At 38.5% G+C, this 144,179-nt stretch overlaps 1 protein-coding gene and 1 pseudogene across 8 annotated transcripts; both read left to right on the top strand.

Annotated features, from left to right (window-relative positions):
• Nucleotides 1-25,807: 25,807 nt before the first annotated feature.
• LOC131191465 (uncharacterized protein K02A2.6-like) lies at nt 25,808-26,445 on the top strand (annotated as a pseudogene).
• Nucleotides 26,446-32,925: 6,480 nt separating this feature from the next.
• On the top strand, nt 32,926-94,337 carry PIK3R1 (phosphoinositide-3-kinase regulatory subunit 1). 8 transcript variants are annotated; one of them, XM_058169444.1, is made up of 18 exons: nt 33,352-33,467; nt 36,340-36,500; nt 37,640-37,734; nt 44,568-45,278; nt 65,967-66,059; nt 69,189-69,263; nt 71,529-71,660; nt 72,613-72,814; nt 72,939-73,015; nt 83,403-83,505; nt 83,967-84,065; nt 84,163-84,343; nt 85,083-85,208; nt 86,166-86,308; nt 86,405-86,581; nt 86,678-86,746; nt 87,801-87,971; nt 90,044-94,337. In XM_058169444.1, exons 4-18 carry the CDS (start codon nt 44,945-44,947, stop codon nt 90,231-90,233), a joined length of 2,172 nt encoding a protein of 723 aa, XP_058025427.1. In that variant the 5' UTR covers nt 33,352-33,467; nt 36,340-36,500; nt 37,640-37,734; nt 44,568-44,944; the 3' UTR covers nt 90,234-94,337. The 8 variants fall into 8 exon arrangements, with proteins under 8 accessions (XP_058025430.1, XP_058025425.1, XP_058025427.1 ...); XM_058169441.1 differs by lacking the exon at nt 33,352-33,467 and adding an exon at nt 34,842-34,979; XM_058169443.1 differs by lacking the exons at nt 33,352-33,467; nt 37,640-37,734 and adding an exon at nt 34,842-34,979.
• The last annotated feature ends 49,842 nt before the right edge of the window (nt 94,338-144,179 follow it).

The following is a 144,179-nucleotide window of genomic DNA, read 5'->3' as shown; positions in this document are numbered from 1 at the left end:
ATAATTGGTTTGGCTCATTCTTATTCTGACTTCACATTGTTTATATCTGTGTTAGGTTTAAAATGTATCTATTATTCAGGATATCCATAGTGGATCCATCTAATCGTAAAATTAGGATACATCTTTATAATCATGACTTGTTTTTGTAGTTACCTGGTGCCCGAAAAAGCAAAACAAACATCTGGCCATTACTTCTCTTTAAAAATAGATAAATAATTCATCTGGTAATGTAGAAGAGCATTCATAATTATAAAGACACCTGACGCTTGCAGAAATGACTCAGGGCAATTTGTTGTCCAAGCCAAATTAAAACATGGCACAGGGAGACACATACATACATGCAACGATTGACCAAGAAAAAGTACATCTTCCATTATACACTGAAATGGCAAGCTAGTTCAGGGAGTGCAAGGCTAATGATGTAACACTAATGCTCTGTCCTTCCCTACCCTGTTGCTGATTGTCTCCTTCTCTCCCACCCAGTCCCTCACAACTGCTACCTGAGGCAACCTTTGTAGTCAACTTCCTGCAGGTTCAGCTCAGAGTGCTGGAATAATTCAGAATTGTATGGGGAAAACAATTGAACTTTCACAAAAAAATTCCTTAGAAAGAATTTTCTGATACAGAAGAACATCATCTTCTTGCCCTTGTCCAAGGCATCCTGGGATAGATGCATTATTAAGAGTATTTCCAAGTCAGTAATCCATTTGCTTGCAGGCCCAGAGTAGATAGCTAGCTGAATTCATCTGCTGTTACTTTTCAGAGTGAAATTACTATTTGTCAGGAGCATTTACCCTCATTTCAGCAGCGAGTGAAGAAAAGTGTTACAGAAGTCAAGAAAGAAATAGATGAGGACATCAGCTAAAGAGGGGGAGGAGAACCGAGTCAAGAGGGTCTGACCTATAAGAAGGTCAGTGTCTTCCTGACACTGCCAGCTTGTTTAGGGTTATAATACTGCCCTACCCCAGAGATTTACCCAGCATTCTCTGTTAGCTGGCAAAGATTAAGAAATCCCCTGAGAAGCAATGAAAGATTGAACATGTTCTTTCTACATCATGACTCAAATCAAACACTTGGCATATGACACAATTTGAATGCTGTAGTGCAGATTCCCTTGACTGAACATTGACAGATATGCTGCATTTCAGCTCCCAGAATTTCTGTTCAGTCTGACAAACATCAAATTGGGAAAGGTATGTTACAACATCTGAATACATCTAAGATCATAGTTTTGAAAGTATATATAGCATCACCACTTCCATGCCATGATTTAATAGCAGGTTAGATTTCAATTGAACATTTGAAGAAGTGTCTTAATTGTAAGTAGCAATCTATCCTTTCCTGTAATGTGAGAGCAGACTCCAAGCATGTCGGACCACTGTTCATAATTAATTAATTAATAGGTTTGTACGTTTAACTCTGTATTCCCCATACTAGGAAAGGGAATGAATTAGTGAGTCAGAAAGGCTTGGCCAACTGTATGAATATATGAATGGATCAGATCAAAGTAGAAATAGGAACAGGAATAATTTGAGCCATCATTCAAACAAGGTAATTTATACCACTGAATGTCTTAGTGAAAAAGCTGATGCTTTTGACGTAGTCTCCAAAGCAGGGGTGAAATTCAGCAGGTTGTGACAGATTCTGGAGAACCTGTAGCGGAAAATTTGAGTGCTTCGGAGAACTGGCAAATACCACCTTTGGCTGGCCCCAGAGTGGGGTGGGAATGGAGATTTTGCAATATCCTTCCCCCAGGAGTGGGGATTTTGCAGTATCCTTCCCCTGCCACAACCACCAAGCCACGCCACGCCCACCAAGCCATATCCACAGAACTGGTAGTAAAAAAATTTGAATTCCACCACTGCTCCAAACTTTCTCTATAGGATTGGACCAAATTCTATTGAAATGTTGAAGAATTTTTAGCAGTGTCAATAGTGCATTGGTCTAAACCAGGATTTCCAGAACTGCGAGATGTACCTCCCATGGGTAATGTAGACAGAGTCCAAGGGAGATGTGAAGAATCTTTAAAAGGTGGGCTTCTCTTAACAACTCCTTGTTCAATGACTGTTTGCACTTCGATGGTGCTAAACAATGAGGACTTATTACTGTTCCTCATAGTTGCAGCCATCCAGTGGTGGGTTTCAAATTTTTTTACTATCGGTTCTTTGGGTGTGACTTGGTGGGCGTGGCTTGGTGGGTGTGGCAGGGGAAGGATACTGCAAAATCCCCATTTCCTCCTGATCAGCTGGGACTCAGGAGGCAGAGAATAGATGGGGACGGGGCCAGTCAGAATTTTTACTACCGGTTCTCCAAACTATTCAAAATTTCCACTGCCGGTTCTCCAGAACTGGTCAAAACCTGCTGAAACCTATCTCTGCAGCCATCACAGCATCTCCATAGTTGTATGACCACAATTGTTGGCAAATGACAAGCAATTATAGGGTTGCAGCATCCCACAGTCACACGATTGCCTTTTGCAACTATTACTGCCAGTTTCTGACAAGCATAGTCAATGCAAAAGCCAGTACTAGGATGCAAAGTGACCAATGATGTCATGTTTAACAAGAGGGTGGAATTTATTTAATACTAGTACCCAGAATGGCCAGAACTGTCATTCCTAAGCAGTGCACTCATGTGATATCACCCTTTATGACTGTTGTTTAGCAAAATAAATTCTAGTCACAATTGCAGTTGTTAATTGAGGACTACCTGTAGTTACATTGCTACATAAATCCGCTTTTCCCAAAGTTTCATTATATTATTTTATTGTTCATTTGTGTATGTTTGGATGTTTGGATTTTTAGGGGAGGTGTGTGTAATGAGACTACACTGAAAGGAAATGTGATGGCAAAATGTTTAGGAACCTCTAGTGTAAACCAATATGAGATCACTTCCTTTAAACTTCAGCCTAAACAGCAAAACAGTTCCCACATTTTTTTTTCATATCACATGCTGTCCTCATTAATGCTTTTTATGTTTCTCCATTTGTGATAAATATTAAACCACATGTTCCTTCTAGTTAGAAACAGAGAAAGATGAGCAATATTATTGATCTCACACTAAGAAATATGCACTTGAAAGGACTTTAGAATGTTTAATTATTCTGTTTCTAGTTCCCTAACAATGCTGGATGCGCTCTGTAGAACCAGTTTTTCAGAATTGGAGAAGAGTTGATTAAACAATCAATCTGGATGTGAAATAAACATCAGTTGCATAAATTTAGTCAATTGTGCCTTATTCAGTACACTGCAGTTAAAAAACAACAACCCATAGCTTGGTGAGATGTGCACATCCTAAGCTAGTTTATTTATTTATTTTATTTATTTATTTATTTTATTAGATTTTTATACCGCCCTTCTCCCGAAGGACTCAGGGCGGTGTACAGCCGAAATAAAATACAGAGTATATACAATTAAAAGAAATTAAAAGAAACTATTAATAAATGGCCGATAATTTAAAAAATTTACAAATATTTAAAATCTCTAAAACCCCAATTTAAAATCAACTATTTATGCCAGTCCTGCTTGAGTAAATAAGTATGTTTTTAGCTCACGACGGAAGGTCCGAAGATCAGGCACTTGACGTAGGCCAGGGGGGAGTTTGTTCCAGAGCGTCGGTGCTCCCACAGAGAAGGCCCTACCCCTGGGAGCCGCCAGCCGACATTGTTTGGCGGACGGCACCCTGAGAAGGCCCTCTCTGTGAGAGCGTACGGGTCGATGGGAGGCATACGGTAACAGCAGGCGGTCTCGTAAGTACCCGGGTCCTAAGCCATGGAGCGCTTTAAAGGTGGTAACCAGGATCTTGAAGCGCACCCGAAAGACCACAGGAAGCCAGTGCAAACTATGGAGCAGTGGTGTTACGTGGGAGCCTCGAGCGGCTCCCATTACCACTCGCGCAGCTGCATTCTGGACTAACTGCTAGTTGGATCTTATTTTTGGATAGAGGACAGTGTAAAACAAAAACCACTAAAAGGAGATAGTTATCCAAACTGGAAAAGGATGGTCATGTGCTCCAGCCTCATAGAGGAATGTTTCAGGAAAAAATCATTCAATTTTTCTACCTCTTCACTCTTCAGCCTAAAATGTGAGCTTTAATAGCAACAGCAATAGCACTTAGACTTATATACCACTTCACAGTGCTTTGCAGCCCTCTCTAAGTGGTTTACAGAGTCAGCATATTGCCCCCAACAATCTGGGTCCTCATTTTATGAACCTCAGAAGGATGGAAGGCTGAGCCTTCCATCAATCTTGAGCCTGGTGAGATTCAAACTGCCAAATTGCAGGCAGCCAGCAGGCAGCAGAAGTAGCCTACAGTACTACATTCTAATCACTGCCATACTGCTGCTCTTAATATTATATATTGAACATTTCTATACATGACAAAGATTCTGTACTTCAGATGTATGACATCTTGAGACTCTAAAGGTGCAGCAATGAAGCAGCAGAAGTATGTCATAATATTGAAAATGATCCCATGGGGTCTTTTTAATTGTTCAATCTCATAGCCTCAACTACATTCATTTCAAATTCTCACCCTCCTTATAAAATATCACAGTATACTAATGAGGAGTAAGATCACAGGGGTGGGATTCAGCCAGTTCGGCATGACATGTTTTTGTTCAAAAAAAGTTTTTATTGGTCAAAAAAGGTATATACAAATACATATCAGGTATGGCAAATTTTCATTTTTCTTATCCAAGATAAGAATTTTGCTCAAATTTTTTAACACATACAACAGCCATATGGCAAGCAGGTGACACGAAGTATCTAAGTTTACAAATCTTACATACGCAATAAAGAAGGGTCAAGAATAAACAGAATATCATACAAAAGAGAATAAGGAAAACCAACACAATACCAAATATCTTTATCACTTCCTAGTTTTGGATCTCAGAACTCTGGGTTCAGCCTGACCCAACTCCAGGGCCGCAACAGCGGCAGCCGCCACCGCCCCATGGTCTATAACCTCCCCTTCTTCAATTCCTGGGTCATCTGATTCCAGGAGGGCTTTGTGTTCCTCCACGTAGGCCGTAGCCTCCGCAATTGTACTAATTTTTTTCGTAATGCCCTCCCGGAAAATCATCAATCCCTCTGGCATCAGCCATCTGAAGCCCACTCCCTTCTGGTACAATTTGCTTGACAAAAAGTAATATTTCTTTCTCATTTCACGTACCTGTCTGGGAATCTGCCTCAGAATGGCTATCTCCCTGCCCCTGTAAGTCAATGCCCCACTCCTATGTTTTCTAAGAATTTCATCTCGTCTCTCTTCTCACAAATTTGACATGAACCTCTCTGGGAACTGCATGCGTGCATATTGTGAATTAACTCTATAAACTCGATCCAGATCCCAATTCATGAAATCAGCACCTCTCCCAAGAAATTCTCCCAACAATTTAGTCACAACATCTCTCAAATCTTCTTGGTCCACTTCTTCCAAATTTTGAAACCTAAGGAAATAAGACATTTTATCCATCTGTAGTCCAAGCACAACATTGCCTGTCGTCTCCTCTCTTTTCTGCACTGCCCGCATCTCACCCTCAGACCTTCCACTTTCTGCTTGTTTTCTGCTGAGACTTGTTGAGTATCCTTTAAATCCTTTTGAATAGTCACAATTTCTGCTCTTATTTCCGTTTGGCCTCTTTGCAAATCATCCAGTTTCTTGTCCATATTGGATAACTTTTCCAGAATTCTCTCCATCTCTCCAGCAGTTGGTCTCTGACCTTTTGCCATTTGGAAAAAAATTCAAAATCCTCAGGCAAGCACAGTATCCTTGTAATTTCCTCCGGATCCACCAGGGGGGCACTCACAGGAGCAACGAGTCCAGAGTACAGTTAGTCAACCAGGAAGCCGAAGGGAAGTGATGTCATCAAGATTCTCATAGTGAAGGCGGAAGCTGGACGCCACCACTGTTCCCCAGAGGGAGGGGGGGCCTCAAACCCTCCCTCCTAAATTTCTCCATCACCTCTTCTCTCCAGAGCTCCACAAAACCAGTAATCTTCTTATTTTAAGTTCTCCTCTCTCCAGAATGACTCGTGCTCCTTCCAGCCGCAGGGGAGAAAAACCCCCCCGCACTCCGGAGCACTCCACTCGCGTTTACCGATATCCCCTTCCCTTCTCCATTCCTCAATTCTTCTCCGTTCCCTGTTCACCACCAGGCTGCTGCAGTTATAAATCCAAAGCCCCGGTGTCACCGGGCACAGCGGCCCAGGCGACGACCAAAATAATGGCCGTGGCCCGTGGCCTCCAAACCCCGCCGAGCCTAGGACGCGCCAGCATCGGTCCCCCCAGTCCTGTATGTCGGCTGGGAGACCCCTGGCGAGCCGTCCGTGCGGCAGGTGTCCTTTTCGGAACACCTGGCCCCTGGGGGCCTCGGCGGCGGCCGGATTCGGGCGCTGGGGGCAAGAGAAGCCTCCAGACGACCGTTGCCCCTGGACACCGGAAGTCCAGTCTCGGCATGACATGTTTTTGAAGCAGCTTGCATGTATGTGCACGCTCACATTTTCGATTCTGGGTGAACCGGTTGTTAAATTATGTGAAGCCCACCTCTAAATTAAAATGCACTGTAAAACATTAAAACAATAAATAAGGTTCATACATTTAAAATTCAATTAAAACAACACTAACCCGGATGGAGAGGGAGGGAGCAAAGTGCACACAAGGTGGGATGTTATCTACTACATTAGCCCCATGATGGAAGTCTATCATTATGGAAGTTAAAGTCCTGCATAACATCAGGTTGGGAGAAAGGGCTTCAGATTCTTTCTCTTCTCAGTTCAAATACGATGGATAGAAAAACAAGCAACAAACAAGCATTTTGTGAAACGGTTTTTCAAGGACCTTTTTTCTTTTTGTCTATGTGCTTATACATGTTCCCCATCTTGATTAGTGCTGAGACATCTGGGGCAATGCTTACCTGGTTTTAGTGGCTCTGTTTGAAAGAGAAAGCACTGGAGGCACTCTGTATTTTGCGATATTGGTCCACCCTGATACCATTTGCTGAGATAGCGTATAATAATGCAGTACATTGTAGTATAGGATTCATCGTACTGCACCACAACCATTTATCTGTGAAGAAATGGTTGAGCATGTGTGGAGGCAGACTACATAACATTCGCAGGTGCATTCAGATTACAGCATACTGCTTACCATAATTCATTTTCTGATTCTCTCATTTTCAAAACTTCTGCTTCTTTCATTCTTCAACTGAGAGATCTTTTCTCTCTCATTAGCTTCACAGGGAATGACTCATCTTCACTAAAATTATTCTTAGTTTAAAGATGTGTTCTTTTCCAGGATGCTTTGCTGCTTGAAACAAAGGAGTAATGATGATGTTTTCTTTTACATTAGATGACTGGGTTGGCTCATGAGTCTAGCAAAGGCACAGAGGAAGTTTAAGAGTTGCAAGGCAGGTACCTCTTTTCCTCCCAGTGAGAAGAATATGAGAAGAATGACCAAGGTGTCCCAAAAGAATAGCTGCCAATGATGGTTCCCAACTCTAACATCTGTAGCATGAGGTACTTCCAATACACAGTCAAACTATGCATAATTTCCCTAACAGAATATGCTGTGGTCACCTTTGGTTGAAAAAATAAATTGTTGGGCCTCGCTCGCCCCCCTCTCCGCAGCCGGGCCCCTCTCATCTCCTGTTATCTCAGCCAGAGACTGATAGTGCAGAAGAATGTCCTGGCATGCTTCCAGCCCCCAGCCCTGGCACCATGCCCGGACAAACCGAGCAAACAAACCTCCCCCCAATAGCATGTGCACCTGAAGCCAGCCACGAGCTGGAATTACCGGCAGCTGGGGACGAAATGATGCAGTGGATAGATCCACGCTTCCGGAGAATGGAGAGGCGACGTCAGCAAAAGGAAGGGAGGGGCAGGCCTGGATAAGTGCTGAGTCATGGAGCCACAACCCATGGCCTATATAAAGGATCTGCTTTCTGGCATTCTTTGTATCAGGCAAAGTCTAAATTGAATTGCTGAAGTCACATCTTAGACTCCTGCCTGCCCTGAGAACTCTGACAGAACTTTGGCAAAGCTGCAGAGGCTTTGCGGCCACGCTTGATACGGACTTCCCCGACCCAACCGTCAGAGGAGGAGTGGGACATGACATCAATTATATTTCATGATTTCCTTACACATCTTTTGTTCAAAATCCTTTCATTCTCATGGAACAGTATAACTCTATAATTTCTGTGAAGGTAGGTCATTTCTCATATATGTAGTAAAAAAAAAGCTACCGGTTCGTCCAAACCAGTATTTCCAACGATCAGCTGTGCCGCACAGTTTATAAGCTAAATCACGCAGCACAGCTGTTCCTCCCCTCACTGTTCTACTTACCTAGAGAAGTCTTCTTTTTCCGTGTGAAGTGTGTGTTTGGTGCGCGCTGTGCATGTACACACAGAGTGCTTTTTGTGTGTGCTGTGCATGCATGTGCACGCACAGCATGCTTTTTGCATGTACTGCACATGCGCATGCACACTGCACATAAAGCGCACGCTTGGTGCACACCGCACATGCACGGACAGCAAACCAGTGGAGGATTTCACCACTGAGGCAAATACTAATCTTCTCAAATCTTCCATCTAATCCAAAGAATAATTACTCATTCAATCTAAGCTATTATGTAAATAAAATAGCTGAATTAATAATGCCATCTATAATCACATTTGCAAAAAAATCCTGATATTAAATAAAAGTTTAATAAATCCATGTTGCTTTTGTTGCAGTTTTCATTCTTTATGACATTTTCTTTAGAAAAGACATGCAAAGCTTTCAGCTGAAAGCTTACTTAATAGATCAATATATTTTTATACAACAATACACTAAAATAAAAACTTAAATTCAGCTAAGAAGGGTCATATTCATTCTTTCTGACCAATACCCAATAACAATTTCCAACAATAATAATTGAGAGACAATCTGCAGGAGTATAAGAGTAAAAAAAATGTTATAGAGAAGTGTAAACAACAGATCTCTCTTCCATTGCTGCACAATTACAATGTGGCTAATATCAATCCAAGCGTGTTGCTTATTTTTAAAACAACTCATTAGTAATCTGTTAGTCTTAATAAATCTTATCTGGGTTACTCTGCCAATTTAAAATTGTTTCCAACTCCCACTTGCATTACACAGAAGGAAACAAAAGATGAAATATTTTGGCATTTTTTATTTGTACTTTCCTGCGTACTATCCAATGAGATGTGAGAAATAAATTAAGCTAGCTGTGGCACTATTATCAGGGAAATATATAATGTTAATACAGCCTGCTTTCCCGAAACAGCCTATCTTCGCTATAGAAGATGACTCACATCTGAAGTGGTAACTAGTTTTTCTGTAAATAGTCCTTACAGAATACTAATCTGCAGAGATAAATGTACTTGTAAATCTAGTCTAGATGTTCTCATGATAAATTAATATTCTGTTCTTTGTCAATAATGAAATTAGTCTTTCTTCTTCACACTTTTGTACTTTGGTATCAGAGCAACAGACTTAATTATTCTCACACTCTATTATACAAAAGCAAGCAGATCTTTTTGAAGACAGAATTGCTAAAATAACAGAAAATTTCAACTGCAAAGGAAATACCACTATATCAGAACTATAAATTTATTATCAAAAATGAAAAGGTTTTTTGTTTCTCATGAAAAGTTAGGGCATTCCATTTTACAGAGCAGTTGAACGGTTGCTTGCTTATCATTAAAAAGTATGTGCAGCTTCAGTTGTTTATTTTCACTCTAAGGCTTTTTTTTTTAAAAAAACTTAGTAATTAGATAAAGATAAGTACATAAGTCTCATGTTCCAGACTTGTCTTAAGGTAACTTTACTGAACATGACCAGTGGTGGGATTCAGCCAGTTCGCACCACTTCGGGAGAACCGGTTGTTAACTTTCTGAGCAGTTTGCCAAACTGGTTGTTGGAAGAAATCATTAGGGCAGAGAACCGGTTGTTAAATTACTTGAATCCCACCACTGAACCTGACACTTTTTGAGAAATGAAATCAAAACAAGCAGAATGGCTACAAAGTGACTGTATCTTTTTATGTATGAGAGAAAAGAGATATCAGCTATTAAGTCCTTGTTGAAACAAGCCTTTTATGAAAGATGAATTCTAATAAACCTGTAGTCAAGTAATTCCATCCTCTGACAAACAACTGTGACAATCTTCTTGATATTAAGGTTCCCATCCAACCAGGAAACAATACACACATACATTTCCTTGCTCTAACAGAATATTAAGAGCAAAGAACAAAAGAGAAATTATTTGTTCTATCACACATTTATGTACATTAATGTGCATACTGCATTGGAACCAAATTATATTTTTAATCTTCAAATTCATTAGAAAGCTACCCCAGTTCTTCTCCATGGTCTGCACCAGTATTTGCACGTTGTCCACAGATGAGGGCATCATTCTCACATTTTATATCCCCATCAGTTAAATACCCCAAAAGGTTTAATCATTTCAGGTCAGGTTTCATACTGAAAAGTTGACCTTACGTTCAATAGTAGGTAGCTGCAACCTCTGCGCAGATAGTAACCTTTCCACTGTTTGGTGGTAATCTGCTACTATAATGAATGGAGGAGTTATGTTTCCATTGTTTTGGCCTTCATCATTCCCACAAGTGAGACAAGGAAGGGGGTAGCACTTGGAACCTAGCTAGGCAACAGAGCCCAGAAGCTGAAGAGCACTCAAATCTTGCAGTGCTGCTGATCTCTGATTTGTTTAGTTAGAATAAAGCAACTTTCCCTAAACTGGCAACTTTTAGATGTGCTGGGATTACAATCCCCAGTATTCTCAGTCTTTGTAGTTGTGAAGAGATGGCATAACGAGTAGTCAACTTTATTTGAAGGTGTATTAGATGCAAACCTAGTGGGATATAACTAGTCTCAGCTAAAATTTGATGTGCTTTGCCAAAACAACCATTTTCAGCTTCTTTCTTGGCACAAATCATAACACAAAGATTTTTTGTGGATGTTGAAGGCTTCTCTGGGAAGAAATTGGGAATCTAGTGGGAATTTTCACATTCAGGATTCAGGCCAGTCCTTCATTTTCACATGTGTCCATGTCTATTGACCGAAAGGGAGAAAGAAACAAGAAAATAGAACAACTCCCAGTATTCAGAGCTTGAGAACAAATACAATAAGCTTTCAAATAATGAGACACTGACATTGTTTTAATAATAACTATATCATTTGTGTGTATTTAGAGCCCAAATAGTATAATCTAGTAATTTCTAAAAAAGGTAGAGCTAAATCTTAAATTAATTTCACAGTAGGGTAAGGAAAACACTTATTCTGATTAGAATACAAATTTCTCCAATTTACATTTTATGAATTGATTTGAAAATCAGAATGATTCACATGGCAACTTTAGTGAATCAGTTCAGAACTTTAAGAATACATGCTTAAGCACATGGATGAAATGTTCACAAAATGTATATATTAAGGTTGCATGGAGAAGATACTGGCAAATTATTTCAAATCATGTTGGTGTTAAGTTTATAAAAAGTTTATTATTAGGAAATAATGTATATAAAATGCACATTTTAGGGCAAATGTACAGAAAAACGTGGAACTGCAAAACAGACGAGATTGAATTCAATTAACATAAAATTGGTGAAATGAAAATTGCAGAAAATATTTCAATTTTACAAATGGTTTGCTGAGAGGTACACAAAATATAGGCATGAGGGTTACAGTCAACTATTAGTAGCACAAATATAGTATCTAATCCTTCCCCCATTTTTCTTTTATTCTGTTCACCTTTAATAATCCCTAGTTTGCATTTTCTACATAATAAGAAAAACAAAATGTGACTGCAGGTGACTTTATCCATGCATCATTTACTTACACATATATGGAGCTCAGTACAGTTTAGCAGTAGTTAGGAACACTATCAAAAGTAAAGGACAGAGTTTCAGTCTTATCTTTCAATTTCCATGTTTTTCTTTATTGTTTTATTACGGTTTTTGCGGTTTGACTGATAAAAAACAGCTGGTAGGAAGTTGTACTACTTTGTATGTGTTAAAAAGCATTAAATCAGTTGGTTATGCTGTGCATTGCTGATATTGTGAAATAGCAGCTGAACTATGAGGATAATTCTACTCCCAGTTTATCATTAAAAAGAAAACAAAATATTTGTGGTCTGTTGATCTCAGCGAAAACGTCCCTACCATGTTCTGTTACATTATGTAACACTGAATGAACTGCTGCTATAATAACACTTAACATTTTCACACTTTTTATTAAATACTAGTATAGAATTCTTAGAAGAATGATACATGATCAGGGTAATTGGAACAGCAAACTTATGCATTCTTACTTTGAACTCTAACAGTAGCTCTATAATTTTGCTTGCTTTCAGTGGTTCTGTGATGATTTATTAGGACTTAAAGGAGGAGTAACTAGGGTAATGAAAATAGGGAATTCCTTTCTCAAATGAAATATAGGACTTGGAATTTATTGAAAGAGTCAGAACATGAGGTCCACTCAAGTAACATGTGATTACATAGCATCAAGTTGATGCTAATGATATGTTGGGAAAGTAGAAGAAAAGTGGAGAAGAGGATGACCAGCAGCAAAGTGACTAAACTCAGTAACAGTTGTGGTGAATGTACTGTTGGGAGACTTGAAAGAACATATTAGGGATAGATCATCATTGGGAAGATCCATCTATGTAGTTGCTAGAAGTCAAAAATGACTTGATTGCATATATTTTATTTATTTATTTTATTTTATTTATTTGCATTTATATCCCGCCCTTCTCCGAAGACTCAGGGCGGCTTACACTATGTCAAGCAATAGTCTTCATCCATTTGTATCTTATATACAAAGTCAACTTATTGCCCCCAACAATCTGGGTCCTCATTTTACCTACCTTATAAAGGATGGAAGGCTGAGTCAACCTTGGGCCTGGTGGGGCTTGAACCTGCAGTAATTGCAGGCAGCTGCTGTTAATAACAGACTGTCTTACTATTTCTCATGGAAGACATTGAGTTGTTGAAGGATTTCCATTTTTCCTAAGTTCATTCCACAACTTGATATTGTCAATACAATCAAAGGCCTTCCATAATCAATGAATATCAGATAGTGATATTGATTTCTTTTTGATATTCTTTGGCTTTCTCAATTGTCCCGCATACTTCAGCAATGTCTCTTGTTCTCTGGCTTTTTCTGAAATCAATTTGAATAATGTGGCATCTCCCTTTCCATGTAGGCTCTAATCCAAATTGGATCATCCTAAACATCATATTTTTAGTAATGAAAATAAGTATATTGTACAATAGTTTGTACACACTAAATCATTTTTCTTTGGTATTGGTATGTAGACTGATGTCTTCCAAACTGTGACCACTGTGTTATTCTCCAGATTTTCTGACATTGTTTGGTTAAAACCTTTATTAATTCTTCTTCCATTATGGGTCATATTACTAAAGTCAATTTTCATCAATTTTTGTAGCTGTCTGACTTGGCAATGAACAGAGTGCTAATATATTTTTTAGTATTATAGGTTCTTTTAAATAGGACCTATCATCTAAATTATTCTAGTTGTTGGCAACCAAATGTATAGAGTTTCAGTATACTTTTTCCAGCTTTGTTTGATCTGATTAGTACAGTTTGATTCAAATTACTATCTCTCCTTTGGCATCTTTTAGCATGCCTATTTAAAATTGGAACCATCTTCTGAATGTGGCGATCTTTTGGAAAACTTTACTTGTTTTCCATGTCTGTTTCCATTTTCAATATCTTTACATCTGTTATTGTAATATTGTTTGGTGACTCCCCAGGAGTCTCTGAAATTCTTTGTTAGACCTTTGTTAGACCTTTCCTAAGGTCTACTCTTTCTTACCTTTGGCTACTCCCTTTTCTTGGCAATTTCCACTATTTGTTCTGATACAGAGTTTTCTTCCTTCTCTCTTTTTACATTCATTCTAACAACATAGCTTTAATATATTTGTTCTTGTTAGTTGTGAAGTCGTGTCCGACCCATTGCGACCCCATGGACAATGTTCCTCCAGGCCTTCCTGTCCTCTACCATCCTCTGGAGTCCATTTAAGCTCACGCCTACTGCTTCAGTGACTCCTGTCAGCTATATTTGTTGTCCCTTTCTTCTTTTGCCCTCTAACTTTCCCAGCATTAGGCTCTTCTCCAGTGAGTCCTTCCTTCTCATTAGGTGGCCAAAGTATCTGAGTTTCATCTTCAGGACCTGGCCTTCTAAAGAGCAGTCAGGATTGATCTCCTCTAGGACTGACCGGTTTGATGGCTTTGCAGTCCAAGGGACTTGCCGGAGTCTTCTGCAGCACCATTGTTCAAAGGCCTCAATTTTTTGGCGCTCAGCCTTTCTTATGGTCCAAATTTCACACTCATACATTGCAACTGGGAAAACCATAGCCTTGACTATACACACTTTTGTTGGCAGGGTGATGTCTCAGCTTTTTAGTACGCTGTCTAGATTTGCCATAGCTTTCCTTTCCAGGAGCAAGTGTCTTTTAATTTCTTGGTGCAGTCCCCTGCAGCTTTAATACATAGCAATTCTCTAATATTAAGTCCAACATATTTAAATGACTATCACTCTGGATAAAAGCTGCTTTTGACCTTCCTCTCCTGTCTATTGATTCAACTATTATCAATTAAAAAACAGCAACACTCTTAAGCTAGGCAACTTTTGCATTTTTTTAAAAAAAGTGTTTTTACTTTTCTTTTTAATTTACACACTTAAATTATATATTCCCCACTTCAATACATATTGAGACTCTTTGGGGCTATGCTTTTCTGGCCTAGATGGCTCTCTTTGGAGAAAGGGAACATTGGAAACAAAATCCATTTTCCAATATTTGGTTTATTTACAATTACATTACTAAGGAAACAGTATTGGACAATATTTTATGGGTTAACATATTTTAATATTCTTGGATTATTTTTCAATTCTGGTCAAGTTGCTCAGACTATCAAGTTTTGGTGAAAGTGATTTGTGAGTTTATCCTTAATATTATTGTAAAAAAAGACTGTATTACTCACCCTAAACTTTCAAAATAAGACAAGCAAAAAAATGAAATAAACCACCATAGCAGAATCCTAAATTCAGTTATCTTGAAAACGATGGCTTTATAAATATATATTACAGCAGTCTTATAAAACTGGCACTAATTAATTATTTTGTCTTCATCCTATCTATTTATGTTCTCTTCCCATTTTGACAGTTATCATGATGAACAATTAAATAATTTTTATCAACACTTTGCAATGTTTCATAGCAATATATTTTTCTTTAAATATTTGTTTCACATGTACATGTGCTTCCTGTTTACAACTGTAACTGCTAAATGCACCATCTAGCAATTTGCATGTTTTATGTACATACACAGCAACACATATTTTTGAAGCTGGGTAGAACATTATTTTATAATATCTGAATTTGTGAGATGATGTGGTACCCTCAGTCACATATAGTATCAATCAAAAAAAATCCCTCTGGAAAAGAAACAAAAAAGGCTGTGTAGCAAATTTCAAAATTCGCTACAAAAATATATGCAACCAAATAAAAACTGAATGCACAAATTATCACACCAAGCAAGAAGAGAACCTTTTGCGCACAAATTCCAATCGTGCCTTTTATAATTTTGTTAACAATAAACTTAAAGACTCTAGATCCATCCCACCACTAAAAGATTCTAACAACAAAGAATGCAATGACGAAACAGTTAAAGCAAACCTCTTCAACATTTTCTTTGGCTCAGTTTTTGTTAATAGCAATAACACATATCCGACATTCCATAAACGCACCAGCAATGAATATGATGACTTAACTCATATAGATTTCACAGAAGATAACGTTGAAAAAGCTCTTCATAACTTGAAACCATTGCTATCTATTGGACCTGATGGACTATGTGCATACTTCTTAAAAAAACTTTCCACTAATATAGCAGAACCCCTAAGCATAATCTTTGATAAAGCTTTCACTACCAGTTCCCTTCCCAAACTTTGGTCACTAGCCACAGTCATCCCTATCTTCAAAAAAGGAGACCCCAGCCTAGTTGAAAATTACAGACCGATCTCTCTGTGCTGCGTCAACTGCAAAGTCATGGAATCAATCATCAACCAATCCATTACCTCACACTTAGAAACTAACAACCTACTCTCCAATAAACAATTTGGTTTCAGGAAAAAATTATCATGCAACTTACAACTTCTTCACTGTAAAAACATATGGACTACAAATCTCGATCAAGGCAAAACAATAGATGCAATCTACATAGACTTCTGCAAAGCTTTTGACTCAGTAGTACACAATAAACTTCTCCTAAAACTAAAATCCTATGGCATTTCAGGACCCCTTCACAAATGGATATCTGCATTACTGTCCAACAGACAACAAGTGGTCAAAATTGGCAATGCTCTATCAAATACTGTTCCTGTCAAGAGTGGCGTTCCTCAAGGTAGCATCCTTGGACCAACACTCTTCATACTATACATTAATGATCTTTGTGACCATATCGTTCTCTTTGCTGACGATGTCAAACTATTTAACACCACAGACAATGCATCTATCATCCAAAAAGACCCTGATCATCTAACCACTTGGTCTAAAACTTGGCAACTCCAGATCTCAACCAGCAAATGCTCAATCTTACATATTGGAAAAAAGAACCCAAACACTAAGTACATACTTGATGGACATTACCTTACAGATGACCCCCACCCCGTTAAAGACCTTGGAGTTTTCATGTCAAATGATTTAAGTGTCAAAGCCCACTGTAACTACATAGCAAAAAAGGCCCTAAGAGTTGTAAACCTAATCCTGCGTAGCTTCTTTTCCAAAAACACCACACTACTAACCAGAGCATATAAAACATTTGCTACACCAATTCTAGAATACAGCTCGCCTGTTTGGAACCCTCAACCCATCTCTGACATCAATACAATTGAGCGAGTCCAGAAATATTTTACAAGAAGAGTTCTCCATTCCTCTGAAAACAACAAAATACCTTATCCCACCAGACTTGAAATCCTAGGCTTAGAAAACTTGGAACTCCGTTGCCTTCGACAAGACCTAAGTCTAACTCATAGAATCATCTATTGTAATGTCCTTCCTGTTAAAGACTACTTCAGCTTTAATTGCAACAATACAAGAGCAACCAACAGATTTAAACTTAATGTTAACCGCTTTAATCTAGATTGCAGAAAATATGACTTCTGTAACAGAATCATCAGTGCTTGGAATACTTTACCTGACTCTGTGGTCTCTTCCCATAATCATAAAAGCTTCAACCAAAAACTTTCTACTATTGACCTCACCCCATTCCTAAGAGGACCATAAGGGGCGTGCATAAGCGCACAAACGTGCCTACCGTTCCTGTCCTATTGGTTTTTTTTCTTTTCTTCTTCCTATATATATATATATTGATGCTTATACCTCCTAATATTTACTCATATATATGTTTATATACTATATAATCCTTTTTATATGATGTTGTGACAAAAATAAATAAATAAATAAATAAATAAATAAATAAATAAATAAATAAATAAATAAATAGTAGATATCACTAATGCAGTAAAACCTCAGTTTAGTGAATTATTTGCAGGAAAGGGTGCTCATTAAGTATGAATGTCCTTTACATTCAAATTTATACCATTCCTATACATTTATATTTCATAATTATGTAAATTTGATCAGTTGTCTGGAATTTAATTTGGATTTAGCAAACTTTGTTCACTAAATGGTGGCGATCATCTGCTAAATGGAGGTGAAGACTAAAATATTGTCCATTAAATCTGAAATCTGTTAAACTTTAACCCCTTAAATGAAGGTGTTTCTACAGTATCTATGAGTGGCCTTTAGTGCAACTAAAATGAATATTATTTCAACCTGCTTTTCTTCTTTGCCTCTTTTTCTGCATCAGTCATCCTAAATTTGGGGATTTTTCAGATATTTGGACCCAATTCCAGAATTCTTCAGCCAAAATTCTGAAAATTCAACCCCACAATTCTGGAAACTTATCATGTTTTGGGGAAAGCTGCATTTTGTATTCCCCTTTTATTAACTGACTTGATTCTCAGTGAGATTGCAAAAACCTTCTCTCAAATGGTCCAAGCTCCGGACGTAATCCAGTAGGAACAACACCAGGCATGTGGGTAGGTGATAACTGGGTTTAATAAGCCAGACTCAGGCACACAAATAAGCTCCAAAAAGCACTGGTCACAAAACAGATGCAATCCAGAATTAAAGTTAGTGCTGGGAGCATTCCCCTCCCAGCGTGGTTATATAGGCAAGCCATGCCCTCCGCTGACACAGGCCTTAGCCAGAAGTCGTTCGCCCGGCTCTGCATCACAAACTTTCCCCCACCACCAGGACCTCTCCCCCCCTCCCGCGGTAAGGCAAATCCTGATATTTTACACCTTCATCAAACCTCAGTTGTTAGGATTTTGAGTGAAGGAGAGATAGAGGAGACATAAAGTGGAGGAGACTCTTTATAAAAAAGAGTGAATCCATTCTATGTCATACAATAGGTTGGCTCTAATCATTAAATGGAGAAAGGAAACAATTTCCAGTCTCAGATGTAGTAGAGAAGCTCACCCATACGCTCTATCTGTGCACATGGCTTACTCTATAACTCTAAATGAAAACTGAATTTTCATATGTGCAGAATACTCTGCATCATTACAAAGCTGAAATCATATTACTTTACCGGCCCCTTTTGTGCATGGTATGAAATATCAATGGTGCCTTTGTTCTTAGACAATACTATTTGATGACACTAAGAGCTTATGCACTGAAGACAAATTCCTTGTGTATCCAATCACACTTGGCCAATAAAGAATTCTATTCTATTATTGTAAACACCTTAAGATTCTAGTAATCAACAGTACAAAACTGCAATACATTAATTCATTAATCCGAACACTTAGGAATGTATATTATGTGTCCACAGTTTTTCTTTTATTTTTTATTTTTTTATTTTCTCTTTTCCTTTTCTTTCCTGTCCTGTCCTGTCCTGTCCTGTCCTGTCCTGTCCTGTGTCATTTTATTATTTATTTATTTATTTATTTATTTATTTATTTATTTATTTATTTAATTAAACTTTTATACCGCCCTTCTCCCGAAAGACTCAGGGCGGTGTACAGCCTGCATTAAAACAATTTATATACACACTAAAATAACAATTAAAAAACTTATTCCATAAAGGCCAAAATTAAAACCGTCCAATTGACCATATAAAATACCCAATAAAATACAATTAAAATTTAAAATTTAAAAATTTAGCGTTTAAAAATCAGGCCAGTCCCGCTTGGATAAATAAATAAGTCTTCAGTTCCCGGCGAAAGGTCCGAAGGTCAGGCAATTGGCGTAAACTGGGGGGAAGTTCGTTCCAGAAAGTAGGTGCTCCCACAGAGAAGGCCCTTCCCCTGGGGGCCGCCAGCCGACATTGCTTGGCGGACAGCACCCTGAGAAGACCCTCTCTGTGAGAGCGCACGGGTCGGTGGGAGGCATGTGGTAACAGCAGGCGGTCCCGTAAGTACCCGGGCCCTAAGCCATGGAGCGCTTTGAAGGTGGTAACCAAAACCTTGAAGCGCACCCGGAAGACCACAGGTAGCCAGTGCAGACTGCGCAGGAGTGGTGTTACCCGGGAGCAACGTGGTGCTCCCTCAATCACCCGCGCAGCTGCATTCTGGACTAGCTGAAGTCTCCGAGTGCACCTCAGGGGTAGCCCCATGTAGAGAGCATTGCAATAATCCAGGCGAGAAGAACAGCCTGGATAAGTCCCTGCTGTTTTCCCGACAACATTTTCAGAAGTAGTTTGCCATTGTCTCTTAGAGAGAGTGACAGGCCCAAAGTAAGCTTCATGCCTAAAGTGAAACTAGGATTCCCAGTCTCCTGATTTATAGACAGATATCCTAATCATTACACCAAAGTTGCTCTCTACAAATCATCATACACATAATAAAATAAAATTGTGTTTGGACAATAAGTCTGGAAAAAATGGAATATACATATACATAAATACATACCCATGTTTCCCTGAAAATAAGACCCTGTCTTATATTTTTTTGCCACCAAAAAGGCACCAGGTCTTATTTTTGGGGGGGAGGATGTCACCCACTGACTCACCTCACCTGCACATGTCACCCCTGGCCTCTTTTTCGCTGTCAGAGGCCTTCAGGAACTTCTTCTGCAGCCAGCAAGGCCATCAAGACTTTCCCTGAAGGCCTGTGCAGTGAATAACAGAGCTCTGGATCAATCCAGAGCTCTGTTATTGGCTGCAGAGGCCTTCAGGAAAGCCTTGCCAGCCTTGCTGGCTGTAGAAGAAATGGGCCGCCAAGGTAGGTGTCAGGATGTGCCAGGCCTGGCTGCAACTGTCTGAAGTTAAGTAGTAGGGCAGCTCCATCCCCCTATCCCCACTCTAGATTAATTTTTATCTATGCACTCTGGAGTGGGTGGGGTCTTAATTAGGGCTTATTTTGGGGGGTAGGGCTTATATTGGGCGCACATGTAAAAACCAAGCTAGGACTTACTTTCAGGGTAGGTCGTGTTTTCAGGGATTTCCAAATTTTCTGTCCATCTGCCACATGATTCTTGGCAGGAAAAAGCTTTTTTTTCATTGTATGCCCAGCTTTAAGATTTTAATTTAACCATAACAGAAGACAGGAGAATGACATAGAATACATTGCAATTTCTAGAGGAGGTTCTGGCAGGTCATACTTCACGCTTTCTTTAACAGATAATATATAACTTTTTTAAAAGTGCTTCTTCTGTCACAGATAACTCTAAAATGTAGACTTTTGTCTCTGTGATTGTCAAACATATACAGGCCTTAATTAACTCTCTGATAATGGGATTCTTGTTTTATTGTGATTCTGTCGGCAGAAAAAGCCCTTAGTCATATTTAAGTCAGATCTCTTATCACCATTTTACAAGGCTGAAAAATAAACACAAATGTCACACTTCCAGATAAAGTTTGTAGTCACTGCATTTCATACTTGCACTGATTCATCTAATAAAGATTTGGATATTGTATTCAGTTATCAGTGTGCAAAATGCTCAGAAGCAGTAACCTCTGAAAAATTCTCAAATTTCTATTGTGATAAAAAAGATAAGTGAATCTTTATTGTGAAAAGATACAATAGCATATGGTAAGTTTTGTTAAATGAAACATGAAGAGATAATTCTATGCTGATCCACTTTTAAATTTCACTTGTATCTGACTGTGCAAATCCATGGTGAGCAGTTGTTATATGCAGGGGCTTGAGAATTTCTGTATTTTATAGATTAAAATACAATGATCAAAAGTGGCATGTTTATTTGTTGCCCAGCTCTAACATCAATGAAGTCATTATGTTCATGCTGGAGATCACACAATTATTTTTTAGGAGTTGAAGAAGCTGTTGACAGCAGCAAGAATACTCTATGCACAAAAATAGAAGCATACTTTGATTCCCACAGTGGATGAATGGCTGCAAAAGTTGATGAAGTTAGCAGAAATGGTTAAGTTGACTGCTATGATTAAAGAAAAAGAATACAATTAATTTTGTTTTTACTTGGAAACCGCTTCTGACTATGTGCTTGAGATGGAAAAAAAATGAAACTTTGATTTTGGGTTTTGCTGATTAGATAAGTTGTATGTTATTACCTTATTCTACTGTGCCAAGAAGAGATGGAAGTCAATGCTTTTTTTTTTTGTATTTTATATGGTAATTCAAACTTTGAGAACCATGCTACAACTTAATTATAGAGTATCACCTTACTATAATTTAAAAAAAAAACCCACCCACCTTTAAAAGTATGGCTCCATCTAGGCTACAAAAACCAAAGCCACCAGTTGAAGGTAGCAGAGAACCTACATTTTTTTGTGCATTTCTTTATTGTCCTCTAATGGTCATTTAGGTTTTTGCTGGAAGAGCTATAGCTAATTTTTTTTTAAAAAAACTGCTTTAGTGTTTTGTCAAGACTAGTAATTAAATGTTCCTGCAAGTTTGAGCATCTATCACTCATTCTAAACTGGCAAAAAACAAACAAACTCTAGTGTTTTAGATTTTGTAGCACAGACCTTTTCAAACAGAGACGACAGTTTTTAGGAAACAATTGCCCTTTTGCATCATGCTGTTAGGGAAGCCTAATTGTGTCTGGTAATGTATCAGACATGACATGTTGCAATAAAAAAACCCCTTTTTTAATTCAGCAGGTACAGAATCTAATTGTTTTACCTTTTTTAATTTCTGAAATATTATAAGCTGCCCAGTCCTAAGTTGTATCTCCAAGCAGTTATATACCCTCATATAAAAAAAAATCCAAATGAACCAACCATCAACTTAAAAATTACTGATAGTTTCTGACTTACAACCAGTTATTTAACCATTCCAAAAGATACAACCTAGATTCATTGCTCCAGCAGCATGGCCCTGGAAGTCGTGATTGCATTTTGGGTGCTTACCAGCCAACTCTCATTTACAGCCATTTGCCGTAAAGAATCAATTGCTGTAACATGACTCTGATTTATGACTTTTTTTGCTGAAAACCAGGGTTTACTTTCAATTTCTGACAAAAAAATGCCCATTGCCAACAATAGGTTTCCTTAAAGATTCACTTAACAACCAGTGTTTGTTTTACAACTAATATGCTCGCCTAACAACTGTAATGTATCTTTAAAAGTTTTGGCGGGAAAATAGCACGTTGCTGATTGGTTGAAGCCCCCGGTTAAACTGTATATAAAGAGAGGTTTTTCCCAGCACTGGCTGCTGGGTTCACCATATAGTAAAGAGCTGTTGTCACTATCCTGGTCTCCTGCCTCGTTATTGCCCGAATCTAACACTGGCGACGAAGGTGGGATCTCGAGGCTAGGAGCGCCAGGAAAAAAGCTGAACTCACCAGGAAGACGCGAACCCAGCAAAACAAGGGCGGAAAACAGCGATGTCCTGCTACACACCGCCAGCGCCATTCGACCCAGCTAAGGAAAAATGGGGGTCATACATGGCTCGCTTCGAGTGTTTCCTCGAGGCGAACGAACTTCAAGGAGTTTCAGACAACAGGAAACGAGCCTATTTCCTGAGCCACTGCGGTCCAGAAGTGTTCGACACCGCAGAATCCCTGGCTGAGCCAACGCCGGTACAGTCGGTACCGTGGCAAACTCTGCAGACTTTACTAAAAGCCCATTTTGCACCAATGCCATCCAAGTATGTGCAACGGTTCGAATTCGGGGAGCGCAGACAGCAAGAAGGCGAGTCCATCAGCACATACATGGCCGCCCTGAGGAAAGCCTCAAAACATTGCGAGTACCGAGACTTGGACGAGGCATTGCTGGAGCAACTCATCCGCGGGGTCAGGGACATCCGTTTGCGGAGGCGGCTGCTGTCTAAAAGCAACCTAACGCTGGCAAACGCCTTGGACGAAGCCAGGGCTCACGAGATGTCTACCCAAGCGGCGGAAACCCTACAGAAACAGGTCACACCAACGGCTGGTGCGAAATCAACCCTGGTCCACAATGAAGAGGTCCAGGCCGAATCGGACGGTGAGGAGGAGGAAGGAGTCTTCCACACCGGGAGGCCGGAGAAAGAAGACCGGGGCGACTGCGCGAGTTGCGGAGGGCAACACCAACGACAACAATGCAGATTTAAAGATGCAACTTGTCGGCGATGCGAAAGGAAGGGACACCTAGCACAGGTCTGTCGAGCTCCCCAACCTTCCCGCCAAAAATTCAAACCGGCCAATCAGAGCGCGGGAACGGCGAAGCGGCCCGCGAGTGGTCAGTTTAAAAAAGGCGCGAAGTTGAATCAGACTGTCGTGAGAGTGGGTCACGCATCAACTCGCGTAGAGAAAAAAATCTTTACAAAGGCAAAGATTGAGGGGGTGCCATGCCGATTGGAGGTGGACACCGGCTCATCGATCACGATCATGTCCTGGGACACTCTCGTGAGAGCCTTACCCGCCATCGCAAAGCGCAAACTGCAACCACAGAAATTAAAGGTACAAGACTACCAGGGAAATCGCATCCCCGTCCGAGGGGTAACGTCCGTCCACGTCGAGTATGGACAATACAAGAAAACTCTGCCCATCACCATCGTCGATGGGACCCTGCCAAGCTTGTTGGGACTAGACTGGTTCCGAGCATTGGGCATGGGAGTGACTGGAATCTTCAGAAACGAAGTCGACCTCAAAGACGCACTCGTGAAAGAATTTGGGGACGTTTTCAGAGACTGCCTGGGCAAGTACACGGGGACCCCTATCTCTTTTAACATAGACCCCCAGGTTGCCCCTATCCATCTAAAGGCTAGAAGGGTCCCGTTCGCCCTAAAGCCCAGGATTGACCGGGAACTGGATAAGCTAGTACACCAGGGGATTCTAGTACCAGTTGACCATGCTAAGTGGGAGACCCCTATAGTCACCCCAGTCAAACCGGACGGGTCGGTCCGGATTTGCGCTGACTACAAGGCAACGCTTAACAAAGCGTTGCAAAAGAGTGCTTACCCCGTCCCGGTGGTACAGCACCTACTGCACTCAATGGGGCAAGGGCAAGTTTTTGCCAAGCTAGACTTGGCCCAAGCCTATCAACAGCTGCCCGTAGATAGCAGCACAGCTGAAGCACAGACAATCGTGACTCACAGAGGGGCTTTCAAGTGTACCCGATTACAGTTTGGGGTTAGTGTGGCTCCAGGGTTATTTCAGAACCTAATGGAGTGGCTATTGCAGGGCCTACCAGGCGTGGTACCATACTTTGACGATGTACTGGTATCCGCTGAAAACCTAGAGGAATTAGGGGTAAGGCTGCGAAAAGTTTTGGGCATTTTCTGGTCTGCCGGTCTCACGGTTAAACTGAACAAATGCCAGATCGGGGTTGAGTCTGTGGAATTCCTGGGCTATCGGATAGACAGGGAGGGGATTCACCCCACTGAGAGCAAGGTACGGGCCATCAGGAAGGCCCCGGTTCCAAAGAACAAAACGGAGTTACAGGCATTCTTAGGTCTGATCAACTTCTACGCAGTATTCTTAAGAAATAAGGCAACAGTAGCCGAGCCGCTGCATAAATTACTGGCAAAGACGGCTGCATGGTCTTGGGGAAAGGCGGAAGCTAGGGCATTCGAAGGGGTAAAGAATCTCCTAATGAGTGATAGCCTCCTTATCCAATACAATGGCACGCTGCCATTAGTGTTAAGTTGCGATGCATCTCCCTATGGGGTGGGGGCTGTGCTCAGCCACAGGTTACCAAATGGCACAGAAGCCCCTATTGCATACTACTCCCGAACCATGTCATCCACTGAAAGGAATTATAGCCAGCTTGATAAGGAAGCCTTGGCTATAGTCTCAGGAGTAAAGAAATTCCATGAGTATGTATTCGGTCGTGATTTTGAAATCATCACGGACCATAGACCTTTGCTAGGTCTGCTGGCAGGCGACCGCCCAACGCCCGTGGCACTTTCGCCAAGACTGACCCGATGGACTATCTTCCTGGCAGCGTACTCTTACAAATTACTACACCGGCCAGGAAAGGAATTAGGGCATGCAGACGCCCTGAGCAGATGCCCGTTACCAGAGACTATTGAAGACCCCATTCCGGGGATACCAGTCCTGCTAATTGACTCTTTGGACTCTGGCCCAGTCACATCCAAAGAGGTGGCTCGGGCTTCGTATAAGGACATTACAATAAGAACTGTAATTGGTTGGGTACAAAGAGGTTGGCCCGCTGCACCGGGCGAGCGTTTTAAAGAGTTTGTAAAAAAACGTGGGGAACTCTCGGCCCAGGGGGGGTGCCTGCTATGGGGGGATCGAGTGGTGATCCCGGAGAAATTGAGGAAAAAGGTATTGGATCTCCTTCACGAAGGCCACCCAGGGATCGTGCGAATGAAGGGTCTAGCAAGAAGCTATGTGTGGTGGCCCTTAATGGACTCAGAAATTGCTGAAAGGGTAGGGAAATGCCAGGCCTGCCAGGAGTCCAGACCGCTACCCCCAACGGCCCCGATTCGGGAATGGGAGAGACCCCAGGGCCCCTGGTCTAGGATCCATATCGATTTTGCCGGCCCCTTCCACGGCCAAACCTTTCTGGTAGTAGTCGATGCCTACTCCAAATGGCTGGAAATCATTCTCATGAGATCCATGACAGCCGAGGCCGTGGTCGCAGTCCTACGGCACCTATTTGTAACCCATGGGTTGCCCGACACTTTAGTCTCCGATAACGGCCCGCAATTCACGGCAACCCAGTTTGAGGGGTACTTGGCAGAGGAGGGCATCCGGCATGTCCTCTCGGCGCCTTTCCACCCTGCGACGAACGGCCTTGCAGAATGTTTCGTTCGGAGCGCAAAGGAAGCATTGTCCAGAATCAAGCCGGGCGATTGGCAAACAAAAATCGATACTTCCTAGCAGTCCAACACAGAACCCCCTGTGTCACAACTGGCCGCAGTCCGGCCGAACTATTAATGGGTCGGAAGCTTAGGTGCCCACTAGACCGTCTAAACCCAAACTACACACCAGACGGTTACAAAGGGGGACAGGGTAAAACAAGAGAGATGGCAACAGGCGACCTAGTGTGGGCACACAACTACAGCGAGGGCCCGACCTGGCTAGCAGGAACAATCCTAGAAATAACAGGACTAAAGTCATATCTAATAGAGTTGGGGGATGGCCGGGTATGGAAGCGCCACATAGACCAGATAAGAAAACGCATAACAGGTAACACAGAATCAGACGAAACATGCCCTGACTATTCAATGTTGGAATCCACAGCTGACTCAAACCCGGGGCTAACGCGGGACTTATCTGAATGCCGGGAGGTCCAGCGACGCCAACTGGTTCATCCTGAAGACAGCAAGGAAAACTCTGCAAATAATCCAGGGCCGGATGGCCTAGAGGAGGAGCTGAGAGGAACAAACAGTCCCTCCGGCCAGCTCGACTCACTCCCAGAAAATGAATTGCGTAGGTCTGAAAGGGTCAGGAGACGCCCAGTCTACTTGCGTGATTACGTCGAAAAATAAGATGTAAATAATATGTAAATAGTGGTAAAGTGTTGTCTGGGAGGGAAGGAGTGTAATGTATCTTTAAAAGTTTTGGCGGGAAAATAGCACGTTGCTGATTGGTTGAAGCCCCCGGTTAAACTGTATATAAAGAGAGGTTTTTCCCAGCACTGGCTGCTGGGTTCACCATATAGTAAAGAGCTGTTGTCACTATCCTGGTCTCCTGCCTCGTTATTGCCCGAATCTAACAACAACCACCACAAAAAATGTAAAATCAGGTTGATCATGTACGTGCCTGACTTATGACCATCATTACATATGATAGAAATACTGGACTCCATTACAATTGTAAGTTGAAGACTACCTGTATAAGAAACACTCAATATTAGTCTTTTTGGATAAGAATCTGGTGGATTATGCAGAATGTTTTGAAGAAGAAGATAAAGTTCCTACCGCAATTTTTCCTTTTGGGAATAACAACGGACTGTACAGTGATTGAGACTAAGTTGATTTTGAACTTAATAACAGCAGCACGACTGTTGATTGGACAATATTGGAAGAAAAAAGAATTACCCACAATAGAAGAATGGATATTGAAAGTTTCCAATTTGGCTGAGATGGCTAAAATCTCAGCCTTCTTGAAAGACAGTACTCAAGAAAAATATTTAAATGAATGGAAGAACTGGATTGATTATATTCAAAATAGATATCAGATTAAGAAATTTCGGATCGCTTTTGAATGAAGGATGTTATTTTTGATTTTAATGGAAGAAGTCAGGTTATGTGAGAGAGAAAGACTATAATTGTGTTAGATTTTAAAAATTTAATGTATGAATGTTTTGTTTAAGGAACTATACCTTGTGTTTGCTCCGGGAAGTCCGGGGGGGGAGGGGGGTTTAGGAGGGAGGGGGGGAGGGGGGAAAAATTTAATTGTTGTAAAACTATTTTAATAAAAAAAAAAAAAAAAAAAAAAAGAAACACTCAATATTCATTTTTAAGTGTACAGTCCAGAACAAGTGAAACAAGTACAAGTATTCATTTAATTTTACAGTGGTTCTGTTTAAACTTTATATTAACCTTGAACCCAAGACATGAAAACAGTTACATTTCTGATACTTTTAGGACACCTAACACATTAAATGGCTTTGGAAAGAGGACCTATACATTTGTGTATTATGATTAAACACCCCCCCCCCATTTTTCTGTATGTCATGAACTTTCTTTCTTTTTGCCAAGTTGTTATCTAGGGTTTCAGGTAAGTTTCCATATTATATGGTTGTGCTTTATGTTTTTAGATGTTAATGTATTTTTTTAGTATGATAAATTTACCATTCTTCATCTCAATTATGCCATATGTAGCCTTCCAGGCTAATTAGACACAAACATAGTTAGTTTTGGCTAGTAGATTGCAAATACAGTCAAATCCATTTTAAACCAAGCAGGTTCATCCTATTCTGTACAAGCTAGGATCTCTTATCTGGATATTTCCTTGCAAGGAAACTTCACCTCATATCCCACCTATGGAGGAGGCACATACACACAGATATTTTAAGATATTCACTCATAACAGTGGGCAGATTGGCATGTAGTTTGTTGAGAGGGATAACCGTCAATGTCAAACTAAGCAAAATGCTTGTTCATAAAAGCACACCTCTGCCCACTTTGTTATAAGATGATGAGAGGTAGATTGTCAGAGAGACACTAAAGTAAGCTGAATGCAAGGTAGTGAATTATTTAAGAATGCAAATGGTGGAACAAAAATAGATCAAGAATAAATGGGAATGAATAAATATGGATAGAATAGAAAACTGAGAAACAAATATAAAAACTATATTGAGGTGGTTTGGTGAAAGAAAAAGAAGGTATAAGAATAAAATTACAAAACAAAGATAGGAAAAGATTTAGAAAAATTCTGAAAGAGTTATAGTTGGATGGAACGGATGAGGTCTCCAAAAAGAGGTGAGACGTCTAAAGATTAAAATATATTCAGATGCAATGGAAACAATAATGAGCTTCAAGGACAGAAACTATGGATAGGTACTATACTGTATAGTGAATAATGTTGGTATAAATTAGACTGGTAAAGATTTTCTTTATTTTATTCCCAGAACCTGTTTTTAATTTCTTTTCCTTATTACTTCCTACTCTTTTTAGGCACTTTGCATGATGTTGTTTATCACAAAAGGGAATAATATGATGGTTAGTATGAATATATATTTAAGTGTAATTGAGGGAGTATTGCCTCTGTTTGGATCAGGAGTGTTATCTGGATTTTTTGCATGTATGTTTCTATGTATATATGGGTTGAAGAACACGTTATAGAATTATTGTGCATATATCATTTACTACTGCATGTTTTTATGGACAAGTTTTCTTTTAAGACCAGTGTTCTTTGTAAGGCTTGTTTTCATTTGTTCCATTGGGGACAAGATTTTAAGAGGCACCCATTCCCCTGACAAATATATGCTGTAAATACTGGGCTTCAGCAGTGGATGGTATCCCTCAAGTAGATTACAATAGGTGTCTTGAACTATACAGTTGCCACACCATTCCAATATATTATGATGAATAAGAATTAATGCAGCTGCAAAACGTATACTTGAAATAAAAATGATTCTAGATTAGAAAAATGTGTATGTTTTGACTTCACAGTTTTTACAAAGGGAATCTATGCATATGCTTGATCATAAAGAAAGCATCCCTGGAACTTCATCGTAAATTGACGTTTTCATATTTTAAATACCTATTTCTTCTATAATCAGAGCCCTCTTCCTAGAAACAAACATGATGCAGGAGATGACCCAGATGACCCCGAGGGCGGGGTCAAATGGATCTTCAGTTTGGAGTCACTATGCCAGCCAAGAGACTTAAATCCAGCTCCCCTTGAAGTCAGTTCTTGTGGTGCCAATTTGCCTTATTAGTAGATCAGATTCTTGTGCATGGAATAAACTCGTAATGCTTTTGAATTCTATCTTGGCTCCCAATTTCCTGCACCTGACACAAGCAAGTGGAAAGGTGTACTGAGATTCTTCTACAAGATAATAATCTGAAATAAATAGCTTTTTCCTCCCTATTGGATGTGCAACCACCATCTTTCAATAGCTCCTTGTCCACCGCTGTCACCTTCATTTGCTTCCCCATCCTAAATGATGGAATATAAGTTCTCTTCAACTTCCAACAAATTATTGAAAGAATTTCCTCCCAACTACACAATAATTTATTAGAGGAATGAACTCAATGAGGTACAGCTTCAGAAACTTTTTTGGGTTTTTTGAAGTAGAAGTTCTAACATCACGTGACAGAATGCCAGAAAAAAGCAAACCTGTTTTGGATTTGGTAAATGAGAAAGTTAAGAATGGGGCTTCTAGTTGTGATAAATCAGTATGAGGAAAGTAAGAGAATGAGGAATGTAATAATGAAAGCCTGATATATATTTTTTTACTGGACACAATCCTACAGATGTTTAAATGGCAAGATCCCTTTGCCAGATTGTTCACATTTCTCATTAAAAATGCATTTCAATCCAATATTTTTGGTATTCTCCGATAGAATAGAATAGAATAGAATAGAATAGAATAGAATAGAATAGAATAGAATTTTATTGGCCAAGTGTGATTGGACACACAAGGAATTTGTCTTGGTGCATATGCTCTATAAATGCACAGGATTGCACACCCTACTGGTTTGTGTAAAATGTGTATATTCAGTCATAATGACCTGATGCAATTGAAAATGTACAATCAACTCATCTATATATGTATCTTATTTATAAAGATTTTATCTCACATTGAATCTGTACTTTAATACTCTATGAGATGGTCTTCCATTTTCTTAGATTATTTATAGAGCTACAGGCCATCTTAAAACCAAGCTTTTTGAAATTTGTGTTTTAGGGCCATATTTGCAGAGTACAGGTAGTCCTCGACTTACAACCACAATTGAGACCAACATTTGTTGTTAAGTGAGACATTTGTTAAGTGAATTTTGCCCCATTTTACAACCTTTCTTGCCTCAGTTAAGTAAATCACTGCAGTTGATAAATTAGTAACATGGTTGTTAAGTCAATCTGGCTTCCACATCGATTTTGCTTGTCAAAAGGTTGCAAACATGGATCACATGTCCTTGGGACACTGCAATGGTCATAAGTTTGAACCAGTTGCCAAGCATCTGAATTTTGATCACCTGACCATGGGGGAATGCTACAAAGGTTGTAACTGAAAAAATGGTCAGAAGCCATTTTTTTTTCAGTGATGTTGTAATTTTGAATGGTCACTAAAGGAACTGTTGTATCTCGTAGACTAGCTGTACCTTCCAGCTGTATTGTGCCACACAGGTCCCAAAAGCAGATTAGGGAAGGCTGTTTTGATTCTTGTGCCATATCTATCGTTGGCGACCATGTTGGCAATCCTCAGTGGCTTCGGGGTGAGATATCAGCTGTACGCTGATGACACTCAGCTGTACTTTTCCACCCCGGGCCACCCCAACGAAGCTGTCGAAGTGCTGTCCCGGTGTTTGGAAGCCGTACGGGTCTGGATGGGGAGGAACAGGCTCAAGCTCAATCCCTCCAAGACGGAGTGGCTGTGGATGCCGGCACCCCGATACAGTCAGCTGCAGCCACAGCTGACTGTCGGGGGTGAGTTATTGGCCCCAAGGGAAAGGGTGCGCAACTTGGGTGTTCTCCTGGATGCACGGCTGTCGTTTGAAGATCATTTGATGGCCGTCTCCAGGAGAGCCTTTCACCAGGTTCGCCTGGTTCGCCAGTTGCGCCCCTTCCTCGATCGGGATGCCTTATGCACAGTCACTCATGCTCTCGTTACCTCTCGCCTGGATTATTGCAATGCTCTCTACATGGGGCTCCCCTTGAGGTGCACTCGGAGGCTTCAGTTGGTCCAGAATGCAGCTGCGCTGGTGATAGAGGGAGTTCCACGTAGCTCCCATGTAACACCTCTCCTGCACAGACTGCACTGGCTACCTGTTGCCTTTCGGGTGCATTTCAAGGTTTTGGTTACCACCTTCAAAGCGCTCCATGGCTTGGGGCCTGGGTACTTACGGGACCACCTGCTTTTACCTCATGCCTCCCACCGACCCGTACGCTCACACAGAGAGGGACTTCTCAGGGTGCCGTCCGCCAAACAATGTCGGCTGGGGGCCCCAGGGGAAGATCCTTCTCTGTGGGGGCTCCTACTCTCTGGAATGAACTTCCCCCTTGTTTATGCCAAATACCTGACCTTCGGACCTTTCGCTGCGAATTGAAAACACATTTGTTCATTCGCGCGGGGCTGGCTTAAGTTTTTTCTTAAATTGCTTAAATTTTTAAATTCTAAATTTTATTCATGTTTTAAACGGGGTTTTTTAGATTTTAAATATTTTAATTTTTCGGCCAATTGTATAATAAGTTTCTTAATTTAGTTTTTTTAATTGTATATTGTTTATGTTTTATCCTGGCTGTACACCGCCCCGAGTCCTTCAGGAGAAGGGCGGTCTAGAAATCCAATAAATAATAATAATAATAATAATTATTATTATTATTATTATTATTATTATTATTTTGTCAATAGCCGCATGAAAAAGGGCTGCTGAGTTTTGTCCAAACCAGTCCCTTAGGTTTTGAAGCCATAATGTTCCTTCTGCCTGGACCTCGTTTGCCTTCAATCTTTCCCTGTTTTGATACCTATCCTATGGAATTCCACTATACGAGAAAGTTCGGCTTGTTCCTTTTTAATCCCTAGCCCTGGTCCCCTTGGCGTATTATTTCAGTCACCAAACTTTTAATGCGAAGACATGCCGCCACAGACGCCAACGTCGCAACGCACGAGAGACCGACTACTAAATTAATGTGATTAAGGCAGCGGGCTGTGCGGGGGCGCGCGCACGTGTCTGCCTGCGTTGGAATTTCAGCTCACACACACACAAATGCTCTGCGGCTGCGGCTGCAGCGCAACCCCGCATGAAGCAACCGAGGTTCTGGCGTCGCCTTGGCCAGTTCCGTTCCGAGCCTCAATACCGAGTGAGGAAGGGCCAGAGGAGGGGAGGGAGACATCCAAGTTTTACGCTTTCCAACGCCCTGCCCACTGCCCCCCCCACGCGGGCGGGCCCCCTTCTACTGCGCTCTCCGGGGCCACGAGCGCCCCGTTTTCTCTGCTGGCCCCTGCAAAGGGGACGCGGTGCCAAAGCGCGAGGGGAGCAGCAGGCGGAGCGCTCCAAGCCGGCACCAGCAACCAGCCCGCCGCCTCCTCAGCCTGCTAGCAGCGCGACAGCCCAGCCAGGCGGGGAGGCGGTGCTTGGGTCCCCAAGGCGCGGGGCGGGTTGGCAGGGGCGACGGAGCGGAGGAGGAGCGAATGGCGAGCTGAGAGGGCGGCCAGCCTTTGCGCGGCTCGGGCTGCCTTGGCTGGGACTGAGGCGGCGGGAGGGAGCGGCGCGGCTGCGGTGCAGGCGAGGGAACGGGCGGCTTCTGCAGAATCGCCTCCTTTCCCCTGCCTCGGTGGGGAGGCGCGCGGACACAGGCTCCGGAGAGCTGGCCGCAGAAGGTGAGGGGGGTGCCTGCCGCGGGTATTTGGGCGGCCTAGCGAGGGCAGCGCAAGGGGACCAGGACGCTGAACGGCTGGGCGGTATCCTGAGCGGCTCAGCGAGGCCTCTTGCAAGCCCGGGGCTGGAAGGGGCGCGCGAGGCCGCGGGCTTCGCTGCAGGCTGGGCTGCTGCTGCTGCTGCTGCTGCTGCTGCTGCTGCTGCTGCTTTTCTCCACGGGCGGACTTGGGGCTGCAAGCGCGGCGCGTGGAAAGCGGCTTCCTATTTCTGCCTGCCTCTCCTTCTCCGCCCGCGCTTTGCTGAGCAGAGGAAGTTCCAGGAGCCTCTACAAGCGCTGGAGCCCCGACCTGCGTGGGGTTCCGTGGAACCCCCGGGCCCTGCGTCTTGGAAGCGGAGGCAGGTTCGGGAAAAAATGGGCTTAAGCGTTTCGCCGCCGTCATAATGGTTGCGTTACATGGCAGCTCCTAACCCCAGGCACGCGGGACTGCCGGAGACTGAGGGCAGACGGCGCTGGCAGCCCAGGGGAAGATATTGCAGGAATGCCCACATTCAACACGTTTTTTCCTGTCCGCCGAAGATAATACGGCCTGGCCGCAGTCACTGTAAATTTCCCTGAATTGCAACACGAGTAGGCGAACTGTTGAAAAGGCTGTTGAATCCGATATATGTCTGAGCGTCTCGGGGGTGTTTTATTTTTATTTTTTATTTTTTTGGCTCTGTAGTTCAAGATAGACATTAACTGCCCTTCTGATATTCTCTACCGTTTCCCCTGTTCTTTTTAATCCAACTCATCTTCTCTGGGCACCAGTGGCGAGGAAACTCATTGCTAGCTTATTAAGTTGTATTATTATTATTATTATTTTAACAATCCAGAAGTGGGTGGCCAGTCTTTCTTGCCTAGCAACAGTCTGCAGAGGCTGTAAACCGAGGTGCTAGGCTAGTAAATGCTAAATAAAGCTTGGTACTAAAATTGCACACAACTATAACCATCACAATTGGGGGGTGGGTGGAAAAGATTTGATTGCTGCTGTGTACAGTGGAGGTGCCATGGGTTGAATCAATAGCAAGTGATATCTAGAAGGCCTGTGTAAATTTCAGTGAAAAAGTGTACTGAGCTGTTGAGAGATCTTCTTGTGCTGCTGAGAACCCTGCTTTGTCTTTTGCTGCTTGATTAGTGGCATTTGGGAAGAATAGCTCTTGTTAAGGAGTATTGTGACTTTCTTGGAAATCAAGAGTGGTTGGTTCTGAAAAGAACAAATGAGTGGGTGAAGGTTTTGAGCGCATGGGAGGGACAAAAATCTGGTGGGTTTTTAATGCCAAATTCTTCTTCCCAACCATTGGAATAGCTGCATGTGCAAATTGTGTCTGACAACTGTGAGGCAAGGAGCTGTGATACCAGTTCTGGCCAAAAATCTTTGGAAAGCAAGTGGCCTCTCTCTCACTGTTTTGGCTGTTAGGAGACCTTATGACTCTACATCTGTGGCATATCTTGGGAGGACTGTTTGTGAAATAATGTATGTATAAGCTAACTAAGTTGGCAAAAACTAAAAATTAGAAGGATTATTCAAACTGTAGGAATTAATTGTATGATAAACCAGATTGCTGGGATTCCTGGTTTCATTTACTCCTGAGAAATTCCACATCAATACCAAGACAAATAAATTGTCTCGTAACACTTAAAAAAAGTCACTGGATTGAAATTTAAGTAATACATGGTTCCTAATTATTGTATTTTTTTATTGTAGAAGTAATTAAAATTCGGTTCTGAATCCAAAACATATTGATGTAAATGAAAGTAGATTACTTGAGTAGGAGTTCTGCTTAAAATAACTTTCAGAATTGGAATGATTTTAAATTTCGATTAAATATCCACTTTCCTACATATGCGTTCATTGTTTTGATACATCTTTTTCTTCTGGTTGCCGATTTTTTATTATAACTTCACAGGCTCCGGAAAGCTCTGGAAACTGTGTTAGATTAAATTATGAATAGTCATAGAAAAAAGTTTTAGGATGAGTGCAACAACTGAAAATGTAAATACAACTTTTTGGTTTCAGGATGGCAAATGCAAAACATTGTGAATTGAAAAAAATACTTTAAGCGAAATCAAGTAGTTTAACATAGTTTGTGTGAACTGTCATTTACTAAATTGCTAAGAAAATCAGAGATTGGACAACTATTTATCTGAAATGGTATAGGGTCTTTTGCTTGAGCAAGGGGTTGACTAGAAGACTCCAAGGTCCCTTCCAACTCTGTTATTTTGTTCTGTTCTATCATAATCTTAGGAGCCCTGATATGGAAGTAACTACTTGGGATATGTATAATATTTTTTTTAAAAAAAATAAAAATAGTTTGAATGTGTATATGAAAAATAAGTTAATATCTCCCTGGTGTGAACACTGATTCTCATAATACAATCTTGTCTTCTCGGGCATAGGTTTTATTGAGTTCACTGGGATTTATAATCAGGAAAATAGATTTAAGATTGCAGTCTTAATCTGGTGGCATTCTATTGATTTCAGTTACATTCTGTTGTTTGTTTTTAGAATAATTTATAATAAAGCAGATCTTTGCAGAGATGCAATTGGATGATCTCCATTACTTAGGATCATGTTAACTGCAGATAGATAAAATGTGAGCCATATTTATTTAATGGAGGCTCTGTGTTTCTCTTTGACTATTCTAAATCCATAATCCTACATGTATTATCTGGCATTCATGTATATGAATAAGCTGTGTAAAGATTTCTATAATTAATCAGTTCTAGACAGTTTATGTAATCATAGCTATAGGCAATGGCTTAGGGTTGGATTAAATAGGACAGGTCTGTGTGTCTTCCTTCAAAAACTTCTGATTTTGTTTTCTAAATATTAGGTCATGCAAATGTGCTTAGGCAGAGTACTTCAGCATATCACCAGAAGCAGAACATTGATACTAAGGCTATTGCCCAAGAATATAACTGGGCTTGTCACGCGAAAGTCACTTTCCTCTCTGATGGGCTGCAGACAAGAGAGTGCTGTAAGGCTGATAACATGGTCAGTATTGCCAGCTGTGCTAAATACCAGTATATAGAAATAAAGCTGAAGAACCAAAGAGGAGTTGGATAAGAGAATGGTGGTAACGGGAGAAAGGGAAATCTTTCATAGTAGCTCACTCTGGGCTACAGATATTCTCCTTTGTTGGTATTTTCATAGTAGGCAACATACTAAAATTTACCATGAGTGATTGGGTGTAAGAAAATACTTGTACCTAAGAAAGTAAAACATATTCTTTTTCTATATTACATAATCATTAATCCCGATGGGTTAGAGTTTCTAATAAACTTTGTTTATATTATAATCTTTTATGTTTTAACATATGGGGGACTGAATTGTATCCTATTGTAGCACACTAGGGGACAAAATCTCAGTAATTAGTTTTTGTAGTGTTTAGAGAAGCTATTTGACTATCAAAATACATATGGCAACAAAAATAAACTGAGAATACTTGCTGACACCCCCATTGAACTCAAAATTATTTCTCAACAAGATAAATATTCCAAAGCATTTAGAATATTTGGGCAAGTGTTAATTTTCTGGTACATAGTGTACACATATTAAGTTGAATGTTGGCAGTGTTCCAACATCTCAAGGCAAGGTGTATTTAAAAGTATACTTTCTTGTTTGCTGCAGAAGTTAGGAAGCAAAACAATGCAGTTAAAAGGACTTCAGAACAATTTAATTCATACTTATACGTTCTCATCCCTTGTGTCCAATTTCTGTCACGTATTTTTGTGTAGTGTGGAAGTTCTAAAATAAGCAGTAGATTGATAAACTTTCAAATTAATGTGAAATACTTTGGTGGTGTGCTTTAAATTAAGCTACAACTTTAACCATGAGTTCCAAATCATTGAAATATTCTCCAAGAATCTGAGTGTAATATAAAATAATTATTATAGGATGAGGATACAATATATTTGTGTGTGGCTGCATGCACATGTGTGTAAAATTTAAAAAAATCTCTTTAAGATTTCAGTGATGCTTTGGTCTCAATACTTCTCTGTATGTTACTGCCTCTGGATTCTTTTGGTACACAGTTTGCCATTATGCATAAGTCTTTAAACAAAATACTCTTAGGGAGTGTCTAGAAATGGGCAGAAGTAACTTATCTTAACAATGCATGTTAATTCTTTCAGTTGCAAAGCATAGAAAAACAATGGAAAAGAACTATTGAAGAGAAACTCTGCAATGCACATAGATAATTTACCTGTGACTTCTTTAGATTAAGAAGGTAAACCTTGCAATAAGGAGAGACGGACAATAGGTACCTGTAAGGAAAAAACTTTGCTGTTCATGTAACACTTGCTTTGGCAGGCCCTGTTTGTTTTGGTTTTCTGCAACAAACTTTTCTGTTGTGTTAAATAGTTGGTGATTTGTACAGATGTACTTTCTGATATTTTGTATTCATAGGACATTTTTCTAGAAGTAACAGCTTGCAGAGGTAGGATGGTATAGTGGTTAAAGTACTGAATTAGAGCTTGCTTCTAATTAATTTCAGGTGATGGAGCTTTGGGGCAATTAATTTCTAGATTTAAATTTCTAGATTAAATTTAGAATTTCTCTAAATTGCTTTAGAGAACTGTTTTAAGGAACATTGGAGGAGAAATGCTATAGGTAGTCCTTGATTTACAATCCTAATTGAACCCAGAATTATGATTGTAAGTTGTGGCAGTTAAATGGGGCGCCACATGACCACTCCTAATTTTCTGACCTTTTTTGCAGCTGTGGTTAAGCAAACGCCGCTGTTATCCCCAATGAGAGTGTTTTGCCAGAAACGGGAAGTAAATGCTGGAAACTGGCAAAAATCACTGGAAATGTGACTGTGGGATATTGCAAAGCCCATAAATGTGAGCAGTGGCCTAGTGCCTACAATGCAAACACATAATTGTGGGGTGAGAGGTGGCTGCTATTGGAACTTCGAAATCGGGTTGTAAATACCTTTTGGGGAATTTGTCATAATTTTGAATGGTTGCTAAGCAACTAGTTGTGGAGTAAAGACTTCCTGTGTGCTGCCTTGAGCTATTAAATGAATGGCATACAACTGCTGTATCCAAATGGTAACGTAATTGTTTTGGGATTTACAAAAAAATGATAATAAATGGTAATATGGGAAAATTAACTAATAATTATTGCCCATTCTCCCCAAATCTGCATTTCACTGGAGATGCAGGTGATGATAATGAAAATTAAAAGCTATTATGATTGATTTATGGATTATAATTTAAACATAATTGTCTATTTTAGCATGAGTGATCAATGCAGATTCATAAAAATAACATCTACCTTCAGTTGAACTTGATGGATGCAATCAGTTAGATATCTTGATAATAAGACAGAGGATCTTGGGTTCCAGCCTTTTAGAATGTGTGTGTGTGTGTGTGTGTGTGTGTGTTAGTGTTAGTGTTACCTACTAATCTAATGTAGCATTCCCTGGAGGTCCCCCATCCTAGGACTGACCCTGCTTAGCTTTTAAACCAGGTAAGATCAGCCAGGTGCTGCCACCTGCTGGGACACAAAACATGTACTTGAAACTATAGAAACATTTCTACTGAATATTAATAATGCTGCCTTACAGAATAGTATCTCCAGAGTTTGTTCTCTGGTGCCATTGTTCTGTCTTTAGCATTGTTGTTGCTTATGAATTGGTGATAAACAAGTAATTATTAATTACTGTGTTTCTCAATAAAAGTGTCAAAAGCAGTGTTGGACTTTGCAATATTCAGGTACTGGCAAACCATGCATAAAACTACCCTGTTTCCCCCAAAATAAGACATCCCCTGATAGTAAGTCCAATTGGGCTTTTGAGCGCATGGCAAATAAGGCCAAGCGCTTATTTCAGGGTTCAAAAAAATATAAGACAGGGTCTTATTTTCGGGGAAACACAGTATGAATGAAATGGTCATAGGTTTCTTTTCACCAATAAAAATAATTTTGTTTTGCTTTTAAATTTTGTTTGCCTATGACATACTGTTGAAATTTTTCCTAGTTTGGTCTGTCAGTTTTTTCAGTATTCCATAGTCAAATCAGTGGGTTTTTAAGATTTGCCTAAAATTTCTTCAAATACTACTACTTTGTAGGTGTGAATGAGCAAACACAGATTTGCATATGACTGCATATGGGTGAGTGGTTCAGTGGTTAGGCGTATGGATGGATACATGACAAATGAATATAAAAAAAAGAAGATAGGCTTCATCTAAGGAGAAACAGTTGTATGGAAACCATGCTGCTTTTCAAAAGTTTCATCTTGGAGCAACAAGACGTATTTGCACAGACGCCAAATGTTAAAAAGGTTATTCTGATTAGAAAAGAAAAAAAGAAGTGACTATAGTTCTATGGATTGTTCTTAGTGCAACTCTGGGGAAAAGATTACCAGAGAAAAGAATACTGAAGTATAGCAATATAGTAGTTCTTTAAGATAAAGATCCTAGCCATATTAGTGAAATTTGTCAAGAAAATATATTAATATTTTTATAGTTATAGTGTGATTAAAATATGAAAGCATTTAAGTATGAATCAACACAAAAGATTATCTAATTGTGTATTGTTCTTGGATGTATGGACAAAAGGAGAAATGTTGGCTTTGTCAGTTTGATGTTCAAACACAGTTGACCAACGAAGATATGAATTACTGTAATCATATTGTTTACAATATAGATAATAGTCATATTGTTTACAAAATAGAGGGACATGGTGACTTAGTGGCTAAGATGCTGAGCTTGTCGATCGAAATGTCGGCAGTTCAGCGGTTCGAATCTCTAGTCCTGCGTAACGGGGTTAGCTCCCGTTACTTGTCCCAGCTTCTGCCAACCTAGCAATTTGAAAGCATGTAAAAAATTCAAGTAGAAAAATAGGGACCACCTTTGGTGGGAAGGTAACAGCATTCCGTGCACCTTTGGCATTTAGTCATGCCAGCCACATGACCACGGAGATGTCTTCAGATAGCTCTGGCTCTTCGGCTTTGAAACAGAGATGAGCATCACTCCCTAGAGTCGGGAATGACTAGCACATATGTGCGAGGGGAACCTTTACCTTTAATCATTGTATTGATTAAAAGTATTTATGAATAGGCTGATATAGTTATGTTTGTCATTTGGCATTACCCAATTATGTAGGGAAGAAGGTACCTATATGTAGAGAATTGTTGGCTTTGACAGTTTCATGGTTTAGTAGAAAAACAGTTTTTTCTTGACTCTGAAGAAGAAATGAAGTATTCATTTTGAAGCTATTTTGTTCCTGTTGATATAAACAGCTGTCTGCACCTCTTGTGTCAGTGCAAAATAACACCATCATAAAATATGTTGTCTTAATTGTCAGTCCTTCCCCTGTAGTCATTCATTGTCCAAATTGCAAATGTATCTAATATTATAAGCAAGTTGATAGAATAGAATTTTTTATTGGCCTAGTGTGATTGGACACACAAGGAATTTATCTTGGTGCATATGCTCTCAGTGTACATAAAAGAAAAGATAAGCAAGTTAATTGGTTTCCTCCTCTTATTTCATTGCCATTTTTCTCTCATCATCAAAATAGCCACCAATCAGATAAGGTTAAGTTAGCATTATTCTATAATTTTGAAATGTATATTTAAATTTAAAATTATATAAAATAAAGAAATAATTGGGAATAAGGTTTACAAATATGTACTTAATAAAAATTAAAAGTTAACCGAGCGGTACCAAACATATTTTAATTTTTTATACTTTATTCCATATTTTTAGTAGACAGGGTGCAAAAAAACCAAAACTAAATTATGCAAGGAGAAGGAGTCCACATAAATTTGCATTTGCTCTGGGAATTTGAATTACCCAAAAGGAATTGAAGTGAGTAAAAGAAGAAAAATATCCAGAACTCCAGTACTGAAAAATTACCAATAGAATTCTAGGGCTCCATGCCGGTTTCAGAATGGTTAAGAATTGTATCTGTTTTTTTAAAAATCAGAAATGTAAATGCAGACATAGGTAAAAGAGGAGAGAGAAAAAGGCTACAGGCAGCTCAAGTACATATTTGTCCTCATTCTATTTAGTTGCATTTCAATAGATCCCATGGCTACGAAACCAGCAAGCTTCCAGGCCAGGGTGGACAATCCACCTGCTGAAGGGGAGAGTCTGAACTCATAGAATAGGTGTTCTCCCCCTCCCCCCCCCCCCCCCCGTCCCAAAGTTATATAAGAAAAGGGCAGAGGCCTAATTATCCTCACCAAATTTGAGCATCTAAGTCACTGGAGAGTATTTTATTTAGTTATTTATTTAAATTTATTGGCTGCACATCTCCAGTGCAATTTGGATTACATAATTGAGCCCATAATCATGATTGTAAGTTGTGAGGATCACTAAGTGGAAACTGGCAAAAATTGCCAAAAATCACATTCACTTGATCATGGACACTGCAAACAACCATAAATGTGAGCCAGTTGCCAAGTGCCCAAAATACGATCACATGGCCACAAGGGGGGACCCAGTGCGTGCCATCAGAACTCTGGGACTGGGTCATAGTAGCTTTAATAAGATCTGTCATAACTTTGAACATTGTTTAGTGACTAGTCATTAAGTAAAGATTAGGTGGGTGGGTGCGTGCATGCACGCACACGCACATTAACACCTACATGCAGTAGAGAAACCTGGCAAATAATTTTCCAAAACTCAATAAATTTTCTATTATTTGAGCTATTGTATTTTAGGATATTGAAGAATGTGCTGCAGCTACATATAAAAGTTCTTCATATATGACATTTAAAAGTTGTCCAAGTATGCCCTTTCTTCTCTCCAGATAGAAGGGTAGTGTAGTCTGGGATCCTCTTTTCTATTACTTTGGAAGCCCAAAGTATGCTTGATTTTAAAAATTGAATGGGTGGGCTAAGGGGTAGGTGATAGATGAAAACATAAATAAGCCCAAAGTGAGAGGACACATTTTGGGAGAGAAATAGCTGCACAAGACTGCATAAATATCTCCAAAATACATTTCCTGCCATAACTACCATAAATCACATGACCTTACTACTAATAGTCAGCAAAAAGTTACAGATTTTACGTAGCTTGAAATTGGTGGGAAAATGTTGGATTGGGGGTAAGTGAGAACTACAGTAATTTTTTTTCCAATATGTAAAGTGATGAGATATGGCTATTTAAATCATGGCTGCAGATAAGATGAAGCCACTGTTATATAATCATGGGAAAGATTTGGGTTTCATGTTGGGAAATAAGTGGACAGCCTGTGATCCACAATTGACATCTTTGGGAATATGCTACAACAGCTCAACTTCTTCTTACACTACCCAAGGAATGGGTTACCTTGTGGGAAAATTAGGAAGAAAAAGCTGCAAGTTTGAACCATTGTGACAGTAAAAGCTATTAGATTCCCAATCACCTGGTTTGCTTGGCTTCATTCTTGTTTGCTGTAAAGATTCTTATCTAGCCACATATTATCTGTGAGATTTCTGCTTAAGTTTTAACTTAGGGAATGAATTTAGCTGCAGTGTGTAAATCAGGTGGTCAGTGATTTGCTGATTAGCCATGGCATTATGCTGCTGTTATATATTGCATGAAGTGGAAGACCATGAAGTTCTGTAGTTTGAGAAGAGAGTTGCATTAAATAGATACAATAATGGCTTAGCCATTAAGAGACAGTCTTCCATGCTTCGATTAATGTGGCTTCATAGTTATATTTTGTTCATTTAGCTCTTAGAATATCTTGGAAATTCGCCTTAAATCAGAGATTAGCATCTGTAAGGTATTGATATGCGATAGACAAGTCTCCTTGAACTTGTTGCAGGTTGTGTGTGGCGGGGAGAGGGGGGTATTTGTTGGACACATGTACAATTTTGAGAGCATATTACTGGCATTCTTAAAAAAAGGATACCATGATGATATACCTAGTTACAGAAGACAGTTACTTGAAGGCATAAGCTTAAATGGCTCTTCACTGTTTCATCTCTTCTACATGTTTGGTCTCTGTTAATTAACTAAACCCTTTTTTCTGGCAAGTGGGCAAATGTGGGAAGTATTAGTTTGCAGCCATCCACCATTTTAGTTTCTAAGAATCCCTCAAGGCAGGGGTCTCCAGTGCCCAGGCCGCAGCCAACTACCAGGCCTTGAGCCCTTCAGAACCAGGCTGCGGAAGTGGTGGTGAATGCACATGTGTAAGAGGTCCCCACTTGAGCAAGCAGCAGGCAAGTACAGGTGATTATGCAAATTGAGCTGCTCACCGCTTACCTGGTGCTTACACGGAACCATCCCCTCTCCCCACCCCTCACCCCCAGGCCAATCTGTAAAACTGGAAAAGTTGGGGAACTCTGCCCTACAATCTGAATGGATCCCAATGCATTTTTGGAAAAGATACATTATGCATCCCAGATTATGCTTCAGGATGTTTTTGCTTTGTGTATATTTACTACTCAGTTATCTATATGGTAGTCCTTTGAGTTTGAAGAATACATGTTGCTGGACAGTTCCTTTGGATACAGAAATGGCTCTGAAGTCCAAGTCTGGAAGCACATAGTTTAGTACAAGGAGGGAACATAGTTTAGTACAAGTACTGGAAATCTACTGTTGTAGGTATTATTCTGTGACATCGCACATGGTTTTGTATCAGTTTTTGGCAAAGCTTGTCTTGGAAGCTGGTGGAAGCTTCATAGTACAGGGCTCACCACAGTATCATTTATTAAAAACTTTTAAAGCAGCTTGACATCAGGGAATTGTCAGCAGACATGTATTAGTGTTGAGAGTAGCTGAAAGGATTTTTATCCTATCTGATTTGTAATCAAAAGAATCTTTTTCAGACCTATTTGGAATTAAATATGCAAACTTTTTTTAAAATATCAGAACTTTATCTTCTGATTTGGTTTTTATCAAATGCAGTGTTCTTTGTGAAAAAATTATCATGAAGAAAAGTTGCCACTGTGGCCATACAAGTATTGTTGTCCTCCAAGTCTTAACTCCCATTAGTTCTCTCCTGCATTATCCATAAATTAGAAAGATTGAGATTTGTAGTGTATGAGCATTTGAATGGCCATCATTGATGCCTGAATAATTGCACTAATTTTGTGTTTCCTTATTTTTTTCTCCATAGGTAAAGTATGTGCAGAATTCCACAACAAAGGTTTTAAGAAAAGTGAACATTATGGCAAAGTTATCAGAAGGAAGTTTAGCAAAAAGTAACTTTCACCCCACCTTGAAAAACTCTGCCATTAAGTGCCAAACAGATCCGAAAAAGAATTACTGGTAACTGGGAATCTAAATCACAATTTCTCCTGATCTAAATACAAAGAAACAACAATAACATCAATGCACAATCACAGGTTGTGGTGCCTTTTTCATATTTGAGTTACAGTCCTCATAATTCATATGTATCGCTGTGTTTAGGACTCCTTTAATTGTATATACAATAAATCCAAATTAGAACTGGTGTGCTGTTCGTTAGAATAATTGTGCTAAAAATTTGCCAAAATGAGTGCAGAAGGATACCAGTACAAAGCTTTATATGATTACAAAAAAGAACGAGAAGAAGACATTGACTTACATTTAGGAGATATTTTAACTGTGAATAAAGGTACTTTAGTTGCTCTTGGATTCAGTGATGGAGAAGAAGGAAAACCTGAGGAAATTGGTTGGTTGAATGGCTACAACGAAATGACTGGGGAGAGGGGAGACTTTCCAGGAACTTATGTAGAATATATTGGAAGGAAAAAAATTTCTCCCCCTACTCCAAAGCCTCGTCCAGTTCGACCACTACCCATGGCACCAAGCCCTGCAAGAGCTGGAACAGAGAGTGATCAATCAGGTTAGTGTTTTGTTATTATAATTGCCCAAACAAACGGAATACTAATTACCTTGCTTCTTTCCCCTCAGGTAATTTTGATTCTTTAGCACTTCATGCTGTAGAATATTAACACTATAGGTGGGAAGAAATTAATTTAAATATTGAGTTGGGTGTTAAACAATGTAAATGAATGTAAATGTAAAAGAAGCAAGTTCATTTGATAACAAATGTGACTAGAAATTATTTCACACTATCTTCATAGTTCTTTTAAGTAGGCAAACATCTATTAAAATTAGGGAAATATTTACCACTCTCTTCTAAAAAGTTTCTTCTACACATGAGGGATTTCTGATGCAAATGTGGGAGGAAAAAGAAGCCCAGTATTGTAAGGCACATAATTAAGCTGCAAAGATGGCAGATCTGACCAAGCCCTGAGTGCCCAATCTCAGAAAAATCAAGTCCCGTAAAACATTCCGACAGACAAGTAGACGATTGTTCCAGTGTATAGAAAAGAGAAAATTCTGACAAATTTCTGTTTCTGAGTTTATTTAAAATCATGGCTCCATCGCACTATAAACATGTAAAGGTTTTTTCCTATAACTTTGTTGTTTGTAGTAACAGTATGTGCATATTGGTTTCTATTCAAAATCTTATAATAACTTGACTGATAATTAGGCTGGGATAATTAAAATTGAAAACTTGAAATCAAATAATGTGGGTGGCTTTGTGTATTACCAATTAAAAGATAAGAAACCTAACATTTAAATAGAGTTAACTAATTATGGAATATGTCAACATTACCCAATTTGAAGTCAGTGGCAATATACTTATGTAAGTGGTTATTATCTTTCTCCTGTTTCTCTTCCACCATCCTTCTGCTTTAAAATAAAACAATACCCTGTCCAAAGTATATGAACAGATTTCTAAAATGGAATTTCCCCTCCTTTTCTTCTCCTTAGTACCATGTGTCCCCAGATTTATTCCAGAAACTTACCCAGTAACGTTTGGGGAGGAGGATGCCTAGAAATGGACTCTCCATTGAATCTGTCTGTTGCATGTGAAATATTATACTGGTAGGCAGATTCTTCCCAAACTAAAAGAGATCATAGAGCATGCACATATTGGTAATCCCTGAGTTATGATCACTCACTTAGCAACAGTTCGAAGTTGCGAAATAACCCCCAGTACTTACGATGCAGTTATGAATGTTGCAGCACCATGGCAGTCGTTCACCCTTATGAACAACTGCAGAGGGTCTGCAACATTCGCCCTGCCTATTCCCCCCTCCCCCTGCTTGTGGATACTCAAGTTGCAAAAAACTAGCAAGCCTTTGGTTTCTTGGCCTGCTTCAGTGCTTCAGGCCATTGGTGCATTTGCAGAGAATGGAGGCCTAAAATACAGCCAAATCAAGCGAGATCAATAGCACGAGATTTGAATATAGGGAGCATGGTATAAGACCTCCTTGACTTTATTTGGTCAAGTTTATATTTTCTAAACTTCACAGTTTCAAACTGCTATGTACCTCTTAAGTGATGAAGAGTCTGAAAAAGTATTTTCTTTACTGCTTGGAATTACCATATTTTTCGGTGTATAAGACACACTTCCCCCCCCAAAAGTGGGTGGAAATGTCTGTGTGTCTCATACAGTGAATGTTCCTGAAGCCCCACCCATCCACCAATCCCCACCCTTTTGCCTCTGCCTCCCAGCAATTTGCCTCCTTGCAGCAAACAGCAAACAGCCTGGTCAGCTTCAGCACAGCCTGATTTAGCACAAGCAGCTGATTGACTGTTGGATCTGCCTCCCAGAATACCGCCTATCAGCTGTTCCAGGCTGCAGAGATTGTCACCATCTATCGCCACTGCTACCTATCGCCACTCTGCGTGCCCCATTTTCAGCCTCCAAGTGTCCCATTTTTGGCCTCCGCGTGCCGAAAATGGGCATGCCGAGGTGGCAATAGGCAGCAGCGAGGGGCGATGACAGTGGCGATAGACAATCCCAAAGCCTGGAACAGCTGATAGGTGGTATTCCAGGAGGCAGATCCAATCGCCAATCAGCTACTCGTACTAAATCAGGCTATCTGAAGCTGACCAGGCTGTTTGCTGTTTGCTGCAAGGAGGCAAATTGCTGGGAGGCAGAGGCAGATTTTTTTTTTCTTATTTTCCTCCCAAAAGCTAGGTGTGTTTTATAGTCCGGAACGTCTTATAGTCCGAAAAATACGATAGGTTGAAAAAGCCATTTGTGTGATTTACAAAGTACATCTCTGTTGTGGTTTCTCTCTGATACATTAGTTATGATACATTTTCTACAAAGTTTTCCTAAACATATAAGGTTTTCTATAAACATGTTCTACTTGTGTTTTTGCTTATGTTAATCAAACTGAACAGCTTGTTGTTTTGGTTAATCAGACAAGTGTTTTGTTGTTTTTAGGAGCACTTAGGCTACTTTTCATCTGATTGAAACTCTAATCCCATGTTTGGAAGGCTGATGTTTCAATTAAGCTATATTTACAGTTGAGGTGATTTTAATTCATAAAGTTGACACAGTAATGCTGTTAAAAACAGTTTATTCTCAGCAGATAAATTCCAAGTAGTGTTGTAAGTTTTATGCAGAACTAAGATTGATACAGAAACTGTTGATTCGCTGTAACAAAAAAAAAAATGTTGTGGCAGCTTTAAAATCTTAACAAATCGTTTAGTATCAGATACTCACCATTGCCAGTAACATGATCACTATGATTTGTACTGTTTGCATTTCATTTTCTTCTAGTCTTGGAGCTTATAATTCCCTTGATTGTAGGGCTTTTCATTCTGTTCATATTATGAAAGAAGAATCAAACAATGTGCATAAATATTGTAGCTTTTAAATACTAGAAGATTTCTTCCAGTGATGCTGATAACTGGAAATAAGTGGAAATCCCACGTATGACTGTTACTTTGTTGCTTGTATCCTTGCGATTTATATTGATATTGATTGTTTCCTGGTTGCTTATTTGTACGCCATGACTATCATTAAGTGTTATATCTTACGATTCTTGATCATTCTTGATACTTTGAGACTGAAGGATGCCGATAGGATTATGGTTCTTGATGAATGTATCTTTTCTTTTATGTACACTGAGAGCATATGCACCAAGACAAATTCCTTGTGTGTCCAATCACACTTGGCCAATAAAAAAATCTATTCTATTCTATTCTATTCTATTCTATTCTATTCTATTCTATTCTATTCTATTCTAATCAAATTATTTATTCAGACACTATGATCTCTGTTCTTGGACACTGAGAAAGTAGTCAATATTAAATGGCATCCACCACTGCTAGACTTCACTAAATAAATTTCTAGCATGTCATAATTTATATTAAAGTTTTAGACCTATAAGTTTTGTATGTTGTCTTGCTGATTTCGGCAATCTTGAGAGAAAAATATATATCTCCTCATTCCGTATTCATATGCCCAATATCAATGTTTCCTTATTCCCCCATAGCCAAATGATCATATATGGCAAAAGTTGGCAAAAGCAAATGCTTAGCAAGCCTCTTCAGTTCCTCTTAAATATAATTATATAGAAGTCATGAGACTTTATTGCACATTGGATCTGTTTCCCAGGCAAGCAGTTTTTTTAGCCCATTCAGTGAGATTTTTCAAAATATGGTTTTTAAAAAGGGAGAAATGTATTTCATTAGTTTTATTTAGTCTATTGATAAAATAAAGGCAACACAATATTTTATAATATTCTGTTCAAAGGATTATTTTAAAAATGTGGTTAGGAACATTATAGAGAGTGGGTAATCCTCAGTAAGCATTGCCAATATATATTATCAGGAAAAGTCACAAATTTACACAAGTAATATCAAGCGTAGTTTGGAAATTATATATTAGAAAAAAATACCAAAGTCATTTTTGCCTATTTATGAAAATTTAAATACAGTATAATAATACTGTTGAAAATGCATAGAAACATCCACTTCCTTCCTTTTTTTAAACTCTGTTTCTTTAAATAGAGAATATTGAGTAATTATGTGGTTTTCTAAATGTATTGATTTTTCTTTAAGAATTAGATCATTAAAGCCCATGATAAAGGAATGACATCCTATCTTTTGTTCCCTGGGCGTAATAAATATAATACAGTTGTTTATGCAGTAGCTGTAATCCATCCACTAGAATCTGCAGGAATACTAAAAAGGGCCCAGATTGCTGCCCAGTTCTGCAAGTGTGAATATTGCATCACAAGTATAACTGTTTACTGATGTGGCATGCTTGGTAGTTTATTTCAGTTGGGCTAGTCAAAAGATGAAAAGAGTATAAATGTGTGTGTGTTTTGTGTGTATATTCATTCTATATAGAAACTGAAAATAGTCTGCTGATAAGGAAGTCAGTTCATGGAGGAAATTAGAAAAAGAAGAAAGATGTGCATAGATAAACGTCTGTGGAGATTTTCAGCCATCTTGGTCATAGTTGTCCCAAAAGTGCTTTTTCAAGAGGCAAAGCTGAAGAAGCTTCTTGGATGAGAAGTGAAACATCTTCTTTTTGGGACAAAAAAAAAAGAAAGAAGAAAGATGTTTCCAGAGGCATTGTTGGAAATGAGGCATTGGAAAATGGGCACACTGAGGTTAGGAAAAGGCAGTGGATTCCCCCTTTATGCTTCAATTATAACTTACATTAGCCTTTATTAGTAATGATGGTAGTTAATTTCCAGCAAAAAAAAAAAGTCCATGGAGTATATTGGATTCACTTAACCAAATTGTTCCCTCAACAGCCATTGTAATTGAATCAGGTCACCTGGTGACTCACATAACAACTATCCTAACTTACAGCCAAAATTGTGCACCCAATTGTGATTGTAAATCACAGATAAATCACAGATACAGATTGTAAACTATCTGTATTCTTTCAATATACAAGGAAGCAACAAAATTGCCACTCTGAATAGCAACCAAGAATGAGAAAACATACATATATTTTATGATATATATCAAGAGTCGGGTGAGGAGAGGATTGGATATATATCTAAAATTGGGTGAGAGAAGGATGCTGGGAAATATTAAGAATATGGCATGTGGGAGGTTGAGTCAGTTAAAATTACCAGTAAGAAATGACCATTCACAATAAGCTTTTTTTGTGAGTGGCATGTACTTTTGTACTAGTGAGTTGATCGATGTGTATAGTAGGATAAGAAATATTAGATTTAATGAGAAAGAAAGAATGTTAATTTTTAACAACAGGTTTTTTTAGTACAACCTTTTTCCAGTAAAATTTGTTTTTCAGTAAAGATATGACTAAGGCCTAAAATTGATTTCTCACTTTCCATGCACAATCTGTAGTAAATTGGTAACTATCTTTAAACTGTTCTTTGACTCCACCTCCTGGTTAATACTGGAAATACATCTGATGCCAAATTAATGGATTTTTAAATTAGTAAAGAAACGAAGGCATCTTTTTTTCCAGATTTGAAAGAAATGTAATTTCTGTAATACAGTGATGCTTCGCCAACCACTGTAAATAATGGTGTTTAAGTTGGTAATTCCTGCTGAAACAAAACATACACAGATTTTCAACTTGTCTGTTTTTGGATTTTTTTTAATGTCACATTGAATACACAATTAATAAAATTTCATCTCACTCATTCCTCCCCCGGTGTAGGGCTTAATCATTATCTGAAAAAGCTTTTAATTGTGGTAATAGTTACTACCAGGAAAAGCCAGGAAAAGCCAGGAATAGGTTAGTTATGTTTCAGTTAAAAAGATTTAAAAGGAACACCTTTTTTTCTGCAACATGTGGTTGTTCACAACTGCTGAATTCTTGCCAAGGATAATTCTGTACCATTCTGTCCTGTTAAATCTTTATTTAATGCTATTTACAGATATGCTGCCTCTTGTGAAAGAACCCAGATGTCTGCATTGCAGCTGCTTATAAACCCTTTGCATGTTCAGCTTGCTTAAAATTTTGTGTTTAGTTGAACGACCACGAAATCAGTTTGAAGGCTAAAATCTGAGGAATTATAAAATTTTAATAGCTTGGAATGAAAAATGTGCTTGTGTTATATTTAATAGAGTTTATAGATTCAAATCTATTATGTTGTAATACTTTGTCAGTTAGAGAATTGAGATACCTTGTTTCAGTATAGCTAACAGTACTTGATTTAAATATATTTCAAAAGAAAGGCTGTACTGTTACATATTGTAATTGATTATTAAAATTGCTAAATCCTACTCCAGAATTTATTGCAATAATTGTATCTTTGCACAAACATTCATACATAACACACTATTCATACAAGAACGCTTAAAAGCTCTGTTGACTAAATATAAAAGTCTTACAGTGCTTAAATTGACAATATTTTTAGCATAAGAGATGGGGAATTTCCCAGGGGTTACACAGCCACTTGTAGCACAACTTTAAAAGCCTTTTTAGTCCCACAGTCATAAATAAAATAGGTCCAGACAATATTCTGATGCTCTAACTTAATTAATTGCCATAAATTAATATAATTAATTATAACTATCATATTTAGTGATAGTTAACACTTTTAAAAAGGACACCGCAATAATTTTATGTGCTACATGAATATATATTCCAATAATTAAAACTATTTCAATGTATTTATTTGATTGTTTATTTTAGAAGTAAAACACTTTGTGTCAGGCATGGTAATCCAAGAACGACACAGGTAAATGCTCTAAGCAATTTCTTTATTGCTGTTTACCTATAGACAAAACCTTGCCAAATTAAAGCTCATTCTGCATAACTATATGATAAATGCCGAGAAGAAATTAGGGAGGATCCCTTCCATTCTGCTTCCTGCATAGCAGCAACTCAAGGTTGATTTTTCTCTTCCCCCTCCTGTAATTCGACATCAGTTTCCACCAAATTTAAATTACTACTCAGAAGCAAATCCTTTTGTGATTTTAGTAAGACTTATTTCTAGGTAAATGTAGCTGCCCTTCCCCATATTTTGAAATACCAAACTAGCATGGGGGGGGTATCTTAATCCTAATAGATCTGCATCCCACCAGGGTAGAGAAAGTCTGGCAAAAAGAAAGGACATACACATTTAGTAGATTATTTTCATTAAGTAGGAAATTGTTTCTTTTAATTTACGAGCCTTGTACAAGTAACTCCTCTGTATTCAGAACCGTAGAAGTGTCATTGAAAAGTTTCAGGCTATGCATTTCCCAAGCCCAGATGAGATAGACATTGGGGAAGTAAAGCACTGTTTATATGTTGCTGAATACAAAATTCTTTGCCACTGTAGTTAGCACAGATCTTTCATTCATCATTGGCACTAACTGAATATTATAAGGTTCCTGATAGGTGACAAATAGATGAATAGCATAATTTGTTTGCCTGATTACTTTTTGTCTAGGTGGTAATTTTGCCATAATTGCACTGAGCTATACATTCAGGATTTCTAAGTCAACAAGTTTGCATTTGTGTCTCATTTTATTAATAGTAAGAGTTTGCCCCTTTGATTGCATGATCCTGTTGTAACCATCTCAAAGGTTATTTCTGAGAATGGAAATCTGATAATTCTTGGAAACTAGCAGTCTACTCCAACTGTTGCTGGGGTGGAAATTACCCTGTACTGACCAGCCGCAAAAATGTAGAAATGAACACCGCCTTCTGTCCTTTTGTGTAAAAAGTCTACAATGCTCAGAGATTTATTCTTGAAGTACAGGACTGCATTATAAGATAGTCTTATGGGATTTAGTGAAAGAGAGATTTCAGTTCTGATTTCAAATTGGAACATTCCATATCCAACTCTAGTTAAGCCTTCCTCCTTCAGTGTTGCTTAACAAATGAAGTCTGATAAAATAATTATCCTCTTTTTATGTTCTTAGCAATAATGTGGATAGATGCAAATTTAATCATGGAATTTTTCTTCAGAATATTTATGGGAAAATTCCATTTAAAAAAAGAAAGCCTACACTTTCATAAGAATGTTGATGCTATCAATATTTTCCTACATACTGAATAATGCTAACATTTGGATTTTTCTCTACTGTTTACTTTCTGGTGCCCTGATTCTTTATCACTCTGAAATATCAATCTATCCAAGTCAAAATCATGTAGGAATATAATTTAGATACTATTTATTCATACTTCTCCTGTATGGCTTTTTGCATATAAAAATGTCATTGCCAATGGTTTTTTTTTTCCTTTTTAAGAAACAGAAAAAGTGTGTATGATTATTTAAATCTTAACACCTTTGGAACTGTTGGAAGAAATGTCCATCTGGGTTCAGTTCCAAGTGGGGAAAAAGACAATGGAAACATGGAGACTGTTTGGAAAGATGGTTTAATGGTGGACAGGATCACATGGTTTGAGTTCCTGAACAGAAAAGAACTGAGATGGTTTTATGCCCTCTCTGGGCTTTGAACTTCCTGGGGCACAGGAAGAGTACTCTGATTGGTTGTCAGACTCCCAGGGGATGGGGGTCTTAGCTAGCCTTGCTGGCTGATGTAATCTTCCCAAGTGCCATGCGGTGAGTTTCTGTTGCAAGATGGGTCTTATTGTGTTGCCAATGATGGTCCATTGACAAAGGTGGGGAGAATGAGTTTCTGCCTCTGGTCCATTGACAAAGGTGGGGGGAGGCAGGAAGCTGCAGGGAGCTGCTTTGTCCTTAAAACATGTTTCTCCATTTCTCATCCAGGGAAATATAATATTCTGCCCTTTTTAATATTTTCTAAAACGTTTCATTCTTCTAGGAGTGGGGTGGGTGCTAACTTCCTACAGAACAAAACAGCAAAATTGTACAGTTTCTAGTTAAAATTTTACTATTATATCTATACATTTATTATTATTTTCTCTTGAGACAAACTCAAGAAATGGTAAGTTGTTGATCTTAAGCTTTTGAACATATTAAACTAGACCTGAATATCTTGTAAATTCATGTGATGCTTCAAATTCAAAATAGCATATAATTGGCCTATATAAGCAATTTTATGAAAAGCATTATTGAGAGTTTTTTTCCCCCAGCAGCATTTAATTTTGACTTGACCTCTTTGTGGGCTTCAGAGACTTGCCTGGTAGCAGGAGAAAGTGCTGACGAATGCACATTCCAACAATACTGGTAAATATCAAGAGTTGTTTTATTTTACAATAGATATTTAATCACCAAGTAAAGGGACTATCAAGTTCAGTGATGCTGCATATTCTGCTTTTATTTTAAAATTTTTGTTAAAAAGAAATTAAGTACCGTACTAGTTCGGGTTTTTTTGCAATTTCTTTTCTGCTACAGTTTTTTTTATAGTCATAGTAATAACCCTCTTTAAACTAAATAATTTTACCTGCTAGCTTGTTCTGGTTGCACACTGAAAAAGCGATCTCATGTAACACATTTCCTGTTTATAATACATTGGCAACTGTCTTCAGTGATTCAATCTTCAGAGTTCACACAAAATGCATCTTTAAATTAGTACACTATCGATGGAACTTCTAACTTACAGTGCATTATTGACAGATCTGCTAACTTATGTACACTATAAGATGGATCTGTTAAACTCTTGATAATTCTTAAGGTAAGTGTTGTGGTGAGATATTGCAGAACAATTTGAATGAGGAAGGGAAAGCATGTGAGACACAGCAAACCAGAACAGATCCTTGATAACTGCAGGTGTGTCTCAGCTCCTTAAAGCACGATTGGCTAGAATAGCCCTGTTCATCGAACTGTTCTAGATAGCCTAGAGGTCAGTTTTGGCTGCTATTTAATCAACATGTCTGTCATTTGAGACCTTCCCCCACTGCTTTCTAATAAGACATGTTTTACTATCTTCCTGAGTTTTAACTAGTCATTTCTCTCATGAATGAAGGTGAATATATGTGTCCCGGGATAATGTTGTAGAATCCAATCTGGGTCGGTCACCAGGACCAGAAGTTTTGGATGGGCTCCAACATGAGTCCAAAAGTTCGGAAGACAAAACCTCTGGTCACAGTGACTCACCCAGATTGGATCCTGCAGCCATTTCTTTGTTTGCGACAAACAATAATTCTTGTTCTGCAATATGTTTTTGTGTGTGTGTGGTTTTGCAGAGGTTATGTTCCCTCTTTTCTTTCCCCAATGTAAAATGATATAAAATGATATAATGGTGAATTAGGAGTAGTTGGAGGCAAGACAGTAATAATTTTTGTGTGATTGTCCAAATTAAATCACCTTTAGAAACAATTCATAAAAGCTCCAAGTCCACATCAAACTTCACTGTGTAAATTTTCTATGCCTGAGGGCAGAAAATTCTTCTATTGTATGAAACTATATATCTCTGTTTACTATCCTTATTGAAACATAATACTTCAAATAACTTCAAATTGAGGTATTTTAACATTAATACATACATACTGTAATTGTTGAAAGCACCATTAAAATAAAAACCACTATCAACAGATCTTCATTCAGATTGCATTACTAACTTGAAAAGGGGAAGATTGATATAGGTTGGTATAGGTTTTTACACTCCAGATGTTTCCTCCAAAACACACATGTGAAGTCAGTTTATCGAAGAGAAAGGCAAAATGTCTTTTTTTTAGCTTATGTAACATATCTTTCATGTACTATTTTAGTTGAAAGAATATATTTAAAAAAAAAAAAGCCAAAGATGACATTCTCTCTTTCCTAAATCTCAGTGGCTAAAATACTTTAATAACAAAATTATAAAAGATTCTTGTTTTTGTTCTCATCTGTTTCATAGAAATTTGCAGATTTTGTCTGAGAAAGCAGCATAAAATAGGACTTCAAAAATAGTCTTGGATTGCTGTTAGACCTAAAAAAACAAACCCAGGATTAATTATTGCTATTCCCATGAATAATCATTTTGAGTTCTATATTGTATTTTTTGTAAAATATTATTAAATACTCCATAGGAGCTAAATGGTTGACTTTTTTTTGGTTCAGCTAATATTAATGGAAAAACCTGTGAAAAACATCTATGAGAGTAGTTGCTTAACTAGCTAGTTGCATAACTAGCTCATGTTTGCACATGGATTGAAATAGTTATTTCTTTGGTATGATGCATAAATTAGTTGTCTGCACAAGTCTTTTGAGAAAGTGATATAAATACTTAATAAAGTGATATATACTTAAATAAAAAGTAAGTACACATACGCACACATACACACACATATACATACTTGTCTACTGGGAAATTAATGTCAAGGGCTTTTTTCTATGTAGCTAGAATTGTACTATATCAGCCTTTGAAGGCCAGGTCAGGAACAAAACACTATAAAGTTGACTATGACAATATTACATAGACTGTAATAACAGAATCTTGAAAGTCTGTTACATTCTCTCTCAAACCCCAGTGACTTAGAGTGAAGTTTTAACTACTTTCTCATGCATTTCCTGGACTTAACACACACTTGTTTTTGTAACTATTTCTGCATATTTACTCCAAGGTCATCTTTGTGGCTCTCCTCAAGTATATTGGTAAAAGACCATAATTGCGTGTAGCATGACATTTCAAATTCTCCTTCTTTCATATATCTTTTATTGGGGATGCTGCACCAGATACATGGTGCAGCAAGCATTTCTGAGATATTTTGATTACTGATCACCTATTTTTTTTCTCAAAGTGAGTGACTATGTGCTATACTATTCACTTTATGTACCATATACTCTTTTATATCAGTGGTGCATTGCATACTACGTGTTGTTGTGGGCAATTCTCCAAAGCCTTGTGGCTTGTCCTTCTGACTCTCATATAGTATGTCTTTCCGCACTGCCATTTGTGTATTTAAGAAACTGTATTTAAGAAAATTAGTTCTACAATCTCCCTTGGAATGTATGTCTCCCTGTTTGTGTTTTCTAAAACAATCTTTAAAACATCCTTTCTTGGTCAGTTGTGGAGCCACATGACCTTCTTCCTTTCTTCCTTCTTCCTGTCTTCTTCCTTTGGAAATTGAAACATCTAATGACAAAAGCTCTTAGAGAATTGATGGAAATGTTCTGACATTGTAACCTTCCATCCCAGATTTAATTCTATCTGATCTTGGAAAGTGGAAACTAAACTCCTCGATATTTTTGAGTTACTACAGTGCTGTAACTGGAATAGAGTACAGATAGTCCTCAATTTATGACTGAAACTGAGTCATATATTATTTTGATTGTAAGTCATCGTGGTCGTAAAATTAGATTCAAAGTTAACAACCATTTCTTATGAAGGTCATTAAAAGAAAGCACCAAAATCATTAAGCAAATCCATTTTCCCAATGGGTGAGTTTTTTTGAGAAACAGGAAGTAAATACTGCCAACTTCCCAAAAAACGTCACAAATTGTGGGATGTTGCAAATAGCCATAATGGTAAATCAGTTGCAAAGTGCCCAAAATATGATCACATGACCATGGGGGCCATGTGGCTGTCATTAAAATGGGTTGTAAGTAAATGTGAGGAAATCTGTTGTAACTTCAAATGGTTGTTAAATGAATAGTCGTAAGTCAAGGACTACCTGTATAAGGAGTTTCTAGGTATAGCCATGAGAAATCCAATTCATTTTATATGCTCTAGATTTTGTAATACAGAGAGAAACTAGACAGTTTGTAGCCACAGAGCAGCATGTAGCCTCCAAGTTCCCCTTTTTCTGGTGAGGGCTGCTGAAAACTGACAATAGTTTCCCAGAATTTTGAGATGGGAAATACATAGCAACTATATTATAAACCCTAAATAAGTGTATCATACTTAAAAGCAACACAATTGATATATTATCTGCCATCAAGTTGAGAGCAATTCTTAGCAGCCATCTAGATAGATTTTTTTTTTATGACACTCTGTCCCTAAACTGGTCTTTCAGGTATGACCCCCAAAAGGTTGCCTCTCATTGAAATGGATACTTTTAATACTATGGACTAATACTGTTTTTGAAATCAAGGTGCATTTCCTTAGATCAGCGGTTCTCAACCTGTGGGTCGGGACCCCGTTGGGGGTCGAATGACGATTTGCCAGGGGTCGCCTAAGACCATCGGAAATATGGGAAGTATACTTGTGAGTCGAAGAATTGCGCTCCAATGGTTGACTCCACAAGCCAGCTGCAGGCTCTTCAAATCGCTAGCCTAATTGGGCTTCAGGCGCGATGAATTAAAAAAGAGAGAAATCTTTGCTCTGACGTCTCCCTCTCAAGCCAGCTGCAATCACTCCCAATCGCTTCAGGCGGGATAAACTTAATAGGGGAGGAGTCTCCGCTTTAATGCCTCCATCCTCAAGGCAATCGCAAGCAGTTCAGATCGCTAGTCAATACTGCTTCAGGAGCGATAAATTCAAAACGAAAATAATTTTATGGTTGGGGTTGCCACATACTGGGGAATTGTATTAAAGGGGTCGCCACATCGTGGGGAATTGTATTAAAGGGGTCGCCACCTCGTGGGGAATTGTATTAAAGGGGTCGTAGCACTATAAAGATTGAGAACCACTGCCTTAGATGCTTCAGAACACTCAAGAATGTATACAAACAATCATATATACTTGAACATAGCTGAATTTTTTTTCTGGGCTCCTCTCCACTCTTTGGCAACTGCTTTTTGGCTGCCTCTGTGTACAAGTACATGCACAAATCATTTGACTTCATCCAGGAATAATTTCAGATAACCATGTATATAATAAAATATAGTTTAAAAAGTCCGTCAACCTATAGTCAAAGCCAAAAACAGTGTTGATTCCTGGAAATTGTCTGTACGAGGCCTTGCATTTTACTTAGCAAGATTTTTGAAAGGAATTTGCTATTGCCCTCTTCCTAGGATTTAGAGCAGGGGTGTCAAACTCGAGACCCGTGGGCCGTATCCGGCCCACAGGGTGCTTAGATCTGAGCCGCAGGGCCATCCTGGAAACAGCGAAGGACCGGCCTGTGGTGCCGTCCCAAGCTCCGTTTTCACTGGCAGAAGGTTACAGGAGGCCATCCCAGCTGAAAATGGAGGTTGGGAGCTGTTTTCGCTGGCAGAGCAACTGGGGCATCACAGGGGCCCCTGACACAAGTGACATCAGCTGGTCACACCCACCCTGGCCCCCCACAATCCTGATGCGGCACTCAATGAAATTTAGTTTGACACCCCTGGTTTAAGAGAGAGACTGGCCCAGCTGCCTTTGTATCTAAAGCAGCCTGGAACTCAGTCTCTCAAGTTTCTAGCCTGATGTCTTAACTTAACCAAACTGGCTCTTTATAAACTTTTAACAATGTGGACTTGAGTTCAGAACAAAAAATAATGTGAATATAAGGATAATAAAGGGATGTTTCTAAATACACTATATCATGAGTAAAAAAGAGCCAAAATGTCCCCGCCATACATTGAAACTTTATGCAAGATGTGAAGTGCCTGTTTTGGTCTTTCAGCTCTTCAATATCCTGAGAGTATCTTTTCAAATTAGACAATTCCGTGTCAGATTTCTAAAACTTTTTTTGCCAATATCTTTAAACTTTAACGTCATTTATTTCTTTTTTAAAATAAAACATCTTGCTTTTCATAACAGTGTACAACATATATAATAATCAAAATAGAATTTTACTTAACTTCATTTGTAAATATGGTCTCCATTTATTTCTTTGGAGCGTCACTATATGTAATACTTTCATTTGCATACCTATCTTTGTTCCTTGTTTCTTTCCCCTCTGCCTTTTAAAACTATGACATTGTTTAAAAAAGGAAGGGAGAATAGGAGCTATGAACAAAAGATGGCCGGAACATAATAATAACTATAATTTTTGAATGTCAAGGAATTGTGAATGTAGACTTATATAAAGAGAATTACTGCAGGAACCCATTTGTGCTTGGCAGAGCAAGTTCTGACAGATTATAGGAAAGTACATGTGTGTGCGCTTCGTTATTTGATTGTTTTAGGAGAGTGTTTGAGTTGGCAGATCAACATATTGAAGCTTATCTGCTGATAATATTACAACTTGCTGGGGAATGTGAAAAACCAGAACATTGTCTGTTTAGAAGTCTTCAAATCTTACTGAGTAAAGTAGGTAAAAAACAGTAGAAGTAAATTACAAATTTTGAATCAGAATCATGAAGAATATCTATACTGATTGATTTATTATATTTCTAACTTCTAGAAATATTGGATGGTTCTAAATGTCTGAGCAGGGTTGTTGTTTTTTTCTAAATAGTCAGATAATTTTGGATAAGCATAGTAAAGTTTCCAGTGGAGGTGCTTGTCATTATTTCAAGGTGAGAAGAAGGTAAAAAGGGTCTTCTCTTGAGTTTCTTGTCCACCCATTATGCAGTTACAGGGTATATTGCCTCTTCTCTGACCATTATCTTGTCAATATCTCTTTGCCCAGGATCTATCCCACATACCATTATAGGTAATGACTGGCAGATCAAAATGAATTCTAGGTAGTGTTGTCTGTTGAAGGCTTGTTCTTGATTCCAGGGATCACAGGTCCTAACTTGTTTGAAGATGTCATACAGTCTGGTTTTTTAACAGTAACATTTATGTTCATGGTATGTTACCTACACACGCATACACAGTTGCCCTGGGAAGCTCACCTTATTTATGTATTACTTTGGTTCTTCCAAAATGTATATTACATCTTCATGTTGTTATTTTCCTTTTTGGATTTTTATAAAAGAAAGCTGGTAGAAAAAAGTGTCACAACTTTTGCAAATGAAAATGCTACTTTATCCGCAGTTTATAGAGTAGCAGCACATAACAGATATCTTCACTCATAGTCATATTGGGAAAAAAAAAGAGGTTCCAGTTGGAGCCAATAAAAAACATCTGTTGCCTTATTTATAGCTCCCATTTCCAAGAAGTAAATTCTTTAGCACATGAAAAACTGGATGACAGCTCATAATTCATAAAGTTACCACAGCCTAATCTGATAGTACATCATGTACAAAACTCCTCCCTATCATACAGACAATATCACTTCCTTTTAACACGAGATACTGTGCTGCATATTAAATTGGTAGCCTACATATTTTGGAGCACTCATTATAATAATTAAAAGATAATACAGGACTATAATATTGTACTGTTACAAAAAGTTGACTCAAAATCAGGAACTCTATTGGAAGATGCATTTTATTAGCATATCACCACTGTGTTTTGTTAGAAACCAAATTTTCTTTCATTCCCAAATCTGTTTTGCTTTATATTATATTGATTCTGATTTAAAATATTTGCTAAATCAGGCAGCTGCTTCACACACCCTGATGATTGGCTCTGAAAAAAGGAGGAAATTGTGAAACAAAGATATATCTAATACGTGTACTAGTGGGGAATGGAATATCCTTCATAAAATAAAAAATAAAGTATCCTTCAATCCAAAAAATAAAGTATCCTTCAAATCAATACTGAGTTCAAATTTTATTGGTAGCGGGATGGAAGTGTTTTATATTAAACTTCTCACCCCTCTTAACTGAGCATATTGGGTACAATTATAGAGAAAGTTACATTACTGAATCTCTGTTGAATCATTGGGTACAAATCTCATTATCTATGTTCTTGAGAAGCTTTAATTTCCTTCTGAAGCACAATCTCCTCTTTCTCCTTGGTCATCATCGTTTTCCAGATTAAGTAAACCTGAGCATCTTTTCACTTGTCTGTTTAGTTGAAAGTGGCTGGCTATGGAAGTCTGGTTTATGTTTGTATAACATGAATCTTGACTATAAAATTCACACATCTGAGTAATGTTTATCTATATGACAACAGTCTGCTGAGTAGATGCATATTAATTCTTTTCCCAAGAGTTCTGCTCCAACACAAGTCTCTAAACATAAAAGAATAATTCGGCTTTGGAGGTAAATCATAATATTTGTCTCCTGTATACCTTCTACTAAATGAATCTCTTCTTTTCCTTGCTATGTCCAATTACATTGTAGAGGGCAGATTAAGTTATAAATTTTGTTATATCCACTTTCATGCTTCCTCAGGCAGTAATGAAAAGTTTGAGAACTTGCAGAGCCAATTTTCTAGCTTTAATTTTCCATGCACCTTTGCCAGGTAATAACTCTGAAGATCTCTTTTACTGAGAACTCCTCCAAAATGTGCAGCTGTGTGCTGGTTTCATCTTGCAGTTTGTAACTATGTTGGCAGTGTTTAAATACAAGGTATGTTGTCAGCTCACACGTTGTCATTGCTAAATGCTGTTCAGGCCTGTCTCCATTAGTGAAAGCGGAGAGCTTGTAGATTGGAGGAATCCCAATCTCTTTTTAATTTGATTGGTTATTTCGGTGACAAGATAAAAATAGAACTAGCATTTCTGCCTTATCGTTAAACCTGGGATATATGCTTAATGACCAGTAAAGAAGGCTCACTGGGACACTTTCAGTGGCTTGTACATTTTAGAGACAATATGGCTTAAAATAAAACGGAAGAGTGTGCTTTTTCATGTGGGAAAACTAAGATGATTACGTTAAGTGAAAAATTGATACTGGATTGTAGCAAAGAAATCTGCAAAGTTGTTCAGATTCTTAAGAATGGACTTGGGTCTCCAAATCTTTGGGCAGTTTTACCGCGCACTTCAAAACAGAAGATAGTTTTAAAGTCAGGTACTGGTTGATGACTACTTGTTACGTTTTGTTTTTGTTTTATTTTGTGCATGATCATTACAGATTGCATGTTGGCATTAATATAGTATCTTGATAAACTCTTAGTTGTAGACTAGTTTAGTTAGTTATATTCTTAACCTATTTATTTTTATAGTTTGGTTTTATTTACAGATAGTCCTCAACTTAGCGACCATAATGGAGCCTACCCATTAAAGTCGTACGTCGTGATGGCTATAAAATGGATCACCTCACATGACTGATCAAATTTTATGACCTTTTTTGCAGCAATAGTTAAGTGAACCCGTTGTTCACTATGGGCTAATTTTGCTGAAAACTGGAAATAAATGGTGTTTTTTTTTTAAAAAAAAAAATAAAGCATGGTCACATGGCCCTTGGGACATTGTAGGCAGCTGTAAATGTGAGCCAGTTGCCGAGCACCTGAAATGCAGTCACATATCCTGGGGTCAACCATTGGAACTTCAGAACCTGGTCTTAAGTACCCATGGGGAGGTCTCATTACTTCAGTCATTAGGCAACTTGTATTTCTCCAAAGGGGACACAGTGGCTCAGTGGCTAAGTCACTGAGGTTGTCAATCAGAAAGGTCGGCAGTTCAGCAGTTCTAATCCCTAGCGCTGCGTAACAAGGTGAGCTCTCGTTACTTTCCCCAGCTTCTGCCAACCTAGCAGTTCGAAAGCATGTAAAAATGCAAGTAGAAAAATAGGGACCACCTTGGTGGGAAGGTAACAGCATTCCGTGGGCCTTCTGTGTTTAGTCATGCCAGCCACATGACCATGGAATTGTCATCAGACAGCACTGGCTCTTTGGCTTAGAAACGGAGATGACCACCGACCCCTAGAGTCGGGAGTGACTAGCATGTATGTGTGAGGGGAACCTTTACCTTACTTCTCCATTTAGTTTATTTTGATACATGTATAATTTTTCTGCTCTATTGTTTCTCATCCATATTCAAAGCTTATTTTGCCATTGACAGGTGAATTATTAAACTTTATTCCAATCTGTTACCATATGTTTGCAGCATCATTTTAAAAAGTAAAAGCATCGTAACTAAATCTGGCCTTTTTTGTTTCCTGATTTTTTTTCTTAACCTAAATGAGCACAAAAGGTTTGATTTCACCACTACCACCACCAAAGGTGGAAAGTTAATGTGGAAAGTCCCAATTGTAGCGTACAAGTAGCCCTTGACTTACAACCACAATTGAGCCCAACATTTCTGTTGCTAAGCAAGACAGTTAAGGGAGTTTTGCCCCATTTTATGAACATTTTTGCTTCCTTAATCAAAAACAGTTGTTAATTGAATCATGCAGTTGTTAAACAAATCTGGCTTCCATCATTGATTTTGCTTCTTGGAAGCTAGCTGAAGGTTACAAACGGTGAGCACATGACTCCGGGACAGTACAACCGTCATAAATATATGCCAGTTTGCCAAGTGCCTGAATTTTGATCATGTGACTGTGAAGATGCTGCATTGATTGTTAGTGTGAAAAACAAGTCATTAAACACTTTTTTCAATGCCATTGTAACTACGACTGGTCAGTAATTAAATCGATGTAAGTCGAGGTCTACTTGTAATGGTATAGGAAGTTTATACAATTTAAGCTTTGCAACTGCAAGAGGTTTCTTAAAAAAATTAAAATGTGTTAAAATGCCCTTTTTTGGTAACGTAATAATTTGTAAATCCTGATTTAATTATATGTTTAATTACTATGAATAGAATCTACTGGGATGTTTGTTCACTGTAAGCAGTTTCTGTAAAAGAAATTAGTTCCTTTTGGGTCCCAAATTCTCTGCAATGGAAAAGTGAAGAATATATAATGAATTGCAGACCACAGGGACAAAGAAATCTAACCCTTTCATTTTAGTCTAGTACCGATGATTTTTCCTAGTTTGGATAATGAAACATCTGCAAAGAAACAACCAAGCTCAGAGAGCACCAATTATTCCTCATTTGAACCCTGACCTACAAATACTCTTTATTGGTACCTTCATTTCCATCCAATTTCAATTAATTTTAATAAAACTTATTGGAGTGTTGAACTGGATGAGATGGGCGGGGGGAGCAAATGCAATAAAGAAAATCCTATTTGTCCTAGATAACTTGCATTTTAAATAACATTATTTCGTGTGTGAAACAGATTCATTTCCAGGAACATTACAAACATCTTCTTGGAAGTAAAGATGCCCTATTTCCTTCCCTCCTTAAAATATTATTTTTAAAATCTTGCTTTGTCGAATGATTTTTTTGCAGGAAATTAGAAAGACTGTAATTAAATTGTCCAGCCCATTAAGGTTATCATAGTATGTGCACATTTAGAAATAAGCCCCACTGAACATTGGGTTTATAGCCAAATAAATATAAATTGGATAGCACTTGACATATTTCAGAGCTCAGCTTTCTCTTTATTGTAGCATCCAGGTTGATTGCAAAAATATTTCTAAGTCTGAATCATTTAATTTTGCTAATGGCATATAAAAGAATGAAAAAAAGTTTCTTCCAAAGTATGTTTTAGTATATCTGTTTAATGTAGAAGTTGTGTGTGTGTGTGTATGCATATATATAAAGAGAGGGAGGGGGAGAGAGAGGGGGGGGAGGGAGCAAGAATTATCTCTTGTATTTCTTTCAAAATGTTTGCTTCAAAACTTCGCTGCATTAATGGTTCATATAGAATCACTAGCTAGTTTGTGACTGTAATGAAAGAAAATATATAGCTTTCTCAACCGGTCCTGGATGATAAGATGGATACATAATTTTTTATTCACTTATTTATTATGGGAAGGTTTTATAAAATGTGCACCTAGGAAATCTCTCATTGTGCCCAGTAATTCTGCTTCATCCCAATGACAAGGAAGATGGACAAGAAATAATAGCAAGAATGCTGAAAATTACTACAACATAAATGCAAGCCAGCTGTCTGACCTCAGGGAAATCCTTTTTTTTTTTTAAAGAAGGAAAATTATGACATGGGAATGCCTATTTCATGCTACCACTGATTTGTCTATAATTTGATTTAAATATGAACTTTGAGGTTGCAGCATCAAATTTTATTTTAAACAAAATTATCATGTATATGAAGGATGTAAGGAAAAAACACAAGTACAGTTGATAAAGGGAAGTTGTTCAGTATTTTAAATTTAACCAGTTGCACTATATCTCAGTCTATTTATAGATTTCAAGTGTAGCTGAATTTTGTTTGTTTGTTTGTTTGTTTTACAGTTTTTACACTTTCAGATCTTTGTGAGCAGTTTTCACCTCCAGAAAATGCACCACCTCTTCTTGTGAAATTAGTGGAAGCTATTGAAAGAAAAGGTATGAATAGGGTAAAATATAAATTTTAATAAATTGGTATAATAATCTGTATGCTACTAAAACACTCACATTTATCTGTGTGTAACCTTTCGCTGGACGAAACAGTGCATTGTAGGGCAACAATTTTTGAATTGTGGTACCTCAGCTGTGCTAACTTACAGAATCTGTCCAAAATCTGGAGTCTATGACTCCTGTGGAATTAAATGCAGCTAGTGAGCTAGTGAGTTTATTAACATATTTAACGTTTTCCTAAAACAGCTAAGAAACAGACATAAAACTGAAGACAATGTACTTTGCTTAATTGAAGCAAATTATTTTGTCTTTAAAGTTTGACAAAAGAATCTCTTTTATAAAGTTAATCTAAATTACCTCACATATTTCCTATGCCAAGGAATTATTCTCATTCCCTCTCCCTCCCTCCCTCCCTGTCCCCCTCCCCTCCCTCCCTCCCAATCCTGTTGTATCTTCAAGACAATATTGTATTCTGGTGACTATCTGGACTAGTCCCCACAGTTTTTCAAAAGTGGTTTGCCATTGCTTCCTTCCTAGGGCTCAGAGAGAAGAACTGGCTCCTTCATGCCTAAAACAGGATTTTAGAACTTACGGTGTCTCAGTTTCTAGCCTTAACCACTCCGCCAGACTGTTTCCTCTCCACCAAATTATTTCACTTTATCTCTTCCTACCTTTATTTAAAACTTATTTTGTTAAGTTTTTGAATTTATACTGAAGTTAAAAAAAGCTTTCGCTATTGGTGATGGTGCAAAGAGTGTAAGGGAGTTGGATGAAATTTCTTAGCATTGTCCTTGCTGCCCACAACTTCTTTTGCGTGGGCCAAGTGTTAAATGGCAACAACCTCAAATACTTCCTTTGATAAGAAAATAGCTCTTGCGCTACCTTCAACACATATAACACATGCCTGACTTTGTTTTACACTGACCGAGGTATTCACTCCCATTTTGCCCTAGGTTTTCTATATTTCCAAATGTATTATATGAAAAGGAATAAATGTACAGATAAATTTTTTTGCAGTCAGTTGTTTCTGAAAAACAAAAGACAAAAAACAGTCACAAGTTATATTCAAAACAACTCTTATAAATTAAAATTAGGCTTTCCAGCTTCTAAGATCAGGGTCTCCCAGCTTTTCCAAACAAATATGCAATCAAAGATGTCAGCTTTTCTGAACAAGCAAATGAATGTTCAGAGGCATTCCGTTATGCATTAGTTGAAATATTACTGCAAGTAGGGCAGGTAGTCCTTTGGCTGTTAAGTGCTGCGGTCTTTAACTAAGGCATCACAGGATAGTGACTAGCAATGCTATTTCTGCATTCTCCATTGACTGCTTGTCAGACTCCAGCTGTGTAAAGCACAGGAATGGCAATCATGTGACACCAGAGTAAGGTGACCATTGTAAATGTGATGGTTGGTTGAAAAACTAGGGAGGGGATTATACCATCATAACTTTGAGTGGTCAGTAAACAAGGCAGTTGATAAGAGGATTACCAGTACTGCTGTATTTACAAAATTATGAATGAAGGCTAATTGGGGCAGAAAAAATACCACTGAACGAACAGTCTTGATAATTTCAAATAGTGAGATTGCTGCCTATGAAAAATTTGATTTGATTTGATTTCTTGAATCTGAGCTCTCAGAAACTATTATAAAAATACTTTCTGTAGTCCTCAGTTCCTTTTGCCTTATAACAATGGATATTTGCAGTTCTATCCACTTTTATCTATTACATTTATTCTTTGTCCTTTATTCAGGAGCTCAAGGCAGCGTTCTTACTATTTCCGTTTTCTACCATAGAAACTGGTCAGGGTATATGGTGCTAGGAGTGATTGGCTCAAAATTGGCCTTCCTGCATGTCACAGCAATTAAAGAGCAATTAAAAACATTGTGCATAACCTAGCTGCCCTACACATGTGCAGATGAAGCTCACCCGCCACAGACTGGTACTGGGCCATGGACCAGGGATCGGGGACCCCTGACATAACGAGATCAGATCCTTCTCTTTCATTATTATGATGCTATAAACAGGTCTTTAAAAATTAAAATAAGCTACAGGAGATCCTAAATAAAATCAATGCCTATTGCAATAGAAAATACCTACTTTTCCCTTCTAACTGGACTAGTGTAGAGTATTATTGTAATGGCTAGAACCTTTAAGTTGTAACTTATAGTAAGATCCTCAGCACTCCTTTTAGGAACTCATAAACTTTAAAGGTTTGGTTTGGGTTTGTTGTTTTTTAGTTTTGATATTTGACTTGGCCTTTCTCAGGTTAGGATTATGGATATAAAATTAGATTAATAATGTTACACAATCAAGAGTTTGCAAGAGTGCCATACTGTATCCTCACGGGAGAGATAGAGAACATTTATTTATTTATTTATTTATTATTTAAACTTATATACCGCCCTATCTCCCAAAGGACTCAGGGCGGTTTACAGGCATATAAAAAACATCAATATACAAATTAAAATAATCGTTAAAAGACTTATTCTAATGCCAATAGTTAATAATACCAATTGTTAAAAATAGAAATATAAATATTAAAATCGATTTAAAACCCCTCTAAATTTAAAAAGTCTAAGCCAGTCCTGCGCAAATGAATAAATGAGTCTTAAGCTCGCGACGGAAGGTCCGAAGATCTGGAAGTTGACGGAGTCCTGGGGGGAGTTCGTTCCAGAGGGTGGGAGCCCCCACAGAGAAGGCCCTTCCCCTGGGCGTCGCCAGACGACACTGCCTAGCTGACGGCACCCTGAGGAGTCCCTCCCTGTGAGAGCGCACGGGTCGGTGAGAGGTATCTGGTCGCAGTAGGCGGTCCCGTAAATAACCCGGCCCTATGCCATGGAGCGCTTTAAAGGTGGTCACCAAAACCTTGAAGCGCACCCGGAAGGCCACAGGTAGCCAGTGCAGCCTGCGCAGGATGGGTGTTATGCGGGAGCCACGGGGGGCTCCATCTATCACCCGCGCAGCCGCATTCTGGACTAACTGCAGCCTCCGGATGCCCTTCAATTATAACATAATTATACAAGAACATGGAGGAAATGTAAACAACTGAAAGCTACAGGAAATTTTCAGCATCACAAAACTTAATACGTTCTTTTTTCTTTCTTTCTTTTTTTAAGGTCTGGAATGTTCGTCATTGTATAGGTCACAAGGGTCAAGCAGCAGTGTTGAATTAAGACAGATTATTGAGTGTGGTAAGCACAACTATTTTCAAAAATCAAACTGGGTAATAATTTAATATCAGTGTAATTTGCTTTCAGATAGAAATGCCATTTATTACATTTAAATTTCGTTATACGAGATATATAAAATACTGTGGCAGAAATAGTATCTGGAATAGTGGTAAAGGGAAACCTCATTAAATGGGCTAAGGAAGTGGGGAGGGGTATGCTTGCTATTAATGAGATTCCAGTAAATTGAAAAGTAGATCGTAAGAGATCCAATCATAGAATCTTTGAAAATACCATTATCCTTACCAATAAATTATAGTTTGCCTGTCATCTGTATAGCGAGGAACTCAGTCACAGTAAAAACACATCATCATTGCAAATGTCTCTGCAAGCAATATAAAAAATTCAAGACATACCCAAAAGTACCTACAAAAACCACAATTTTGACCAAAATTTCCATCCTAAGCTGTTGCAATCGTAAGTCAAGTTGGACCCTATTGTATGACAGTTTTTGTTTAGTGAATCCAGCTCATCTTATGGCAGTTTTTTTGCTAAAAATCAGTAAAAACACAATCACATAGCTGCAGGGCATTGCAACTGATCATAAATATGAGTTGCTTATCAAACACCTGAATTGCAATCATATGGCTGTGGGATGGGATGATGGTCGTAAGTAGAAGCACAGATTGTAAGCAGTGGTGAAATCCAGCCGGATCTATCTGGCTCGCATGAACCAGTAGTGCTGGTGGAGGGAGGCTCCACCCACCCAGCAGGACGTCTTTACGTCCCTTTTTGACCCTCTGCACATGCGCAGAAGAGGCAAGTTCGTGCTCCCACACACTTCCGTTCCCGAACCGGTAGCGAAGGTAGGTGGATTTCACCGCTGATTGTAAGTCACTTTTTCTGAGGCAGTTGTAACTTCTATTGGTCATTAAGCGAACAGTATAAGTTGAAGACTGCCTGTAGTAGCATTTTCCAGAATTTACTGATTGGAGATAGAAAGAAAAATGCTGCAAAAAGTGTTATTTACACAGGATTCCCTTCGTAGAAATAATTCTCGTGAGTTAAATGCAGATATTATTCAACACTGTTTGTTGTGGGGAGGGCAAAGGAATGTGGGTCACAACACAAACTTTTGCACTTTTCTGTCATGAGACCCTACTCAACATTTGGATAAAACCTCAGGTTGCTGTAGATCAGGAATGGGCAATTATTTTTCCCAAGGGGCCACATGAGAAACTGGGAATGATATGGAAGACTTCTGTCCCTGCCCCCTGTTGGACAGGGACAGCTGAAGGGCCAGATGTGGCCCATGGGCCATAAAATGCGCCACGGTGATACAGTGGTTAGAGCGCAATACTGCAGACTACTTCTGACTGCCATCTGTCTGCAATTTGGCAGTTCAACTCTCACCAGGCTCAAGGTTAAGTCAGCCTTCCATCCTTCCAAAGTGGGTAAAATGAGGAGCCATATTGTTGGTGTTTTTTTTTTTCATAAAAAAGTTTTATTTTTACAATCATATCAAACAGCTCATCCAATGTACAGTTATATACAATTAGTCGGGCTTGCCCAGTCACCATCCCCCTTTTTAACACTCTTCCCTCTTCTACCTTCTTCTACTTTCCAGACCTTCCTCTCCTTCTCTTATCTACATCCTCTCCTCCCTCCACCCTACACCATCCTTCTCCCTCTTCTACCCCTCTTCCTTTCTCTTCTCCTCTTTCCTACCTCCTACTCTCTCCTCTTTTCTCCCTCCCCACCGTTCTAAAATGGTAAGTGGGCAGACCCGACCCTACATTAATTATATTTATACATCTTCAATAATCCCTGTACATTAACCATCACTCCATCCTCTACCCTCAACCCCCAATTCCCTCCCCTTACCCCCACCCCCACCCCGACTTCCCAGAACAAAATGCAGGGTATCAAAACTAACAATCATAATCCAAAATAAATCCTAAATTATAATCTCTAGTCACTCCACACATAATCACACTCTCAATTCCCCTCTCCTTCAGAAATATATCTAATACAAAATATTTCCTAAATTTACTCATATGCTATTTGATATTTTTTTAGAAGAGCCATATTGTTGGGGGCAATAGGCTGACTCTGTAAACCGCTTAGAGCTGTAAAGCACTGTGAAGCAGTATATACTGTAAGTCTAAGTGCTATTGCTATTGCTAAAATGCTCAAGTCTCATCATTCATTTAAATACACTTCCCTGAGTGAAGAATAGCTCTTGGCAAAATATACTGCATAACATATTTGTGTCTCTGTGTTTTTTAGAGGTTTCTTCAGTGGATTTTGAGGGAATTGAACTTCACATTTTAACAGATGCGTTGAAGAGGTACTTTCTCGACTTGCCAAATCCTGTCATTCCAGCATCTGTTTACAATGAAATGATTTCTGTAACACAAGGTATGTTTATAAATGTTTCTTTTGAGTAGAGTTGGGGGTTTGAGGATCCTTATTTTTACAGGGCATGCTCATGATGCAATGCTACAGTTCATATCATTGTATCAGACATGGCATCTACATGATTACATCATTGTGTGAATATTATTTTGGTCTGTTGTGGGATGCTGCTGCTGACGTGTCTTTTTCCGGTGTAATGTAAAAGGACATTATTATAGCTCCTTCCATGACATGATATACCTAAATTGGGATTATCTGCAGCTAACCCTGTTCTCTGGCATGCATACCTGTAAGACACACATGATTGAAAATATATGTGTACACTTTAAAAACCCAATGTACAAAATAGATCTTAGTGTTAAGAACTCCATGTAACTTGGCAAGTATATTATTTGTTCAAACACTGGTTAACCAATCAAGGATTCGTATGTAGAAAAAGCTAATTGTTAACCTTCTATCTGTATGGACAAGGTAAATGTATTAGCTAGACATGATTCTGAAGTCCATTTGCAATTTGGGATGCAGTGCAATAAAGACTTAGAGATAAGGTTTGTCTCTTCATTATGAAGTCAGACTGTGTATTTAACCTTTTCAGTTTTCAAATTCAGTTGCTTATTATGGGGACAGGATACAACTTTCAAAGTTAGAATTGCGTTCTTGAGTCTTATCTGCTACATCTCAGAAATTACCCAGTCACGTGAGGCGAAGGGGAGATTTCTGCCAGCATTAACTGAACGTTTAGTGGTTTTCATCTAATTATATTTCAGTTTCAATTTGACTTTAGTATAATTGATTTTTTCCCATCCACGGTTGCTTAATTTTTCATTGTTGTAAGGAAAGGTTTTTTAGTTTACATTAAAGGGATTGATGTCTTCTTGCAAAATTGATGCTTTTCCATGGCTGTTTAGAACAATTGCTGGTGATTTCAAGTTGACAAGGATTTTTTTTTTTCCAGAAGTACAGAACTCAGAAGAATATGCTCAAGCATTGAAAAGACTCATCAGATCTCCTAACATACCTCAACAGTATTGGCTCACACTCCAGTATCTCCTTAAACACTTCTCTAGACTTTGCCAGGTCTCTACCAAAAACCCTTTAAATGCAAAATCTCTGGCTGAAATTTTTAGCCTTTTGCTGTTCAGATCTCCAGTAGCCAGGTAAGATATGTGTTCCCGAGTCTTGATAATTATAAAAAAAAATTCAGTGATAATTATAATTTTTTCTTTCCAACTTTTTTTTTATTTTACTGTAACACATGGACATTTTTCTTGTTTTTTACAGCTCTGACAGTGAACAACATATAAAAATATTGGAAGTATTAATTACAAGTGAATTGAATGAGAGACAACCTGCACCAGGTAAGAAAACATGTATTTTGGAAACTTTTTGAAGTTGGCGTCTTTGTTTTCTTTTGCAACCAATGACTCCTACATTTGATGACATTTATGTCAGATGGGATGCATTTTAAAAATAATATATTTATTTGTAGCGTGATTTTTTTTGCCAATATTTGATGTTCTTTTGTCTATCACTTGATACACAGTAAAGATTTCTTTGCTTCATTAAACAGTTAGATGTTTGTCATAGTGTGCAGAAGGGAAATAGCAAGGACTCTACTGAAAGTTGTTTTTCTCATAATACCAGCAGCAAGTGCATCTTGGCACAAGATAGTTCAAAGCTGTAGCACATAACTCCTCTATAAGCTATGTGGAGTATAAAAACTGCCCACCAGGTATCTGTGAGATGTGTTGGACTGTGTCCAATGGTAAAGCCATTTCTTATGGTATGTGAAGATTGTGTATTTCCTGCTAGTCTGGTTTAGATTTTTCAACCAAATACAATTTGAATGTGAATATATCCCAAGTTAAAGTCAACAACATGGTCTTTATAAGTTGTTTTACAATAATGTTGCAGTGAATATGTGTTTGCTCATGGATGTGGCTTTAAACAAATTGTCATAAATATTTGTTACGTACTTAAGAACACAACAGTAACTGCTAGTAGACTACATATTTGATGTAGCACACTGGGTAGTAATGTAAGTTGGATTCAAATAACTTCTTTGACTTGAACTTCCTAGATAGCCATATAAAAGCTATAAAGTTTTTCCAATGCCATCATAAGACTATTGTTCTTACACAATGGCAAAGAACTTGCTTAGGTTAGGGTTAACAGCTGATATTCCGAGTCCTCTGAATACTAATCCTTACATAACTGATGGCCCCACTCAAAAATATACAGGGGGGACATCAGCATATTTGGCGAACCCTTCAGTTTATAGAAGTTCAATAATCCTTAAGGAGAAAAACTGTTATATAACCAGGGAGAGGTGCTTACCCAGAGGTGTAGAAGGGCAGATACATTATGAGGTGCTTCAAATGATTGCATACTGCTTTTTCTTGTCATTGGTTGCATCAGTTTTACATTCTTGTTACTGATTAGCTTATTTCAGTAAAAACATTTGTATATGATATAATAGATTCCTTTTGACACAAATGCAATGCGTAGAAAACATACTGAATGAACTTAACGAAAGATGCCACATTTCACGGCATAAATGTTTTTATTTGATTTTTTTGAGCATCAAACATAAATGTTCCTTTATCTCATTTACTTGTTTGCAGAATGATTTTCTTAAAAGCAGAACTGGGGTTTGACTGATTTTAGATTTTTAGAGAACCAGTGGTATTTTGACAATTACAAGTTGTAAATAATTTATCTCTCTCCTTCTAGATATTTGTGTTGCAGATTTTAATAGTGGTCTATAATTTCTAGAGAAATCATAGGGATTATTTTAATGGTATATACCAAGTAAACACAATCCTATTAATTAACTAAACAAAAAATATTAATTAATTGGGTAGCTTGTTTTTAATAATGCTAATAATATAGATGGCAATAAAATTGCAGATGCCACATATGGTCCTGATATTATGCTGCCATAATAGCAGTAGAGTTTAGACTTATATACAGCTTTATAGACTTCTCTAAGCGGTTTACAGAGTCAGCATATTGCCCCCAACAATCTGGGTCCTCATTTTGTCAACCTTGGAAGTATGGAAAGCTGAGTCAACCTTGAGCCTGTAAGAATTGAACTGCCAAATTGCTGGCAGCTGCCAGTCAGAAGAAGTAGCCTGCAGTTCTGCATTGTAACCACTGTGCCAGCATGGCTCAATACTAATAGTTTTTCTCAAATCAGATAGTGTTTAGTGAGACCTTAAACTCTTCTTTGTGATGTATTGTTTAAATTATTCTTTTCTTCTCCTCTCTAAAGTGTTCTTCTTATCTTGTAGACAGGAAAGTATTTAAAAACAGGTCAGATTATTGGTTTATATAATTTAGTATGGTCCACAGTTGCTCCCTCAGTTTTTAGACAAAAGTGTTTCTCAACCCTACTAGACCAGTTAGTATCCTTCAACATACCTAATTAGAATTATTAGGTATTCCCTCATTTCTAATTAGAAATGAGGGAATATAAGAAAACACAAATAAAGGTGTTCCGTCAAGATGGTGAATACTTTTTTTGGCCTGCTTCTAATCTCTGGATGCCAAATTCTTCTTTCTTAACCTACAATATAGCCAATACAGTTTAATTAATCCAGCATTTTTAACTAACTACTGAATATGAGGATAAAACTTAGGTGAGAAATCTATTTTAGTGTACAGTAAATTAAAAAAAGCATACATGAGTCTTTTTTTTTATTTCTACATATAATATATTTTATGAGATCTTTGGCAAAATGAGAAAAAAAAACCTCTCCCCAAAGATTAAGTTGTGCAGACCTATCTATCCTGTTTCCCCCAAAATAAGACATCCCCTGATAATAATCCCAATCGGGCTTTTGAGCGCATAGCAATAAGGCCAAGCACTTATTTCAGGGTTCAAAAAAATATAAGACAGGGTCTTATTTTCTGGGAAACATGGTAGAATAATCTCTTTGGAATGCAGTAGGATTTACTTTGGGTAAGTACACCTAGAATGCCTTATCAGGAACTATATAAGGCTGCAGATCTGTATTGGAAATACATAGGTGTAATTTGATGCTTGTTCTGCATCAAATTAATAGTTAGGCACCAGGCAAGAAAGCAGGAAAGTGTGAGTTCAACTCCTGCCTAACTCACCAGTGGTGGGCTTGGTCGCAAGGGTTCAGGCGAACCCTTAGTTCTGATCGCTGGCTGGACCCGCCTACCTGCCCCTGTTCTATGCTATCCATTTATAACTTACTTCCTGGCTTATTGCCTGGCCCATCTACATTCCGTGCCACTCCTGCTGTTCTCATCAGAGCTGCCTGAGCTGATTAGGAGCCTGTTTGAAGCTCCGTTTCTCTCCCAAAGAGGTGCATGTGCGCTCACAACCAGTGAACCATTTGTTAAAGAAAGTGCAGCCCACCCCTGAACTCCCCTCACAGGTTTGTTGTTGTGGGGAAAGCAGGAAGAGGAAGGTGCATTGGACATGTTTGCTGCCTTTGTAAAAATAATAAAGGTGGGAAATGAATGAATAAATAACTGAATGAAGAGAAGATATTATGGTAATTAAATGAAGACATAACATATTTTATAATAGTGAAATATTAAAGACAAATCTCAGTATCAACATGAATCATAAGTCATTTGTGCTTAGAATCTAATGTATTTGACATTACATCATTCCAACTCCTTTATTCAAGTTGAAGCTGATCAGTAGTACAATATTTGTCCAGCAGAGGGCTCTCTTTTTTAGCGAATAATAATAACCAAGTTGCATACCATTTTAACATATTCAGTACTAAATTCAGCACTGCACTTTGCATCAGAGGCTTGTTATTCTTTAATATAAATTGTAGATAGAATCACCAAAGCAGCTACAGTTGAATGTTAGACCCCATGTACTAATTCAGTTTCTGCTTTGAGAATTCAGTCATCAAATGTCAAAATTCTGCCTTTTACAGCACTTAATAAAAGAGGAAAAAAAGCAGAAGTTACAAGCTAGTTCCTCTATGCGATGCCATGACTTTATTCTCCTATGTGTGCGGAGCTATATAAAAATGTTGTCTCTACTAATGGAAGACTGGGGGCACATTAAATACCATCTCCAATTATAACACTCCTGATAAAAACTCTTCCATTAATAGTTAAACATAACATGGAACAATTTCTTTGTGTTGTTGCAATCACTGTTTTTTATTGCAGTGAATTTACAAATATTTAGGGTTTTTCTTCTTTCTTCATCCCAGCAAAAGTTGGTTGCTAGGTACCATGAAGATGGAGTAAGGATGCATAACATATTGCATTAATAACTTCTACAGATTGTGGGTTTCTCACTCCTGATTAAAGTCTTAGCCAAGATTGGAGCTAAATAAATAGTGGTTTTCTGCTATTAAAAGGAAACATAAAATGAGCACCCTAGTTATGTTGTTGCTGCCTTGTGGAAAGTGCTAGTAGGTTATTTAATCAGCGGTTATCCAATTTTTCTGTCACCAAAAGCATAAAATGCAAAATGTGTGGGAAAATACTGTTTATGGAGAACTATTTTCTGTCCAATATAACTCATTTACTGCTGGACTATGGTATATGTAGGACAGGGTTCTTCCAAGTATTGCATAGCAGAGTGTTACAAAAGATGTTAAATACAGTTATAAACAGATTGTAGTCGAAGTTTAAAAAGCAAATAACATTAAAAAGTCTGTTCGCTCTTAAGGCTTGATAATTTTTTATGTAAGAAATAAACATGGTTGTCCAAATTGTTCTATTTCTGCTGGTAGGCTTCATTGGGAGCCGAAAAGGAAAAAGAAAACCAAATTAGGTCTGTAAGCTAGCAGTCATGTTAGAGGGCAAGAATTCAAACCAATTTGGCTAGAGGGCAGGAACTCAAAGTCCATACCTACGAAAATGAATCCATTTTAGGGGGAAACCCAAGGGAGGATTACTACCAGAGAAATAGTCTGAGAAATGATTGAAGTCTGGTAAACAGGTCCCTTGTCAATCAATAGGAGTGCTGATTTACCACCAGCCTATCTGGTACCTAGGAGTCAAGGGCATGGTGGTATAAGGAAACAATTAATGACTTAATAACTGACCATTAGCATCCTAATTAACACCTAAAAGTTATACACAACCAGGAACCATATAAATACAATGCACAGACCAGACCAATGCATATATTCTGGAGAGAGAGAGAAGTTCCCCAATGATAGACTCCAGCACGAGCACCAAAGCTTGGAAAAATAAATATTTGGTCCCGCTGGCTAACTCAGATTGGATTCTGCAACATTATCCTGGGATATGTATATTTACCTTTGTTCATGAGAATTACTACCATATAACATCAGTCTTCTGTTGTCAATCTCAAGAATAGTTTGGACATATCTTTTCCCCTGAATTATTTATTAAGTGTTTGTGTGTATGCATGTATGTATGTGTGTGTTTCTCTCGCGCGCGTGCTCTCTCTCTACGAACTGACATACTGTGTTTATTCTCTGCCTCCATTTCTCCTTCAGTATGTCAAGCCAAAAGCATAGTCAGAGGTGAACGTTTTTCTATGAAGCAAAAGCAGCTGGAGAACACTTTTCTGGGACTTCTCCCTCAGCAGCCATTACAGCCGTATCATTCTCAACCATGCCTTGAGTGGATGTTAAGAGCAGAATGACCCAAAGCATAATATAATATGTAAAGAAATAAGGAAAATAATGTTTAATTTCCAAAGAATATTTGTCTGTTTGCCAAGAGAGAGAGAGAGAGAGAGAGAGAGAGAGAGAGAGAGAGAGAGAGAGAGAGAGAGAGAGAGACCAAATAAAACCCACTCATTAAGTCGTAAAATAAAATTGTGCCACAAGACTAATGGATTTATAGATGCTTAGGTACTTAGGGTGTGCCTGGCTGGCTGATATAGGCACTTCTGTAATATTGCTACCGTCCCCTCCCCCTATACCTTTCTGTTGTCGAACTGTAAGAGAATTTCTTATTTTAATGAAAGTTTGTAGGTTCGACATCCATTTATACTGATCATAGGAGGGTAAGCAATTTCTTGTTCAAACTTTCTATCCAGATATAGTGAAATGGACTCGATCAAATAACATTCACTTTAAAATCTTTATCTTGCACAGTGCTATTGACCTCACTTGACCAAAATAATGCCCTTGTTTAGGGATCTAATTTATGGCATATCTGCTTGAGAACAAGCCCCATTGGACACCGTGGGAAGTACTTGCAAATAAAGATGCACAAGATTGTTCTTTATGTTACAAAAGCTCTGTGGAAGCTGAAGCTAGCAAGAGGTTGGGGAGGAGTTAGACTTTAAGTTGATTTTAAATTAACTCAGTAGTATACGGCTTCGTTTGGGGAGTCCTCAGACAGCACCTGTCATTGTGGTCCATTGGAAGGTGGTGTCGTGAATGCTAAAGAGCTTCTGAATTTGTGGGCTTTTTGAGGCACAAAACTTTACAAGGAGGGCTTTCATTCTATCTTCCCCCCCTCCTGAATTAGCTTAGCCACTTCCTGTATTTGGCTGCTCATAATGCTTTTCTTGACAGTCTCCTTCAACACTGCACGGAGCAGCTGGTTATAGAAACTGTTTTAAGGCTACTTACAATGGTCTTCTCATTTGCTTAGCTAAATTGAGACCGGTTAGTCTTGCATTGGCCACTTGTTAGCCGGTGACAACTCTGACTTTGACTCCAGCTCCCCTCCCCCACCTGAAATCCCTTGCTCAGCAAATATTTGAACCTGCCCAAGTTAATCATGAAACTGAGATCTTTATCTTGGAGAGACGTGCAAGCTACAGAGGACTTTTTTTTTTAAAAAAGGGGAAAAAAGCCAGCTAAATTCAGTGATGAAACAGAAATGGGCTGATAGTCTCAGCAAGAACAGAGATTGATTCTTTCCAAAGGGAACAAGACGTGGAGCTTTTCGATTCTTCTTACTGCAGCTTTTTCTTCTGGATTTACCAAGCAGAAGAATTTATTACAGTTTTCGAGATAACTTCTTCCTAGTTGTTTCAGAGAAGATTTGAACCCAAGGAAAGCCTGATTTAATTTGTATTTTAATCTGTGAAGCTGAGCTGAAACCACATTCAGTCTGGAATTTTCAGATTGTGATATACAAGGGTGAATGTGCACCATGCATAGTATACAAAGTAAGTAATTCTTGATTTGATTTGAAGTAATGAGAGAGAGACAGAGAGAGAAACTGATTTCTTTAAAGTAAGGGACTCTGGTATGTGTGTGTATGGATTTACATATACATAGATATTTCTCAATCTCTTATCACAATTAGAATAATATATGCTGCAGCCAAGCAGATTAAATAGTTATGCTTTAATAGTCAAAATGTGTTTTAATGAAACCTGTTCAACATATGCTGGAACTGTGGAAAATCACTGGTTTGTCAAAATCTTGCTCTTTCTGGTTTGCCACGTGATGTCCTAGCAAGCTAGACAAGTTTGGGTTAAGCAGTAACTTGATCATACAAGTGCAACTGTCCAGAATTTAGCCAATAGTATAATTTTAGCAAGAAAATCCTCTTCTTCCACCTGTTAAATATATTTTGTTGAAACCTACTTCAGGGAAATACAATGAGAGAGAGAAAGAAATAACCAATTAATGGTTAGTTGTGTTGCTTTATATCTCACATAACCTATGTAAGCAATGTGCTTCGGCGGCAGAGCTATTTGGATAGCAGGTGGGCTAAACCCTGAGCTTCACTGTTTGAGCTTGTGTCTGGGATTCTCTGAAGTGTCCCATTACTTGAAACAAGTGGAATGAATCTCTGATGTCCATCCACCTAACTGGACAACGAAAGGTTGGGAAAGCGACTTCAAGATGGGTTTAAGCATGGTTGTGGTAGGGTAGTGAGTTTGTAGGTGCATTTGTCAATATGATGCTATAGGTATGCAGTTACAAAAATGTTAGTTCTTTCAGAAGATAAAAATGGATCACAAAGACGGGTGGGTTCTACTTACCTTTACTATCAGTTCTCAATGGGGCTGTGTGCGCAGATTGTCATTTATGACGTCCAGGTGGGTGGGCGGAGCCTCCCGCCAATTTTACTACCGGTTCTATAGAACCGGACAGAACCAGGAACAACCCACCACTGGTCACAAGATGATTCTTATATGCAGTGCTTTGATTGTGAAATGCATGGCTTGTTGCAGGACAGAACTGTAACAATACCAGTGTAATCATTTGTGTGGCAGTACTTGAGTTCAATACTTTCCATGTCTAGCCTTCATATGTGAAACTATGCTATATATTCAAAATGCAACTCACGACAAGTTGTATGATATGAGAGACTTTTCTGAAGGCTAGAAAAGAAATTTTTTTCAAAAAAAAAAACTTCTTTGCTTTTGGTTTGCTTTAGTTGAGAGATTTTTCAGGGCTTGAGGAAGCATGAAATCTGATAAACTGATTATCACAAAGATCTTTTGTTTTAAGAATGGCAAAACTGGCAAATTATGGAATCAAGTCAATTAAATTCATGCAAACCAAGTATATATTGAAAGAGCATTCCCTCATTTCCCCAAACATTTACAGGCTGGAAAGTCAGCTAATAGGCAGTGCGTGGTTGGGTTTCTTCCCCCCACTCCCCCTTGCTGCAGCCGAGGCTTTTTTTGTTTTTTAAAAATAAAGCTATTTGGAATATTAACTCCTAAAGCACAATTGAAATAGCCTGTAAATAATGACCTATGTCGATCCTACTTAGAAACAAATGACATCTTAAGAACATTTTATTAGGATAAAGCTTATTCACAACCAAATATCCATAAAATAGGCATTGGGCGATACCTCTTGAGATTTCTGGTTTCTCTCTTTTTCTTTAAAAGCGCCACCGTCAAAGCTAAACAATGCCCTGATATTGCATTGCTGTGTCTAGAGGGAAGTAGCTCTCCATCCACCAAGAATCCCACAGTAGTAGTAAAAAGGAAGGCTTCCTGCTGCAGCATATCACCCTTTGTCAACCTGCCAGGAGTGGAATGTACCAAATGCCAGACAGAAAAGATTAAGGGGGAGGGGGGGAAATCTGTGTAAACTGAGAAACCCGTTCAGTCTTTTTTAATAAATAAGATCAGGTGCCGATCATTAGTGCCTGCTCTTTCTGAAATGACAATTGTTATAAGATTAACAATGAATAACAAAAATGATGAAATAGGAGTGGTCCAGTGACATTATTTTTGACATGATTGGCTGGGGATTATGATGTAATAGGTTACAGTGCAGCCCCTTAGAGGTTTTAAAATGAATTCCAAGACACCATTACAAAGAGATCCTGACTGTTTCGTTTTAACTGAGCTTTCTTGCTGAAAGTCATACAAATGTACAACACAGTCTGGAACATGGAAGAAGTGGATCTAGAGTATCCTAGGACAGATGTAAATTGTGGCACAGACTTGATTTTTTACATAGAAATGGACCCACCAGGTAATGGTAATACTGTACTGCAGCATTGTGATTGAAAAGGCAAGCATATTCTGAATGTTACAGTTGCTGTTATTAGAGCAGGGTAAAATGTTTAGGAGGAATTTTGTGATATTGTTCAGTTGTGTTTAGTGCATTGAAAAAGGAGTCAGGAAAGGAGTTTGTGCAAATGTCTTTTTTCCTTGTTAGATGAAATTGCAATTGTTGTATGTTTCTGTTTTAGTTTTGTTCTTTCACCTGTAGGTCTGGGGTTATACAGAAAAGGGGGTCCTGTTTTCTGCATCATGATTGACTCAGAATGCAATCAGGGGGCATTTAAAAAAACAACAATGCTAGCATTTAAAATTGTTAGTCACTGTTACAGTTTATTAGATGCAATCCTGTTTATCTGCAAGCATTTAGCACAGGATGAGCAGATTGTTACCTTTCCTTAAACCTCTGAAATGCAATTGTCGTTTTGATTTATATGTTTCATAAATGTGTTCAGTGGGCAAAGGCGTGAGTGAACTTTAATGAGTGAACTTGATGTTTATGTATTTTTTAGAACATGACCCTCTTTAACCGATAAGCCAGGGAATGCTGCAGTCTTTTTTTTTTGCCACCCACGGGTGTATGTATGTAGGCAGCCTTGACATTGAGCAACAGAGAAGTATGTGGCTTGAATCAGTCTTGCCATTTGAAAGAGTTTTATCTTACAGACTGTTCAGATTAAGGCAAGGGATAGCTGGTCAGAGACTGGTTCCCTTAGTGTTTGGGGACAGCACATTACGAAAGGAGGCAGAAGAAACCCAGGTGGTGTGCTAAAGACATGTAGTGGTACTGATGATTTGCTGATTTGTTCTTAAACCACAGCAAGGCTGGAGTTGATAGCAAAGCAATTCCTCCTGAGTAATTAAATTGAGGAAGGAGAGCTTAAAGAATAATTGCATTATATAAAGTGATGCATAAAGAAATTAATAACAAAGGATGTTGCATGAAGAGGAGACTAACTTCAATCTGTATACATTTGGAAGTCTAAATTGTGTTCTGTTCTATATGGAGGGGGGAGGGGCTCTTGACTTGGAAGCATAAGACTGTCAGACAACAGAGGCTGCAGTCTTATGCCCAGGGGAAAAAAATCACCTCCAACTCGGATAAATTAGTGTTGTTATTTTTCTGTTAAGGAATTAATTTTGCATGCATGCTATATGGACTGGTTAATGACAAGTTGAAAACTATGGCAGATGACAAAAAAATGAAAATTCAACTTGCAATAATTTAATAGATGTAAATTAAACATAATTTCATTAAAGCATTTAAAATTATATTGCCTGCAGGCTATATAGCTAAGCTATTTTCTTTTTAAATTTCATTGCAGCATTGCCTCCAAAGCCTCCAAAACCTAATACTGTAACAAATAACGGTATGAATAATAACATGTCTTTGCAAGATGCTGAATGGTACTGGGGAGATATTTCAAGGTGAGACAAAAATATATATTTTATCTTGGTGATGATACATACATGTGTTTAACCTGCAGTATACTATGATAGCTTTAAAGCATTTGTACTACAGTTTCTGATATTTGGACACATACATTGCCAAGAATAAAAAATAACAATTTCTATGCTATTTTGCTGTTATTGCAAGCATATCCAGAATAGATACATCTAGCTAGATGTTTACGTCTAAAAATCATTATGTTAATACACAAGACTAGAAATAGAAAATGTATCTATCATTTTCCCCTTTTGTTTTGTATATATGAGTTACCATCAAACTCTTCCATGATAGAATTTTTTGAGCAAAAAGAATAATTCCATTATAGTAACTCAAACATGCCAGTGTTTACCTTGCAATGAGAAAAAAGTAGGGAAGTTATACAAAAGGGTGTTCTTTATTAAGAAAATTAAATTTAAGGTTGCTTTTGGTTCCCTAATAGGGAAGAAGTCAATGAGAAACTTCGTGACACTGCTGATGGTACATTCCTGGTACGAGATGCCTCCACCAAAATGCATGGTGACTACACTCTCACACTAAGGTAAAAACAGCTGAATCAGGTATCACCTTTACATCACATTGCAGAAGAAACAAAATAATCATGAATGTAGCTGAGTCTTTTTTTCTGAACTTTACAGGAAAGGAGGAAATAATAAATTAATCAAAATCTTTCATCGAGATGGGAAATACGGTTTTTCGGATCCATTAACATTCAATTCTGTGGTTGAGCTAATAAACCACTATCGAAATGAATCTTTAGCTCAATATAATCCAAAACTAGATGTAAAATTACTTTATCCAGTATCCAAATATCAACAGGTAACATATACATCTTATTCCCTTTCTGCTTGCTGCATGAATAGTAATGAATTATATAAATTAAATTATTTTGTAGATGTGGCAACTCAAAACCCTTAAAGTTAATGCTGTGGAAATTATACCAAAAAATGTGTGAACAATAGTCACACTGTGGAAATTCTGCAAACAATTCTTATGTTTAAAATTAATATGTTCATTGTTTATTGGAAGCGAATTCTGGGTTCCTGCCTAGAAGAAAAATCTCAAGTCATGCAATATTTACTAAGGTTAACCAAGGAAGATTTTATTGTTGCTTTTGTTTTTGCAAATTGATAGCTGATATCTTCACACCTGAAATATGTATTCCAGATGTGAAGATGATGAATGAAAAATTATCTTTTTATATTGCTAAGTTTAAGCTAATTTGTATAACATGCCCAATTCCACAGTGACCACTATTAATTTTTAGTACCAAACAGACAAAAATGTATGAACAAAAAAATGCATTCCCATGCAATAACTTATTAGTCTCATAAACTCATACGTTTATCCCAGAGCAAGAGATGTCCTGGAGCCCTGACTGTGGTGGCAACATTATAAGTAATGGTTTATGATCTGTGAAGAAACTATTTTACAAGCTTTAGCGTGATCATTCTTTTGCAAATTATTATTTGATTGATTGCTGTTTTATGAAAAGTGTTAATACTGTAAGAAAGGCTCTGCCTTTATTGAATGTATTTCCATGTATTTATCCTCCTAGGATCAAGTGGTTAAAGAAGATAGTATTGAAGCTGTTGGAAAGAAATTGCATGAATATAATATTCAGTTCCAAGAAAAGAACAGAGAATATGACAGACTCTATGAAGATTATACAAGAACATCTCAGGTTAGCAGTGTTAAATGTCAATTGCAATTTAAAATATAAAGTGGTTCATCCAATAGACCCATTAATCCAGTGAAATTCAGTTTGATGGAGTTTGAGGCTAACTCTTGACCTTTCAGTTTCAGTTTTAAAAGCAACATGGTTTAAAGCAAGATTAGGATTGATTAATAGTGCTAAACCATCCAAATATTACTGATGTATTGCTATGGTCTCCAACAGCAACTTCAGTGGTAAATCAATAATAAATGTTTTCTTTAAAATCAGGTACACTATAACCACAGAATATTTAACGGCTTAGAATTATTTAGGTGAAGTGTTCACATAGTATGTTCACAATGTAACAATATGTCTTGTCTGCTTTTTATTTGCCTGTACACCGCCCTGAGTCCTTCGGGAGAAGGGCGGTATAAAAATTAAATAAATAAAAATAAATAAATAAATATATTTAAAGTAGATTGTAAATTATATCTGTATAAATACAAATATGTAGACCTATTTAAATTAGAGAAGTGCAGTGATCTAAATTATTTCAACTATTTGAAATTTGAAACATTTTCTCAAAGATATTTCTTGAATGCTTACATACTGTATACATTTATATAGAGAGATTGTTTTTGAATGCCAATGATTTAAAAAGTACGATGGTTACTGAGGCATCCATACATCAGCCACAAAGAGGAACTATACAAGTAGAAAAGGCTTTGTGGGAATAGCACATCCTTCCCATGCAGAATCTTCTGGGCTCAATCTATATTATTTCCAGTTAGGCCTGGAAAAGACTAGACTAAAATCTTGGAAAGCTATCTCTTGTTGTAGAAGATAATAGTGAACTAATAAATGATATACAAAGCATCTTTTTTAGTCCTATACTCTTTTTTAAAAATCATATATAAAAGTGCTTTAGTATTACTCAATTAGTCACTTTTAAAGTATAATTAAACAGTTTTTAATTCTCTCCAGGAAATTCAAATGAAAAGAACTGCTATTGAAGCATTTAATGAAACCATAAAAATATTTGAAGAACAGTGCCAAACGCAAGAAAGATACAGCAAGGAATATATTGAAAAGTTCAAACGGGAAGGGAATGAAAAAGAAATACAAAGGTTGGTTATAGTGAGTCAAAAGTATATATTTTAATATACAAATGTCTTCAGAAAAAACCAGAATGAGATGTAAACATGCCAAATTATTTTCTCCAGAATTATGCACAATTATGAAAAGCTGAAATCTCGAATAAGTGAAATTGTGGATAGCCGACATAGACTGGAAGAAGATCTAAAGAAGCAGGCTGCAGAATACAGAGAAATAGACAAACGCATGAACAGCATTAAGCCAGACCTTATACAGCTTCGAAAAACTAGAGATCAGTACTTGATGTAAGTATTTGTGAATTCCAGCCTTTGCGCACTTCTTTCAGTTGAGTTTCTATGAATGTTATCTTGATTAACTGTGTTTTCAAAACTGCTTTCTAGGTGGCTGACACAGAAAGGTGTTCGGCAAAAGAAACTGAATGAATGGCTTGGCAATGAAAATTCAGAAGAGTGAGTATCCAAAATATTTCTAAGGGGGGGGAGGGGAATGTTATCTCAGTTAGATTCTGCTTATTGCATTTTTAATCATTCAATATAAATATTTATAAATATAGATCATTTTATAACATCCATGTTGATAATCCAGTATTTATATTAATTCAAGAGCTTAGCTGATAAATCCATTTGTTTTGCCTAAGAATTGAATCCTACTGGTGATACAAAGAGATTCAAAAATAGTAAATAAAACTTCTCATTCTTTCAGTGCATTGCTTTCTAAAGTTGGAGCTCTTTCTGAAGATAAAATAAGCATGATTTTAAAATAATCATGATTCAGATTTTCTTTGCAACCAGTTCTTAAAATCTAGGTGCAAACTACAATTCCTGCTACCCACTGATAACTTTTCTACACAGAAAATTCTGTTACCCTTCTATTATGTTCAGTAAAGAATATTTTCCAGTAGGAATTCCTTTCATACAAAGCTCAATTCCTCATTTTTAGTGATGTACAGAGAGTAATAACATGAATGCAGTAGTTGTCTATAACTCTTTAAAACAGCTGCATCTTTTCCTGGGATTGTGTAGTTGCCTTTGCAGCTGCAAATATTCTAGGCAAAGGACATGGAAGCATTAAATGTGTAGAGGTTGTTCTCCATGTGGTTTGAGGTATCTTTTTGAAATGAAACCCAAAGTATTGCACTGCCCTACTTATTTAAAGTGGTCTATTCTTTTCCAAAATCTAAATTTATTATTTCTAAGAGTTTTAACCTTAATTATTCGGGTCAAGTGAATAAGAACCACTTAATAAGTTTTCATTAAATTATAGTGAATAGTCCAAAATATATAATATACTATATCAGGAAAGTAAAAAGCAACATTCAAATTTATGGATTGACAAAGAGAGAAGAGTGTCAAGTTATGTAATATTGACTTCTCTGAAAACCTAGCAATGGGACCTTATGGTCAACAAAACTGCCTTGGGTCAAAGTTTGATTTTGATTTTGTTACAAATTCTTATATTTTATTATTTCTGGTTTTTTAACTGTCTCATGTTGCTTCTGAACAGCCAATACTCTATAGTAGAAGATGATGAGGATTTGCCTCATCATGATGAACGCACATGGAATGTTGGAAATATCAACAGAAGCCAAGCTGAAAATTTATTACGTGGGAAACGAGATGGAACGTTCCTCGTTCGGGAAAGCAGCAAGCAGGGTTGCTATGCCTGTTCTGTTGTGTATGTATTCAAATATTTACCCTGTTTCTTCAGCAATGAATTGAACTCCCTCATTCCCTCCCTGTGATGATTAACCAAATCTTGGATCTATGCATCTTATTGGATTGTCCTTCAAAGGATTATTGTAATACTGGTTTTCTGGCTTGAAATAGTTGGTCATGAAGTCTTCAAAACATGGGCAACAGCCTTTCAGCAAATAGTTGTTGTGAAAGTATGGGATTCTGATACCCCCTAGATTGACCAACTGACTTCAGCATATAATAGGTCATAAATATAAATATTCTTTGCAAAGAGCATTACCAGATTACAACTAGTCCTTGAATTATGATGGCAGTTGTGACTAGCATTTCTGTCACTAAGCAATACAGTCATATGACATTTAACTTTACAGTCACTTTGCTTAGTGATGGCAATCCCCACAGACTTGGTTGCCATTGTAACTTTAGGGCTGCACAGGTTGTTAAGCATGACTCACATGACTGCAACATGGGTAGAGGTGAAAGTCCCCAGCAAGCAGGCCAGTGGGTGAGAGCTACTGTTGGGCAGATAGGTTCTGTAGACAGACACTATGGAATGCAGCCAGGTATGCAGGAGCCACAGGTGGGCACCACAGGCAGGAGTTACAAAGCATGGAAAGGTGGGTTTGGCATGTGGGTAGGCAAGCAAAAAGACAGTGGGAACAACTTGGAACATCCTGCCAGCTTCACCAGTGACATTGCTTGTGAGAAACCAGCATGGAAGGTTGCAAATGGTGATCACATGACCATGGGATACCGCAAACATCATAATTGCAAGCTGGTTACCTACAGCCCAAATTGTGATTATATGACTGTGGAATGTTGAGACAGCCATAACTTCATAGATTGCTCGTAAATCCCTCTTGTTCAGTAACCTCATAACTTGAAACAGTTGTTGAACGAGGAGTATATGTATTTTTTCCACCAACCTGCTCTAGCTAACTTTGTTCATAATATTACAGGAGATCCAACTGTATCCCTATTTTGTAATGTTCCTTTTCAATTGAGCTTTTGTTTGCATGATGCCATGTATCTAAATTCTAAATGCCCACCAAATCCTACCTAGACCTCCACGCCTTGTAGCTAAATTTATTTCTAGAGAATATTAATTTATATGCTTTCTTCATGTTTAAAATGGTTTGACTTTGGCTTCCTTAATAACAATTGATAAGCCACGAGAGGCTGTGTGCAGTTGGGTTCCCCCCACTGACACATATTCAGTGGAGGCTTCCATCAGAATGTGATGGTTTTCAGCAGTTTCATTCATCCCATGCAGACTCCTCTTGCAGTTGTCAAAACTCTTTGGAGAATTGAGGAATTCTTCAAAGCAAGTGCAGGGTTGTGGGGTGAGAAACATTTGCCAAAACTGCTTGTCTTCCTACTGCTGATAAAGACAATCTTCTATCAGCCAAGGGGACCAATTTGCTGCAGAGCACTGGTAAATTTGAACAGTGTTGGAATATGATATCTATAAGAAATATTTGGAATGATCCTGGAAGAGTTACAGGCAACTTTTATCACCTATGATGGAAGGACAGAACAATACAGTATTTCTTAGAGAGGGGGAGGGGGAAAGGAAGAAAGGAAGAACAATCTTTATTGGTCAAGTGTGATTGGACACACAAGGAATTTGGCTTGGTGCATACACTCTCAGTGTACATAAAAGAAAAGATACATTCATCAAGAGTCATAAGGTACAACACTTAATGATAGTCACAGGGTATAAATAAGCAATCAAATCATGTTAGGAAATAGTCAACATAAATCATAAGATACAAGCAACAAGGTTACAATCATAAGTGGAAGGAGCTGGGTGATAGGAACAATGAGAAGATTAATAGTAATGCAGATTTAGTAAATAGTTTGACAGTGAATTATTTGTTTAGCAGAGTGATGGCGTTCAGGAAAAAACTGTTCTAGTTGTTCTGGTGTGCAGTGCTCTATAGGATTACAGTAATGGGTCAAAGAATATTACTGTACTGTTATATCAAGAACAAGTTATATAAGAAAATGTCTTAGCAACATTTTTTTAAATCCTTTTTTTCCCCTTTTTAGTGTGGACAGTGAAGTGAAGCATTGTGTTATCAACAAAACACCTACTGGCTATGGATTTGCAGAGCCATATAACTTGTACAACACGCTGAAAGAACTGGTGCTACATTATCAGCATACTTCATTAGTGCAGCACAATGACTCTCTCAATGTCACATTAGCCTATCCAGTATATGCACAGCAAAGGCGATGAAGAAGTTAATCCTTTGGGGTTATCTCTTTTTATTAAATACCCACAAAGTTAATTCGGCAGTCTTGAGGCTTCTGGGTAAAGAAGGCTTTTGAGTTGGAGCTAAGGTGTCAGAGCCTTCAGATGGAACTGAAGCTTTCTTCACAACTGCAGTGGGAGAGGTCACGGTTGAGAGCTATGGACACACACTTCTAATCTAAAGTGCTTTAAAAAAAAACTAAGCAAAAGTAAAAACGCAGCGAAAGAGAGAGAAATGCTACACCTGTCTCCCTGCAGGGACATAGTGGCCTTTATTCATGGTGCTTGTTGACCATCCCTTTGAAGCTTTACAAGCTCTAAAGTTGGAACTTTGAAGACCCCAACGTGCAGCGGGGGGCCATGTAAATGGCAGCAGAATTTCTCAGTCATGACGTGGAGGATGCGGTGTGCAGTGTGCAGTGGATGCAGTTGCCGGCATTGTGGATTGCTGATTTTCTGGTGAATGATATGTAGCAGAATGGCACTTTCAATTTTAAGGGACACTTTAAGACTCTGACAGGGTGTTCGTTGGAGAAATGAACGTGGTAATAGAAGTGCCAGGAAGTGTTTTTGTTTATACCTTTAAAATCTTGTTTTAAGATATTTAAGACTGAAAAGAACTGGACTTTTATGACAAGCAGTATATAATATGTACATAGTTCGGGATGACTAACTATCATAGATGGATATTGTCAGAACCAATTCATTATATTCATTTTTTGTTTGGATTTCTCCCCCCCCTCCCCCCCCAAAAAAGCCGAATCCTTACACTGCTATGCAATATTTCATTTTCTATAGGCTATGTTTGTTTCATGTGTAACTAAAGGATAAGCTGTTTCTATTTTTTTTCTTATGTCATCTCAACATGTTTTCATAGCTCATATTTTTTTGTGTTTTCATGTTGTCCTCTTTCCCTCCTCCCTTTTTTTAAATAAATGTACAGGATATTGGAAAAAGTTGGTTTCAGAATTAAAACTATGAACTATTTTAACAGGGTTTTTTCCCTTTGTAGCATATTGAGCTCCTAGCTCAAGGTTACAATTCAAGATTAATTTCTCAGCTAAATATTTTGTTGGGCAGTGCCTGATAAGCTTAAAAGCTGCTTTATTCAATAAAAATAAATGACTATTGCAAAAATATCACTTGAGTCCAACAATATTGTTTTAAAAATATTTTCACATGGTATCCACTATATTTTATTTAGTTTTTAGATTATTATCTTGATTGTGTTTTATTGGAAAAAAATTCTACTTTGAATGTTGCAGATAAGCAGGTGAAAAACATTGACTACTAAAGTACCAAATTCAATCCTTCAGAGTTCTTTGTCATATGTAATTTTGAACAACCATTTTAGATACTGCATCAAGATACATTTTGCATCCCATGGAAAAATTGCTTTTCAGCTACTGTTTAAAAATATACAATTAGGTATACATTTGGCTTTTATCTTTCATACTTTTCTGAGTAACACAATCAAAATACATTTAGGAAGCTCTATGATACTTACCTCCCAGAATCAATTTCTGTTACTTTAACATTTTAAATGAAGGGGGGGAAATTAAAAAGTCACCCTAAAGAACAAATATACCAGGTATCCATGTAATTAAGTTAATGAAAGAAATATAAACCTCAGTATTACAGTATTTAACCAAATTCTACATTTCTTGACCAACACAATAAAAATCATATAGTTTCACAGATTAATGTTAAGGAACTCTGGAAGTCTTTTATATAGTGAATAAGCAAAAAAAGCAGATCTTTATGGTTTCAACCCCATAGGCAATCTGTGCTTCTAAAGAGGCACTGAAGACTATTCTAGATGTATTTTTATTGTTTGGTAGCACTATGAATAAATTAACTTTAGTCCTCTTATTTTTATTTACCCATATATTTTATATTGGCAACATTAACTTTGCTTTCCTGAGAAATACGCAGACTTGAGACATATTTAAAAGCCAATGGGGTTTTTACAAGCACTGGAGAGCCCAGTAGAGTTTTGTTCGTGAGCTGTAAAGCAGTTGTCTCCTGGTGTTTAGTCTCACAAAAATCAATGGAATTACTCCCAAAATCTACTCCAAAGGAAGTTGACTGGGAATTGCATTTTATTTCACAGAGCAAAGATTAAGCCAAATGTATGCCAATTTTAATTAGTTTGTTTATTCTTCTCACTAGATTTTTCAAGAGGAAGAAATCTGCATTTTGCTCTTGATTATTCTTGAAAGGCAAATTATGACCAGTCACTGAATAGCAAGTAATTTACTAACATGCACTTTGTGTGTGAGAGAGACAGAGAGATTGATGTGCATCAGCAGGTCCTACACCTGATTTGTCATCATCTAATTGGCTTTATCAGTTCTGATTACCTCTAGGTCCCTTTGATGGGGAATAGATGGGGCCTAGCTTCTGTCCTTCCACATTAAAACAAAAGCCAGCTGATCAGCAGTGTTTCATTTACCATTTAGTGCTGTGCCATTGTTGGTATTCTACTGAGAATCATACAAGCAGCCTATCGGGAGCTAGGTTGAATATGGTGATTAAGCCTTGAGAATGGCACACACAATTAATATAAGGTTACCAATCCAACATTTGGTGCATACACAAAATCATTGTGTGTGCATGTCCCTCTCTAGGATGCAGAGAGACAAACCCAAAACTTCTGAGCTACAACAATAAAATAACAGGGCTTCTGAAATATGAACTACCATGTTTATACCACGAATACAGCTACTTCAGACAAAACAAGTTATGGATTCTGTAACTTGAGGCTTAGTTTTGTGGTTTTGATGTACTTTTGTATATGTGTTTGTGAAAGAGAGAGCGTGTATAAATGGGCCATGTTCTGATTGCAGTTTTCAGTGAATCTAAATGCATGGTGAAACTTTTCTCCAAATTTCCCAAGTCTCTAAATAGCCTGGAAGAAATTAACATTGACAGGGTCTTTCAAAGCTTAGTTATTATTCGTGTTAACAATTACTCTTAAGAATTCTGTAATCTTATTTTTCATGTTAAATGAAATAAAAATCATTGGAAATTTTAATTCAATTCAGAAAATTAAAATTTTATTTTATAAATGATACTTGAATAAAGAGAAAGTTTGCTGTACATGCAATTCTCGTATTAAGGTCAGCATATTTTAACTTTTATTGAAAAGAAACATGCAAACTGATATCTCTTCAAACTAAAGCTTCACTAATAAAAAAAAGATTAATGATATATGCATGTATGCAGGCTTAGACTGGGTAATAAAAGAAAAAAATCCCAGTGGCAAACTAATTTGGTAAATGTCCAAATTATTGTCTTGAAAGTTATATATGGTTGTTTCCAGAAAATTGCCAAAAGTCAATCTGGTTTCATTGGAGACTTGACCTTATCTTATTTGAAAGGTATATGGAGCTTGGAAAAGATCATGTTTCTAGAATTTGTTTTAATGTGTAAAGCTAAATCTTATGTTTCAGTGTCAGCTGTTATGTAGAAAAAGTTGCTTTGTCTTGTAGTTAACAATGAGCTATGATGCTTGGGGGAAAATATCATTGTGATGTTTTCCACTGGGGAGAACATCAGTTAGATTTAACACAGTGCTTTTGCTATGCATGGTATTCATTTGAGAAAGCAATTCCAGTTGTGACTTTTATTCAGGATTGCTTTTGAAATGGGCAATTCCAAGCACAATGCCTCCCATGGGACATGGCTCAAAATATAATATTTTTAGTTTTTGTACAAAACAATTTTAGTAAAAACTGATGAAAACAGGTCACATACAAAATTAGGGAAGAGCTACAGTGCCATTTGTCCCTATGAGACTGCATTAGCTGCCCAAAATGCTGCTATTTTTATTCTTGGTTTCTCCCCCTTAAAAAATAAACTCTATTTTGTTAAATGTCTTTAAAACATTAAAAACATTTCTTTTTTTTTTTAGGGAGGCAGAGGCTAAATGGATGTTGCACGTCTTTAAAAGGCAATATTAACAAATGCGCCTCCTTAAAAAATGTTGTTGGCTTTCTGAAATTGATGGAGCTGTGTCCTGTTCTTAAGTTGCTTTAAAAATTGTACTAGGTCTTCAACATGAATAAAGATTGTTTTGAAACTGCATTTTATGTGTTAACTGCTCAATAATAAGTGAGGAGTGGGTTGCCTTATATTTATTTATATTTACACCCTTGTTTTCTAATGTATAGATAGAAGACTAAATTCCTTGTGTGTCCAATCACACTTGGCCAATAAAAAAATCTATTCTATTCTATTCTAAAGGTAGTAGAGGATTCCCTCCCCCCACAATTCCAAATATGGGAGAAAAAAATAACTCATTGGTACAACAAACTTACCTAGACTAAAGACCCATCTCAAAGGTTTCCCCATATCATCAGGGAGAGCTATAAGTTCCTATCTCCTTTGCCACATCAGGAATATTTCAACCATAGTACTGTTGGATTTGGATATTTTGTCTCATATCAATAATGCTCCAGTTCCCTTGAGTGTTATCTCCTGCCTGGAACAGAAAAAAATTCACTGTTCCTTAAAAAAAAGGTGCATTCCTGTTACACCTCTCATTTCTACCTACTACTATTGTGAGCACAACAGACTTCAGATTTAACTGCTCTTTTGCCAAAAAATCCATATATTTTTGACACCGCAATACTTGGAAGAACTCCAAAGAATGTTATGTGCATCTTTTCATTTTAAGTATAATATAATGGTATTATAATACAACCGTTGCACCCAAATAAATTTTAGGTAAAACAAAATGAACTTATTCAAGTTTTTTTTTCTCTTCTACTCTAAAACCACGAGTTAAATCTAGAGTCATGGGATATCATACTTTCCTAACTCTCTTTGATAATATTTCTCCAACCCTTTTTGATATGATAATTTTATCATTTACCAACAGAGTACATCATTTCTGAAATTTGACAAACTTCCATACAAATTGTATATAACATGATGACTAGTCATGGTGGGTGAGGGGGAGATTCTTGGGAGGAGGGGAGGAAATTACACACTAAAGTAAAAAAAATCCAGATGACTGCTAGATGTCACAGAAGAGTTCTGCATCTCTGCTATAATATGGTTGTTTGGATTGTGACTGCCAGTTTTGGTAACCCTATCCAAGTTTCTATCAGGGTTGACATTATAAGCTTTAGGGCAGAGAGATACCCCAATTGGGACTATCAATGTCTTCTATATGCCAGCCTTTTCTAGATATCACTGTTGTTTTGTTTTTATTCTAGAATAACCCCAGGGTATTTTTCCTGAGGTTTCTCTATGGAACAAGGGGAACAATATGTGAAGAGATAACAAGGACTGATAAAACATAGTTCAGCATCAAAGAACATGTTTTTGATAAAAGAAACATCAGCCTCGGTCACAGGAATCTTCTATTTATTATTATAATTGCTAATATTATTCACAACCTATCCTGCCTATTGTTAGCTCTTAAACTGACTAACATTACAACATAAAACAATTATAATCTGCCATAATTCAAATCAATATTAAACTAATTCAATTTTTTTTAAAAAATCCTGACAATTAAGAATTGGGAGTTGACAGAAAATATCTTTCATAGCCTGTAGAACTACATTGAGGACCCAGATTGTTGGGAGCGATATGCTGACTCTATAAACCACTTAGGTTAGCACCACTTAGGTTTACCACGCTGTAAAGCACTGTGAAGCAGTATATATATCTAAGTGCTATTACTATTGCTACTTTATCCTAGCAGAGGTGGTGTAACTTCATGTTTGGGACCAAAACCGAAAGAGTTCCCAATTTGAGTCTTTATTCAGTCAGCAACGCAGTAGATCATCTTGGGTTCGTCTCTTATTTTTTGAAAGATCAGAATCTATATGTGACAGGATTCAATCATAAGTATGTGTTTGGTTCAGCTTGTAGTTTGCAACCCATGGTTTATAACTTAGCACAATGTGTGATCCTAGCCATTGTAGCTTATTCAATGAACTATCATTAACAACATATATAGTACAATGTGAGAATCCAGCCTATGCTTCACATAGTGAGCTAGACCTCTGACATTAACAACACAGTTGTGGTTAAATGAACAGACACTAAAAGACAAGGACCATTCTACATTTTACTAAGTTGCCTCATTTATCCCAGCTAAAATTAAAAGATTAATATATCTGACAAAACAGCCTCTCTGGAGCATTTGCACTTCGTGATGTGAAATGGTGTGCACCCAATTCTCTTTCGTTTTCTGTTTTTATTAAGCCTTAAAATACTTTATTCCTATAGCTTCTCACTTGATCCTTTCACCTGTTAAAGTACCAGAAAGATATTATTGGTGTTGGAGCTTAAAAGTTTAGGTAAGTATTCAAAGAACAGCAATCTCTCTAGCACAGGAAAAGGTGGAAGTGAGAGACAGTAAAATCAGACATCTGATTCAGAAATCACATATCTGCCAAATCACATTCTCTGACCAGAACACACCTCTATGCTTAGGTTATGTTGTAGTTATCACTCCTCTTCTGGGACATCCTTGTTTGTATTTGGGTTTTCTTCTGGGGCTATGAATTTTTGTTGTTAGTTGCGAAGTCATGTCCGACCCATCACAACTGTTGTGTATTGAGTTCGAGGAATTACTGAGGCGACTACGAGCGTATTAGCAAGCAATCTTTAATGAAAACCAACTTCGAATAATAACGGCTCGGACCTTGCGTTTGACAGCTCTTATATAAACCTGCTGTCAACAGGAGAGCCAATCAACATACTAAGAATTCCCGTGCATTGGGTTGCCATGCATCTTAACCAATAGGAGACCGCCTCTTATTTAACATGGCGGCTCACCGAACACAACACTCCTTCCCCCCCGGATCGCGCATGCGTAGTCCTGTAAGTAGGCCGGGGGCCGACGCGGTCTGGTGGATCGCCGTAACTCAGGAACGGACGGCGGCTGGACACGAATGGAAGGAGGTTGGACCTGCAGCGCTGAAGAGGCCCCAGAAGGTGGAGCCACAACGATGGGAGGAGTTTCACCCCCTGGTAGGTCAGGCGGTCGGTTGTTGCTGACGGCATCATGTGGAGGGCTGGAACCCGGAACAGAACTAGAGGGAAACGCACACCAGGCGGGCATCGGGTGTTCCCTCTCGCCACGTAGGGGGATGGCTAACGGTCGTCCTCGTAGTTGGTCCACGTGGCACCGCCACGTCCGGCCGTCTTCGAGGCGGACCCTATAAGAGCAGGGACCAGTTATGCCCGAAATAATGCCAGGTAGCCAACGCGGTTCACCCCCATAATTTTGCACATAGACGTGGTCCCCCTCTGCGAAAGACCGGGGCGGCCGGAGCAGGTCAGGGGGTGGTCTGGGTGAATAACCGGGGTGGAGTCGGTCCAACGTGGTCCTAAGGCGGCGGCCCATTAATAACTCAGAGGGGCTTCTGTTAGTACTGTGTTCGGCGAGCCGCCATGTTAAATAAGAGGCGGTCTCCTATTGGTTAAGACGCATGGCAACCCAATGCGCGGGAATTCTTAGTATGTTGATTGGCTCTCCTGTTGACAGCAGGTTTATATAAGAGCTGTCAACAGGAGAGCCAATCAACATACTAAGAATTCCCGCGCATTGGGTTGCCATGTGTCTTAACCAATAGGAGACCGCCTCTTATTTAACATGGCGGCTCGCCGAACACAACACTCCTTCCCCCCCCCCCTCCAGTTTTACAGTCAATGACAGCTTCTTCGAATCAGCTGAACTATGCTGATGGAATACGACCTCTGTGGCCCCATGCCCATGGGCAACATCACGACGGTTCTCACCCATAGGGGGCTTCCCTGGGGCGCGATACTTTAACTCATCTGGCGGCTGCCCAGCAGAATGGCAAACTTTGGCAATATGCCCCGACTTGCCACAGCGGCGGCAAATAGCGGAACGGAACCGGCAGGATGAACGAGGATGAAACTCCCCACAGCTGAGGCAGGCAGCTACTTTCTTCTTTTGCAGCCTTTTCTTTCCGGGAGGTGAGGTCTTCAGGCGGTCCACTTCTGTCTCCTCATCCGAGGTTTCAGCAGGATCGTCATCCTCGTGATGCACCCCCGTGGACTGACTGGTAGAATTTTGGAAGCGTCGGATGTCAGCGGTAGACCTTTCCGACATCTCGGCAGCTCGTGCTTCGTCTAATGCCATCGGGAGAGTTAAATCTTTCGCCGCTAACAGGCGCGCTGCAGTCGAAGATCCCTCACGCCACAGACTAACTGCTCCAACAGGGCGTCTTCTAAGTCCTGGAATTCGCATTCCAGGGCAGCGGTTCGGAGGGAGGCTATATATTGATTCAGGGGCTCCCCTTCTTCCTGTAAGCGATGCCTGAATTTAAACCTTCGAGCAATTCGGGACGGGGTTGGCGCGTAATGTGCCTTCAACTTCTCCCTCAAGATATCCCATGGAACAGCATGAACGGACAGAGGAGCCACCAGAGCCCGGGCAGTGGCAAACACTTCAGGACCGCACGCGTTTAAAAGTGTGCCCGCTTACGGTTGCTGGACAGACCGGTGTAATCGTGGGCTTCCAAATAGCATTCAAAACGATCTTCGTATGCTTCCCACGTCTCCGCGCTGACAAGGAACGGGGCAAACACAGGCGGAGCCATCGAACAGCCGGTTCGAATCGGAAGAGGGCAATTCTCGACGGTCCGAACGCTAATCACCTCAGTATCCCACCTTCGTCGCCAGTGTTGTGTATTGAGTTCGAGGAATTACTGAGGCGACTACGAGCGTATTAGCAAGCAACCTTTAATGAAAACCAACTTCGAATAATAACGGCTCGGACCTTGCGTTTGACAGCTCTTATATAAACCTGCTGTCAACAGGAGAGCCAATCAACATACTAAGAATTCCCGCACATTGGGTTGCCATGCGTCTTAACCAATAGGAGACCGCCTCTTATTTAACATGGCGGCTCGCCGAACACAACCCCATGGACAACATTCCTCCGGGCCTTCCTGTCCTCTACCATCCTCTAGAGTCCATTTAAGTTCACACCTACCGCTTCAGTGACTCCAGCCAGCTGCCTCATTCTCTGTTGTCCTGTTCTTCTTTTGCCCTCTATCTTTCTCAGCATTAGGCTCTTCTCCAGTGAGTCTGTTGTGTCTTGCCCGCCCTCAGAGCAGCCGGGGCCTTCTTACCTGCTCCCGCACACTGAGGAATGTATGCCTCCCGGTCCCAGTCCTGGCTCCATGCCCACACAAACTGCAGAAGGAGAATCTCCCTGCCCCAGCCCTGACTCCATGCCCAGGCAAACGGAGCAGCTAGACCCCTCCCCCTCCTCCACAGCAGGTGAGCCTGAGGAGGGTTTATTACCAACAGCTGATTGGTGTGACCCTCGCATCAGAAGATTGGAGAGGCGGAGGCTACAGAGGGAAGGGAGGGGCAGGCCTTAATGAGTGCTGAGTCATGGAGCCACACCCCATGGCCTATATAAAGGATCTACTTTCTGGCAGTCTCTGAGTCAGGCAAAAGTCAAACTTATCTTGCTGAAGTCACTTACTGGTCTCCTGCCTGCTCTGAGGACTTTGCTAGGACTTTGGGCAGAGCTGCAGAGGCACGCCTGATTCGGATTTCCCGGACCCAGCCGTCAGCGGAGGAGTGGGACACGACAGAGTCCTTCCTTCTCATTTGGTGGCCAAAGTATTTGAGTTTTATCTTCAGGATCTAAAGAGCAGTCTGAGTTGATCTCTAGGACTGACCGGTTTGATCGCCAGCACGAGAGTTCAAAGGCTCAATTCTTTGATGCTCAGCCTTTTTATTGGTCCAACTTTCACAGCCATACATCGAACTGGGAAAACCATAGCCTTGACTATATGCACTTTTGTTGGCAGAATGATGTCTCTTTTTTTTAGAATGCTGTCTAGTTTGCCATAGCTTTCCTCCCCAGGAGCAAGCATCCTTTAATTTCTTGGCTGCAGTCCCCACCTGTGGTGATCTTGGAGCCCAGAAAAATAAAACCTGGCTACCTCCATTTCTTCCCAATCTATTTGCCATGAATTTAGTGCCATACATTTACACAGGAAACTCTTTTTTTCTCTGCCTGGTTTTCCCAGCTTCCTTCCTTCCTTCCTTCCTTCCTTCCTTCCTTCCTTCCTTCCTTCCTTCCTTATTTATTTATTTATTTATTTATTTATTTATTTATTTATTTATTTATTTATTTATTTATTTATTTAATTCAATTTGTATACCGCCCTTCTCCCGAAGGACTCAGGGCGGTTCACAGCCAATAAAATACATATAAAAGACATATCAAACAAGTTAGTTTCCTTACCCATCCAGCACTTTTCCTTTTACATCTGTTCTTCAACTTACAACCATAACTGAGCTCAGAATTACAATCATAAGTCATGCAGTCGATAAACAGGTTACCGGATAACTCTGTCTGATTTTACAACCTTTTTTGCAGTGGTTATTAAACACTGCAGTAGATAAAACAAACCCCTTATTCCCAAGGGGTATTTTTTGCCAGCAGTCAGAAGTAAAGGCTGGTTTTTGGCAAAAAATGCCAAATGTTGCAGTCACATCACCATGGGATGCTGCAAACAATCCCAAATGTGATCACAAGACCCATATGGGGGCTGAACATTGAACAATAATGGAATATTGAAACTGGGGCATAAGTATCTTTTGGGAGACCCATTATAACTTTGAACTGTCACTAAGCAACCAATCATAAGTCAAAGATTATTACATAACTGTAATAAGTTAATGATTTTGAACATATTATGTTTTACCCCTTAAAATCCAGTGCACAGTCAAGTGATTCTTTCCATATGGAATTTCATGAAACAAGTCCTTGATACAGCAAGATAAAGCATTTTAGTAAACTAGACTCTACTTCGAAGCTATTACAGGATATAGAAGAGCTGATGAAGATGATGATGGAGAAGGTCCCCAATTCTTTGAACTGGTGAACATATCTGAATTTTGAGAAGTTGTGGATACTCTGCTGGGGACAGTTTGCTTAGTCACAAAATAGTTGCCACAATAGACATGTCGTCCCTTGCAGATTTTACTCTGCTAGTCATTGTCGTCTATAAGGGGTGGGGCTCATCTTCATTTCAAGGCCATTGAGCCAGTGCTGTCTGAAGATATTTCCGCGGTCATATGGCCAGCATGACATCATTGAGAGCTGTTCTCTTCCCACTGAAGTGGTACCTATTCATCTACTTGCATTTGCATGCTTTCTAACTGCTACGTTGGCAGGAAATGGGGCGAGGATTGGAGCTCACTCCATCACATGGCACTCAGGTCTCAAACCTAAGCTGCTGGCTTTCCAGTTGACAAGCTCAGTGTCTTAACTGCTGAGCCACTGAGCCGCTTCACAGTAGTCATGACTAGGTACAAATCCTCAATTTACTAGAATGCCAGCTTTCACCCTTTAGCCTGCATAGATTCAGAGGTTTTCTTTTTTGACAAGTAGTCAAATGCCAAAGAAAGACCTGGACTTCCCTTTGCCCATCATTTTTATTTTTTGAAGAAACTTTATGAGGTCTTTCAAGGATTTGAGTAGTTTCTTTAAAAAGAAAATAATGCTGGAAGCTGGCACTTTGGTAGTAATTTTATTTAAAAGTTAAATGTCCTTTTTTTCAACAGAATAGAAAACTTGGCAGAAGGTATCTATGGTCACTTACTGTAGATACTGAAATTTTTAAAGTCTGCTTTATGGTTTAGCACACTGTGTAAACTTAGCCAATTGTGATTTATGTAAGAAATGAGCAAAGATTTTCGAACGCTTTCAGACTGTGGATCCCACTGGTTTAAATATAATATCTCAGAATCCCCAACCCAATTCCCAGCCCAAAGGCAAATCTGCTGTGATAGAAAATTAGCTACTTTCAAGTGAATATTATTTTGTTTGTGCATGCTTTGAGATTGTTGTTGTTGTTGTTTTTTACCTCAGTCTGTCACATAAGCCCAAGGGCTCCATGGAACAGTCTGAAAAAATCCTGGATTAGATAAAAAGCAGCTGAATATGGAAACCAGTGTCACTTTTGCTATCATCGCACAACGTTTGTCCATGTTGAGACCTGATTGAATTTCATTCTTAGAGAAGTGGTTATGAAGAGTAATTTCACCAATGACTCCTCTTACCTTGGTAAGGGTTAAAACAGTGTTTTTCAAACTTGCCAACTTTAAAATGTGTGGACTTCAGTGCTGGCAGAAGAATTCTGGGAGTTGAAGTCCACATATCTTAAAATTGCTAAATTTGAAAAACACTGGCTTTGCCTAAGTCCAGCAAATAAGATGCAAGATAGAGAACAGATAATTTCCTTCCTTTTGTTGAGAGGGAAATAAGGAAGTATGTTTGCTGTGACCTTGAGGTGGCTCATTGTTTGTTATTAGATTTTTAACCTTTCTTTCCTCTGAGATTTTAAGAGAGTTCTCCTCTCATTTTTTAGAGCCTTGGTGGCACAGTGGTTAGAGTGCAGTACTGCAGGTTACTTCTGCTGCCTACCGGCTGCCTTTCAAATGTCAATTCCCACCAGGCTCAAGGTTGATTCTACCTTCCATCCTTCCGAGGTAGTTAAAATGAGGATCCAGGTTGTTGGGGGCAATATGCTGACTCTGTAAACCACTTAGAGAGGGCTGTAAAGCACTGTGAAGCGGTATATAAGTCTAAGTGCTATTGCTAAATGCTATTTTATTCCCACAATAACATTCCTTTGAAATAGATGGTGCTAACAGAAAGTGGATTTAGAATAATCCAGTGAATTCCGGAAATGAAGACTTTTATGACTAACCTCGTTCTATGTTTGGATCCAGTGGTGCTGGAAGCTTTCTCATTTTAATCAACTGCATCAGGCTTTGACAATTGGTTTGGTAGCAAACCCTAAATATGTTTTTGTTGGGACATGCTTGCTTGACCAATTGTGGGAGCATTGTCCCCAACCATGTGGCATAGTTCCGAAATGCAGCACTATCTTAGAGAGAAATTGGACAACTTATTCAACTCATCATTGGTGAAAACTGCCTGCTTTCTCTACTTCAAACTCTTGACTAGTTGAAGCTCTCATGTTAATTGGAGTAGTAATGATATGAGTACCATTGTACTTCCTTGTTCTACATACTTTTGATTTGCCCATGTCTTCTTCTCCCAGAATTGAAATGTAATCTCTAATGTTTTAATGATGCTTGTCTTCAGGTTGCATAACTGTTCTTTTCCGCTAGAACAATGGAAAGAAACTGGTGATCCTTCAGATATTGTTGAACTTAATTTGCATCATCTCAAGTGTCTGACTATGCTGGTTTCCAGGGAGAGTCCTTGCCAGAACCTGCTTTTATTTAAGTTGCCTGGGGAAAGAAGGCAATTTTTCATAGTCTGGATGAAAGGGGTTGCGAAATGTGATTGTAACTACCATACCCTCAGTGACATTCACTGTAATGTAGAAAGATTTCAAATTTGAGCTTAGAAAACCACAAATTTCTTTGGAAAAGAACTTTTGTAACCAAACTCAGTATTGTAGTATCCTTTTAGTAGCTGTTGTTGGATTACTACTGCTATGTAATGTAAGTTTAACTGGTGCACAATTGAATCCATGGCCCTATTTTTAAGTTATCTCAATGACTAGATTGAGGGTGTGCTTGGCTATGCATAAATGCTCGAGTCAATCTCCAGTTAACTGAAATTCATCCTGGAAAATCCTCTTAGAGAGCCAGTTCCAATTTTAGAAAGGAAAAAAATTGTTAAGACAGACTTAACCAAATGATTTGTTCTCTATCAACTTTTTGTGTCCTTTGCAGGTAAATTTAACAAGGTGCCTTGTTTAATGAACGTGTGGGGAAATTAATCCAAGAAGTTTGGAAATGAGAGAGAGAAAAGTTTGTAATTAGTGAAGACCACAGCCAGAAGGAAGGATTTAGTCCCAGCTATGGGAGTTATAAGACAAGTATGGTTTCCTCTAATGAAGTATCAGATGCCCATTCTCACTGGGTGGTCATTGTACTGGTAAAGCTGAGATTTCTTGTTTGACAAACAAAAGCAGATGGCATATTTGTATTGCCATATCCTTATTCCAACCTAGTTTTGAATCTAAGATAATAATTTTGCTGAAGTCCTCTCAGTCTAAGTTGATAGAACAACACAGATCTGAATTTCAAATTTGCCCTGTATTCCTCTAAATCAGCCCTTATTTTTCTTCTATGCATAACATTCAGTATAAGGGAAAGTTAAATTTGTAACTACAGAGGAATCTGCGGAGGACATTAGAAACTCTATGGAGACAAACTAGGACAAGGCTGCTGGAACAAAGCTATTAGAAGGAAAACAGCTGTTGATGTCCTGGGAAAGGATAACACAGGCAGGAAAAATTTGAACTTTCCAAAGCTCTTGGAAGACTAATAACATTTGAATCCCAGGATTACTAGAAACATCCATGAAAGATCTTCAGAATGTGTTAATTGTTTGTCATTGCCATGTGCTAGGCAACCCATGAAGTTGAAAATCCAAAATGGTTCCTAACAGCCCTAAAAGACTACGTATATTTCAGAACCATGAATTCAATGGATGCTTTAAAGAAGTGTTGTAATTGGAGGGGGAGGGAGGGAATGTGTTTATTATTGTTTGTTATTACAATAACTTATTTTAAAAGCCACCATAGATGTTTTTCTTAAGTTTCTCTATACACAGAGAGTATTGGAGATATTTAGTTTCCTACAACAATACATTTTGAAATCCAGAGTGCAGACAACAAGCATATTCACCTGTTGTCACTATGTGGAGCAGGAATTTCATTGCATATTTCATATCTAAATGCCCATTAAAATGCAGCATTCTCCTTGATAGTTGACTGCTCATATGCAGACTAGATATTGATCATGATGATCATGACAATAATAATAAAAATACTGCAGAAGTCGCAAGGTGAGGGCACAAAAGGTAATACAGACTATATGAGAATTGGTCTTATTTATCTGAAAATGAATAATGCTAACACAAAATAAATTATTTGAATCAATAAGCTCCTAAACCATTTTGCAAACACCTGGCTGAAGATATTTAAGTACAATATCCATGCAGTAGAGAGATTTTATTTTCCTGGGCACCAAGATCACCGCAGATGGGGACTACAGCCAAGAAATTAAAAGATGCTTGCTCCTGGGGAGGAAAGCTATGGCAAATCTAGACAGCATACTAAAAAGCAGAGACATCACCCTGCCAACAAAAGTGCGTATAGTCAATGCTATGGTTTTCCCAGTTGCAATGTATGGCTGTAAAGGTTGGACCATAAGAAAGGCTGAGTGCCAAAGAATCGAGGCCTTTGAATTCTGGTGCTGGAGAAGACTCCTGCGAGTCCCTTGGATTGCAAGGCAATCAAACCGGTCAGTCCTAGAGGAGATCAACCCTGACTGCTCTTTAGAAAGCCAGATCCTGAAGATGAAACTCAAATACTTTGGCCACCTAATGAGAAGGAAGGACTCACTGGAGAAGAGCCTAAAGGAGCTGGGAAAGACTGTGGGCAAGAGAAGAAGGGGAGGACAGAGAATGAGGTGGCTGTATGGAGTCACTGAAGCAATAGGCGTGAGTTTAAATGGACTCCAGAGGATAGTAGAGGATAGGAAGGCCTGGAGGAATGTTATCCATGGGGTTGCGATGGGTCGGACACGACTTCACAACTAACAACAACAACATGCAGTAGAACAAAACTTGGCATGCGTGCCACAGGTGACACGCGGAGCCATATATGTGGGCATGCAAGCGTTGCCCTAGCTCAGCTCCAGCCTGCATGCGCATGGCAGCCAGCTGACTTTTGGGCCTTCTGGCCCACCAGAAGCCAGGAAACGACTTCTGGCCTCCAAAGGGCCTCCGGGGGTGGGTGGAGAAGGCCATTTTCACCCTCCCCAGGCTCCTAGAAAGCCTCTGAAGTCTGGGGAGGGCAAAAACCGTGCCAACCGGGCCACCATGCCATCATGTGCCAAAAGGGGGGGAGTGCAGGGGGTCATGTGTGCATGCGTGCGAGGGCGGGGCACATTGAGTTATGGGTGTGAGTTATGTGTTCCCCCCGCTTTTGGCTTGCAACAGCAAAAGGCTTAGCCATCATTGAAGTGTATCATCAGCTGCAATCTCATTGTCTTTTCTAAACTGTCTTAATTTCAATAACAGGGGTTGCTGGCAGCAAACTCTTCAGATATTCATCAAGCTTTATGTCGATTTTGAGGAAATATTGACTTTCCTGATATTACTGAATTACAGCTACACGTTTTTAGATGCATGGTCAATAATAAGACCCACATCCCTGATTAACACTCTTCTTAGAATTTTGCTTAAAATCACAGTGATTGAAGATAGGAGGAACAGGTGTTAGTTTGATCCCTTCTTGCTATGTTCAGGGATGGGATCGCTTCCTGAATAAGACAAGCTATGTTATTTTATGGAAGATATCCTTGAAAACTGAATAGATTCTACACCAGGAATTTCCAAAATTATTATAAAATGACTGCAATGGAGAATTAAAATGCAAAATCTTTGGTTTACTGAAATACTACTTGTAACCCCCTCAATTTACTTGTATCACCCATCCTGGATGTTTCCTACATCACTAATTATTTTGGGGTATAAAGCATTCTGAAAAATAAAATAAAAAAAATAATTGGAAGCTGACATTTTCTGTGTAGAATGATACACACCCTCCTTTTATTCTTTATAACCTTTCTAGGAAGCTAGAAAGAAATTAAGTCTATGTGCTCAGGAGTCTATCTTTCTGTCCGTCTAGCTACCAATAGAAGAAAATATTTGTAGCTCAAGATTGAACTGTGAAATCCTTGGTGCTCTCTGAGCTTGGCTGTTTTCTTGCAGCTGTTTCATTACTCAACTGTGCTAGAAAGGTGCTCTTTTTATATCCTAGTGATTTGCCCTGTCAATGTTGGTGGGAGTAGCCTTGGTGGTTCCTTGATTAGGCTGCTGCTTACTGTTAATTTGTTTGTCTGAGCTGGTAGCTCCCTCACTGGTGTATTGTTTGTTTCTTGATTGTTGGTCTACTACAAATCTCTGCTCATCTCAGTGTTGATTGCTATCTAGGAGGTGTTTTTATCCTTTTGTTTCCTTTTTACTTTTTGATTGTTTCACTTGAATATAGATGTTGATGGACAATTTGTCTGAGTGCCAGGCTTCCAGAAATTCACTAGCATTTTTGGACTTAGCTTAATCTAGTTTCCAAGTTAAAACTATGGTTAAGCCTATCCATGTGTTGTGAAATTTAGGAGTTTTCATCATGTCTTCTGACTGACTTGGTTTTCATGAATGTGCTCTGCTAGTCTTCTGTCTATTTGTTCTACTTAGTGGCTGTTACAGAGGTGGGTTTCAGCAGGTTCTGACCAGTTCTGGAGAACCGGTACCAGAAATTTTGAGTAGTTCGGAGAACTGGTAGTAAAAATTCTGACTGGCCCCACCCCCATCTATTCTCTGCCTCCCAAGTCCCAGTTGGTTGGGAGGAAATTGGGATTTTGCAGTAACCTTTCCCTGGAGTGGGGTGGGAATGGAGATTTTACAGTATCCTTCCCTTGCCATACCCACCAAGCCATGTCCACCAAGCCATGCCACACCTACCAAGCCACACCCACAGAACTGGTAGTAAAAAAAAATTGAAACCGGGCTGTTACAATCCTTACTGTATATTGTAAATGACTCCTGTTTTTTCCTCTGGAGCTGCTGGGTCTTTTGGTTAAGATGTTTTGGAGGGCTTTAGATGGTTTGTGTGCTACAGTAATTACCATGTGGTTGTAATAGTATGTTGGTGGCTTCTGAGATATTTTTGATATATGAGAGTATTATCTGTCACAGCTTCTGTTGGTTGGGCTATAGTGGCTTGACGGGTCAGGTACTTTTTGATAAAGTTGTACGGGTATCCATTTTGTTGGACAATGTTATATAGATGATCTGTTTCCTTTTCCTGATGCTCAGTGTATTTATGCTCATCTAAACAGTGTTCTTGCACAACTTCTCTTGTGAGAGGTTTGGATTGTTACTTTGTTAGTGCACCACCAGGTCAGTATGGGTAGTTTCATGACAGACTTTTATTTCCAATTTGCCATCATTGCCTCTGCTGATGGTGATATTGAATAGAATGAACTGGAAGGGACCTTGAAGGTCTAGTCCAGCCCCCTCCTCAAGCAGGATAACCTATAATATTTCAGATAAGTAATTATCTAGACTCCTCTTAAAAACCTCCAGTGATGGAGTGCCCGTGATTCCTGGAGACAAGCTGTTCCACTGGTTAATTCTCCTCACAATTAGGAAGTTTCTCCTTAATTCAAGGTTGCTTCTCTCTCTGATTAGTTTCCAGCCATTGTTTCCTTTCTTGGTCTCCGGTGCTTTGGAGAATAATCTGACCCACTCTTCTTTGTGGCAGCCCCACAAGTACTGGAATACTGCTATAGGGCCTCTGTGGCTCAGACTGCTAATGCAGTCTGTTAATAACAGCAGCTGTCTGCAATTACTGCAGGTTCTAGTCCCACCAGGCCCAAGGTTGACTCAGCCTTCCATCCTTTATAAGGTAGGTAAAATGAGGACCCAGATTGTTGGGGGCAATAAATTGACTTTGTATATAAATATACAAATAGAATGAAGATTATTGCTAACATAGTGTAAGCTGCCCTGAGTCTTCGGAGAATGTAAAAAAAATGATGTATATTAAATATATTTATATTCAGGAAGGGTAGTGTGTTGTTGTTTTCTTCTTTCCTTGTGAATTTTGTTCCTTTGAAGATGTTGTTGATCATTTCATGTGTCTTTTCTAGATGTTCTTTTTCATTATGAGAAATATATTATCTATGTACTGGGTCCATACTTCGGGTTGAATGAATGCTATAGATTCTAAGTATTGGATTATGGTCTCTTCTTTGTGTTCTGAAAGTAGTGATCTTATAAGTGTTCTGGTGAGCCCTTCTGATGTTTACCCACAAACACACATATGGATTTAGTTCCTTGGAAGAAAGTATACCCATGATCCCTACAGATATGTAATACATTACAATACAGATGCTTTCTATGACCACAGCTAGTAAAGGAATTGGAAAGAATTCCAGAAGTGTGCTTGCTCTGCATGTTCCCACTAAGTAGTTTAATTAGGAGAACATTTTAACAATATAAAGTCAGATGAGGCCACAGGATACAGATAAACAATTTTTAGCACAGTTACAATATGGTTGCTTTGAATCCTTCCAGAGACAAACATGGCTACCAAGTTTTATGTGAACTGAAGTTCTGAGAATGGAAAAAGGTACATTGCAGTAGTCAAGCTGGAGGTTTTCGGAACATACAATATTGTCTGAATTGCTTTTTTTCCAAGAATGCATGCAATTGAAATATCAATTAAAGACAATCAGGATAACCGTGCCTTTTTCTTATGGATCCAGGAACGCCTTCAAAATGACCAACCTTTTGTGGGGCACACAAACCTATGCTGAACGGGAGGTCTGGCCACTTCTTGAAACTATGACTTTCATAGGAGTATCTTTGTCTAGTCTGGATCCTTCTCCAGTCCAGGGAAGTTTTAAATGCAAAACTCACACCTTTTTGTATGTAAGCAGTGCTCTCTCTTTCCCAAAGGTGCTTTTTCAGGAAGCAACCCGACTTTCTTGTTTTTTTCTTGGTCATTTGCATCCTTTTAGGGAGGTGTTGAAGCACTTGGAGATTTATCTGTGTCTCGGGGTCGTCTGAGTAGTGCTTCTGGTTCCTGTAGTCTGCAGTTGTTTTCCTCTGGAAATCCATTCCTACTCCCACATCTTTCAAAGGGCGTTCATCCCCAATAGTATACAAGGGAGAAAAAATGCAGTTTACAGGAACCAGGAGCACTTCTCAGGTGACCCTGAGGACACAGATAAACCTCCAAGTGCTTCAACAACCTTCTAAAAGGATGCAAATGACCAGCTGTCTGCAAGGAATATAAATTCTTCCGTTCCCCAGTCAGAGCTGAAGAAGCTTCTTGGATGAGAAGCAAAATGTCTTCAAAAAACAAACAAAAACAAGAAAGTCCAATTGCCTCCTGAAAAAGCACCTTTGGGACAGCTATGATCTGGATGACTGGGAATCTCTACATTTTGCTTTCTCTTTCCCTCTCCTGCTCTTTCTTCTTTTGCACTCTATCCCGGTGAACTTAAGTTCCCTTTCTCTCATAAGGCTATATCAATATAGTGTAATTTATTACGTACAGGAAGACAACCTTTTCTCAGCTTACCAAAGCCAACAATTCAAATGAAGGTGCTGACGTTGATTGAGTTGTACTTTGGCCTTGTCCCGGTGGTGAAAGGTTTGAGCGTCATGCAGCATAATCAAATTTACACAGTCTTTCAACAGAGCCAAGGGGCAATTTCAGCTACTACTGCTCCATGATGTTTATTCAGTTCAGCTTTAAGACTTTGAAAGAATTCTTGGGTGGCAGGGTAGAAAAACTACTGGGTTCAGGGTGGATGGGGTTTTCTAAAAGAGGAAATGCTCAACACATAGTTACAAATAATTCGATTGAAGAAAAATTAGAGGACCAAAAAAAAAGCCAATGTAATGAATCAGAATGCTTAGTGAGGATTTAAGAATGTGAAAATAAAAATAAATAAAGAACAAGAAAGGAAACTTATGGGAAATAAAAAATGGGACAGTTAGTGAAAGAACAGTTGAGTTATCACTGACCTATAGGATGTAGCATCAGAAAACGTGAAGCTGAGAACGAACTGAGACTGGTGAAGGAACTACCACTTTCGACTCAAAAACTAACAAGTAACGAAGAAAACACAGTATTACTCAACTCCTCCTCTGGCTCAAGAGTGTATATGTTGGAGCAGGAAGACTTAAAGAACTGCAAGAGGGATCTTGGCGTCCTAGTAGTATTTAATCACTTAAATATGAGCCAATAGTGTTCTGCAACTGCCCAAAAAAAAAAAACATAACACAGTCCTAGGCTGCATTAACAGAGAGATAGAATCAAGGTCATGTGAAGTGTTAATACACAGTATAATAATGCCTTGGTAAGACCACATTTGGGATATTGCATCCAGTTTGGGTCACCATGATATAAAAAAGATGTCGAGACTCTAGAAAGAGTACAGAAAAGAGCAACAAAGAGGATTAGGGCATTGGAGGCTAACATATATTAAGAACAGTTGCAAGTATTGGGTGTGTCTAGTTTAATTAAAAAAAGGACTAGAGGCAACATGTTAGCAGTGTTCCATATCAAAGTGGATCAACCTGAAGGCAGGACAAGAAGCAATGGATAGAAACTAATCAAGGAGAGAACCAACCTAGAACTAAGGAGAAATTTCCTGACAGTTAGAATTATTAATCAGTCGTATGACTCGCCTCCAGAAGTTGTGGGTGTTCAAACAGTGGAGGTTTTTAAGGGGAAATGGGACAACCATTTGTCTGAAATGGTATAGGGTTTCTTGTTTTAACAGGGGATTGAACTAAAAGACCCTTCCAACTCTGTTATTCTGTTAGTATGAAATAAGAGTTTTAAAGTGTAATATTAATAGAAACAGAGGTGTTTGAAATGCATCGATGATGCCAAAAAGATGGGCAGACTACTGAGGCCTGTCTGTTTTTATGTGAATGGAAAGAAACATGGTCAAAAAATAATCTGAGTTCACATTGCTAAGATACTGAAGGAACTTTAAGAAATCAGTGGTTTAACTTGCCTTTTTCAACTCAGGGATACCATGATCTGGAGAGACCCACTACTTATTCTTTATCTGCAAGAATTAAATAATATATTTATTTTAATCTGAAGTGCTGCACAACCCTATGAAAATAGATGTTTCAGGATACTCAGGGATATTCTTATAGAATTGTTGGTAACTCCTTAAAGCAGCTGCATTTTTCCCCAGGAGCATACAGTTTCTCTTCAAAACTGCATGTGATCCCGGGAAAAGATACATTTGATTTAAGGAGTTGTCAACAGGAGCTAATGGGTACCTATACATGGTCTAGGTCATGTTCACTTTCTAATCCAGGGCTGTCAAACTCCTGGCCCGCAGGCCTGGTGCATCATGCGCTGTCCACGCCCATGCCCAGTTTAGCGAAGGGGGGGGAAAAGTCCCAATATGTCACGTGATGCCACCATGACACTGTGAGTTTGACATCCCTGTTCTAATCCAAAGCACTCAAAGGCTTAACATGTAGCATATGGTATGATCTCAAAGGACCAGAACAACCCAGTGAAGTTGAAAAGTGACACTCCATGTTAAAAAGCTTTCCAAATTTGCCACATTTGCATTGATAAAGTAGAACATGAAGGGTCAATAGAAATAAGTCAATTTTTTCCAGGATTAGGAAAATTTCGATATGGGACAACATTCAAAGTTTTTTCTGAGGTTCCAGTCAGCTTCTTCCTGGCTGATAACTAGGGATGAAAATCCCTAGGATGAAGGGATGAAGCAAAGATTAAATTTAGGTCTAAATAATTGCAATATTGGCAGGGACGTGGTGGTTTAGTGGCTAAGACACTGAACTTGTCGATCAAAAGGTTGGCAGTTCAGCGGTTTGAATCCCTAGCGCCACATAATGGGGTGAGCTCCCATTACTTGTCCCAGCTTCTGCCAACCTAGCAGTTCAAAAACATGTAAAAAATTCAAGTAGAAAAATAGGGACCACCTTGGTGGGAAGGTAACTTTGTTCTGTGTGCCTTTGGCATTTAGTCATGCTGGCCACATGACCATGGAGACGTCTTTGGACAGTGCTGGCTCTTCGGCTTTGAAATGGAGATGAGCACTCTAGAATCGAGAACAACTAGCACATATGTGCGAGGTGAACCTTTACCTTAATTGCAATATTAGGAACTGGGGAGTCATAAACTCCACTAAAGCAGAATGCCTATGCTTCTACTATATTGTCATCACTAATATACAAGGAGCCATTGTTCTGAAAAAGTGTCAGCAACAACCTTTTACAGCAAAGGTCATCTAAGCAAGTTACATTTCTTGCAGTTCTCAGCCTTTGCAGAGAGAGTCTAAGAGGCTCAGTTTTGAACAAGATCGAACATGTTCGCAGCTGAAATCTAAATAGGTTCTGCATCAATGTTGAAATGGTGTGCTTAAATGCTGATCCTTAATGCAACCTACACACAACCCACGGCAAATGTTCTTCCAGCTGCTATTGCTCCCATTAACTGTAAAGGGGAGAAGAATTACAGAATCGACCTTGCTCAAAAATCTGAAGCCGGGGCTTTCGCTCACTGTCAATTTGTAGGCGGAAGGTTGCACTAGATTGGGAAGCAGCAGGAATGCTAACCTGAGGTCAGATCCTTCAAGCTTTAGCGTACTTTTGGCTGGGCTTGTGAAGGGAGAAGAAAGAAACTCCCTTATCTAGAGCCTCCCTACATTTGCTTTTTGGAGTTCTTTTTCTTTTAACAATCCATGTCTTATTGTTAAAATGTTGTAATACTAGGAAAGTAGGAAAAAGCAGGATGAAACAAAAGCCTAGCTTGATGTCATTTTTTTGGGTTTTCAACAGCCCCAGAATCTAGGGTCCCATTCTACTGAATTTTATTGAGTTTTATTGAGTTATTATTTTTTTACTGAGTTTTATCATTTTATTGGCAGTTTAGCATGAGAACAACACATAATGTCAGGCTTAATGAAAAAGGAACATGCCATCTTTCTGAAGATGAAGTGCTGGGACTGCCATTGTCTGTGAAGTTTTTTTCGCTAATGCTATCAAGCTGGCAAACAGCACAATGTTGTTAACACATTAAGAGACAGGTCTTATTTTTCCACATGACCTTACAAATTTAGATTAAAATGTAGCATTGGGGTATTTGCAGGGTTTAGTCAAAAAGTCACAATTAAAACTGCCTGTTTTTAATACACTTTTACAAAGCTTCTATAATTCTCTCGTGGCCACTATCTTGATTTATTTATTTATTTTTGCTCACAGCCCATTGTGGTGGCAGCGGTTGTTACTAATGTGAGCACACTGTTTCTTTTGACTGTACCCAATTTGATGAGCTCAAAATACACACCTCAGCACAGTTTCATAGTCACTGTTGGGTGTTAGCTGAGGAGAGAACTTAAACAGACAGGAGAACAGCAGCACAGGTGCTGGTCATTTTCTGGTCAGCCTGTTCTCTCTCACACACAAAAGTCTTTTATGCTTCTTTGTTCTTATTCTGAGCTCAAAGAAGTTAAAAATGCTGATGACACTCAGCTGTACTTTTCCACCCCGGGCCACCCCAATGAAGTTGTTGAAGTGTTGTCCCGGTGTCTGGAAGCCGTACGGGTTTGGATGGGGAGAAACAGGCTCAAGCTCAATCCCTCCAAGACGGAGTGGCTGTGGATGCCGGCATCCCGATTCAGTCAGCTGCAGCCGCAGCTGACTGTTGGAGGCGAGTTATTGGCCCCAAAGGATAGGGTGCGCAACTTAGGTGTCCTCCTGGATGAACGGCTGTCATTTGAAGATCATTTGACGGCCGTCGCCAGGAGGGCCTTCCACCAGGTTCGCCTGGTTCGGCAGTTGCGCCCCTTCCTTGATCGGGATGCCTTGTGCACAGTCACTCATGCGCTCGTTACCTCCCGCTTGGATTATTGTAATGCTCTCTACATGGGGCTCCCCTTGAAGTGCACTCGGAGGCTTCAGTTAGTCCAGAATGCAGCCGCGCGGGTGATAGAGGGAGCCTCGCGTAGCTCCCACGTAACACCGCTCCTGCGCAGGCTACACTGGCTACCTGTGGCCTCCCGAGTGCACTTTAAGGTTTTGGTTACGACCTTTAAAGCGCTCCATGGCTTAGGGCCCGGGTACTTACGGGACCGCCTGCTGTTACCGTATGCCTCCCACCGACCAGTACGTTCTCACAGAGAGGGACTTCTCAGGGTGCCGTCCGCCAAGCAATGTCGGCTGGCGGCCCCCAGGGGAAGGTCCTTCTCCGTGGGGGCTCCCACACTCTGGAACGAGCTTCCCCCGGGTTTACGCCAAATACCTGACCTTCGGACCTTCCGCCGCGAACTGAAGACACACCTTTTCATTCGCGCGGGGCTGGCTTAAAATTTTTTAATTTTTATAAATTTTAAATTTAATTGATTTTAAATTTGTTATTTATTTTAAACGGGGTTTAGTTTTATAAATTTTTAAAATGCTAGGCTAATTATAATAAGTTTCTTAATTTCTATTTTAAATTGTACATTGTATTGTTATTTTTTACTGCTGCCTGTACACCGCCCTGAGTCCTTCGGGAGAAGGGCGGTATAAAAATCAAATAAATAAAATAAATAAATAAATAATAAAATATCCAAATGAACCTTAAGAGCAAGGGAGGAGGGAGGAGAGGGAGAAATCTTTCAAACATGGTGAAGCCTAGTTTATTTCAAATATTATTAATTAAATTTATATACTTTCTATCTCATGGTTTGAGTTAACTCTTATATAAGGATTTTCCTGATGCTAAACAAGATAAATAAAATCACACTGTTATTTTTATACCTATCTTTCATTGCTGAATATTTACTAGCCATTTGAAGCACTATATCTGCTTGTCAAATAAATATAATTACTGGCAAAAGCCACTATGGCACTGATGAGCTGTATTCACATAACTAGATCAATTAAAGACCAAGCAATTGCATACTGCATACTAAAGTTTGGCAAATTTTAGGCTAGGTTGGCCAATTATCTTAAGGAAAATAGAATAGGAAACTAGGAAGATGGTGACCTAGATTAGTATTCTTTTAAGTAAAGTGCACTCAAACAATCATAACAACAAAAATTTCCAGAAAGAGATAGAAATTAGAGATTACAGATTACAGATAGAGAATTACTAACAAATTCTACCCTGTGTCAATGTCAGATAGCTCTGGCCAGAATTCAGAAGTAAAACTCAAATCTCTTATGTCTCATAATTTAGCTCAAATTCTTTGTTAAACTTAAAACAACTCATGGATATGATCTAGCTATATTGAAATTCTCCTATAGAGAAGAATGAAACCATAAAGAACAATTAATTACCCATTGCCAGTAGAAAAACATGATTTTTATAGCCTTGGGTTTTAAACGCCTGGATTTTCTGTCTTTCTGAAATAATGGATACTTGTCACAGCCTTGTGCTGCTTGTGCTTCTGTAGCCGTTGCTTGATGATCTAACTTCCACAATCAGGTAAGAAAATATATATAATTTGCTAGTACAGAGTGAGAGAGACCTGGCTGAGCAGTATTACACATGAAAGTAGAAGGGGTCTGGATGTCCTCAAGTTAAACATGATCCAGCACTGTGATGTTGATGTTAAACAGCAACTGTTGCTTTGTGTATTTATAAGAATTCCAATTACCCAGGATCTATTTAAATCACAACAGGATATTAGTACTTTGAGAAGATAGTGTCAATGCTGAAAGTTATCACTGTTGGCCAAACAGTCTTCATTAAGAAGCCAAAACATGGAAAGATATTAATATATAAAAGAGGAAGTTATTTATAAGCTCTGGACCAATCTGGAAAATCACAGGTATCAGGAGAAATCAGAAGCATCAGTCAGTACAGAGGATGAGTAGATGATGACGGATGGGCTGAGAAGTAAATACATGTTTCAGCCAGAAAGAGATTGCTGGACTATAAGTATCTCACTTAAATGGAACCTCCTTTTTAGTAAGACAAGGCAATGGTGTGATCAGTGCAGTATGATTAGGAGCACATTTTTAGCAAAATGGCAAACTCCCAAAGTACTCTCTATTTCTAATTGGGGAGGTAGGTGGGGAGTGTCCAAGACAGAATAAAGTGTTATTGAGCAGGATGTTTCCAATTCCTTTCAAGGAAATATGGTAGCCCAAGCTATCTTAGTATAAAGATGAAGTAATGAAATATTGAAGACTTGACTTCACTGGTGTGAAGTATATCAATAATCAAGAACTTTTCTAGAAAATCATGGCAATTATGATTTATAATTCTTTGCAAGAGCATCAGCCAATGGATGACTTTCAAACTTCCCACAGAAAAGATCAAAGGCAGTTAAACATCCATGCTCCTCTTTTTTTATGAGGATCAGTTCCATGAGATCCAACTGACAGACTTTTGCAACTCTTCCAAAAATTCAGTTACAGGAAGAGACTTAAAGGAGTTCCGCAGGAGAGGAAAAGAACAGAATAAAGCATTTTTATAAGTTCTTAGGAATAAATTACTTTAGGCATTTGAAATTGGATAGTGGTACTTCATGGGAACCTGAGCTCCAATCACAGAACCAATGGGAAGGAATGTTTCTCACTTTAAAACAATATTAGTATAATCCACACATTTGGCAGGCTAGTTTGCAGAGTGTATTAACTAATGTAACCTCCAAAACAGCTTGCCAAATGGATGGATTATACTAATATGGGTTAACTATGGTCTGAAACCTGAGAGCCAGCTGGGGAATTCTGGGAATTGAAGTCCACACCTCTAAAAAGATATCAAAGTTGGGAAACACTAATATAGACAAAGGTCTGTTGTCACAAAATCTTATCAGACAGTGGTGTACTTCTGCTGAATCACAGCTAAAAAGGTAAAGGTAAAGGTTCCCCTCGCACATACGTGCTAGTCGCTGCCGACTCTAGGGGTTGGTGTTCATCTCCGTTTCAAAGCCAAAGAGCCAGCGCTGTCCGAAGATGTCTCCGTGGTCATGTGGACGGCATGACTCAACGCCAAAGGAACATGGAACGCTGTTACCTTCCCACCAGAGGTGGTCCCTATTTTTTCTACTTGCATTTTTATGTGCTTTCGAAACTGCTAGGTTGGCAGCTGGGACAAGTAACGGGAGCTCACCCCATTACACGCCAGCACTAGGGATTTGAACCGCTGAGTTGCCTACCTTTCAATCGACAACCTCAATGTCCTAGCCCCTGAGCCACCAATGTAAATTGGCTCAATTTACAAACTCTCTCAAGTGTGGCTGAAGGGGGAATAAGGCTATGAAAGTGAAGAGTGCCAACCACCTTTTCTGGCTGCAATCTGCAATTCTTAATCTTTTGTAAACAGCCAAACAAATGTGGCTATCACGCAGTGGCTCAGTGGCTAGGACGCTGAGCTTGTCGATCAAAAGGTCGGCAGTTCAGCGGTTCGAATTGCTAGTGCCACGTAACAGGGTGAGCTCCCGTTACTTGTCCCAGCTTCTGCCAACCTAGCAGTTCGAAAGCACGTAAAAAATGCAAGTAGAACAATAGGGACCACCTTTGGTGGGAAGGTAACAGTGTTCTGTGCGCCTTTGGCATTTAGTCATGCCGGCCACATGACCATGGACAGTGCTGGCTCTTCGGCTTTAAAACAGAGATGAGCACAGCCCCCAAGAGTTGGGAATGACTAGCACATAGGTGCAAGGGGAACCTTTACCTTTTTAAACAAATGTGAGTTAATGCTATCATTGTACCAGGGATGCCTTGATAAATGTATTCATCCCATATTTCAACTACAACGCTCAGATCTGACCAGTTTAAACCTTAGTTATCTAAACCTACAGTACCTATATCCTCAACTAGCCGCCTTGAGTCACCATGGGTGAATAGGCGGCAATATAAATTTAATAAATAAATAAATAAATAATAAACTAATGGCTGAATTTAGTATATCCCTGCATACTGCCATAGATCAGGGGTCTCCAACCTTAGTAACTTTAAGGCTTGTGGACTTCAACTCTGGGAGCTGAAGTCCACAAACTTTAAAGTTACTAAGGTTGGAGACCCCTGCCATAGATAGTGCATTTTATAGTTGGCAATCACTTGTTTGGCTGAATCCTAAAAGTTAGTTCTAAGGAGTGCCACAATATTTTCACAGCTGCCCAAGTCTGGGCTGTTTTGAATCAGAAGAGGGTTGGCACTTCCTCAACCCCCAGGCTAATTCTAAGTATATGGGCTCAGTAAATAGGGGGTTAATCAGCTTTAGAGGAAACCGTTTGCATCCAGCAAGAAGCACGGCAAATTTGCTTGAATTTCCATCATGATTGTTTGGCAGTCAAGTAGGCATTTGAGGGATGCAGCAGTAATGGGTTTCTCCAATTGTCTGTCAAAAGCCCACAGGAAACCTTTCTGCATGGTTTATTCTGTTTTATCTCCTGGACTAGCTGAATCATTAATTGGGCTTATTGATCTCCCTAGGTTGTCACCTGTTCTGATACTGAAGAGTAAGACTTGAGCTGACAGCAAAGTTGATATAGGTCAGGAACCCCTGTGCTCTCCTTCATGATCAAACTGCCAGACTTCCCTGATCAGGATTCTACAGTAAATCACTAACATCCTGTCATTTTATAGTTTTGATTGATTGATTTTCTTCCATCAAGTCAGTGTCAACTCTTAGTAACCATATAGACAGAGTTTCTCCGTGACAATCTGTCCCTAACCTTTCAGGTTTTCCACAGTGCATCATTGCCATTGAGCAGTAGTGAGTTTCAAATCCCGGTGCTACAGGTTTGCTATCGGTAGTGTGCGGGGGTGCGTGCTTGCTTCACAAGTGTGTGGCGTATCTGCACATGCCCAGACCATTTTTGATGACATCTGGACGGGTGGGTGGAGCCTCCTGCCGACGCCACTACTGATTCGCCCGAACCGGGGTGAACCGGGAGCAACACACCACTGCCACCGAGTCCATCCAGCTTGCTGCTGGTCACCCTCTTCTTCTTTTTCCTCCCCCCTTTCCTAGTATTAGAGTTTTCTCTAGTTTTTAAATTTTTTAAATTTTAAATTTTTTAAATTTTATAGGGGTTTTAATTGGTTTTAATATTTATATTATTTTTAATAATTAGGCTTTCTGAATATGTTTCTTAATGGTTTTCTTAATTTGTATATATATGTTTTTTATCTGCCTGTGAACCGCCCTGAGTCCTTCGGGAGATAGGGCGGTATATAAATTTGAATAATAAATAAATAAATAAAAAAAGATGGGTTTCTACATAATGTGTCCAAACAGGATAATTTGAACATGAGCTTGAGCTAAACTCAGCCAAAGACTTGCAGACATGGTTTGATTAACATGCCTTGATTACTACACCTCGGTGGCGCAGTGGTTAGAGTGCAGTATTGCAGGCTATTTCTGCTGCCTGCCAGCTGCCTGCAATTTGGCAGTGCAAATCTCACCAGGCTCCAGGTTGACTCATCCTTCCAAGGTCAGTAAAATAAGGACCCACATTGTTTCGGGGCAATATGTTGACTCTGTAAACCGCTTAGAGAGGGCTGTGAAGCGGTATATAAGTCTAAGTCTAACTGCTAGTGCTATTACCCTAAAATCTGTATGGTCAACAAGAAGGATGCCATACCATACATGTGATTGCCTGCTGCCAGTTATTTTTATAGCTTGGCCATTACTTGCAACTTCTCCTACCTGGCGCTTAATAACCTTGAAGCCAAGCAGTTATTGCATATTTGCATAACTGATCTGAGAACTGCTGGTTCCCACCATAAGGCTCACAATCTTATCCAAAATGTACTTTAGCAAATTTTTCAGCCCGCCAAACTGTTTACAGACAATAGAACCACAGACTTAATTACTACTTGTGAATGTTTGTGTAGCTGTTTCAATTGCTGGTCTTCTAAGGTTTTGTGACCTTTTCAGAGGAAAATAAGCCTGTCCCTGATATGTGATATCTTCTGTCCAAGGACAGAAAGACTCAAATAGGAATAGAGAAGCTTCTCCACCAAGTAGTTGAATAGTGGGGTTTTCCCAGTGTAAAATGTATATAGAATATCTATGTCACAGGCTAAGGATTTATACTCTGCTCTGAATTTGGTAGTGTAAAAACTAAATGTGATTTTTGTTGCTTTCTTTGACAGCTACATGTAACATCATGAAAACTCATGAGAAAATTACAAATAATCGAAGACAAACTATTTAAGCTGTGGTGGTGCAGTGGTTAGAATGCAGTACTACAGGCTACTTCTGCTGATTGCTGGCTCCAGCAGTTCAGCAGTTCAGCAGTTCAATTCTGACTGGTTCAAGGTTGATTCAGAGCCTTCTATCCTTCCGAGATCGGTAAAATGAGGGCCCAGATTGTTTGGGGGCAATATGCTGACTCTATAAACTGGTTACACAGGGCTGTAAAGCACTGTGAAGTGGTATATAAGACTAAGTGCTATTGTTAAGTGCTAAAGGCTAGCACCGTAAAACTCCTTAATACCTGCTTCAAGATATATATTTATTGTTCTCTGAGTTTTGTGAGATTGTGAGTTTTGTGAGAATCACCAAAGGTGGTCTCTATTTTTCTACTTGCATTTTTTACATGCTTTTGAACTGCTAGGTTGGCAGAAGCTGGGATAAGTAGCAGGAGCTCATCCCGTTACGTGGCACTAGGGATTCGAACTGCTGTATATATATATACACACACATAAAAACTTAAATTAATAATAACGATAATACATATGCCCAGGCCCCTTAATCCAGTATTAATCCATACAGCTCAAACAGCAAATCCACCAGTCTGAAATGGCATGATGTACAATTAAAAAGAAAAACCTTCATCTTAAAGTAAATCATGCAATTTCCACCTCTTTCTACAATTGGGTTGAATCCAGTCCTAGTCATACTTAAAGCAGATTTATGTTATTCAGGTCGAACTTAAATCTCATTAATTTGAGTGGATTTACTTTAAGTATGACTAATACTAGAACCATCAAACTTGGTGACAGGCGCTGAGCGCTTTCCCTACTTGTGGCTTAGCTATCTGCAATTCATTCCCAGGCACTTAAATCACCTTTTTCATTTATACAAATAAATGAATAAGTCCTTCCTCAAATGTTTTTCTTCATTGGGGTTTAGTTTTACAACCAGAAAGCTGGGTGGGAAATAAAGCCTTGGTTGGCTGTGATGATTGGTGCAGGAAACTAAGACACCAGTGATGAAGGCATAAGCTGCCTTTCCTATACAGCCCTTATATGCTTAAAAGCAGATTCACCACCTGCTCCTCACAACAGTCTGATACAGTTTTGCATTTTGAGTCTGCTGTCAATGCATGCAGTCTGGCCCAGAGTTTGCACAGGTTAATAGAAAGGTCAGAAGTTAAAGACAGATGTTTTGAAAAGCCCCTCAATTTGCAAGACCCAAGATAAGAACAGAAGGCAGCTTAAAAACAAGAGGGCATGAAACAAGAGTAAAGTGCAGAACTGAATATTCTGAGATGGCTTCATCTCATTTTATTCCCCCAAGAAGTATTTCCTGTTTAGATTATAAAGCAATTGCACAGAAGATGAATTAGCATTTATCTTCTTAGCCAGATAAGATAAGACTCTTAGTGAAACAAGGCTGTGACAGAGCGATCATACTTTGAACATGGATTAAGGGCCTTAAACTTCCATAGAACTACCATGGAATCAAATAATCTCATTTCTATATTGCAAATATAAAATTAATAGATTGATCTTTGAATCTATGGGCACGAGACATTATAGTATCTCAGGGATAGCCAGACAGATGTCTATCAGGTTTTAGAAGCTACATAAACAATTATTGACTATTTTATCTGTGATTGATGAAACTGAAGTACAAATTATTGGATAATACCAGATTAAATATATACCTGCTTTTGCAATAAAATCCATCCATTTTAGTATGCTTTAGTTTTCAATTTTAATAAAAGAAAAAAAAAACCTGAACGATCAAGGGGAAAAAAGTCTAATATAATGTAAGCTATAAAGGCTTGCCTCATGGGATAGTCTACAATCCCACTTACCAATGGAAGAAAATTAACCATAATCAGGCATTTGGCAAGGGTCATGTCCTAAGAAAATGCACACTACTGATCCACGCAAAATATAATCTTGCTGTTCTTCTGCTTCATGTTACCATTTAATTTCTATACATACCTAACATTTATTAGTTCAGGGCTGCTGAGTAAATTTCTGCTGCTGATAGTTGCATCAACAGATGTTCATGATCATCCCGATACCTTACTAATAACTTGAAGCTCTTCCAAGGAGGTTTGTAATCTCTTCCATCCCTATCAATCCATTGGCTTCCCTGTCTTCAATCTTGTCCAGTGTAATCATTTTTGTTAATCCATCATACGTTCATATCACATTTCAAAAGTATGTGAGTTTTTGCGTTTTGATCATTGCTTAATAATTGTCTCCAGATCCATAATTTGAACTCAGCAGCATCTTATCGTTGTTCTCTTATTCTCTTCAAGATCTAGCTATCACAGCCATACATACTCAATGCAAAGGCCATTACTGTAATTAACTTGATCTTTATTGTTATTAAAATACCTTTATCCTTCATCAGTGGTAAAGCAAGAAAATATTGGGATAACATACATAACTGGCTGGAAATGATAACTGAACAAAATATTGAGTTTAAACCAGAAACATGTCTATACTATCTGAGGATTATGATAAAGCGACCACATAATTAATGTTACACATACTGACAGCAGCAAGGATTACATATGCTAAATACTGGAAAAATATGAACATCCGACCAGACGAGGTTGTAATTAGAAAAATTTGGGACTGTGCTGAAATGGACAGACTAACTTTAAAAATTAAAGATAAAGAAGATTCAGAATACTGTCGGAATAAATTTTATGAATGGATAGAGAAAAGAGGTAGAAATGAGAGAAAGTAAGATTATGAATGATAATATAAGTATTGAAAGTAAAGAGGTATATAACTATAAACATAGTAATTGATACAATAAGCTAATGCAAGAAGAAACCTAGTTTAAACCTTTCAGTTACTGTTAGTATATTATTACTATTGCTATTTAGTTTGTGTGCTAAGATTCACTATCAGATTTCATTGGTTTTGTTCTACTTGTAAATGATGCTCTGACAATGCACTGTTTTTCAAAAATGTTTATGAAAATATTGTTTTTAAAATATCTTCATCCTTCATGACCTTGGCCAAATCTCTCACTGTTCTCCTCTCTAGGATTAGTCTCCTCTTCATTTGCTCAACACACTGTCTAAATCAGGGGTCTCCAACCTTGGTCCCTTTAAGACTTGTGGACTTCAACTTCCAGAGTCCCTCAGCCAGCAAAGCTGGCTGAGGAACTCTGGGAGTTGAAGTCCACAAGTCTTAAAGGGACCAAGGTTGGAGACCCCTGGTCTAAATTAATCTAGTCTGGAGCCAAGCACACCAGGAAATATTGTATTCCTTTCTCTTTTAATATTTAATATTAGACTGGATGTTTCACTTTGTATTTTAATTTTCAGAGTGAACTCTTCTGAGTGTTCTTTATTTTCTGATACCAAAGTGATATTATCTGTATAGATCAAATTATTGATGTTTCAACCTTCAGTTTTCATTCCAGCTGTCAACTCTCCTAACTGTGCCATTTTTCTGATCTATTATCTGTACCATGAAAGTAGATTTGAGGCAACAATCGTCCTTGTCTTATTCCCTGCCCTATTCTGAATCACTGTTACTCCAACTTCAATTGTTACAGTACTTTCTCCTTCACTGTAAGAATCAGCAAGTATTCTGGTGTACCCATTAGCCTTAATATATTCTGCATCCTTCCTGGAATAATCTATAGTCAAAAACCTTGGTATAGTCAATGAAGCACCATTAAATCTTTATATATTCTCTTGCTTTCACCATTATGCAGCCCATGCTAACTGTATCCTTCTGCCTTCTATAAAACTCATGTTTTCTTTTGGCATTTCTCTTTCAATGTGTTACAACTTAAGCAAAACTTCACTTGCATAGGTAATCAACAGCTTGCACCATTCTGTTATATCTCCTTTTCAGCATATACACCAGTATTGGGTTCCACTTACCTTTGCTACCATTTCGGAATCAGGTGCGCGCTTCACATGTGTGTGGCCCTTCTGCGCATATGCAGAGCATCCATGATGACATCTGGGGGGGGGGCAGAGCCTCCTGCCGCCACCACTACTGGTTTTCCCAAACTGGGGGGAACTGGTAGAAACCCACCACTGATATACACCAATCTCTTCCAATCGGCTCACATTTTAGATAGATAGATAGATAGATAGATAGATAGATAGATAGATAGATAGATAGATAGATAGATAGATAGAAAGAATTTTTTATTGGCCAAGTGTGATTGGACACACAAGGAATTTGTCTTATTTATTTATTTATTTATTTATTTCAATTTCTATACCGCCCTTCTCCCGAAGGACTCAGGGCGGTTTACAGCCAATTTAAAACAACCTGAATATACACAAAGAATTAAAACATAGTTAAAAACTAATTTTGAAATTTGGCCCAACAAATTAAAACAATCCTAAAAACTTCATAAAACCCCCACTAAAATTTCATTAGGCTAGCCCCACATGATGGAATAAAAAAAGTCTTAAGCTCACGTTTAAAGGTCCAGAGGTCGGGGAGTTGACGCAACCCCGGAGGCAGCTCATTCCAAAGGGCAGGAGCCCCCACAGAGAAGGACTCCCCCTGGGGACCGCCAGTCAACATTGTTTGACTGACGGCACCCTAAGGAGGCCCTCCCTGTGGGAGTGCACAGGTCGATGGGAGGCAATTGGTGGCAGTAGGCGGTCTCGTAAATAACCCGGGCCTATGTCTTGGTGCATATGCTTTCAGTGTATATAAAAGAAAAGATAACTTCATCAAGAATCATAGGGTATAACATTTAATGATAGTCATAGGGTACAAATAAGCCATCAGGAAACAATATCAATAGGATACAAGCCACCAAAGTTAAGAGTCATACAGTCATAAGTCATAATTTTGGCATTTTAACTACTTCTTCACCTAAAGTATAAAACAATTTGATGAGGATTTCATCTGCCTTTCTTACCTAAGAACTATTTTGCTTCCTTTCATCATTTTTAGTGGGGTCACTTCTTAAATATGTTCCCCAAAAATGGTTTTTTGTATTCTATTATCTCAGTTGTAGAAGGTCTCAGTATTTTCATTAAAGTAGCTCCACATTTCCTTAAATTCCCAATGTCTTTCATGATTATTCTGGAGTAGTGTTTTATATAACTTGATATTAACAATAGCATTATATATTTATATATTATGTAATTATGTTATACATGGGAACAAAATTCTGGTTTTTTTTCTCCAACTCCTTATCCATCACATCTAGAAGAAAAAAAATCTGGTTTCAGTTGTACTCTTATTTTAAGAATTCTTTAAATTAAATGCATTCTGAACCCTTACTTCCCTTACATATTCTGAGTTTTCTTAGTTGTCCACCAAAGGTGATAAAAGGTTCCTTACAACTGATAATATTTCCAACACATATTTGATATGCAATTACCGTATATACTCGAATATAAGCCGATCCGAGTATAAGCCGAGGTCCCCAATTTTACCCCAAAAAACTGGGGTAAACTGGGGACTCGAGTATAAGCCGAGGGTGGGAAATGAGGCAGCTACCGGTCGGGGAAACCGTCCCTCCCTCAGCCGAGAAGGCTGGCGGCTCCCCCGCCCCGCCCTCTCACTGCACCGGCAGGGCTTCCCCGCGCTAATGCAAAAGCCCGCCAAGTTTGCGCCATCCGGTATAATGTGAAAAAAAGAAGAAAAAAAAAACCTCGAGTATAAGCCGTATATACTCGAGTATAAGCCGAGGGGACGTTTTTCAGCACAAAAAACGTGCTGAAAAACTCGGCTTATACTCGAGTATATACGGTATTCAAATTTGTCAATTTGTGTTAAATATCAATCATACATCATCTTCAATACTAAATCATCTCTTGATATTACATTTAGTACCTCCTAGAATTTACCAGAGAATTTTTAACATCTCCCTTCCTTATGTCTATAGTATTTAGTATGCTGGATAGTTACCAGATAACTACTAATTCTAATATAAATGATTTTGTCATTTCTTGAAGCACTAGTTCACACAAAGTAAATATTACTGCCACTTCATTCCATTGTACAGACTCATTCTACTATTGATATATTATTAATACATATTAGATACTTTAATATAAATATTTAGCTCAGGAAGAGTTTATGACTGTGATGTGGCTTGGAATAAGTCACAAAACTTTTCTGAAAACAGTAAATTTGTTGCCTTTTAGATTACTATTCTGAGCTGCATCATCATCATCAAATCTGTACTTTATATTCTTCTAAAATAAATTCTTTAGATTAGCTCATCCTTGTGATTTTAATCAATAAGGAGTTAATAAACATCATTGATAATTGAATCATCTTTCCCAGATTCTTTTAGTTGTTACAGTAACTGTTTGTTTGTTTGTTGGTTGGTTTGTTCTAAATTTATACAGTAAAAAGACATCATAAAAGCTTCTTTACAGCTTACATTATCACCAAATGCTCCATTCATGACTTTATTATACAGTGACAACCCAGTGTTTAGTAAGGAATGAAAATTGATTAATTCAATAAGAACACAGATTATAACATCTATAACATGTTGCCCCAAAACGTAATAGATGGTTGTTTAAAAAGGGAAATCCTTGCTTTTACTAAAAATAAAAGACTAAGGATGTTGGCAGCATGTAAATCATGGGAGCAGGAAAATAACATCCATTCCTGGAATTGTGATTTTCTGCTGAGTGTGTTGCCATTGTTCAACGACAAAAGATGTAAAGCCATGACTCTTTTTTCTGGCATGCTTGTTTATCTTTTGGCAGGGAAATAGGTCCTGGAATACTAAAAAATGGTACCATTTTTTCTTAACTTCATTTTTTTACACACATTGATTTTGGGGTAGTGGCATTTGATGTTTTCATGTTAGATTTCAACTTCTCGAAAGAAGGGAGGGAGGGAGGGAAGGAAGGAAGGAAGGAAGGAAGGAAGGAAGGAAGGAAGGAAGGAAGGAAGGAAGGAAGGAAGGAAGGCTGGCTTTTATCCAGGTATCAATTTCATCCTAACTTCTTAGAATGATTTTTGCACCAACCTGCAGGTGTCTTACCTTGCCATGCAGAGTTACCCTTGGCATGCAGAGGTATCATTGAGTGAGCCAATACACCTTCCAGATGGCCAACAGGAAAGTAAAAATTGGGCACCCAGCCAGTGCACTGACCTTCTCTTTGTCCTTGCCTCATTACATTTTTAACAGCAAGAAAAAGCCATCCCCACTGCTCAGCTGAAGCTTAGACACAATAGCATGCTTACTTCTGCAGGGAGGCAGGAAAGAGCTGGAGACGGGATAAGGCAAGAGTTCCCACCTATGGGAAACCATAAGCTCAGGAATTAATACAGAGCAAGTGTTTTGGCAGCTCTTCGGTCCTTTTCCCCAGAGGAGGTACTGTACTTGGCAGGCAGATAGGACTTACTACATTTTTCTATCCAAACAATCATCCACTCAGAAATAAAACAGTGGCTTTGGACCATCAACAATCCAATATTAATCAAAGTAAGCAAAAATGGTGTATCCAGGAGAATTCAAGTGAAAAGCAAGATAAGGATACAAACCAAATAGTTTGCATGGAAAGAATCATTGAGAATTGGTTGTTGCAAAAGCAGAGAGATTGAAGATATTGTGGCCAATACAGGTCATCTTGAATCACCCAGTTTTATTTCTGAGGCTCCAATTCTGCACTCTAAACAAGTGGGATTGCTTTGGCTCAGTTCAGACTGCTGATATTCAGGGGGTTACAAACAATCCTCGACTTACGACCACAACTGAGCCCAAATTTCTGTTCCTAAGAGAGACATTTGTTAAGTGAGTTTTGCCCCTATTTTACAATCTTTGTTGCTACATTGTTAAGTGAATTATTGCAGTTGTTCGGTTAGCAATATGTTTGCTAAGTGAATCTGGTTTCCTTATTGACTTCCCTTGTCAGAAGCTACAAAAGATAATCACATGATCTCAAGATACAGTAACCAGCACAAACAGGAGTCAGTTGCCAAGCATCTCAGTTATGATTATGTGACTTTGGGGATGCTGCAATGGTTATAAGTGTGGGGAAAATGGTGATCAGTCACTTTTTTCAGTGCGGTTGTAACTTTGAATAGTCACTAAATGAACTGTTGTTAGCCAGGGACTACTTGCATTCTCAAACAATTATGGCCAAAAGGTTTAGCTTTTTGACACTTAACTCACTGCTGCTGTGTCCCTCATAAATGTTCAGAATGCTCAGGGGATTTTTGGAGCTGCAGATATTTAGGTAGCAGGGAAGTCTTCCATCTTTGTCTTGAGTTTGGCTCCAGATCCCCTCAGTCTCCATTTATGACTTCTTGTCACTCACTGAGGGTGAAGTCTCCACGTGGCCGAAGATTCCTCCTGTGAATCAACTCAGACAACTTCAACATTCGGAGTCACAAGCCTCACCCCTCAATCCTGGATCTGTACAGATAGTGGATGAAGAGGGATCCTTACTCTTTCTTAAGGACTGACTAATATTAGATTTGAAATTTCTTATTCTCTTCACTATAAAAATAAATATAAAGTACCATGTAGCGAAAAAGCCTGGCCTCTAGTAAAGAAAGACTATGCACCTAAATATAGAATAGATGTGCAGTATCAGTACTGATTCTGACAGACTGTCTAATAGGTGAAACAGCTATCCACCATACAAATTCTTCAGTAGCAAATTCAATAAGGTCATCTCCTAATTCTTCCAATGCAAAAGGATGGCAGGCAATTCTATGACAAGCAAGATCATAAATATAGGGTACAGAATGATCTATGTTTATTTTCCACTCCTCAAATTATGGAGATACACAATAGCATCTTCACTCCCATTTCCTATTTAAATACAGAATGTGTGTGTGTGTGTGTGAGTGTGTGTGTGTGTGTGTGTGTGTGTAGTACCATAAAATTATATATCAATGGAAAGATAATTTAATCAGGAATGTAATGCGATAACTTTAATGAAGGATTTGCTATTAGAATAGCAATTACAGTATAAAGAAGAAAAGTGAAACACATAGAAAAGATGAGATATTTAAAAATTATCACCATAGGAAAAATGAGATATACAAAAATATCACATCAGTTAATACTTAGTTGGGGAACCTTTAGCATGAATAACGGCCTTGCAGTGTCTTCCCATGGAGTGAACCAAGTCCTTTAGTTCTGCAGCTGTTATAATGTGAAACGAAGATTGAATGATTGCTTCTATTAACTGGGTTTTATTGCTGGGTTGCTTCTGACCAACAAGTTTCTTTAGTTAGTTCCATAGATTTTCAATTGGGTTAAGGTCTGGGCTATTCCCAAGCCATTCCAGCAGTGGAATACAATTATCTTGAAACACCAAAAAAAAGTGATGTTATTAGCCCTCATACCTCAAAAATATACTTTTCCCAAAAGGTTTCCACAATTTTGTCCACTACTGTATATATTGCAATGCCCCTTAAACGGCTACAACAGCTTAAACGCATGCCAGTTCTGGTCCAGGACTATATGCTAGACTTTGAAGTTGAAGAAACTTCCTACAAAAAGGCAATGGAGAGTCAACTAAGAAGGAGTATATATTTTTTACAAGTATACTTTGGGCAGATCCACACTCTTTGGTTACCCTATAAGACTACTCACTGCTTCTTAAATCCAGGAAGAGGTAGAGGTTATCCTCCATCCTCTCCCAACAAATACTCCCTCTGTCTGCTTTCTTACTCCATTTCAAAACTGTTGTTTTCCAGACTAGCCTACCATTAGCCCTTTCATGTGGATGGTCTGCAACAGTTCAGTATAATGACTGCCCAAGCTCCAACTGGCTTCAGCACTTGGCCTGCCTCCTTCCTCCAGTTGCTGGTCATGGGTCTGTGCAGCCATTTTATCCCAGCCTGCCAGACTCCCTATTAACTCCATTGCTTGGCAATTGCCATTTTGTAAATCATGCAATTGATCTAAAGATGTCCCTTCCTATTATTCCCTGTCCCCAAGTCTTTCAATTGCAATGTAAGCATTTGGATGACACTGCAAAGTTACAGTGAAGGCTACTTTTCTTTTGTGGTGCTGAAACATGAGTTAATCCTTCCTACAACATTTCTAAACCTAAAACAGACTGGAAAAATAAAGATACATTTGGCCCCCTTTGCTTTAAACATTGTAGTACCAGAGCAAAAATGATATAGTAAAAGAGTAAACATCAGTATTCTCTAAGGAAAAAAATGTGGAAAGGGAATATATGCATATCTACCTAGGAACAAAAATTTGGGAAGCAAAAGAAAAAGATGGTGATTAGACAGGCAGAAATATTTTCTAAAAGAAAAGGGCAGAAATGCAGAGACTACTGGCAAAGGGACCAGAAGTAAGACTTATACTTCCTATATCTTTTCTGAACAGATGGGAAGGGTGAGAAGCAGACAAATGACCAGTCAAGGGTCCATGGTGGCCATCAACTGGATTGAGCACCAACCAACCTCATTGCCAAACCATTTCAATTCACAATATAATTTTTAACCATCTGGAAACTGCCTAGAGTTGCTATGAGCCAGGCAGTGTTTAATAAATTATTAGTACTATTAGCATTATTTTAGAGTTGGTTACAGGAATGGCCAGGAGTAGTATAGGAAACAAGCAGCTTAGGCTGCCGCATAGAAATGGCTTTGGTCCAGATGACCAGTTTTGACCTTGAATTCCTTGCATTTTTAGAGGCTTCATGTACTATAATCTGGTATTAAATGCTTACACTTGGGCCCGTGGTTCACTGTCACAGAAACCAAACCACTTCCTGGAGAGCCAGAGTTCCAAATTTAACAACGTAGAAGCCTTGATCGTGGGATAATGTTTAATCCAGGAGAACTAATCTGGAGCACTGCAGTCCTGGAACTAAATCAGCAACATTAACTATGAGATTAGCATTTTTTTTAAATTTGGGTTTTGAAAGAATGGAAAGACATAAGACCATTTAAATATTGAACTAGTCTTGATATTAACACAAATATTTGTAGTTGTAGTTTATAATAATTTCCCTTCGTATTTAATGCAGCATTTACATTACAAGCAAAATATTATTTCAAGAAAGTCTTATTCAGATTTTTTTTAAAAAAAACAACTATAACAATAACTACTTTTATCTTACGGTCTTAAGGAGCATTTTTAGTAATAATGGCTGATTTAGATAGATTCCCAGGGTGCTGGATCAGTGCTGATGACATTAATGGTTTGAGGCTCCCTGAATGTTGATGGATTGCTATAATCTGCTGAAACTATTTCAAGACATAGATTTATTATTATTAAGCTTATAAAATAGTGCCAGGGTCAAAGCAAGCTGATGATTTGTTTTGTGATGCAGACATTATACAGGAGAAGATGAAATCTTTTAATAAATGTGAAATGTAGGAGAGAACAATGTTTCATTGTGTTCTTACTGAAAAATCTGCAGCCTCCTAGCAGAGATTACAGCATCAGTGGCCTGGTGATGTGGGGGGGGGGCAGCCAGGGGGGACGTGTACTGAAACTAAAGTTCTTCAAGGAAAATAGCAAGTATCAGACACTGAATTAGCCTCTGCTTATTACCGGTAGTTTTAAACCAGGCATATAATCTAGAAGTATACAATGCAATAATCCTGGGGAATCTAGCAAGTAAAAGTTTATCAGGATCAGGATGGAGGTTTCAGGGAATGGAAAACACAATACATGGCTCTTCCTTCTTGCAGGAACATTCACACATAGAAAACATTTCACTTCCAACAATTTCAAATATTGGGTCAAATTTTGAGCACCATCCTTTAAGCAGATTGGGTCAAACTGTAATAGGTTTACAGCTCTCTTAAAGCACTAAAGCTCATCAGAAAACTTGAAATGGATTGCTTCACAATATACTTTTTCATACTCCAATGTACACTTCTCTGCAATGTAGTTTGAAGCCAACCTCAAACATTTTCACTTTTGATCTTGTAATACTGAGTAAATTCCAGGAATGCCATGAATTAGTCATTGCTCTTATTTATCTGAATAGCAAAAGCTATAGAAAAGTTTATCAGGATCAGGATGGAGGATTAAGGGAATGGAAACCACCATACATGGCTCCTTAATTTCACAACCAGTACCTGGAATTTTATCTAGAACTTTACTGGTAATCAGTGCAGCTCACACAATACAGGTATTGCATAGGCATACCAGGTTGTGTCCATAACTGATCATGCTACTGAATCCTAGATCAACTGTACCATCTAAATAGTCTTCAGGAGTAAGTCCTTGTAGATTGCATTGCACTAATCCACGTGCAAAGTGATTAAGGAATGAGCGACCAATAGAAAATATGTTTAGTCCAGGAAAGTGTGTTAATCGGTACACTAATGAATTTGGGCAACAACCCCACCGCCACAACTGCCACTTGTTGGTTAGGTTGGAGTAAGTCCAGGAAGATCCCCAAATTGTACACCAGTCATTCCAAGGAAGTGATACCATATTTACAGTTATATGAAAATCCTTGGTACCAGGAGAATCTGAATCACACAGTCATTTGGTCTTGTCAAGGTAGAATTTAAGTCTGTTCATTCTCAATCAGATCCCGGTAACCTTCAGGCACTGAAACAAGACCTTGACAGCACCTCTTGGTCAGCCCTGAGCTGAGATGCACAGTTGAGTATGAAACCTGACCCCATGCCAACCGATGACTTCATCTAGATGTTAAACAGAGAAACAGGAATATCAGATCCTGCACCACCACACTTTTCAGTGGCCTCAGGCTTATCTCTTTCCCCACCCCCGCCCTACCAATACTGACTGGAACCAATTACAGAAATTTGGGAGGAAAGCTTGGAAAAAGATTTCTATAGTCATTCATGATTAACATCTAAATCCAAGCACAAGGAAACTAAATTCAAAATAGGAAAGCTGGAGAAAGGATGATAAATGTTTCCACAGGATTTCTACAGTTCTTAATGATGCTCATTCATGACTCTGGTTTGTTCATTCACCCCATTTTGGTGCTATTCTAAGAATTATTAACTCATACTTGGAAAACCATATTTTTAATGAAACTTATTCATTATTTCATAGTGAACAGGTCATCTACATGGAATCCATTCTGTGAATGAGTCTGACTCATGCATGGATGCACTCAACAATAATGTATTCAACAACTGAAAAAGAAATTTGGTTGGCAAATATAATATAGATGCTCTTCCATGAGTAAACTAATTATTTGTTCTTCATATACTTCTCTCTATATACAGTATTTATATGAAGTATAAATCAAGGTCCTGATTAATAATGTAAATGTATAAAACCTAGTATTCTGAATGCTGATACGGTACATGAAATACATGGGGAAATTACTTTTGAATTTCTACAGCACTCTGTAAAGACACAAAGTTACTCCTAAAATATAAAATAAAAATAAATACAGTCAGCAATGGAATTATCAACACATGTCATCATCTCAGAAACTTGACTTGTCTCATTTCTATTTGCCTTTGGTTTATGATACAATTTTTTTTATTTATTTACATTTATATCCCGCTCTTCTCTGAAGAGAAGTGTGTAAGGCAATAGTCTCATTCTATTTGTATATTTACAAAGTCAACTTATTGCCCCCACAACAATCTGGGTCCTCATTTTACCTACCTTATAAAAGATGGAAGGCTGAGTCAACCTTGCAGGCTGCTGTGTTTTAATAACAGGCTATTTTATAGCCTGAGCCACCACGGCCCTAATAATTTAGATATATAAGTACTCTCTTTGGTTTTGCTAGACCTGGCCCTAATAGGAAATGAGAAACTGGAAGAAAATATAACCAGATGATATTCAGGAATATTTATATTCTGAGTATAAATAATATTGATTTAAGAACCTGGCATGGGTTGATCCTAACATCATTTTCCAAAAGACAAAATTCCAAATCTGCTATTATTCTTTTCCGGGAAAATCAAGGGCAACTTAAGAACAATCAGAGCAGCAAATTAAGAACAAGCAGGGAGGCGTTAAACGGCATTTTTTTCAGACTGAGCATCAATTCATATGCCTGCTAAAAACTAGACTGAATTAGACTGAACTCAGGTTACAAAAAATTTGAATTCAATGAATTCAATTCAAATAAAAGAAAATGTATGTATTATGCTTTCAAAAAGGAAAATGTATTTATTATACTTTATGCATCTACAACAAATTTCATAAAACATAGCCAATAACCAGATAATATCAGTTAGCCTTTGTGAATACTCTTTAATATGATTATCCAGGTTTATGCTCCAGTTGCTGATGAAGAAGAAAGGGAAGTTGGCAAGTTCAATGGTCAAGTTAAATCTGAACTTGATACATCATACAAGACACGCTGCTTGTGACTGAAATCTGGACATCCAAAATTAGAAAACTTTAAGGAAGAAAATGTCATCCCACAACTAAAAGAATTCTATATAGATGGACATAAGCAGATGAAATATATTAAATTCAAACTGATATTAGTATAGGTCACAGGGAACTCCATTAACAATGGAATGGATCATGAAATGCTACATACAAGTTAAATGGAAGAAGAAAACCAAACACTTTCCACAATATGTTTTTAAGCATCAAACCACCATTTTCAAGGAGATCGAATAGGAATTTCTTTTGAAGTCCTAAACTTCATTGATAAGGAACCAAAGGAACTATGGAATGAAATTAAAGAACTTGTTAAGGATGAATCTTAAAAGAGACTGCCACAGATCAAGAAACAGAAGAAAGTGAACTGGATATTAAAGCAAACCATAGAAAGAAGTAAAGAGAAGCTAAAGTCACAAAAGACAGAGCTCAAGAGGGAATTTAACAAAGAATTTCAGAGAGCTGTTAGAAGATAAAGAAGCAGGATTACATTAATATCTGTAAGGATATCAAAGCTGAAAACTGATACAAAAACGCAAAGAAAGTCTTCCCAAAAAAATCTCAAAACTCAGAAGAAAGTTCCAACCTTGATTTGGTAAGCTAAAGGACCCCAATGGAAAGATAGTAACTGATTTAAAGAAGATTAAGCAAAGATGGGAAAAGTATACTGAAATTTTGTACTGTACGGATGCCAATATCTAAAATATCTTAGAAGACTGTCCCATTTAGAAGAAGCTCTGCATAAGAAGATGAACTTAGAGGATTACTCTGGTAATTACTAAGTTAGTTAAATAATGCTTTGGATCAGTGGTTTTCTTCACCGCGGACACCCCTGCCCCTTTAAATACCTTTTGTGACTATGGACTCCCTAAGACTTAACTCAGGATTTAAATCATAACATTTTTTCCAGCCTTCATGGGCCCCTTGTGATGAGAAGGCCCACCCCGGGTGTCCATGGACCACAGATTGAAAACCACTGCTTTGGATCATTCCTCACTCTTTATGTGGAAAGGGAGATGCCAGGGTTCAATTGGCTTTAGAAAAAAATCAAGAAACAACAGGAACTGTTGCTGATGTACACTGGACAATAGAGAAAGCTAAAAAATATCCAGAAAAGATCAATATGTATTTCATTATTTATAGATAGACCATTGATTGTGTTGGCCATAACAAGCTGTAGAATATGCTTAGGAAAATGGGATCCCAGAATATTTCATTGTCCTCATGAAAAACCGAAAAATAATCAGGAAGTCATAGATCAGACAGAATATGGAGAAAGAGCCTGGTGCAATGTCGACAAAGGAATGTGACAAAACTCTATATTATCCGCGAATTTATTCAACATATATGCTGAATATATAGTGAAGGAAGCTGGATTGGAAGATTAGTGTAGTATAAAATTGGAGGAAAAAACATCAATAACTTGTGCTATTCTGAAGATACTGCTGTGATAGCTAAAAATGCAAATGATTTGGAACCTCTCATAATGAAAGTCAAACAGCATAATGTAAGAAAATAGGATTTTCTATTAAACAGAAAGAAAACCAAACTAATGAAAACATCAACCAGTCTTCACTGGCAATGGATAATTAACCTTCAACAGTAAAAGAACCAAGCATAGAGAAATACATGGATTAGCACTTGGTAGATTGATACAGATCTTTGATACAGATCTTTGAAAATATATTTACATGCCATGAAATGTCTATATTTCCCCCAAAAAAATTATACAGGCAACTTTATGGAAGCATAACATAGATTCTAAAGAAGCAAAATAAAAACAATATTGATGCCTTTGAACTTTGGCATTCAAAAACTTTGGTGTTTGTTTTCTCAGCCATGAAAACAAACAAATGGATCATAGAACAAATCAACTCAGAGTTCTCATTTGATGCAAAAATGATCAGGCTCAAAGAAAACCAACTTCCATCCCAGCATGTCTACCATCTTCATCAGACAATTTAAGTTCAGGTTTTAAGTTGGGGGGGCTTATATTCAAAAACCTCCTTTTCTTTTTTTGTCTTTTCTGCTGAAATAAATTATTCATCCCAATTTTTTGTAAATTAAATATTTTGTGTGCTTTTTTTGTAAGCAAATTATATCTGTTTTATTTTAAATGATTTTTCCCTCTCTTGAGGAGCCTTTATATTCCATGTTAGGCACCTTTGTGCACTTATGCACGCCCCTTATAGTCCTCTTAGGAATGGGGTCAGGTCAACAGTAGACAGTTTTTGGTTAAAGCTTTTGGGAGTTTGAGAAGAGACCACAGAGTCAAATAGTGTGTTCCAAGCATTAACAACTCTGTTACAAAAGTCATATTTTCTGCAATCAAGATTGAAGCGGTTAACATTAAGTTTGAATCTATTGTTTGCTCTTGTATTATTGCGATTGAAGCTGAAGTAGTCTTTAACAGGAAGGACATTGCAATAGATGATTCTGTGTGTTAAACAAAGGTCTTGTCAGAGTCGGCGGAGTTCTAAGTTTTCTAATCCCAGGATTTCAAGTTTGGAGGTATAAGGTATTTTGTTGTTTACAAAGGAGCGGAGAACTCTTCTTGTAAAATATTTCTAGACTTGTTCAATTGTATTAATGTCAGAGATGTGGTATGGGTTCCAGACAGGTGAGCTGTATTCAAGAATAGGTCTTGCAAATGTTTTGTATGCTCTGGGTTTTTTTCTGTTTTCTTTTCTGTTTTTTTTTCTTTTTTTTCCTGTTTCAGTCTTTCAGAAATAAGTACTTTCCAAGCCTCTGTATTCTGTTCATCACATTCCACAAAGTTTGTTAAAGCTTTAACCACTTTTCTCTGATTATTTCTTTGGAATCACTCTGAATCTTAAGTATACCTCTTCCTCTTTTAATTCTAATGGTATCAAATTATCTGAATCTTTTTCCATCAGATGTTTATAACATCTGTCTTGGGTTCCAAAATTTCCACTTAATCATTAATTTGCCACTTTGTCTAGTTCCAATATTTTCAAAAGCACTTTAGTAAGAACTTAATCTGTCAAAATTATTGCTCCCTTTATCTGTTTAAAACTTCTTATATCAGACCCTTCTTAAGCTTTTCTAGTAATTAAAAAACCTTTAAAATACCAAGTGGTTTTCCTTATCCTGCCGATCAAAGAGCTCTCTTTAACTTTAAATTTATTATATATATAGTGATTAAGAAAATGAGGGTTTTGTGAATTTTATGTCCATTTATAGGCTGCATTGCCCTTGTGAGCACAATTAAAATCACTCAACTCACAAGTCAACCACAAAAACCAAAATTCCTGCAGTCCCTTCACAAGGAGCAGCTGTCTGGAGTGCAGGTGGGTAATCTTATAGTCTCTCCAAAGGAGAGACTCCATTGGCCAAAATTTGCCGTCTGGCCACTAATCTCTACCACAATGCTAAGCTTGCTTCTTCAGGGATGATCAGTTCACCATTAGACTCATTCAGAACCCTGAATTTTAATTCCATTGTAGGTTTGTGCCCAAAACACAGTTTTGCAAATTTCTCAGTTTTTATTGCAAAGATCTATATATGTTTTATTACTTTAAAACTTGATAAAGACATTTATCAAGTTTTATACATATACATTTTCATCACCTTTAATGTTCTCTTGCTTTAAAACAGAACTTTACCATGATTGCCTTGAATCTTAGCAAACAAAGGTATTTATCAAGGTAACTACAGATACTTCTTCACACCATTGCTTTACTTCTTAGTCCTTTTAAACCATTTTCCAACAATCAACTTCAAGGTCACCTTCACTGATAATTCTAGAAACAATAAACATCGTGGAACACTAATGGGACAATACAATACAGTCATTTGAGCAAAGAACTGCTGCATTCTAGAGCAACAAAAATCTTCCTCAAAGATTGCATCACAAAAATAAAATAAATTGCTAGTATCCATATACTGAATTCACATCCTCAGAACATTTTCAAAACAATTTCAATAGTTGTTATAAAATGTAGTTTTGAATCCATCGAAACACATGATTCAAATTTCTACAATTAAATGTATTGAACGGGAGACTGAGGCTTCCAGGAACAATATAACCTTGGAACAACAACATCTCTGCCTACATCTTCTCTGCCTGCATCTTTAATCATGAATGTGTTTTTTTAATGACTAGAATTCTTCACATTCTTATCTTGAAAAAATCCAGGATCTCTGAAGCAGCATGAAGCAAGAATTCCTCTCAATGGAACAAGAAAACAAGATCTACAGAATAGTCAGCACAAAAGTTTCCTTCTTTTTCATTGTGCTTACTTAGCAGCTGCACTAGAAAATAATAAATACAGTGATAGAATGGAAACACTGCTATGGACCTGATGTTGCTGTTAGCTGCAAAGTAATGTCTGACCAGGGATGGATTGTACTTACCTTTACTACCAGTTTGCAACAGGAGCGTGCACGCTCCTGAACATGCGCAGAAGCTTCTGCACATGCACAGATCGTCTATTATGACATCAGGGTGGGTGGGCAGAGCCTCCCGCCGCATTTACTACTGGTTCTATAGAACCAGAGAGAACCAGGAGCAACCCACAACTGTCTCTGACCCATCGCGATCCCATGGACAACATTCCTCTAGGCCTTTTTGTCCTCTACCATCCCCCGGAATCCATTTAAGCTCACGCCAACTGCTTCAATGACTTTATCCAGCCACCTCATTCTCTGCCATTCCCTTCTTCTTTTGCCCTCAATCTTTCCCAGCATTAGGCTCTTCTCCAGTGAGTCCTTCCCTCTCATTAGGTGACCAAAGTATTTCAGTTTCATCTTCAGGATCTGGCCTTCTAAAGAGCAGCCAGGGTTGATCTCCTCTAGGAATGATCAGTTTGATTGACTTGCACTCCAAGGGACTCACATGAGTCTTCTCCAGCACCATAGTTCAAAGGCCTCAATTCTTTGGTGCTCAACCTTCCTTATGGTCCAACTTTCACAGCCATACATTGCAACTGGGAAAACCATAGCCTTGGCTAGATGCTCTTTTGTTGGCAGGGTGATTCCTCTGCATTTTATTATTATGTCTAGCTTTGCCATGGCTTTCCTTCCCAGGAGCAAGCGTCTTTTAATTTCTTGATAGGGGACCTGATAGGGGATATCAACAAATCTGTCTATGCCTCCAAAAATAGGTCCTGTGAAAGAATTTGAAAAAAAATTGCTCATTAGTCTTGTTCTTCATCTGCTTTATACCACACTTTTAGTGCGACCCTGGCCCCAGCTTTGACTATGATTCTTCTTCAAAGTTACCTGCTAAGCATCAGAGTGAAAATGATTACATAGTTGTCACCAGCTCAATAAGTGGATTAAAAGTAATCTCTGCATCCATTAATATTCTACTTCTTTTCCAATACAGTGTTTTTTGAAAACTATGCATGGTAAATGAACTACTTGAGCCCTTGGGCTTGGATTTGGTTTCTACCTCTTACTTAGCCCAAAAAGCAAATGTGCTCTTTCTCATAACCTATGTAAAGAATTAACAGGAAAGCTAGCAAATGCTCAATTCTACAGTGCTGCTGTTACAAAACTATTTAAAATTGTGTCTTTGTGCAATATAATCTTCAAAAAATGCCCTTGGGTTTAAAATCATGGCTTGCTCTATTTACTAAGCAAGATCATATCCTGCTCATACCTAAAAAAAATATATATGTAGGCATTAAAAAGAATCAGACTTATTAAACAGTAGTAATTGAAGGGATATGTAATATTCTGGAAGAAGGCAATGAGGCTCGATTCTATATTGAAACTTGGATATGTCCCTATAGTGGAATACTGGAAACTCACTATATGGGCATGGGCCAAGAAAAAGTTTGCTAAATGACTAACCTCATTCTCTTGAACTGGCAAATGTGATGAGTCATGATTAGTCTCCAATAAAAATGTTTGACTGTGTCTGTATGTGTGGGTTGAACCGTGGAATTCTTGGTGTTCTCTAAACTTAGCCATTGGCTTTCAGACATTTAATTACTTGACTAGGACTATGAACTTAATAGCATAGGTTGTAGGCTTAACTTTTCAGAGGTTTTACCAGTACATAAGGAACAAAAAGGTAAAGGCCAGCGTGTAGTGGAGTTTAATGTGTGGCTAAAGGAGTGGTGTAAAAGGGAAGGCTTTGGTTTTATTAGTCATGATATCTGCAACTGGTCCAATGAAAAATTGTACAAAAGAGATGGATTGCATCCATCAAAGAAAGGGACTGAGTTACTTAGCAATACATTCACAGATTTTCTGGATAAACATTTAAACTGAACAGTGGGGACAGAGAATTAACTGATACAGAAAATTTCTGTCCCCAGCAATCGAAAACTAAAAGGGTTATCAGTGCATGTAACATAGATGTCTGTATGGGTAAGACTATCAGCCCTGCTATCAAGCAAAACCAAGCATTTAACAGTGAGTGCCATACCATGTGCACTAAACCAACAGGTGGCAAGAAAGTAGGGGCAGTCAACACAGGTTATGTAGACAGTAAACACAAGATCAATCCAAATGGACTCAAATGTCTATACACCAATGCACAGAGTATGAGGAATAAACAGGGTGAATTAGAAATCCAAGTAAATGAGGGTAGATATGATATTGTTGCCATTACGGAAACTTGGTGGGATGAAACTGACAAATGGAACATACAGCTAAAGGGATATAAATTATTTAAAAGAAATAGACCAAATAAAAGAGGAGGTGGAGTTGCACTATATATAAGAAATAACCACATCTCTACAGAAATAGAGCACAACAATGATGAAAATCATCTTGAATGTATTTGGGTCAATATAAAAGGGGTGAAAAACGATATTGCCATAGTTCTATACTATAGGCCACCCAACCAAACAGAGGAAGTAGATGAAGTTTTTGCTAGTCAGCTAACTAAGGTATGTAGGAAGCACATCACAGTAGTAATGGGGGATTTTAACTACCCTGACATCAACTGGGAAACAAACTCTGCACCAAGTGGAAGATCTAACAGGTTCCTAACAAACCTAGCAGACAACTTTGTTTCCCAAAAAATAGAGAAGGCGACAAGGGGATCAGCCATACTGGACTTAATTCTCACTAACAGAGATGAAATGATAGAAGGTGTTGAAGCTACAGGAACTTTGGGGGCAAGTGACCACGCAATATTGGAATTCGACATTAAACAAATACAAGTAGTAGAACAAAGTCAAACTAGAATCTTGGACTTTAAGAGAGCTAATTTCAATAAACTTAGAGAGAGCTTGAGAAGGATTCAATGGATGAGAATCCTCAGGGGGAAAACGACTCAAGAAGCTTGGGAAATTTTGAAAAGTGAGATTATAAAAGCGCAGTCTAACACAATATCAATGAAGAATACCAAAAGAAAAGAATACCAAAAGAAACCAGCATGGATGCATAAAGAACTATCTGACAAATTGAAAGACAAAAAGGACAAATATAAAAAGTGGAAAGAGGGGCAAATAACTAAGGCAGAATATCAGCAAATAGCCCGAGCCTGTAAAGATGAAGTGAGGAAAGCTAAGGCTCACAATGAACAAAGGCTAGCGACAAAAGTAAAAAATAACAAAAAAAAGCTTCTTCCAACATGTTAAAAACAAGAAAAAAGTCAAGGAAACAATTGGCCCGTTGCTGGGAGAAAGTGGCAAGAAGATGACAAGCAACAGGGAGAAAGCAGATCTACTTAACTCATTTTTTGCATCTCTCTTTACACAAAAGGAAAAAACAATCCAACCTATCAAAAACAGAACTACAAAAAACAGATTAGAAACACAAGTTAAAATAGGGAAGAAAATGGTAAGTGAACACCTGTCTACCCTAGACGAGTTCAAATCACCAGGACCGGATGGATTACACCCCAAGGTTCTGAAGGAACTGGCAGACGTGATCTCAGAACCACTGAACTATATCTTTCAAAGATCCTGGAGCACAGGGGAGCTGCCAGAGGACTGGAAAAGAGCTGATGTAGTTCCCATCTTCAAAAAAGGAAAAAAAACAGATCCAGGAAACTACAGACCTATCAGCCTGACCTCAATACTGGGGAAGATTCTGGAAAAGATAATCAAGCAACGAATCACCGAACACCTAGAAGCAAACAAGGGAATAACCAAACGCCAACATGGGTTTGTCAAAACAGATCATGCCAGACTAATCTTATCGCATTCTTTGACAAAATGACAAAATTAGTAGACCAGAGGAATGCTGTCGATATAATTTACTTGGACTTCAGTAAAGCATTTGATAAAGTAGACCATAACCTACTACTAGATAAAGTAGAAAAATGTGGGTTAGACAGCACCACCACCAGATGGATTCGTAACTGGCTGACCAACTGCACTCAACGTGTAGTCCTCAACGGAACTACATCCACATGGAGGGAAGTATGCAGTGGAGTACCCCAAGGCTCTGTTTTAGGCCCAGTACTCTTCAACATCTTCATCAATGACTTGGACAAGGGGATAGATGGGGAACTCATCAAATTTTCAGATGACACCAAGCTGGCAGGAAAACACTCCAGAAGATAGGCTCAAGTTACAGAAAGATCTTGACAGACTTGAACATTGGGCACTATCTAACAAAATGAAATTCAACAGTGAAAAAAGTAAGGTTCTACATTTAGGCCAAAAAACCAAAATGCACCGGTACCGTATATGTGGTAGCTTGCTCAATAGTAGTACCTGTGAGAGGGATCTTGGAGTCCTAGTGGATAACCATTTAGATATGAGCTAGCAGTGTGCAGCCGCTGCTAAAAAAGCCAACAGAGTTCTGGGCTGCATAAACAGAGGGATAGAATCAAGATCACGTGAAGTGTTAGTACCACTTTATAATGCCTTGGTAAGGCCACACTTGGAATATTGCATCCAGTTTTGGTCGCCACGATGTAAAAAAGATGTTGAGACTCTAGAAAGAGTGCAGAGAAGAGCAACAAAGATGATTAGGGGACTGGAGGCTA

Source organism: Ahaetulla prasina, chromosome 2, assembly GCF_028640845.1.
Source record: "Ahaetulla prasina isolate Xishuangbanna chromosome 2, ASM2864084v1, whole genome shotgun sequence".
NCBI classification, from domain to species: Eukaryota; Metazoa; Chordata; class Lepidosauria; order Squamata; family Colubridae; genus Ahaetulla; species Ahaetulla prasina.
Note: the sequence above shows the minus strand (reverse complement) of the source record. Positions and strands in the feature narration are given on the sequence as shown.

Bases quoted from the DNA above. Each gene is read 5' to 3' on its own strand.
- PIK3R1 (XM_058169447.1), top strand. From the start codon at position 44,945: ATGAGTGCAGAAGGATACCAGTACAAAGCTTTATATGATTACAAAAAA. The intron at 86,747-87,800 runs GTGAGTATCCAA...GCTTCTGAACAG, and splicing joins GGCAATGAAAATTCAGAAGA to CCAATACTCTATAGTAGAAG. The intron at 87,972-90,043 runs GTATGTATTCAA...TCCCCTTTTTAG, and splicing joins TGCTATGCCTGTTCTGTTGT to TGTGGACAGTGAAGTGAAGC.